We start from the raw sequence: 144179 nt of genomic DNA, 5'->3' as shown, positions 1-144179 counted from the left end.
CATTCAGTATAGGTGACTGTGCATCTGCTTGGTGCCAGGGCCATTAAGATACAACCCATTCAGACTCACTTAAGACATCTATCAGAAGTGCCTGGAGTGAAGGCCTGTCATCCTTGGAATCCCACATCAACCCTCAAAAGGACCCTCTTGGCCTGAAGCCATACATATGCACGATGATGCTCTCTTCCTCCACCAAAATGTCAAGAGAGACCCAATATCTTCCCGTGAATTAACTCTAGGGTCAAATCCCACCTCCATACAGTCCTCCAGACCATGCTAACTCCCACAATAAACATACCTTAGGCCCACACTAACAAATGTCTCTTGAATATTAAATGAATGTCTTTCCCACACAAATTCTAAACAAAGACATCCTCTCTGCTCTCCTCCTTGACCCATCATACACCTTCTCCTAAACACACTAACTAAGAAGGCTTCATGGCTCTTAAAGGACTTTCAGCACTATGGTTGAGGGCCTCATAGCATCAGGGAGAAGTAATTAGAGAGTACAATTATATTAATCCTCTTTTACAAATGAGGCAAGTGAGACTCAGAGAAGTTAAGAGCTTCTCAGAACTGGGAGAATTGGATGTGGTATTTGAATCCAGGTTCTTTGCTCCTCGTTGCTGTGTTTTTTTCATTCCACCTTCTCTAGAGGTGAGGAAAAGGCCCCTTGATCAAGCACCTACTCTGGTCCAGGTGTCTTATATGCTTCATCTCATCTAATCCTTGCAGTGGCCCCATGAGACAGATGTCATCACCCCCATTTTATAAATGGGGTGACCGAGATACAGGGTGGTCAAGTAACTTGCCAAGATCATCCAGCAAATAGGTGATGGGAGCAGGATTCCTATTTAGGTCACCTGGATCTGAAACCCATGACTTTGCCCCTCACCACATTGCCCTGCCATGTAGAAAACTCTATATCCTATGACTTTCTCATTAGAAAACCAGCCCTCATGCTACTGCAATCCTCATAAATAAGTTACCCCCCACCCCAGTCAATTAAGACATGAGCAGAAAAGGATACTGTAATTCCCAGACTGCTAACCAGCTGAGTAGAGCACGCTGTGTAGCTGGTCTGTGCTGTCCCTGTGTGATATCATACAAATTCCCAGCAACCACCAATCTTAAAAGTTAACAAGTGGATTAGCCCAGAGATCTCGCTGTAGGACTCAATGCCCTTCCACATCATAAAAGTACCTAAAAGGGGCACCTGGGTGGCTCAGTTGGTTGAGGGTCCAGCTCTTGGTTTAGGCTCAGGTCATGATCTCACCATTTGTGAGATCAGGCCCCACCTCGGGCTCTGCACCGACAGCACAGAGCCTCCTTGGGATTCTCTCTCCCTCTCTCTCTGCCCCTCCTTCCCCTCCTTGCTCTCTCTCTCTCTCTCTCTCTCTCTCTCTCTCAAAATAAACAAGTAAACATTAAAAACAATTTTTAAGTATCTAAAATCACCAAACTTCTAGGAGTTTGACTGGAAATTGAAAGGGTTATTGTAAAATCATATTTGTAGAAGCTTTATTATGATGTAAATTATATCCACTACAAACTCAGATTTTAGCTCATTTTTCAGACAGGCAGTGGTATAGACTTTCTTAGGTTTTCCCTCCTACAGTTTTACTTTCCACTGGGAAGTAGAAACAGAGAAAAGGAAGAGGTAGGTGAGGTGGACTTGAGATCACGGTGGGGGCAAAGCATCTGCGTCACAGGGCAGAATGCACCAGGACCTCATTCGGGGACCACAGGAACCCCTCCAGGGTGATTTCCAACAGACACTGCCTTGCCTTTCTCACGTTTCCACCTCTCATTCTTCCCACCCCTGTCATTGTCCTGTGCACCGAGTGGGGCAATGAGAGGGTGTTGAGGACACACGCCCACCTGACTGCTATTCCAGAGAAATCCTCATGCTTCCAGGGCCGGCCTCCTCCAGGTGCTGAGCACAGGCCGGAGTACTTCCACTATTTCACAATCCTCTGGATGAGGGACCATAAGGCAAGCTGAAGGCCAAGCACAAACTAGTACCCCACCCCCCACCCCCACCCCTGCCACCTAGGGTAGGATATGTGTTATACTCCTCAGGCACTCCTGGCTGCCCAATGATAAAGGAAAGGGAAAGAAAACCGATGGTCAACTGATGAGTCTCCATCCGTTTACAAATATCTCATCAATAGCCTAATCTCTAGGAATTCCCTACTGTCTTAAAGATAATGCTTTGCTAGAAGGAAAAACCACTTTAGCTTGACAATTGCCAGGCCTCCAGTAATCTATGAGTCTTCTTTAGCATATGGAAATCCCTTCAAGAAACTTCCTCTTGACTTTTCTCCCTCAATTCCACAGTATATAAGCAGTCACTCTTCACAACCCCAGTGCAGCTCTTTCTGCCCACAGGGCCATGCTTTACTAAAATCACTTTTTTGCACCAAAGACATCTTCAAGAATTCTTTCTTGGCCATCAGCTCCGAACCCCCTTCGCCCCCAAACCCCCTCACTCTCGTGCATGGGTTTGCCCATGCTTCCTCCTCCATCCCTTCTAACATGGTTTCCATAATTCAGAGATTCTTCGTGTTTTGTCTCCTGTGAATTTACCTACTTTTCCTGTAAGGCGCTCCCCTAGGATTTGAGCACAGACTCACAACGCGCTGCGCCTGCCTTCTTGAGCTCCTACGCCGTTTCTCCAACACTGCCCTGACTCCAGCTTTCTCCCGGGTGTACCAAGTACTTTTCCTAAAACACCGCATGTTTGAAACCGAGCTACTGTTATGTGCCAACAATAGAGGCAGGTAAAAGACAGCTGGCTTCAAGAAGCACCCTATAAGAATCAGGACCAGAGTTGAGTGGCACGGAGAGGTTTCTGAAAAGGCAGCATCATCTCATCGTGCCCCACATTGGGCTTCCTTGTCTTCCTCCACTGCCTTCTCCTTACAGATGCTCTGTTCTGGTTAATGGACTCATCATTCGTTCAGTCACTCAGTCCAGAGAGTGGGGGACAGCCCTGAACTCTTACAACCAATCAGCAGTCAAGTGCTGTCAATTTTGGCCCTTTGATATGTCTCAAACATGCCCTCTTCTTTCTACCCCTAGATGATATTACCTGATTCCAGCCCTTCTCCTCTCCCTCGTGGATGATTGCAGTGGCTTCCTCACTGGGCTGCCTGCTGTGGTTTTCCCCTGAATAATCCAATCCTCCCTCAACTCTGCTGCCTCAGGGGTCTTGAGGAAATGCAAACTCTCACCTCTAAAACCATTGTATTTGCTAGCGCCCTCCTGCAGCTTTCTGTCCCTCCAGCCCCAGGACTGTGCAGACTCTAAGCATTTTCCTTCTTGCACCTGGCAATATACAGCCATTCCCAGGTGCAGAGACAGACCGTGCTACAGACCGTGCTAGTTGCTACCCATATCCCTCAGTGCGGTCTGGTCTCTTCATCTATATTTGCCCTGCCCAGGGCTCCCAAAACGTTGCCAATCACCTGCCAGGGAAATCCCTATTGTTCTTCAAAGTCCTCTTCAGGTATGGGCTGATGAACCAACACTTACCTAACACATCTAATCTCCCCTTAGCACTAATTAGTCCTTCCTCTATATGCTCTATATACTTGAGCAAACGTGTTTACCTCCTGTCTGTCTCCCAGGACTACTCAAAAGCAGACGTCTTGCTTCTTTGTCACACATCTGGAGGTCCTGTCCCCCTGAATGAACAGAACTCAATTCAACCAACCAACTCATTGCAGGAAAACTGAAGTTCATCACTTTGTGAAAAGAGTCTGAGTACGTACCTCTCTATCATCCTTGAAAATGATTTTTTTTTCAACGTTTATTTATATTTGGGACAGAGAGAGACAGAGCATGAACGGGGGAGGGGCAGAGAGAGAGGGAGACACAGAATCGGAAGCAGGCTCCAGGCTCTGAGCCATCAGCCCAGAGCACGACGCGGGGCTCGAACTCAAGGACCGCGAGATCGTGACCTGGCTGAAGTCGGACGCCTAACCGACTGCGCCACCCAGGCGCCCCCTTGAAAATGATATTTAAAAGTAAAAGATGATGACACATTTCAAGGTAAGGTAAAATTACTCACTCTCATCCTAGGTACTGGCAAATGGCACAAGGTGCCCCGATATTAACAGGGAAAGAAGATCAAGCTACTGAGTTGGGCAGCGACCATAGGACAAGTCACTGGGTTCCAACATACAATGAGTTTTATGGGAAAGATTTGGGAATATTATTCTGTGGCACAGGATATGATTCCCCAACATGGAGAGTAAAGAGGACAATGACCCCAAAAATGCATCAAGAGGCTATTATAGGACTAGCATTTTGTTAAACATTTTATAAACATTGGATCCTTCAACAGTCATGTAAGATACATGTTACTAGTGATTTGCAAATAAAGAATTAGCTTAAATACAGAAAATAGTCCTAGTTTTATGCTAATAAACGAGAAAATAAGAATTTAAACTCAAATCTGACTAGCTCAAAGACCAACTTCCCAGACTAAATGTCAAATCAAAATAAAGAACATAAAAGTCATAATATAAAATGATGGGCAATAAGAAAGGAACACCCAAAAATCATAACCATAGTGGTTAGGATTAAGTTCAGCTTCAGTTAACAGTGACATAAAATGACAGTGGCTTAAAGCAGGTTTATGTTTGTCTTATTTCAAAGTCTGAAGGTGGGCAGGCCAGGGCCAGGTTAGTGTCTGCAGCATCATCAGTCACTACCATTCCCAGAGGACAGCCCTCCTGCTCATGTCCCATGATGAAGCTCCAGCCATCACATCCATATTCCAAGAAGCAAGGACAGAAGGAGAGGAAGAAGGGGCAAAGCACTCCGGAAGCTATTATACAACAATGCCATTTACCCTTATTGCCTGGAACCTAATTACGTGCCTTCATCTGAATGCAGAGGAGGATGGGAAATGTAGTCTTATTCAATGCAGCCATGTGCCCTGGTAAAAAATCAAAGCTTATGTGAAACGGAAAATGGAAATTAGGGTAAACAAGTAGCTGCCTCTGCCACAGGCACTTAATACTAAATATATTATAAATATTGTTTCAAAATTATTGTATTAATATGCCACTGTTCCTACAAAAGAAAATGCATCCATTTGCATATTAATGTGGGCTCATTCAGAAAGACTCCAACCTTTATTTGCAAACCTGGCAAGTCAGAAAGTATGAAAGTAAATGATGATTACATTCCTCATGCCTTGGGTTTAAGTGAGGAGGGGGAAAGTGAGTTTTATCATTAATTATGATAATAGAGAAAATGTGGTTACTCGGAGCACACATCACATTTAATGGGGGATTGCTGAAGGCATTTGCTCTACTGTTAGATACAAGGCAAGGATGCCATTTTCACAACTCTTAACACTACGAGAGATAATAGCCAATCAGTTAGATAAGAGGAGGAAATCACAGTAAGAGCAAAATAGAACGTATGGCTTTTATATCAACAGAGAAAAACTCAATCTACCCAATGAAACACAAAAAAGAGGAAAAACACACAAAACAAATGGAAAATATGACCTAAGATGGCAAATAAGTTCTAATCTAATAATAGGAAACCCAAATGGGTTAAACTTACCAATTTAAAATGAGACTCTCGGGGCGCCTGGGTGGCTTGGTCGGTCAAGCGTCCGACTTCAGCTCAGGTCATGATCTCATGGTCTATGAGTTCGAGCCCCACATCGGGCTCTGTGCTGACAGCTCAGAGCCTGGAGCCTGTTTCCGATTCTGTGTCTCCCTCTCTCTCTGCTCCTCCCCTGTTCATGCTCTGTCTCGCTCAGTATCAAAAATAAATAAACATTAAAAAAAAAATTTTTTTTTAATAAAATAAAAAATAAATAAATAAAATGAGACTCCCCACATTGGATTAAAGAAAACAATATCTACCAACATGTTGTCTTAGATACATTTCAAACCAAGAAATAGAGAAAAGCTAAAAAGTATTTAAATGAGGAGAGATATACCAGGCAAATATGAAACCAAAAAAGGCTGGGAGAGCAGTTTCAATACCTGACAAAATCGAATTCAAAGACCAAAGAGTAATGTTACATATATATTGATCAAAAGAAATAGTAGGGTAAAAAAATATAATGATGAATATTTATATATCTTACAATATAATTGTAATAATAATTCAAAATATACAAAGCAATAACCTCCAGGATTGTGGGAAGAAATTTATAAATCAACAATTACAGTTAAGAATTTAATATCCCCTTCTCAGAAACTGATAAATAAAGCCAGAAAAATTGAGCAAAAGTAGAGACTAATGCAATTATTGAAGATAGAGGACTTCACACCCAATAAGTACAGAGTATGCATTCTTTCTAATTACATATTTAACCTGCACCAAGAAATGACCATCTATAACACCATGGAAGTGTCAATAAATTCTAAAAGGTATATTCTACTATCACAAAGGTATGTATGTTCTCTACTCAGATTCCAATAGAGACTACTAACAAAAAATTAAGTTCAAAATTCTATGTATCAGGAAATAGGATTAGATATGACTAATAACTTTTGGTCTCACAAATCATAACTGAAATTAATAAATGCTCTAAGACTCAGTAACAATTAAGACACTCCATTTCAAAATCTGTGGGAATAGAAGAACTTTCCAGATACTCATAAATTCATCTAAACAGTAAAAACAGAAATTGAAAAGCTCCAATTCAAGAAATTGAAAAAAGGCAAAAATAAATGAAATTGGTAACTAAAAAATAGACATTGTACAAAACCAAAAGCTAGTTCTTTGAAGAAATTAACAACATAGAACTTTGGCAACACTGATCAGAACAAAACGGGGAAAATTAAAAAGTGGAATGAAATAGGAAACACCTACAGGCACAATATAAATAAAATAATAAATAAAACAACTACACATGAATAAATCTTAAAAACTGAGATAAAGTAATAGATTTCTTGACAATACTTCTGGGAGGAGCAGAACGTGGGTCTGACCCAGTGAGAAGCAATAGCCCACGGCCCCAGATCCCTGCCCCACCGACTAAGGGTCTGAGCCCAGATGCCAGAAGTCCACCTGTCATTCTTCATACCCCAAGGCTCATCTCTGAGAAGACACCCACCTTCCATCACTCTAGTCTCAGAATTTTCTGAAACCCAGATGTGACCAGATAGCAACCTTTGGTGGTTCTGAGACGCTCACAGCCAAGGGAGGCTAAGGACACATGACACCTGAATATGACATGGTATCTCTGATGCAATCCTGAAACTGAAAGGCCCCTTAGGTAAAAACTCAAAAAGGCTGAATAAAGTATGGACTTCAGTTAAAAATAATATATCAATAGGGGCACCTGGGTAGCTTAGTTGACTGAGCATCTGACTTTGGCTCAGGTCATGATCTCACAGTTCATGAGTTCAATCCCCACATTGGGCTCTGTGCTGACAGTTCAGAGCCTGGAGCCTGCTTAGGATTCTGTGCCTCCCACTCTCTCTCTGCCCCTCCCCTGCTTGTGCTCTGTCTGTCTGTCTATCTCTCTCTCTCAAATATAAATAAACAGCAAAAAAAAATTTTTAATAATAATAATATATCAATATTGGTTCATACATTATAATCAATGTATCCAGTTATTGTAAGATATTAATAATAGGGGAAACTGGGTGTGGGATACATGGGAATTCTCTGTTCTCTCTTGGCAATTTGTAAATCTAAAAACTATTGTAAAATAAACAGTTATTAAATTAAAAAGAAACTAGTAGAGGGGAAAAAAAACTTTCAATAATTTCCCAACACTTCTTTTCTTTTTTTAAATTTTTTAAAATGTTTTATTTATTTTTGAGATAGAGAGAAACAGGGCATGAGCAGGGGAGGGGCAGAGAGAGAGGGAGACACAGAATCCAAAGCAGGCTCCAGGCTCTGAGATGTCAGCACAGAACCCGACGTGGGGCTCGAACCACGAGATCATGGCCTGAGCCGAAGTCAAGTCAGACACTTAACTGACTAAGCCACCCAGGCACCCCCCTCCCCTAACACTTCTAAATTCCAGTCCCTTATCTTGGGAAATGTAGCCCTTTGTGTGATGACATTCCTAGGGGACAGAGATCAGTGATCAGGGCTGCAAGAGAGAGATGGAAAGAAATGGAAAGCCCACTTCTTGTCATTTATCCAGGCTACAGGACAGAATGTGGGTGGAACACTTTAAAAAAAATTTTTTTAATGTTTATATATATTTGAGAGAGAGACAGAGACACAGCGTGAGTCAGGGAGGGGCAGGCAGAGACAGAGTCTGAAGCAGGCTCCAGGCTCTGAGCTGTCAGCACAGAGCCTGACGTGGGGCTCAAACTCACAAGCCATGAGATCATGACCTGAGCCAAAGTCAGACGCTTAACCAACTGAGCCACGCAGGTGCCCCTGGGTAGAACACTTTAAAGACAGAGCCTGGGAAAGAAAGAAAAAAGAAATAGCTTAGGCTTGGGAAGCGTCCTAATTTTGATCAGCAAAACATTCCCCAAAAGGAGCCCTGGCATGCCTTGAGAACATGTAGTCACAGCTGTAGGGACATCTGCTGCTCTGCACCCTAAGCTTGAGACCTACGGAGTTGCAGCAGCCCAGGCTAGAACCCCAACAATGGCCCAGTAGGGGGTCCTTCCACCATCCAAAGCATTAAGACATGATCAATCATGGTTCAGTCATCTCTAAAGAGCCTACCTGGCTCAGAGGCTGCTCTCCATGGCCGCAGCCCCAGATCATTTTCAGATCATCCTCAACCCTTGGCTGGCCATACCAAACACTAGACAACCACCATGGGTCCTTGCCCAAGCTGGCCCCTTTCAAGTCAAGTTCCCAGGGCTCAGTCCAAACTCGCTCACAGATTGCCACAATTTTATGAGAGAGTGCTAGAACAGAATAGATGAGTTCTATACTTCCAGCTCTAAAAAATGTTCTGAATTTCTCCATGAACTCTACAAAACTGGACGGTTAAATCTCCTTCTTCCTACTTCAGACTCCTCATCTTCAATTCCTCTATAGCTCTGCTGGAAATGAATGAAACCCTCTAAGAGCCTCCAGCTTTCTTTCTACCCAGACCCCATGAAAAGAGAATTCTGTGCTTGAAAATGGGTGGGCTGCAGGAGAAATGCCAGGTGGCCACACAGAGAAGCTACTTTGCAAGTTACATTTCCATCTACATCCCCCTCATTCATCTTTTGGCAAAGAGCAGAGAGAGGATTAAGAATGAGGAGGATTCCATCAAGTCGGGCAAAATTAATTAGCTGCAATTTCACTGCTGAGCTGCCAGGTAAATTTCACAGTGTAATCACTCCAAGTTCCTGCATTAACACGACAATAACACCTTATAAGCATTCAGTATCCCATTTCCCTCCATGCATGGTCAAGCCTAAGAATTAGGTCCTAGCCCAGCCTCCATGCTTGGTTTAGATCTGGGAAGAATCAAATTTTGTAGAATGGTTCTCGTAAAGAAACACAATAGCTGCTATCTCCATTTTCCCTCCTCCCCACTCACTTCTCCACTCTGGAAACAGATTGGACTCCTCTCTCTGGGCCTGTGAGCAAGGCTGGCTAGCAGTGTGGTAGAGTAGAAAGCACCCGGGTGTTGGCCATTAACCCACTATGTCACTTTGGGCATTTTGCTCAGACTCGCTGGATCTTAGTTTCCTCACCTGTAAAACAGGAACAATAGCATAGTCTTGTGTGCCTCCAGGCCCATTAGGAGAATCACATTAGATTATGGAATATTGTTTACACTTTGCTAATGGAACAGTGGTTCAGTCACTAAGGAGAAGGAAGGAAGGAAGGAAGGAAGGAAGGAAGGAAGGAAGGAAGGAAAGAAAAGAAAGAAAGAAAGAAAGAAAGAAAGAAAGAAAGAAAGAAAGAAAGAAAGAAAGAAAGAAAGAAGAGAAAGAAAGAAAGAAAGAAAGAAAGAAAGAAAGAAAGAAAGAAAGAAAAAAGAAAAAGCATGAGGGGAAGACTCAGTTATTTAGAAATGAGCACTCACACACCCACACTGCACATTCACCTCCCAGCCTAAGATCTGGCTAAGTGTCAAGGTCAGCATGAATACTGGTGGCTACAGATGTGGGTGGGGTGTCTATTCCCCACTTCCCAGAGCTGATGTTCAAGCAAAATCCACATTATTCCTCAGCTAATATTCCTTAGCTGTTATTCTTCTGAAAAAGCTGACATTTCTGCTATTGGACCTTCCCCAAAACATCAATAGCTAGTTATTTATCTCTAATGGCCCAAGGGAAGAAACACAGCAATCCCATAATTAACCAATGAGGTTGACAAGACAGCTTGCACTGTAGCCTGGACGGCCACAAGGAACATCACCCAGGGTCTGGTCAATGACACACAGCCACGTGGACAAGCTTTGGGGCCAGGCCAGCTGGAGTTAGAATGCAGGCTCTGCAACTACACCTTTCTAAAGTTTCCTCACCTTTATGAGGGAATGATAGTACCTATGTTATTGGATTATTGAGATGCACCTAATGCAGCACCTGACACAAAATTAGTGCTCGGTATCGCCCTCCATGGCAACAACCATGTGGCACCCACCCAACTGCAGCTTATTGACTGGCTGATTTCCATTTAAGAAAATTGAAGATACGGGAAGAAAAACTTGAGGGGATTGGAGGCTTGTGGTATTTGGATTACACTTAATGGCCCAGAAAGCATAGAGGGGAAGCAAAGCTTGGACCCCAGTAGCAGCTTCCCACATACGAGAAGAAGCAAAGTGAACTGGAAGAAGGACATCCATCCACCCTGACCATGACTCACCAGTCTGAACACCTTCTATACCACCTGCGCCTGTCTCAGAGAACACTAGCCACTGCGAAGTTTTCTTTATGTCAAATGAAATCTTGTCAGTAGACCAGTGTAGGCTCGAGGTCTGCCCTCTGCTGCTACATAGAGCAGTTCTACATCTGCTTCCAAATGGTGGCCCTACAAAAGCACCTCCTAATGTTTATTTATCTGAGAGAGAGAGAGAGAGAGAGAGAGGCAGAGCACGAAAGGGGAGGGGCAGATAGAGAGGGAGACACAGAATCTAAAGCAGGCTCCAGGCTCCAAGCTGTCAGCACAGAGCCCCATGCGAGGCTTGAACCCACCAACCGTGAGATCATGACCTGAGCCAAAATTGAGAGCCAGACACTTAACTGAGTCACCCCGACACCCCTACAAAAGCACCGCTTGTCTCCATTAAGGACTCCCCATTCCTTCCTCAGTCCCCAAATACCAAACAGAAACTCTGTTGCCCACTACTTAATCTCAAGGACTCTGAAGTCAGATGGATGTGGAGTGAATCTAGTTGGGGCCCGGTCCGGCTATTTGACCTTCCTAAGTCTTAACGCCTCTTCTGTAATACAGAGAATTTAATAGAGAAGACACCTGATAGAGTCCGGTGCACAGTGTGAACACTGGTCTTAACTCATATTAAGCACTTAATACATGTTGGGAATTTTTATAAAATGGAGAATTTACAGGAGAAGATATAGCTCATAGAGTTTTATGCACAATGCCAGCATAAGTCTTAATGCATATTAAGTATTCCATTAAATACTAGTAATTATTCTTCCTTCAAATTCTTATATATTTATGATTCTGACACCTTTAACTGTTCAACTACATATATATATGGCTCTCTGTAAGTGTCTAGTTTCCTCCTACCTCACTGGCTGATACCATTCAGTGTCCTTTGTTATTTCAGGTTGTTTGGATGCCTCCAAATGGTAGGGTGCCTGGGCTTTGTCCTAGGCCCTCAAACCTCCTCTTTCTACCCCTGGCTTCTAATAACATCCTTATGTCTAGGACTGCCCCAACAGTGTTAACTCTAGCTCATACCTTTCCATTGAGCTCTACACTTACATATCCAATTATTTACTAGACATTTCCATTTGGATATTGTGTAGTAAAAAAGTTAACCTTGCCCCCCCAAAAAATATCTAGTCTTTGCCATTCACTTCTGGGAGCTTATCTGTAAGTCCTTGGAATATCCTGACTGATAGGAGTGTGTTTATTTTCCTGAGAGCCTTGGATGGCACCAAATAGTCTAAAAACGTGATTTAGGTTACATAGTATCAGCATAACCAAAGAGACTGGAAATTAAGATCAGCCCCATGAGTACTCATTCATGCCTATGTGATGAGCCCTCTGAATGCCAAGGCCCAGGTGAGCCCCCTGGTTGGCAATACTCCATGCATATGGTCACACATTGATATTGGGAGAGAAATACTATCCTGACTTCACAGGGAAAGGACAACGGGAGTTCCATATCTGGTACTTCTGGACTCTGCTATGAGCTTCTTCCATTGACTGATTCTAATCTGTATCCTTGCCTTGTAATAGCCCATAAACATGAGTAAAACAGCTTTCCGTGAACTCCAAGAGTCCTTCTAGTGAATTTTCAAATATGAAGGTGGTTTTAAAAGTCCCCAAGCTTGGGCGCCTGGGTGGCTCAGTCGGTAGAGTGTCCGACTTTGGATCGGGTCATGATCTCACGGTCCGTGAGTTCGAGCCCCGCGTCAGGCTCTGTGCTGACAGCTCAGAGCCTGGAGCCTGCTTCGGATTCTGTGTCTCCCTCTCTCTCTGCTCCTCCCCTGCTCATGCTCTGTCTCTCTCTCTCTATCTCTGTGTGTGTGTGTGTGTGTGTGTGTGTCTCTCTCCTTCAAAAAAATAAATAAAAACATTTTAAAAAATTTAAAAAAAAACGTCCCCAAGCTTGCAGCTGGTATCAGAAGTGTGGGTGATCTGATATGCACCCACTTCAGAGTGGGCAAACTCCTATGGGTTCTAACTAGCATCTCAAACCTAATGTAACCAAAACAAGAACCTTGATCTTTCCTTCCAAAAAATAAACTAACAATATTTTTTTTAATCTTCAAAACATGGCTCCTAATATCTTGCTCATCTCCAGCAGACCAGCAGAAGAAAATGGGACGTGGGAAATAGGCATTGGGGGCGCTTCTTACAGGCCAAGACTGGAAGCAGGACCTATCAACTACACGCACATGCCACAGGTTGAAACTTAATCAGAGTGATACCCAGCATCAAGGGTGGCTAGGAAATATACAAGACTTGGGTGCCTAGAAGAAGAAAGGGCTTAGTTAGCCATCCCTACCATACATCCCATCAATTTAGGACTAGTGCTCAATTCCTTATCTCTGTGCTTCAAACACCTAGGTCTATTCCACTTCAGGCTGCCCACCACTGTTCTCTTTGCCTGGCTCTCTGCGTGGCTGGCTCTTCTTATCATCTCGACCTTAGCTCAAATGTCAGCTCCTCAAAGAGGGCTTTCCTGGCCACTCGGTCTAAAGGAGCCTCCGCTCACCGGGGACTTTCTGACATACCCCACTGTTTCAATTTTGTATTGCACTTATATCAGCATCTGAATCTGCCTTGTTATTTCCACACTTGTTTATTACCATGTCTACATTAGATTAAGAAATTCATGAGTGCCTGGCCCTGGCAGATGCTAATGAATATTTTTGAATAAAAGAATGAACGAATGAATGCTTTTCTTCCACTCTTCTCTCCAGTCCAGTGAATACCATTATGATCATTACTCTAAACTCTTTATCGGGCCTATTGCTTATCTCTGTTTCATTTAGTTCTTTTCCTGAGGTTTTGTCTTGTTCTTTTATTTGGACCATATTCCTCTGTCTCTTCATTTTGCTTGACTTTCTGTATTTGTTTCTATATTTAGGTGGAACAGCTACTTCTCCTCGACTTGAAAGAATGTTCTTGTGTATGGTCATGCCTTGGATAGACTGTGTATGGCTGGTGACTTTGGCTGGCCTGGGCTGGGGGTCCTGCGCACTCTATCCTGGAGTCACCCAGGCAGGATGGCATGGGGGTGAAGTGGGCATGGGCCAGGGTGTCCCAAGGCTCTCTGCATAGAGGGCACCCTGCCAGGTGGCTGGAGTCAAGGTGAGGTGTAGGCTGAGGGGTCCCAGGGTGCCCTGCGCAAGAGGTGCTCTGACAGGGTGGCTGGGGAATCCCAAAATGCTCTGTGCAAGGAGCAACTTGGCAAAACAGCTGTAGCTGAAGTGGGTGTAAGTTGAGGTGTCCCAGGGGACGCCCTGGCCAGGTGGCTGGAAGCAGGCGTGAACCAGGAAGTCCCACAGTGCTCTGTGCCAGGGGTGCCCCAGAAAGCCATCTGGACCTTAAGTAGTGTGGGCCTGGAGTATTCTGGGGTGTTTTGTACCTGCATCGCCTTGGCACAATGGCCTGAGCTGTAATGAGTGCTGACCAGGGGTGTCCTAGGGGCCGCTTTGGTGGGATGGCTGGGCTGGTGGGCCTGGCAGCCCGGAGCTCACTGAGGCAGCAGGCAGGCTATGGTGCCTGGACCTTGCTCCTGTGTGTGCTATCAAGGCCAAGGGGGAATATAAACTGTGGTGCTTGCCAACTCCTCCAACCCATCACCTGGCGGGGTTCTAGAACTGGACCTTTAATACACTAGTTGTTCTTTTATTTTTTAGTTATTTTTTAAGTTTACTTATTTATTTTGAGAGAGAGGCAAGGAGGGGCGGAGGGGCGGAGGGAGAGGGAGGGAGGGAGAGAGAGAATATCCCAATATCCCAAGCAGGCTCCGCACTGTCAGTGCAGAGCCCAATGCAGGGCTGGAACTCACAAACTGTAAAGATCATGACTGGAACTGCAAAACCAAGAGTCAGATGCTTAACCCGCTGAGATACCCAGGTGCCCCCTTGTTGTTCTTTTAAATCATGGCTTTTTTCCTGTGCCTCGGGGTAGATGAATGTGCTCCCTCCCTCTGTGCTGTCCCTCCCCACTGCAGTCCCCGGTGTCAGAGGTAGGGGTCCCTTCATGTCTCCTTCTCTCCTGCCGTTCTAGCTTTTGTTGTATAGAAGCTGTCCAGTCAGCCCTCAGTTCTTCTTGAGGAAGAATCACTTTATGAATAGATGTAGATTTGGTGCGTCCATGGAGGAGGTGAGTTCAAGGTCTTCCTACATTGCCATCTTGGACTAGAATCTGAATGAATGCTTTTCTGTGCATGCTTCAATTTCCCAAACATCATGTGAAGAGTGCAGCCCAGTCCACAGGATGAGATCTCTGTAGGGCAAGAACACCCATCTTTTCTCTGGTTCTGCTATCTGTCTCGTAGCAGAGCCCACGTTCCCGAAGCAGACCCTTCAGCCTTTTTTGGGGTGAGCCTAAATTCTGCCTCTTCTGACTGACCTGTACCTTTCTGCCTCTTCTGACTGACCTGTACCTGACTAGTTGATGTTAAGGGCCGAATAGTGAACTTGGGACGCATTCATGCTAAAATTAATTTTATTTTATCTAAATGATACAGTTTGTCTCTGAAGGTCTATTCAACGGCCCATTGTATTGGTTCTTCCATCCAAACTGGGTCAGTACATGAAGTGGTGCCCCCCCCCCCACAGAAAGAGAAAGCAAAATAGCATTCTTTCACTCCACCTATCAACCTTGCCCCCAAACAGCAGGCAGACCCTGTCCTTGTTCAATTATCTCCAGACAGAATTAAATAGGACCTTGAGTGCACCTGCCCTTGGCATTCACTGTGAGTCTCAGATTCTCAAGGTTTTGTTCACCCTGACGCTGCCTGGGTGAACTCCTGTTCACCTGTGTCCCTCCTCCCACCTTTCCTATATGTACCCTCTGGAGTCTCAGGAATTTCTGCAGGGGTCTCTGCTGTCAGTCACTGGGCCATCAAACAGGCCAAGATTTTAAACACGACTCCTTCTAGCTGCATGGCTCTGGGTCTCTATGTCCTCCTCTGTAAGATGGGGCAATCATGCTCATTTGGAGGGCTGTTGTAAGATCAAAGATGGTGAAATGTGGAGTGTTGGGGTGGCTCGTCAGTTGAGGGTCCAATTCTTGATTTCGGCTCAGGTCATGATCCCAGGGTCATGGGATCGAGCCCCATGTTGGGCTCCATGCTGAGCCCGGAGCCTGATTAAGATTCTCTCTCTATCCCTGTCCCTCCCTCCAACTCATGCTCTCTCTCTCTCTCTCAAATAAAATAAAAACTTTTTTTTTAATTTAAAGATGAAATGTATAAAGCATATAGAGCCTGACACAGAGCAGGACCCCAAAGGAAAGTTCACATCCTTGAAACAATACACGCTTTATGGGTTCACCGCTTCCTTTACGGTGCTAGCGTCCAGTGCTGCCTGGGATGAGGGAGGACAGCTGACTGCCCCTACTTAGAAAGGTTCAAAATGGCCAAACCTCAACCGTCACCTCAAACAGGGGCAGAGCACTGACTCTCCTCCAAGGATGGGTTTCCAGTTCATGATGGTGCCTAACAGTTCATGATAGGGTTTGGTGGGCTCAAGCCCTGCCGAGGCAAGGGTGAGGGGTCAGAAGTGAGAGCTGATCAGGGTGTAGAACGCACCTGCTGACCCTGGGTTCTTACTGAATTCTTGGCCCCTCTGTAGGCTATAGGCCTATAGGTCTGGTCTATAGGCCCGACTGATGTCAGGTTCTGAGAGCTTCCATAGGGCAAGCAAGAGAACCTGCAAGCCACCTGAGATACCGTTCTACAGACAGGCCTGGGTCCCGTGTCCCCAGAAGGCAGACTGTGCCGCAGGTACATGGGCTGCTCTCTCCTTACTTAGAGACAGGTGAGAAGCCCACAGGACTGCATGCTGCTCGGGCACAGCCAGAATGAAGCCAGGTCGGCACAGGAGTCAACCACAGCCACCTCACACCCTCCCATCGCCACCCACCAGCTCAGAGGTGTCTCCACCCCGAGGGACCCCCTCTGCACAGGTTGCAGAGAAGGCCTTCACAATGATGGTATAAAAGGCAGCCCAAAGGTATTTCCTCCAGGAAGAAAGGTAGCCAGGAATGAAGGAAAGAAAGAAATCTTAGTCTTTTCACTGTAGCATTTTCTTTTTTCCTCTCGTATAAATCGTAGCTGAAAGGTCACTCTGAGATTGATGGCTTTCTTAGGAATGTGCTTTCTTTCCGCTCCTCAGTCGTGGGGTCTGCATGTCACAAGATAGAGAGGCTAATGCGGTGGCTACTCTTACGAGAGCTTAAATTGCAACAACATAAATAGCTAAGATAAAACTTCCCAGGACTCGGAGGCTCTGGCCTTTCGAAAAATCGAATTTCTAGGCTGTTCCGCTTTCAGATGTCCTTCTAATTCTGACTTTTGAAAAGAACCCTAAACCCTGAGTGAGGGGCTGGTTTTCCCACAGCCTCTCAGGAGGCTGTGGTTCCAGTTCTTCCGTCCACATAGCCATCATATACCCACCCACCCATCCGTCCGTCCATCCGTCCATCCACTCAGGCATTCATCTGTTCTCCCGACGACTGGCTGGTTACCAGGCTCTGTCCTATAAAGTAGGGACATAGCAGTAAACTCACAGATCTGGCCCCCAGTCTCGTGGAACTGCCTCTCCAGACAAATACAGACAAGTCCGCTAGCATAGCAGCATGATTCATTAGAAATATGCTATAACCAGGGCGCCTGGGTGGCTCAGTCGGTTAAGTGTCCGACTTCAAGCTCAGGTCACGATCTCACAGTCCGTGAGTTCGAGCCCCACGTCGGGCTCTTGTGCTGACAGCCCGGAGCCTGGAGCCTGCTTCGGATTCTGTGTCTCCCTCTCTCTCTGCCCCTCCCCTGCTCACTCTCTGTTTCTCTCTCTCTCTCTTTCAAAAACATTATTTAAAAAAAAAAAAAGAAAGAAATATGCTATAACCCAGTTTAGAAATAGCTGTGTCTTACTGCCCCAAAGAGATAGCCAGGGCTTTCAGTCTGAAGGCTTGGGCCTCCTTTACCCTCCGGATGAGCGCATGAGTAAGCTTTTGTGTTCAAAAATCTGGGCAAGTGATCTCACACCGGTCACTGAGGGCCGCCCTATAGCCACTGTCTTCAGCCTGCACAAAACTTGAAAAGACATTGGACCTGGGTGGGTGGGAGGCTTGGTGTGTGGTGTTGATGTTAACCACTCGCCCTCTGCAGCTGGGTTTGTGAACCTTCTCTATGCTCAATGAAGAGGGGTTGGGCTGGCGGTAGCTCTCAATCTTGACTACAGGGTAGAATCACCTGGAAGTTTTAAGTCACTATGGCCAGAGTACATCTAAGCCAATTAAGTCAGAAAATCTGGAGGTGAGAGCCAATGATCAGCAGTGTCCCAAGTTCCCCAGGAGACTCCAGTGAGAACAGCTAGTCTAAGGGGGCCCTTTGGAACCACCAAGGGAACTGGCCCCTTTGGACTTTAGGGATTGAATGCAGTGTTGTTCCAGCCCTTCAAGATCAGCTGCATAAGGGGAAGGGCTTGGGTTTCCACTCCTATTGAGACTAGAACATCTTCACAGCAGACTTCCCAGGGAAGCAGTGACATCATTAGCGGATGAAGCAAAGAAAAGGAAACTGGCAACAACCATGGATGTAAAAAGCCTCTGGTACTTGTCTAGGGAAAGCCCAGAAATGACTGGGCCTGTTTATGAGTGAATCTCAGAGCTGGATTTTATATGATTTAGAAAAAATAGGAAATGTGTCACGTTTTGTACCTCAAGTATCATGTAAGTCATTCATTTCTCTCTTTTTTTTTTAATGTTTATTTTAGAGAGAGAGAGAGAGACAGAGTGTGAGTGAGGGAGGGGCAGAGAGAGAGGGAGACAGAATCTGAAGCAGGCTCCAGGCTCTGAGCTGTCAGCACAGAGCCTGACATGGGGCTCAAACTCATCAACCGTGAGATCATGACCTGATGCTTAACCCATTGAGCCACCCTGGCGCCCCAGTCATTCATTTCTTTTATCCACTCAGTGGTCATACAGGGTAGCAAGTGCTGAGAGGGAGGGAGACCCCTAACATGGCAGCACAGAAGGGGGTCACCAAGCTGGTTAGTACTTCCTTCCTTTATCAGCACCCTTCAGCCACCTTCATGTGCCCCGCTCAGCCCCCAGCCATGCCCCACCAGGTCACATCCACTTGGCAAGAACTGGCAATGGTATCAGGGCCCTCAGAGAGCGGGATACTTTAACCCTCTCCCTGGACCTTGGGCTCGAGGCAGCTGAGTCCCCCTCGGATTGTTAGAGTTCTTCCTCTGAGGACAGATCCCAGGGTAGACGCTCTTCCTCACTCTCCCCTTCCTCCTGCCCTCTTGCCCACTGTCCTCACCCCATGCTCCAGCCTCCTTCCCAGGACAAGGAACTTTAAAACCTCTGAAATGATTGCTCAGTCCCTTCTTTTCGGCAAAGAGACTTCCATCCCATTCTTCTGAATTTCTCCTCTTGGCAGCTAAGCCCAGACCCCAATTTTTTCCTGCAGCATATGGCTTTAAGAACCCTCCCTTGTTTACTGTTGGGACTATTGGCTGTATTTTATAGAAATAAAAAACTATAAGCTTGTTCTCTCTGTTGGCACAGCCAACACGGAACAGCTGGCAGCTTTGTAAATGACTCCAGTAAATCCCAGCTCTGTAGTGGGGCAAAGATTCCCACAGCCCAGTGCTTCGCAGCCTCAGCTGCAAATGGGATCACCTGGATGGGTTTTTTTTTTTTTTTTTAAATAAGATGCCTGGGTCTCCACCCCACCTCCAGAGATTTTGTTTTGATTAGTCTGCAAGAGGTGAGGAGGGCCATGTGTAAGGATTGCCTTTCCCCCCATCCTATGTGATTCTAACATATGACCAGGGTTGAGAAGCGCTGCCGTGAAACAGATCAACACCTCCTCTGCCAGGAGTCTTGCCTCGTCATTGAGGAGAGCACCTCTGAAGTGCCATGATCGGGGGTGAGACGGGATGAAATAAAGCCACATTACTCACTACCCTCCGGGGTATGTGCAGGTCCCCACCTGGTGTTCTCGCTGCCTCCAAACCCACTGTGAGTTGGCAGAGGCACTGCTGGGGCCAACCCTTTCTCAGTGCAAGTGCATTTTCCAGGATAAATTATCTTTGCCTGGTGTGCTTCTCAGTCAGCAAACCTTTTCTAAGCATGCACGCTAGGAGAGATACACACACATCAGACCCAGCCCTTGCCTTTCCTCAAAAAACCCAATGTCCAGCAGGGCCTGGGTGGCTCAGTCAGTTGAGCGTCTGACTCTTGATTTTGGCTCAGGGCATGGTCTCGCAGTTCGTGGGTTCGAGCCCCGTGTTAGCCTCTACACTGGCGGTGTGGAGCCTGCTTGGGGTTCTCTGTCTCTCTGTCTCTCTCTCTCTCTGCCCCTCCCTCCCTCTCTCTCTCATTCAAAATAAATAAATAAACTTAAAAAAAAAACCCTTGTCCAACTGGGGAGATGAGCACGTGACCAAGAGCTGATTTGTATGCCAATGCCCGTGAATTCGGTGGGCATACAGTGGGCTTTCAGAGAAGGGCCGACAGTGTGTGCTACAGTAGAGGATGCTCCCTGGAGGAGGCAGGCCGAAGGTAGGCTGGGTGGAAGGTAGAGAAATGAAGCTAAAGAAAAGGCTTCTAAGAAGGGGCAACCCAGTAAGCAAAGCCCAAGGACAAGAAAAGGTATGACAGTATGGGGAGGAGACAATGGGCGAAACGGAAAGAGAAAATGGTTCTGGGGTTTATTCCTTCCCACTACCCCTAGGGCCGCCCCCTTGTCCGAGCCGCCGCCATCTCCCCTCTGGATTTGTGCATCTGCCTCCTCCCTCCCTACACATCCTCTACTGCTGGGGGGCGTGGGTAGTAGTGGGTGACCCTGTACTGACCCATAATTTAAACTGTCGGGGAGGGAGCCAAGATGGCAGAGCAGCATGGAAGTTTTTTGTGTGTCTCGTGTCCATGAAATACAGCCAGACCAACACTAAACCATCCTGCCCACCTAGAAAACTGATCTGAGGATTCACACAACAATCTGCACAATCTGAACCACAGAATTCAGCAGGTGCGTGGTGCAAGGAGGTGAACTGGGGGAGAGAGAGGCCACAGCGGGCAGGGAGGTGCTTTTGCGTATGGAGAGAGGACAGACTGCGGTCGGGGGGGGGGGGTGGAGAATACGGGAAAAGCAGCTGGAGAGAAAGTGGAAAATTGGAAACAGCTGCAGGGACTAAACTGAAAAGGCAGAAAGGAGAAAGGAGAGGGTTTAAACTCCATTAAAACTGTAAACAGGGCGAGCACAGAGTCTGCAACTCCACAGCTCCATACCTGGCGGTGCTCTGGTGGGAAGGGCGAATCCCCAGGAGCAGAGTGGGGTCCGGAGGTTCTCGGGCCACACAGGGAAAAGCGGTTCCACTGCTGGAAGGACATTTGGTAGAGGCTTGAGGCAACCTGGGCCAAGCAGACCCCAGAGAACGGCCGCATTCGCTGGTGCTGGAACAAGGTCGTGAAGGGTGAAGCTTGGTGCCAGTTGTGTGTTGTGATTTTCCATAATCCCTGAAACGCTGCTGTTACACTGTCTCACGAACTTTTTTATGGGGCCGGCTGGCACCTGGCCACAGTCTCTGGGCTTCGGCAGCAGCACGGTCCTGCGAACATTCCTGGGTGCGACCGGCATTCAGCCATTGCTCCGTGAGACCCTCCACAGAGGGGCGGAACGGGTCAAAGCCAAAGTCCTTCAGAACTATGGGGCCAGGGAAAACAGCTGCAGCTGAGACAAAACTCGGGAGAGAGGTACTGCCTGGGGCCTGCTCACGGACAATGAAAAAGTGGGGAGTGGACGAAATCTGAAGACAGAGGACGGGTGCACGATTGCTGATCAGGAGAACAGAGTTCCGATACTAGAGACTGGGTAACTGGGTGACGCCATTTTCACTGCTCCCGCGCATGCACATACGCACCTACGAGCACCACAACAATCCATCCCAGTAGGCTAGCAGCGCCATCTAGTGGAGAATGGAGCCATTACACTGAGCCCCGCCCAATTGGGCCAGCCTCACTCTTCAAGAATACAAGTCTCACCGCCTGCTTAGTTTATGGACTATAAAGAGCTTCATAGTCTGACTTCTAGCGGAAAACGAAGTAATTTCAGTCATATTTGAATCTATTAGCAGGTCCATCTATTCCATTTTTTTCTCTTTTTCACTTTTTTCTTGAATACAGAAAAAGAAAAAATTCATTTTTATTTTCAATTTTTATTAAAAATGTTTTTCTTTAATTTTTATTACTATATTTTTTACTTTTGCACAAATATTTTCAAATTCTATTTTATTTCCATCATTTTGTTTTAATTTACTTCAGTGTATTCACTTTTTCAAATTTTCAAACATTTCTTTTTTTTTTCTTTTTCTTTTTTCTCTTTTTCATTTCTTTTCCTTTTCTTGAATACAGAAAGAGAAAAAATTCATTTTTATTTTCAATTTTTATTAAAAATATTTTATCGGGGCGCCTGGGTGGCGCAGTCGGTTGAGCGTCCGACTTCAGCCAGGTCACGATCTCGCGGTCCGTGACTTCGAGCCCCGCGTAGGGCTCTGGGCTGATGGCTTAGGGCCTGGAGCCTATTTCCGATTCTGTGTCTCCCTCTCTCTCTGCCCCTCCCCCGTTCATGCTCTCTCTCTGTCCCAAAAATAAATAAACGTTGAAAAAAAAATTTAAAAAAATATTTTATCTAATTTTTCCTACTATATTCTTTACCTTTGTGTAAATTTTTTCTTTTTTTTTTAATTTTTTTTTTCAACATTTATTTTTGGGACAGAGAGAGACAGAGCATGAACGGGGGAGGGGCAGAGAGAGAGGGAGACACAGAATCGGAAACAGGCTCCAGGCTCTGAGCCATCAGCCCAGAGCCTGACGCGGGGCTCGAACTCACGGACCGCGAGATCGTGATCTGGCTGAAGTCGGACGCTTAACCGACTGCACCACCCAGGCGCCCCTGTGTAAATTTTTTCAAATTCTATCTTACTTCCATCATTTCACTTTAGTCTACTGCAGTGTATTCGTTTTTTCAAATTTTCAAATGATTTCCTTTTTTGTTCTTCTTCTTTTTCTTTTTTCCTCCATTTTTTCTTTAGTCGATCAAGCCACTTTCAACACCCAGACCAAAACACACCTAGGATCTAGCATCATTTATTTGATTTTGTGTGTGTGTTTTTAGTTTTTTAACTTTAATATTATTTAATTTTAATTTTTTTAATTTTAATTTCTTCTACCTCATTAATTCCTTTTCTCCCTTCAAAATGATGAAACGAAGGAATTCACCCCCAAAAGAAAGAGCAGGAAGAAACAACAGCCAGGGATTTAACCAACACAGATACAAGCAAGATGTCTGAATCAGAATTTAGAATCACAATAATAAGAAAACTAGCTGGAGTTGAAAATAGATTAGAATCCCTTTCTGAGGAGACAAAAGAAGTAAAAACTAGTCAGGATGAAATAAAAAATGCTATAACTGAGCTACAATCGTGACAGTTGCTGCAGCGGCAAGGATGGATGAGGCAGAACAGAGAATCAGCGATATAGAGGACAAACTTATAGAAAATAATGAAGCAGGAAAAAAGAGGGAGATTAAGGCAAAAGAACACGATTTAAGAATTAGAGAAATCAGTGACTCATTAAAAAGGAACAACATCAGAATCATAGGGGTCCCAGAAGAGGAAGAGAGAGAATTAGGGGTAGAAGGTTTATGTGAGCAAATCATAGCGGACAACGTTCCTAACCTGGGGAAAGACACAGACATCAAAATCCAGGAAGCACAGTGGACCCCCATTAGATTCAACAAAAACCGACCATCAACAAGGCATATCATAGGCAAATTCACAAAATACTCAGGCAAGGAGAGAATCATGAAAGCAGCAAGGGAAAAAAAGTCCCTAACATACAAGGGAAGACAGACCAGGTTTGCAGCAGACCTATCCACAGAAACATTGCAGGCCCGAAAGGAGTGGCAGGATATATTCAGTGTGCTGAATCGGAAAAATATGCAGCCAAGAATTGTTTCCCCAGCAAAGCTGTCATTCAAAATAGGAGAGATAAAAAGTTTCCCAGACAAACAAAAATTAAAGGAGTTTGGTGACCACTAAACCAGCCCTGTAAGAAATTTTAAGGGTGACTCTCTGAGGGGAGAAAAGATGAAAATATATAAATAAATAAATACGTACATACATACATACATACATACCAAAAGCAACAAAGATTAGAAAGGACCAGAGAACGCCACCAAAAACTCCAACTATACAAGCAACATAATGGCAATAAATTCATATCTTTCAGTACTCACTCTAAACATCAATGGACTCAATGTTTCAATCAAAAGACATAGGGTGACAGAATGGATAAGAAAACAAGATCCATCTATATGCTGTTTACAAGAGACCCACTTCAGACCTAAAGACACCTTCAGATTGAAAGTAACAGGATGGAGAACCATCTATCATGCTAATGGTCAACAAAAGAAAGCCAGAGTAGCCATACTTATATCAGACAATCTAGACTTTAAAATAAAGACTGTATCAAGAGATGCAGAAGGGCATTATATCATAATCAAGGGGTCTATCCACCAAGAAGACCTAACAATGGTAAACATTTGTGTGCCAAATGTAGAAGCACCCAAATATATAAATCAATTAATCACAAACATAAAGAAACTCATCAATAGTAATGCCACAATAGTAGGAGACTTCAACACCCACTCACAGCAATGGACAGATCATCTAATCAAAAAATCAACAAGGAAACAATGGCTTTGAATAACACATTGGACCGGATGGACTTAACAGATATATTCAGAACATTTCATCCTAAAGCAGAAGAATATACATTCTTCTCCGGTTAACATGGAACGTTCTCCAGAATAGACCATATACTGGGACACAAATCAGCCCTCAGCAAGCAGAAAAAGATCGAGATCATACTGTGTATATTTTCAGACCACAACACTATGCAACTCAAAATCGACCACAAGAAAAAATTTGGAAAGGTAACAAATACTTGGAGACTGAAGAACATCCTACTAAAGAATGAATGGGCTAACCAAGAAGTTAAAGAGGAAATTAAAAGGTATATGGAAGCCAATGAAAATGATAACACCACACCCCAAAACCTCTGGGATGCAGCAAAGCGGTCATAAGAGGAAAGTATATAGCAATCCAGGCCTTCCTAAAGAAGGAAGAAAGAGGGGCGCCTGGGTGGCGCAGTCGGTTAAGCGTCCGACTTCAGCCAGGTCACGATCTCGCGGTCCGTGAGTTCGAGCCCCGCATCGGGCTCTGGGCTGATGGCTCAGAGCCTGGAGCCTGTTTCCGATTCTGTGTCTCCCTCTCTCTCTGCCCCTCCCCCGTTCATGCTTTGTCTCTCTCTGTCCCAAAAATAAATAAACGTTGAAAAAAAAAAAAATTTAAAAAAAAAAAAAAAAAAAAAAAGAAGGAAGAAAGGTCTCAGATACACAACCTGGCCTTATACCTTAAAGAACTGAAAAAAGAACAGCAAATAAAACCCAAACCAGCAGAAGACAGGAAAAAATAAAGATTAGAGCAGAAATTAATGCCATCAAAACCAAAAAAACAGTAGAACAGATCAATGAAACCAGAAGCTGGTTCTTTGAAAGAATTAACAAAATTGATAAACCACTAGCCAGTTTGATCAAGAAGAAAAAGGAAAGGACCCAAATAAATAAAATCAAGAATGAAAGAGGAGAGATCACAACCAACACAGCAGAAATAAAAACAATAATAAGAGAATATTATGAGCAATTATATGCCAATAAAATGGGCAATCTGGAAGAAATGGACAAATTCCTAGAAACATATACACTACCAAAACTGAAACAGGAAGAAGGAAATCGAATTAGTAATCAAAAATCTGCCAAAAACCAAGAGTCCAGGGCCAGATGGCTTTCCAGGGGAATTCTACCAAACATTTAAGGAAGAGTTAACACCTATTCTCTTGAAGCTGTTCCAAAAAATGGAAATGGAAGGAAAACTTCCAAACTCATTCTATGAGGCCAGCATTACCTTGATTCCAAAATCAGACAGAGACCCCGCTAAAAAGGAGAACTACAGACCAATTTCCCTGATTAACATGGATGCAAAAATCCTTAACAAGATATTAGCCAACTGGCTCCAACAATACATTAAAAAGAATTATTCACCACAACCAAGTGGGATTTATACGTGGGATGCAGGGCTCCAACAACACCTTAAATAAAATTATTCATCACACCCAAGTGGGATTTATACCTGGGATGCAGGGCTGATTCAATATCTGCAAAACAATTAATGTGATTCATCACATCAATAAAAGAAAGGACAAGAACGCTATGATCCTCTCAATAGATGCAGAGAAAGCATTTGACAAGATACAGCATTCTTTCTTGATAAAAACCCTCAAGAAAGTAGGGATAGAAGGATCATACCTTGAGATCACAAAAGCCATATATGAATGACCCAACACTAATATCATCCTCAATGGGGAAAAACTGAGAGCTTTCCCCCTAAGGTCAGGAACAAGACAGGGATGTCCACTCTCACCACTGTTATTCAAGATAGTATTGGAAGTCTTAGCCTCTGCAATCAGACAACACAAAGAAATAAGAGGCATCCAAATCGGCCAGGAGGAGGTCAAACTTTCACTCTTCGCAGATGACATGATACTCTATATGGAAAACCCTAAAGATTCCACCAAAAAACTCCTAGAACTGATTCATGAATTCAGCAAAGTTGCAGGATATAAAATCAACACACAGAAATCGGTTGCATTCCTATACACCAACAATGAAGCGACAGAAAGAGAAATCAAGGAAATCGATCCCATTTACAGTTGCACCAAAAACCATAAAATACCTAGGAATAAATCTAACCAAAGAGGTGAAAAATCTATACACTGAAAACTATAGAAAGCTTATGAAAGAAATTGAAGAAGACACAAAAAAATGGAAAAAGATTCCATGCTCCTTGATAGGAAGAACAAATACTGTCAAAATGTCGATATTACCCAAAGCAATCTACATATTCAATGCAATTACTATCAAAATAACACCAGCATTCTTCACAGAGCTAGAACAAATAATCCTAAAATTTGTATGGAACCAGAAAAGACCCCGAATAGCCAAAGCGATCTTGAAAAAGAAAACCAAAGCAGGAGGCATCACAATCCCGGACTTCAAGCTATACTACGAAGCTGTAATCATCAAGACAGTATGGTACTGGCACAAGAACACAAGTGTATGACCAGCTAATCTTTGACAAAGCAGGAAAGAATATCCAATGGAATAAAGACAGTCTCTTCAGCAAGTGATGCTGGGAAAACTGGATGGCGACATGCAGAAGAATGAACCTGGACCACTTTCTTGCACCATACACAAAAATAAACTCAAAATGGATGAAAGACCTAAATTTAAGACAGGAAGCCATCAAAATTCTCAAGGAGAAAGCAGGCAAAAACCTCTTTGATCTTGGCCGCAGCAACTTCTTACTCAACATGTCTCCGGAGGCAAGGGAAGCAAAAGCAAAAATGAACTACTGGGACCTCATCAAAATAAAAAGCCTCTGCACAGCAAAGGAAACAATCAGCAAAACTAAAAGGCAACCGACAGAATGGGAGAAGATATTTGCAAATGACATATCAGATAAAGGGTTAGTATCCAAAATCTATAAAGAACTTATCAAACTCAACACCCAAAGAACAAATAATCCAGTGAAGAAATGAGCAAAAGACATGAATAGACACTTCTCCAAAGAAGACATCCAGATGGCCAATCGACACATGAAAAAATGCTCAATATCACTCATCATCAGGGAAATACAAATCAAAACCACAATGAGATACCACCTCACACCTGTCAGAATGGCTAACATGAACAACTCAGGCAACAACAGATGTTGGCGAGGATGCAGAGAAAGAGGATCTCTTTCACATTGGTGGGAATGCAAGCTGGTGCAGCCACTCTAGAGAACAGTATAGAGGTTCCTCAAAAAATTAAAAATAGATCTACCCTATGACCCAGTAATTGCACTACTGGGTATTTATCCAAGGGATACAGGTGTGCTGTTTCAAAGGGACACATGCACCCCCATGTTTATAGCAGCACTATCAACAATAGCCAAAGTATGGAAAGAGCCCAAATGTCCACTGATGGATGAATGGATAAAGATGTAGTATATATATACAATGGAGTATTACTTGGCAATAAAAAAGAATGAAATCTTGCCATTTGCAACTACATGGGTAGAACTGGAGGGTATTATGCTAAGTGAAATTAGTCAGAGAAAGACAAATATCATATGACTTCACTCATATGAGGACTTTAAGAGACAAAACAGATGAACATAAGGGAAGGGAAACAAAAATAATATAAAAACAGGGAGGGGATCAAAACATAATAGACTCACAAATATGGAGAACAAACAGAGGGTTACTAGAGGGGTGTGGGAAGGGGGATGGGCTAAATGGGTAAGGGGCATTAAGGAATCTACTCCTGAAATCATTGTTGCACTATTTGCTAACTAATTTGGATGTAAATTTTAAAAAAATAAAATTAATTTAAAAAAAAGAAACCAATAACAGGGGGGGAAATAAATAAATAAATAAATAAATAAATAAACAAACAAACTATCAGCACAGCACATCCGGCCAAATAAACAAAAATTCCTTAGCATCAGCTGATTTCTAGACCATGTTCAAACATCCCACGTCTTTCACAGACATCCTTTTTATAGGCAATCCGTTCAGCTCGGGATTCAAACAGTGTCCACACATTACATTGGGTTGATCTGTCTCTTAAGTTTCTTCTCATCTACAACTTACTGCCCCGCCCCCACTTTTTTATGCCATTTCTTTTTTGAAGAAGTCAGATCATTTGTCCTATAGGATTTCTCTCATTCTGAATTTGGCTAACTACATCCTCATATGAGGCTTAATTTAAAAAAAAAAAAAAAAAAAAGGCAAAGAATTACCAGCACAGGTGAGAAGCAGGAGACCTGACTGGGAAATGTTCTCTAAAGGCACAGAACATCCAAAACATTAGCTTCCTTTTATTTTTTTTTTAATCTTAATGTTTTTATTTATTTTTGAAAGAGAAAGAGACAGAGCGTGGGCAGGGGAGGGGCAGAGAGAGGGGGAGACACAGAGTCCGCAGCAGGCTCCAGGCTCTGAGCTGCCAGCACAGAGCCCGACAATGGGCTTGAACCCATGAACCACAAGATCATGACCTGAGCCAAAGTCAGATCCCTAACTGACTGAGCCACCCAGGTGCCCCTTGCTTCCTTTTTTACTTACCCTTCAAGTTGTGGTTTGGAGCGAGAGGGAAAATAGGGTGCAACTATTTCCATCCCAAGTCCACCCACAGTTTCAGGCTTTGGGCATATGGTGAGAAAAATAGTTAATGGAAAGAAAGGACACATCATATAGGAGGGAAATGGCATTGAGGTTTGAACTTGCTCAGAGGAGGTGAAATTAAAGCATTAGAAGAAGGTTTTCTGGTGGCCCCATCTTCCACTGGCACCTTCCCTGAGAAAGATCAAAGCCTGGCTCAACCATAGCCAGTGGCCTGCATTGCCCCCTGAGGTGAACTTCCCTCAGCAGCAATGATGGAATCTCAGCCCAAATTCTGCCCAGATCTCTGAAGAAGGCAAGAGTGCAGGAATGGCTTCCAGAATACTCTACATGATGACATATCTACATCCTCTCATGAAGGTATAGGACCACCAGTTCCATTACCCAGTGAACACGTCCTACTGCACCTGGCCCCAGAAATAAATGGAGAACAGAGAAGGAGAAACATGGTCTGACGTGTACTGAGCCAGAAGTCAATCTGTGAGAAAGTTCTCAAGCCATCATTCATATGTGTACAATTGACAGTGGAAGCCAGAATTCTCACTGCCGTTTAGCCAAAATGGAAGTGCTCTCCTTTCAAAAACATACTCAAGGATGCAGTGTATAGAGTTATAAATGTACCCTATACCTTCTCGGTGTTGATGAAAATTGAGTGAAACACAATTTTTTTCAGACTTCCTATTTGAAAAGCACAATCCTGTAGCAAGGCTATAAACAAATGAGTATGTATGTGTGTGTCTGAAGTCACGTGGTACATATAGGTCCCAAATCTCAAGAATACGCCTTAAATTTTGATCAACTTTGTTAGAAGAAACAGGAGATTATCCTTTTAATTCTTTGCGTGGAAAATGACAGTTCTGGGGCAAGATGATCAAAGAATATGAAGCCAAGAAAAAGGTAGGAAGATGTAAGTACTCTAGACGGGTGGTAGGCACTTGTTTAGCAAACATTATTCCACCTTGGATTTGAAGATGTTTGTGGTGTTTGGCAACTTATTCAAATTTATGTTTTGTTGGGATTTCTTTTCACATTTTAAATATTCACTTTTGTACCGGAAAAAAAAAGGCAGGAAAAAAAAAGGAAATATATAAATGAATATAAATATAAAATAAATGAATTAAGGAGTGATAATTAGCTTTGCACAGTTTCATTTAACAAAAAAAATCCTTTAAATAGACAATGTGTTCTCCCAGGGCATTTTAATTATGACTTCATAGACTGTTACAGCTTGAAAAGACCTTCATCCTTAGTCCTGCACCTTAGTCTCAGACAGCTGGGGAAACTAAGGTGGAGAAAAGAACCAGGAACCAAAATCACACTGTGAGGTCGTGGCAGAGGTAGAGTTAGAACGCAGGCCCCTTGCCCTTGACCACAAACTCCCGCCTCCATGTGCTTGCTAGCTTGCAACTTGCAGAGAAGTGTGCAGGCTCTTCCAGGGGGGGTTTGTAGCATGGCTTACTCGGAAACACACACACTGACAAAGCCCCCTGCATTTCCGCGCCACAGCACTGCAGAATCATGGGCCCCAGTCCAAGAAAGCAGACGGCAAGACTTTTTCACCTAGGCGTGGTCTGCTCCACGCACTACACTCACCATGTTGGGGGGTCTGCAGCTAGAGAGGTCGGCAGACGCAGCAGATGCCCCTGCTGGACAAACAGAGTATCACAGTCCTGCCCGCCCTCCCTATTACTGCCCGCCCATCCCCAGCGGTTGGAAACCTATACGTAAGCTATGGGGCCAAAGTGAAACAACTGTCCACATAGAGGGCAAATGAAATATTCCATGAGACATTGTTCTGTTCATGTTCAATTGAAACTATGGCCATCAGAATTCCATCCACGAGATCCTGAAAGGATGAAACCCAGGTAGCCTAGTCCAGAGCAGTGCCTTGAAATTTAATGTGAACGTGGGGCACCTGGGTGGCTCAGTCGGTTAAGCATCCGTCTTTGGCTCAGGTGGTGATCTGGTGGCTCGTGGGTTTGAGCCCCGCGTCGGGCTCTGTGCTGACAGCTCAGAGCCTGGAGCCTGCTTCAGATTCTGTGTCTCCTCCTCTCTCTGCCCCTCCCCCACTCATGCTCTGTCTCTCTGTCTCTCTCATTAAACATTAAAAGAACCTTTTTAAGAAATTTAAGGTGAACAGACCTGTTCACCTGGGGATCTTGTGGAAATGCGAATTTTGATTAGCTGGGCTCCAGGTGGAGCCTGGGACCCTGCATCACTAACAAGGTCACCAGTGATACGATTGCTGTCTCCAGGACCACACTCTGAGTAGCAAGATTGTAGATGAAAGTGCATAAACTTTGGAGTCAGATGGAATGGTCTGAACCCCAATTTTCCCACTTACCAGCTGTGTGATCTCAGACAAACGACTTAACCGTCTTGAGCCTTGAAGTCCCTGTCTGTAAAATGGGCGTGTCCATACCTTCTTCACTGCATTTTGCCTGGATTGTGTGGATACCATATATAAGTACCTAGGATGGTCTCCAGTGTGTAATGGGCGTGCAGTGAAAGGTGAGTATTACCAGCACCAGTATGCGAATTTTCTCCCAATAGGCTCATGTCCTCAGCAGCTCACTGCTCGTGGATACTAGTAAAAGGCTGTGATTTACACAAACATGGAAATCATAGCATCTCACACTTATGGACGTCAGAGTCATTTATTAGCCCCTTCATTGCCAAGGTGAGATCCACCTATAACTGTGAACCCTGAGGCTTCTGTTCAGTTAGAGCTGAATTCTTAACAGGGGTCTTAGGCGTCCCTGATGAATGCACATCTTCTCTCACATCCAAACTGGAAAGACACAGAAGAAATAAGATTGATGCCTCATCGCCACACTGGAAGTGAGCCGTATTTCACCTGTGCTCCAGGCAGACACTGAAACGTGACCTGCAAATAAAATCTTCAGTGAGCCCAGAGGGAAAGACTCAATGCTATGGAGCTAGAAGGTCTGGGTTCACATACCAGCATCAATGTTCTGTCATTGGGTCACCTCAAACAACCTTTAAGTCACATGAGCCTCAGTTTTCTTACCTGTAAGGAGTTGATAAACAGAACGCATAAGTTAGAGAATGGGAACTGCTTTGAAAAGGACCATCCCCACTGCCTTGGCTCCTCTTGTGTCAGAGGGGTTGGAATTCCAGAAAAACCAGAACCCTTTCTTCGTGGTTAGTCCTGGGTCCCAGGTTCCAGGAAGTTAGAGGCAGGAGATGTTACAGAAACATTCATTTGAAAATAAAATATACTACAATTTATCATATGGCCAAAGAGTTTCAGTCACTGAGCATCGAAGGCCCATCTCCCCATCTGGGTTACATCTGGAAGAAAAAGCAACAGAAACATAGGCCCATCTCCATCGCAGAACCCCTGAGACCCTTCTGCTCTGGCCTCTCCAGCTCATCCCTGACTCTGTGTCCAATAAATGTCAAACTTCCGTAGCTCCTGGTGCCCCTTCCACCTCCGTGGCTTTTCACATGCCCCCTCCCCTTGCCCTTTCTCTCCATCCTCCCCAGACTTTTGACCCAAGGCCAGTCAGGCCTCTTGGCTACAACAGAATCTGCCTCCAGGTGACTTCAGCACTAAAGCAGCCTGCCAGAGGAGCTCCCAGCATCACTGAGAAGCCTAGGCAGGTGGTTGGGAATGATGGAAAATCACAGAACCACGGCCAAGACCGCAGTGCAAAACAGTTCAGGGCCGACCCCGCCACTGCCAAGCACCAGAAGCCATAGGTGTGGGCCTCACCATCACCACCTGCCACGGGCTGACTGCTCCCACACTGCCACCATCACCAGTCCAATAAGAAATGTGACTCAGCAGCTGCAATGCCAAGTTCAGACCGATCTGTCCAAATGGGCAAGTCTAGGGGACTTTGCCCTTCTTATAAGGAGGGGCAGAGAATGGGAAAATTGGGCTTTTCAACTTCCGTGGTGGGCCACACAGCCTGCATTCCAGCCAGACTCACTCAGGTAAAGGGCTCAGATGCCAGGCAGCCAGAAACAGAATAGACACGGCGACTCTACACAAGCATCCCTGTGGCGCCAAAACTCCCCAGACACGCTTTTCTGTGTGTGTCACACGCACACATTCACTCACCCACAGTCCCTGACCTGTGTTCCCAGCACCCCTTAAGCTTAATCATATAGTTCTGTATTTTTCTGACTAGGTTGCTGTGACTTAGGATACACTCCCCCCAAAGCAGACCTTCAGAAGAGGAATCACATAGCAGGGATTTATGAAGGCAATTCCTGGGGGAAGATCGGTGTGGGGAGAAGGGAGGACAGGACAGGAAGCAGAGGAAGCTGAGCCAGGAGGAGATCTCAGACGGAAGTGAAGCAGAGGGTGGCTTCGGGCTGACCCCTCGGGAATTCACGAGGGTCATCTGCACCTCAGAAGTGTCCCACTTCTGCTCCCACACTTCATGCCCAACAGGCATTGATTAGTGGCAGCCAGGGTGGGAGAGGGAAATTGATGTAAACCCCAAGGCACATCCTTGCAAAGTGGCTCCAGTCACCCTAGTAGAGTCCTTCGAGAAGAGCAGCAGACACAAGCTATTAAAACCATGATGTTGACAGCAGCGACGGTAAAGTGGGGTCCAAGGAGGTGGGAGAAAGCTCTGCCACTCTCCGCTCCAAGGGGTCCACTGGACTGGGAGCCCCCTTGAAAGCACTGCCTGTGGCTGATTTGTCCCTACGTTCCCAGCACCCCACATAGGGCAGGAGCTTAGCAGACATCCTGGAAATGTCAAAAAGTGAATAAATGCTGGCTATAATCGGCACATTTGCTGCTGGGATGCAAAATGAAGCAACAGAGATGAGCACAGACCCGACCGGAGGCAAGCAAGTGCAGGTCAGGGATTCCAATCTGGATTTACACTCCCTTCATTCTCGTCCAAGTCCTGACCACACTGTCTCTGCCAAAGGAAAAAAACTCTTGGAGTTTCCAAGGTGAAAGGACCCCTGCCATTAGAAAGGATCCAGTGTGGAGTGCGCATTTGTCTGTAGAAGGTGAACAAGCATATGGAGTTCTCAGACACAGCCAGTCTACAACTATCCATCCTCTTCGGAGGAGGACAGAAGCTGGAGCTAATGCAGATGGCTTCCAGAAGTCACATAAAATACCCAAAGGACATGGGCGATTTGCTACAGCAGGTCACTTCTCTTCACCTGCTAGCAAGTGGAAGGCAGGACTGGACAGGCTCATAAGCCCCTGACAGATGTGCGTTCACGGGAGAGCCCCCCAAGGAATTCATCCAGGCTGACTCTGGAAAGAGGGCTATTTTTAATCCTATGCCTTTGAATTGGCAACCTCAGAGAAAGAGCAGAGCCTGGGGGCAATCTCTCTCTCCCATTTTAGGCTGAAGGAGCAGCAGGGAGTGATTTAGCAAAGGCTTTGATCTGGGAGGCTAGAGAGAGCTGGGTCCTCCTAGTCTGAGGCATAGGTGTGGCAGAACACCAAGAGAGGGGACCACCAAGTAAGGCCCTCCTTAGGGACACCATGGCCCAAGTCTTGTCATCAGGAAGTCAATGCTTTTTAACATCACCATTGGCTTCTAGAGTTAAGGGCCACTGTGATGGTTATTTTTATGTCATCTGGCTGAGCCACAGTGCCAGATATGTCACCAAAGACTACTCTGGATCTTTCTGTGAGGGTGTTTTTGGATGAGATTAATATTTAAATGAGTGGACTTTGAATAAAGCAGATTGCTTTCTGTATTGAGGGTGGGCCTCATCCAATCAGTTGAAGGCCTAAATAGAACAAAAGACTGACCTCCCCTGAGCAAGTGGAAAATCTGCAGTAGTCTTTGGACTGAACTGTAACTTCAGGTTCATTTCTCCAAAGACAAACCCTGCAGATAGATATACATCCGTGTGTGTGTGTGTGTGTGTGTGTGTGTGTGTGTGTGTGTGTATTTGTCTTGGGACTGTCTTATTTGTGGCCCTAACTTGTCAATAAAAGTGATGTTTCTATTTAAATATATATATGAATGTACCTAGAAGGATAGTCCCAGGAGGTTGCACAGTCTCCACACATCTGGATAGAGAGAGCTCAGAAAGCAGACAGATCTTTCCCTGTGTGCCTTTCACAGAGGGTGGACCTACTGGGGCTTTGAAGCCAGACCAGGACTATCAGTAGTGGCAGTGTGAATGTCATGACTGGGAACAAGATGGGAACGTCCACCAACACCCAGCAGGAAAGCAGGACAGACCCCAACATCACATAGGGCTACATCCAGTGGACGTTGACTCGAAAGGAACAGTTCCTGAAAGGAAGACCCCTAGCCAGCCCCATCCCACCCAGGAGTAGTCACAAACCCCCCGCCCCCAGTGCTTTAAATCCACGCAGGGAAGAAGACGGGATTGTGAATTGACTGAGTTTAACCTGAAATAACCAAGTTTATTTCAGCAGAATGAGAATTTGACATAAATTAGTTTTAATTACAGAAAATTAAAGGTTCATTTCTTGCACAGTTACCTGAAGTTATGAAGGTTATAAATGTCATCATCCCCACAAACGCAGTATGTCCACACTATCCTGTGCCCCACAGAGGGCAAATTTAGCCTCTGACACACAGAGTCCCCCATTTCCTTCAAATATATTGATACAGAGACCCCAGCTCAGACCAACAGTGTCCACATAACTAGGGCAGGCATTGCTTGCTCATTTGTTTGTTTGTTTTAAAATCCCTGGATTATTCTCATGTACCACTGGAAACTACTTTAGATCTTCCTGTTCATGCCCGGTATGTGATCCTGTCTCTAGACAATTTACTGGCTGGACAGAGAGAAGCAGACAATTGCAGATCTTTCCCCTCATTGCTAGTGTGTTTTCTGTCCTCCTGTTGTGGCCAAATTTCAAATATGGCCATATCAGACTCAGCCAGAAGTCTCAACTATAGTTGAATTTCACTTCTTCCTCCTAATTTGCTAGAAATCACACTAGTGGTTCATCCCACGCTCAGATGAACCAGTGAGGAAATGACAACAGCCATTTTGAATGGCCACCCCCTCATCCTGCCAACACTGTAGAACTACTGCGTGGAGACCCTGGACAGAGCTTCCTGAGGGGCGGGACCCAGGCTTCATGTTCCTCCAGCAGTAGGGGCTTGAGGGACCTGCGCAGGAGCCCTGAGCCTCCAGAGATGCTCAGAGTGTACTGACTCCAGTTGTGTGTTTCTCTGATGACCCTCACAAATCTCCCATGGTTACTTTGTCTTTGGAGACCCACAAAAGGATCAAACGGTCACAGTCAGGACCAAAATATCCCAAGAATGGGTTCCTTGCTAAACATGAAACTAAATAGAAAATCCATCAAGATGGGCACATCAGAGTATAGAGGATGAGGCAGTCTGCCATCCCGGGGTCCAGTGACCACTGCCATGCTGTCTGTCTCCTCAGGTAAGGAGGGAAAGGTGAGCGTCACCTGGTGGTGGTGGCAGGCACCGAAACACTAGAGCCAAGTTGAAAAGCTGGAAGTTAGGTAATGAGATAATGGTGTCTGCCTTCAAAGCAAGATGAAGAGGCCCATTCACAGACTTTCCGAGGGGGACTGGAAAGGTGACAGGGGTGGATGGAACAGGAAAGCAGGCAGGGATATACCTCTGGATGTGTGAGAGGACTCAGGGTTGGCAAAGAATGCTGGGACACCATCAGACTAACTTTTTCCCCCAGATACACCTTTGGCCCCCTCTACCCTGGAGACTGACCTGGGTAGATTTCACCCAGAGTTTCAGACCCTCTGGCTTTAGGCGGTGCAGCCACTGGGGCACGCTGCAGAGATTAGAAGGAAGGAGGAGGGTGAGGTCAGGGTATTTATTTACTGCCCCAGGGACCTGCCTGCAAGGTCACCTGAGGCCAGCTCTGTCTCTGGTCACCTGCATGTGGATCTCCTTCCTCATATGGCACCTGCTTCCTCCCCTGTCATTGGGGGTGAGCTAGGGAGGGAGACAGCTGGGAAGCTACTAAGCCATAGGTCACTGCACTTTCCAGTTGGCTCCCCTACACCCCCACCTTTGGGAATGAAGCCTCATCAGATAGCCCTGTATTGGGCTCCCTCTTCTTTCCTATTAAGGGATCTGACTAATATAGACACCAATAGCCCCTAGGTCTGCTTCTGGCCACTCTCAGATGTCTGTGGCAAAAGACAGAATACATACTCAATGGTATTGAAAAATGATTCTATCCGAAGAAGTAACAGGGACACAAGAAAAAGCTTGTAAGAGCCCGTGAAATGTATCTCTAACTTTTTCTCCTTTTTGAGCCACCATCGTACTTTTCAGTACAATTGGCTAAAAAATTAGTGCTCAGGGCTTTTTAAATTGCTGGGAGAAATGGTACCTCCCTTAAACCAATAATTGAATTGCTTAATTGAGAACATAAATCTCTATTGTGAATACTGACAGTTTCTCTTTAAGGGCCATGTGTGGTACACCTACCAGCCCGGGCTCTATTGTTTTATAGATGTGTCAGGTAAGTGCTTTTAACACAAAGTATTCCTCCCTTGGTATGCACTAAGTAATAAAAGCTAAGTTGTTCCTAAAATGATTTTGTGTTTCTGTTTCAACTATGAGTTAGCGTCTGCTTTTTAAGGTTAAGAACGTGTCTAATGCAGAGCGTCATTAATTAGTTTCCCGATGGCCCATTTGTTCAGGGATTCCATGCCTCTTGAACAAATTGCTAAGCTGTTAATGGAAAACGATGTTTTGTTAGGCAGACTTGGGGAGGTGTCAGATTTGTTCCTAAAACAGTGTGCTAGAGTCAGACTTTGGGCTACTAGCTCACAGATGTTTTTTATGGATGTAGTTATTTATTAGAATATTAATTTCTGTGTTTCATTGTAATATTTTGGCTGTTTGTTTTATCGGCTTATACGTGTGTCATACTTTTCATAAATCCTTAGAAACCAGAAATGAGGGGGGAGGTTTGATTATCCCAAAGAAATTTCTACAGTTCTGTTGAACAACAAACAACCCAGTAGAAACATGACACTGCAAAGAATACCCAGGCCACATATAAGGGGGTGGGTTCCCTCCTCTCATCGAATTGCCTGGCAGCTGCCCAGGGCAGAAAGAACCATCAGAAAATGGTGAAATGAAAGGCAATAATGACAGCCAGTCAGAAAAAAACAAATGGAAAACCCACCAAAAATCCATGACGATGTGAGAATAAAAGAGAAATTGCCCAGAGACGTTCCAGCAGAGGACATAAAAGGTAGTCAGCAATACTGATTAAAGCAATATTGATTAAAGGATTCAGGAAAAGACGTATAAGGAACAAACCAAGTTATGGAAGGTTATGCTGAATTTTTGGTCAACACCCAAGTTATACGCACAAATTGCTGTTGCCCCATAGGCTTGCAGAAGTGTCCAAGGCACTTGGCCAACGGCTGAGAATCTGGGCAGAATGCGTCCCCAGTGATGAATTTGGTCATGCAAATGTTTAGTTGGTATGATAAGGGAGGAGTAGAGAATAGTATCCTAGAGAGCGACCCTCAGGCCTTTGTTCTCACACACACACACACACACACACACACACACAGCCCATGTTTGGGTCTGAATGACCCCTTTGGATCATATTTAAGGCTTTTGACCCTCAAACACACATGCACAGACACTTCTGCACCTTCATGCCTCCGAACCTTTGCTTATGACACTTGTTTCCTCTTCCTGGCAGCCTCTTCTTCTCTTTCTCCTTCTCCTTCTCCTTCTCCTTCTCCTTCTCCTCTCCTCTTTTTATTTGAGAGAAAGAGCACATGCATGAACACGCACACATGATTGAGGAGGGGCAAAGGGAGAGAAAGAATCTTAAGTAGGCTCCACACCCATTGCAGGGCTCAATCTCACAACTATAGTGAAATCATGACCTGAGCCAAAATCAAGAGTCAGACGCTTAACCAACTGAGCCACCCAGGTGCCCCCTGGCAGCCTCTTCTATTCTTCTGCCATTTAAATTTAGGTTTATATTGATAGCCCCAAAGAACTACGCTTCCCACTATCCTCTGCTGTCTCCTCCTGTCTGCAGAGGAGGCGAGGGGGGAGTAGGATAGGTGTCCATGGAGGGTAGAAGCCCCTTCGCAAATGGGTTAAGGGTCCACCGTAAACAAGCTCCGCTGCCCCCCCCCCCCATTCTACAGGACGCGGGTGTTCCTGAGGCCTCCTCCTTCAGCCTCCCTTGAGGGGGTCCCTCTGAACACTGGGCCTCTGACATTGGGTGCCCCCGGGATAAGAAATTTCCCTTCAGAAGAGCAGCTGGCGCACCATTTTTGAGTCTGCCTCTGGCTCTGCAAAGACCGCTTTACACAGTCTTCTGGGGGATGAGCTCGTAGCCCAGCCAGTCCAGAAGTTCATTCTCTGAGACAAGGGTGTAAGTGCACACACTGCGACTCATGACACGGACTTGCACAGCTGCTCTTAGCGTGGTCAAGGGGGAGAAGACATTCAGCTCTTATTAAGTGCTTCTCATGGACCCCATGCTTCACAGATATCATCGTTTTAAAGCCCACCAGCTAAAGCCCACCTAGAGCATACGTGTAACCCAAGTTAGGTTTATTAGCTTATTGCGACAAGAAAGAGCATAGACCAGAGGAACCATGAACTTCTCGTAAGGCGGGAGTTAGGCAAGGTTTCTTATTGAGATTGGGAATGGCTTGGGCAGGGATTGGTCAGAATCTGTGAACCAGGGAGTTTTCCTAGCGGGATGATTTTCACAATGGCCAAAATGCAGAAGCAGCCCAAACGTCCACGGGTGGATGAACGGATAAGCACAATGTGGTACATACATACAAGGGGATACTACTCAGCCTTCAAAAGGAAGACAATACTTACACATGCTACAACACGGACGAACCTTGGAGAAATCATGCCAAGTGACAAAAAGTCAAATACAGATTGATTCCACTTATATAAGCTACCTAGAGTTATCCAATTAAAACAGACAGAAAGTAGAAGGCTGATTCCCAGGGGCCAGAGGGAGGAGAGAATGGGGAGTTATTGTTTAATGGGTACCGAGCGTCAGTTTTACAAGATGAAGTGTTCCGTGCACGGGCAGGGTGCCGAGTGCATTCAAATGGTAAATTTTATGTTACGTATATTTTACCATAATAAAAAAAAGTCACGCAGAGTGACCGCTAGATCAGCGCATCCGACGTCCTGTGAGAACACACGAGTCTGCACAAACAAGCTAAAAGAGTTTGGGCTCAGGCAGTTCTCTGGCCTGCTGTGGCTGAGTTCAGTCTACGTTTGGCAAGTCACAGAACAGCTTTGCCAAGACGCGATTTCTGTTTTAATTCTCAGTTCGCCCATCCCACCCTAGCTATTAGATGGGCTGTCTCTGACCTTTTCAGTCTCGTTGGCTGGTTGGTTCGTTCCTCTCGACAACTGAAAGTAGTGGATTTGAGATTCCAACCCAAGGCAGCCATCATTTAGCTCAGCCTGTGATTTTCGACTATGGGGCTCCTGTCAAGGGTAAAGCAAGGCTTTGAGATCTGCATAGTCCATTTGTCCCGAATCTATAACAAACACAACCCAACAACATCCACTGTTCCACGCATGATAAAACACCAGTAAATATGACATTGTCGGACCTTGGCGACCGCACAGACAGAAGGGCAAAACAGACATAGGCACAGTTAAGTGTAAGAAAGGATGATAAATTTAGAGGCAAATGATTCAATGTCCACGTGAAGCATCTATATAACGGTGATAGTTACTGGCTTACATTTGGTTAAAACCCTTTGTCAAAGAAATGAGCCTCCTTTCTGGTTACCAGAGAGGGGGTGAGATGTATTGTATTTAAAATAGGAACACTGTCGGAAAATGTAACACATTTTGTTCAGGGTATAAATATAGTGTGAGAATCGCTCCTAAGAGTAGATTTAGATAAAGCAGACCAAGAGAGCAAAATAATTCGTGACATATGCACATAATTTAAAGCCAGGGTCAGCAAGCATTCTCTGTAAAGGGCCAGACGGTAACTATTTCAGGCTTTCCAGGCCCTACACAGCCAAAGACGCGATGTCAACAAATGAGCGTGGCTCTCTTCCAATAAAACTTTCTTTATGAGTGCTGAAATTTGAATGTAATAAAATTTTCACAGGTCATAAAATGTTATTCTTCTTTTTAACTTTTTTCCAACCACTTGAAAATGTACAAACCACTCTTGGCTCTTACTTAGGCTGTAGAAACATAGGGCCTCAAGCCAAATTTGGCCTGTAGCAATGGTTTGCAAAGCCCTGCTTTCAAAGCTGGTTTCTCAAAGTGTGGCAGACAGTTCAGCAACATCAGCAGCACCCAAGGGCTCATTAGAAATACAGAACCTCAAGCCCCACCCCAGATGCACACAAGGAGAATCTGCATTTTTTTTTTTTTTAATTTTTTTTTTTCAACGTTTATTTATTTTTGGGACAGAGAGAGACAGAGCATGAACAGGGGAGGGGCAGAGAGAGAGGGAGACACAGAATCGGAAACAGGCTCCAGGCTCTGAGCCATCAGCCCAGAGCCCGACGCGGGGCTCGAACTCACAGACCGCGAGATCGTGACCTGGCTGAAGTCGGACGCTTAACCGACTGTGCCACCCAGGCGCCCCGAGAATCTGCATTTTAAGAACATCCCTTTGTGTCTGATTTGCACACCCGAGTTTGAGAAGCACTGGTTTAAGGTCTACGCGGACTCTGAAGCCAGGTTGGCAAATCCCAGCAATAAAATACGAATTCCCAGACAGGTAACGCTGGGGAGGTCCTAAACTTGTCTGTGCTTCAGTTTCCCCATGCGCAAGGTGGAGATGATAGCATTGTCTGCCTCAGTATGATTGTGAGTACACACACACACACACACACACACACACAGCTGAAACAGAATTTGTCATTACTATTACAAAATCTCACATCATGTGACAGTTGATGCTTGAACCACATGGGTTTGAACTACACGGGTACACTTATACGTGGTTTTCCCCCCAATAAATACACTGCTCTAAATGTATTTTCTCTTCAGTGTGATTTTCTTCTTTTTCTATTTTTTTTATTATTATCTTTTTTATTTTAGAGATGGAGGGGGAGCATGAGCATGGGAAAGGGCCAAAGGGGGAGAGAGAGAGAGAGAGAGAGAGAGAGAGAGAGAACCTCAAGCAGGTTCCATGCTCAGCACAGAGCCCGACATAAGACTCAATCCCACGACCCTAGGATCATGACCTGAGCCAAAATCAAGAGTCAGACACTAACCAACTGAACCATCCAGGTGTCCCCAGTATGATTTTCTTAATAACATTTTCTTTTCTCTAGGTTCTTTATTGTAAAAATACAGTATATGATACATATAAAAAAGTAGGTGTTTCATTGGCCGTTTATGTTATTGGTAAGGCTTCTGTCAACAACAGGCTATTAGTAGTTAAGTCTGAGGTTACTCAAAAGCTGTATGTGGATTTTTGAGCGTGTGGGGGGCCGGTACCCCTCGCCCCCACATTATTCAAGGGTCGACTACATTTTCACAGGCCACCATCTGAGACAGTCACGGTTTACCCCATTTCACAGAGGAAACGATGGCCCAAAGAATTGGAAACATTTGTCTAGGGTCACCGAACAGAGGTCTTTCTGGCTCTAGATTTGGTCCTCAGGCTAACGAAGGGTTCGAGGGTATAAAAAAGGGCCGCACTCCCCAGGCACCCGGGTCTTCATGTCCAGGGCTCCATTCCCACTCCCAGAAGCCACTTGCGGCCTATGCTCCCCAGACCCCTGCACCCCAGGTGTCCAGCTCCCCAGCTCAGCCACGTAGGGCTCTCCCTGACCGGGACCCCAAGTCACCCTTCCATTCGTCGACGTTTATCTTCCGATAAGTTGCCTAGTGTTTTTTACAACTTCTCTTTCTAGTTCCAGACTGTAAATTTTCTCTCTGCGGAATCTTGTAGCTGACTGACTGTTTTTCATTATATTTGCAGGGCTCGGGGAGGGGAAAAAAAAAAAAAAAGCCAATCCCTTTATTTGAGAATCCTGACATTTATTAGCATAATAAAACTCTCAAGATGAAATTGCAGTTTTCCAGACAGTAATTTCATTTGCAGGACAACTTACGAGGAATTTATTTTAAGGCCAGGTAAAACCTAAAATATATGAGATGTGCAGAAAGTGCAGGCCCCAAACAGAATGAAATAAATGTGTCAGGCATGGAAAACCCAGCTGTTGTCTCTCACATATTAATTAGGAGCGACAGAAACAACAGCTCAGGGGTTCAGGTTCTCAACCCTTGGTCTGCTTTCAGAGCTGCTGCTAGTTCTTGGAATAGGAAGCTTCCTCTAACACCTTGAAAATCAACACCATGTTCCCCTGACACATCGCTGCTGAGCCCAGAATAATTGTTGCTGTTAGTGGGGTTGTTATTAGCAATGCCTTCCATTTAGATGCTTTCCTACTGCTCATGTAACTGACCCTCCAAAAAAAACCAGTGACGGCCACACAAACTGGGGTTAACTGACTTGAACAAAGTCACATAGTTTGTAAGTAGCATGGCCAAAACTAAAATTCAGCTCGTCTGAGGCCACTCGACGTCTGACAGAAGAGAATCGAACCATAATCGGTAATAGTTTTAAAGCACTTCCGTATTCAGGAAGCCGGCTTCCTGCCTTCCCTTGGTTTTATTCATTCAGGGGCCCTGTGAGACGGCAGAAGGGCGCCAGGATGCAAAGCTGACATTATCGAACACATCTGTACGATGGGGCCTTCCCTGGCTTTCCCTAAGAGGCAGAGCCTGCGGCAAATGCCTCTGTGGTGTCATTCAGCTCAAGAGTGCCATCCTGGGGGGGAGCAGGAGAGCGAGGCGGGGAAGGAAGGGGGCCACACAGGAGGGGGTGGGCCTCATCCGGCCGCTCCTTGGTTCCATCAGGACTAGTTGCTCCGTCTTGCAGGACTGTTTTCCCAGAGGTCATAGGAAGAGCTGCCGGTCCAAACAGCGCCCCCAGAGGAGGAAGACAGAAGAACTAATCCTCAAGCTGCTGTCTCCCATTGATGCAAGCTTCACCGCATGGGGAGTTAACTGCCCTGCTCCTGCTGGTTTTCTGGTGTCTTCTGCGTCTGCAGCCATAGGGGATGAGAGGCCCAGAGCCCCACGTGGGGCCAGGTGGCGTTGGCTCATCTCAAATGAAGCTGATGGGCCCAGTGGCGAAAAACAGAGTCCACGCAGAACTGATTGCAGTGATGGTGACCAGGGCATAATAAGCAGCCAAGGATGCGAAGAGTAGAAGAGGCAAGAGAGGAAATGGAGCGTAAGAGATAACGTGACGGAAGAGACGCATGATGTGAGAGGTGACGTAAGATATGTGTGACGTGACCATCAAGTAACGTATGTCCGTCCACCGACAAGGCACAAAGTCCATCCATCCTCCCACTCCCACCAAATACGGGGCTTCTAGCATTACAACACTAGTAAGGTCCAGGTGGGGAGTTGAACGTAAGTCTGCTTGATGCCACTATAATATTCCCATCACAACATGCTGTCTCTACGCATATGTCCATAAACGTGAAGGCAGAGTGTGGGCAAAGACACTGCCCCTGAGAGTTATTCAGGGGTCACTGGAAGAATCCTGTTGATATGAAAAACATAGCCAGAGTAAGTGAACACAAGGATCAATGTCCATAGGACCGTAAAGGCAGAAGTAATCATTTGAATAACCTGCATAAAGAGGGGTAAATCCTAGAGAGCAAAGGCTTTTTTGGATTTATAATTCACCCCAGGTTTTGGGCACATTTACTGGGACTGCATGAAACCACTGCCTCAATATTGTAAAACCAGGGTCAAGATATGCTTCCAAGACCAAGCAGGGGTGGCAAATAAGGAAGGCAGGGCAGCATCCGTCACCTATTCTGGAAGCGGGGGTCTCAGAAGCCTTGGGTAATTCCAACGATAAAATCAATGAGGGCAATAACATACACCATTAAAGACGCAGCGTCTCTATTTTCCATATAAATTCTTTGCAACGTTTCTTCTATCCTCTCCATGACTTTATAAACAGGACAGGTAGGAAATAACTTACTAGAAATGACTGCTGATTAGTGTTGGAAAACTTTCAGAAGAACTGCATTCATTCAAACAAATATTTATTGAATGTCTACCATATGTTAAAATCAGAGTTCGGCACTGGAATTATTTTCGATTATTAAAACGTGGTCCGTGTGCTCTAGGAGCTCGATTTAGGGCAGATAGGCTTCTCTTCTGAAGTCATAACTAAACTCTTCGTGAAAGAGTTGCAGCAGCTATTTGCAATTTCTGTCCTGGGCATCGGGACAGGGACCGATAGCACATATGCCATATATTTCATATCCCTTGAGGCATACTAATCTACTTAATCCACTGGATGGTGGTGGATATTCCAGAAGGCCATAAGGAAGGATTTGAGCTGGGAAATTCTTAAGTTGAGTTCAAAAACTGGATGCCCAAAGAAGTCCAATTGGTAAGGGGGAAAAAAATCATTCAAACAACAGATGGTAGTCTGGCGGGCTGTCCCTCTGTCCACAGGGTTCCTGCAGCAGCTCTCCCCCTGAAACAGTGATAATTTCCTCCTAAAAGGGAAAACAAAAAGGAAAGAGCACTTATAATCAAGCAAGGGAAATAAACATCCGCCAGAGAGAGACCAGTTCAAGGTAGAAAGTCTATGAATATGTATCTGCCTTCTCCTCACTCAAATTTATAGAAATGACAGGGGAAAAAAATCTGCTTTTAAAAAGAAGTAAATCCATATTGGGAAAATGGAAAGAAATCCAACACGGGAAAATAAGAAGGAAGGCCATCCACAAAGCTAAATGTTAAAGAGTACTGAAAAACCAAAAGACCTACGGGATGAGATTGTCGGAGGAGATAACGTAGGGCAGGGGCTGGGGAACCCCAGACAGCAAAGGTCTTTGCCTTGGGCAGATCAGAAGTGAGGAGAGACCACCAAAGCTCCTACGCTCCCATGCCCAAAAGATGAGCTAGCTACTCACTATCAACTCCAACCCTTACAGCATGGAGAGAACAGATTTGGGAAATAGGGACTACATCCATTGATGGATAAACAGGAAATTTCAAGTTCAGACACCACCTCATAGCTCAAAATCTATAAATATTTGAGGAAAAATCACACCTATAAAAGAAAGATGCCAAACTCAACAACAGAATGGACATTGAAGAGAAGGTCAAGTTTATAAAACAAATGGAAGGAGCCTTTAAGGGATGGGTATTAATCTCCTCAGGAGAACATAAGAACATAAATCATCCATGAAATAAGAATGGGCTACACTTTTTTCAAAATTAAAGAACCTGGAAATGAAAAGAATGCCCATTTAAATAAAAATTTCCATAGAAGACCTGGAGGGCAGGATGGACATAACTAAAGAGCGATTCTGTTGCTGGAAGAATTGACACATCAGTAAGAAAGGAGATGTCTAAGTAGAAAATGGACAGAAGACAGGAACAGACAATCCCCAGCAGAAATCCAAGTGGCCAGTAAACATATGAAAAGATCCTCTGTGCCAGCAGGAATCAGAGAAATGCAAGCTAATCAACAAGGAGATACAGCATCTGCCCATCTAATGGGAAAAAATTAAAATGACTGATAATCCCCAGGGCTGGCAGCAGTGTGGGGAAACAGCCTCATCTCGCTTTGGCAGAAGCATGAATTGGCGCTATGTTTTTGGAGGGCAATCTGGCAGATCTTTTCAAATTAAAATGTGCATAATCTTCTATCCAGCAATCCCAGTACGAGGGATCCATCCAGAGAAATCCTTGCACATGCGCCCTAAGTGACATAGACACAGACAAGCAAATCTCTGCAGCCCCGTTTGTGATCGTGGGAGCCTGGAAGCTGACTAAGTGGCCATTGTGGAACACCATGGGGCACGTACAAGGATGTGGTGTGTCGACTGAACAGAAACGTTTCAGTAACAGCCAACGTCCTGATCACTTACAAATGTCAGGTATACTGTTTCGGCAATTTACACAGTGCTCTCTCAGTGAAACCTGCCAGTGACCCTAAGGAGGTGAGTGCTATTTTGAAACCCATTTTGGGGCGCCTGGGTGGCGCAGTCGGTTAAGCATCCGACTTCAGCCAGGTCACGATCTCGCGGTCTGTGAGTTCGAGCCCCGCGTCAGGCTCTGGGCTGATGGCTCAGAGCCTGGAGCCTGTTTCCGATTCTGTGTCTCCCTCTCTCTCTGCCCCTCCCCAGTTCATGCTCTGTCTCTCTCTGTCCCAAAAATAAATAAACGTTGAAAAAAAAAAAATTAAAAATAAATAAATAAATAAAAAGAAACCCATTTTACTGAGGAGGAAACTAAAGCATCAAATCATCAGTAGTTGCCTGCAATCACACACAGTAATGAAGTTGGGATTTAAAACTTAGCAACCTGCTTCCAGGGACCATGCTTTCAAAAAATATACCGTATGATATGTTGTGTTAAACAAAACAATCATATTGCTGAGCTATTAAGTAAAGAATTGTCCAGTTTATGTGAAAATTAACAAAACTATGTATTTCCTTATGGACATAAATTTCTATGTTAATACCCAAGAGATACTTGGATAGATACATGGCAAACTAATAATTCAAGGTGGAGGATGGAAGTGGGGATTTTAATATTTATTTTTGAGGGACAGAGACAAAGTGTGAGTGGGAGAGGGGCAGAGAGAGAGAAGCAGAATCCGAAGCAGGCTCCAAGCTCTGAACTGTCAGCACAGAGCCCCACGTGGGGTTTTTTTTTGTCAGTTTTTTTTTTTTTTTATTTTTTTTAACGTTTATTTATTTTTGAGAGACAGAGAGAGACACAGCATGAACAGGGGAGGGGCAGAGAGAGAGGGAGACACAGAATCTGAAACAGGCTCCAGGCTCTGAACGGTCAGCACAGAGCCCGACACGGGGCTCGAACTCACGGACTGTGAGATCATGACCTGAGCCAAAGTCGGGACGCTTAACCGACCGAGCCACCCAGGCGCCCCCCCACGTGGGGTTTAAACCCAGGAACCGTGAGATCATGACCTGAGCCAAAGTCAGCCACTTAACCAACTGAGCCACCCAGGGGAAGTGGGGATATTAAATGAACAAGGCACAGGGCGCCTGGGTGGCTCAGTCAGTTAAGCGTCAGACTTCACGTTAGGTCATATCTCATGGTTTGTCAGTTTGAGCCCCGCATCAAGCTCTGTGCTGACGGTGCGGGGCCTGCTTCAGATTCTCGCTCTCTCCCTCTCTCTCTCTCTCTCTCTCTCTCTCTGCCCCTCCCCTGCTTGCGCTCTCTCTCAAAATAAATAAATAAACTTAAAAAAATCTTTAAAGAACAAGGCTCTCACCTTGTACTGTATCTGATTTTTCTTAGAATGTAATCATAAATTAGTTGTGTAATTAAAATTTTAATTTACACACGCTGGCCATCAGATTGCCACACGGGCATAGATGAGCTCTCCCTCTTGTGAAAGAAACAAAATTGGATTGGCAGTCTCCAACCCCAGATTCGGAAGAGAATAAAGACCTTCAAAGATACTGGCTCAAGCCTTCCTGTGCAGGAACCATAGCATAGCATCTCCGAGAGACGGACCTTTTCCCTTTGCCTAAACACTTCCAGGGGCAAGAAGTTCATCGCTGCTCAAGGCACATTATATTTGATAGGGGAAACCAAGCAGTGTGGTACAGAGGGAAGAGGCACAAGCTTTAGAGGCAGACAGCCTGAGGATTAACTGCTGGACCTAGTGGTACCAGCCACGAAAACTTAGGGAAGCTACCCAAGCTCCCTGGCTTTGGTTTCCTGATCTGTGAAATATGCCTCCCTCACAGAGCTGCCATGAAGATTACGTGAGACCATGATGTACAGCAACAGGCACAATGCCGGATACAGAGAAGGTGCCAACATCCACACATGCCCTCGCTGTCTCTTTCCTAGAATTGTTAGAAGACTGTTCCCGACACAGGTAGAAATCTGTCTTCAACCTGGTGAGTCCGGTTTTCCAGCCGTACTCTCCAGCCAATGTCTAGGTATTTGTAAACGGGTGATTGTCTATGTGCTTGACTTATAAGGTCAAGTCAGGAGCTGTCCTCAGAGCCCTGGGAACATCCATGAAGAGAAAACAATACAAATCCAAGAGTCCCTGGGGCGCCTGGGTGGCGCAGTCGGTTAAGCGTCCGACTTCAGCCAGGTCACGATCTCGCGGTCTGTGAGTTCGAGCCCCGCGTCGGGCTCTGGGCTGATGGCTCAGAGCCTGGAGCCTGTTTCCGATTCTGTGTCTCCCTCTCTCTCTGCCCCTCCCCCATTCATGCTCTGTCTCTCTCTGTCCCAAAAAAAATAAATAAACATTGAAAAAAAAAATTTTAAAAAAATAAATAAATAAATCCAAGAGTCCCTATTACAGCAAAAACCCAGTGAGATGGTCAAGTAACCCTGAGAACCTTTCTGCAGGTGCAAAGCTCAGGGAGATGCTGAGCTCCCACCACTCTGTCTCTCGGAATCCCTCCCCCACCCTTCTGGGCCATCGAGTTCCATCTTAGGCTTTCTCCCAGCTACCAGTTACCACCGTGCCAACAGCCACATCAACACAAAAGTTGCTCCTGTCTAAATATATTGTTCGGAAGGCAACGTCTTTCCCAATGAGAGGTCTACAGCAGGAGACAAATAACAAGACAGGGTTCTGGAAAACAAGAACTTCCATACCGCTTCCCAGTTACAGAGCACTGTTATGTACACTGCCTCATCTAATGGTCACGGGATCTGAACTAAGTACTATTTACATCCATTTGCCTGGTTAGGAAACTCAGGTTCAGGGAGGGCTAAGGAGCCTACCCAAGGTCATACACATACCAAGTGGTAAAGCTGTAGTTGGAACAAGAGACATGGTAACTCTACTAGAAAAGCTTCTCAAACCACGGGGCTGACAGCTAGGCTTCAGCTAACCCTACAGAGCTGCCAGAGACCTGCCTAGAATGTTTTCAAGCAGGACATCCTAGGGATGAGTTGTAGGTGAGATGCAGGTTTGGACTGAAGGTGAGTCAACCAGCTCCTAAGTGTTGACAGTAGGAAGCCCTCAGCTACTCGAGGTGAGAAGACGCTAGGGACCAGGTGCCTGTATCAGTCAGGGGGTAAGCCAGAGAGAAAAACAGAAGGTCCCAGAGCCTGTCTAGACAACTGTACTCTCTTCCACCCCAATGTTCCATGTTCCTGTGATCCTACAGACCTTCGGGGGCTGCGTGCTCCCTCTCCACCTCCTCTCTTAGAACACCTACAACCTGGCTCTCCTTCAGCTCAAGTTTCTACCAGTCCCATCTCTCAACCAGCACCCCTACGAGGGATACCTTGTGGAAATCAATGAGATCAGTGAGCGTCGCATGGCGATTGGGGTCCACTCCCAGGAAGCTGTAAAAATCTCCAGAGGCATCCACAAGAAAGTGCTTGAACCCTTTCTGCAGGCGATAGGAGAGGGTATAACCCCAGATTTTCTCACTGACCCGGACCAAAAATGCTCCCTCTGTCATGTTCTCAAGGAGATCTTCTGCATCTTCTCGGCTAATAATTCCTGGTTTAAAAGAGGGGGGAAAAAAAGGCCATAGGTTCAGCAAACCTTCCCCTGCCACTCTCCTCCACTCATCCCTGCCCCTCATCCTCCTTCAAGGGTGTCAGGAAGGGAGGCTGCGGGGGGCTCAGGTACTTGCCTCATTCCACAGTGGGCTCATCTTGGCCCAGAACAAGCTGTCTGGGCAGAATTCCTACTAGAACCTGAGTTTAGCATTCTTTCCTCCAAATTAAGCCACACTAACTTGGATTAACTGGGTAAGCAAAGAATTAGCAATGAGCCAGGATTATGGCATCTATCAATTACAAATTAGAGTCCTGCTTTGATAACAACACTGGAGGGACTTACGATTACTACCCCAGTTACCTTTCCTGTACCCGTGAATGAGCGCCTGAACACAGCACGTCCTCTGAAGAAGAAAGAGGGCTTCCTCCATCCACCTGCGGACACCAGGCAAACAGCTCAAAGGACAAAATTTTCTACAGTCCTTCACAATGTGCTTTCACCACAGTATGAAAGGCGGTCTGGCCCTGGAGTCGAGTATTCGCCAGTGGCTATCTCCAGCAGGCTTTTAGGGAGCTGCGCTCATCTGGATAGAGCACAGGAAGCCATGCGTGCAGTGGGTCTGCCTCTGAGGGCAGGGCAGTGGGAAGAGGGCAGGAGCCAGAAAACCTAGATTACCTACTGACCCCTGCCTTCACCCGGGCTACGGGATGTTCAGCCAACCCCTCAACTTCTGCGGTGTCCTTCGACGTTTAAGTGATCATCTTAATCCATCCACTTCAAGGGCACCTCACAACTTTCAAGTCAAAGTTCGTGAAAGTCTTTCATAAATTGAGAACAACTGGGGACATGTTGGCTGCTGTTGTCCTCTCTTATTTCGGGGGAGAGGAGGAGCACACTGTCTTGTTCACACGCCCACCTGTTCACCCGCTGCATACATTCAGTGGGATCATTTACGGCAGTGACATAGCCACGGGGTAGAAGGCAGCTGGGCTGTTCATCCCTGTGACCCAGGGACTTGTGACTTGTCCCACGCTGCACCCTGGTACCTCTTTCAATATTGCACTTTCCTGTAGTGTTCCCCTCCCCCCCCCCCCCCCACACACACACCACCATCACTCTCCTACTTATAGGTCATCTGGCCAGACTTTCCTTGCACCCAAAGCAGAGGACATAGAGGCAATCACACTGTCACCTGTCCCCCTTTTAAAGACAGCCAACACAAATGGGGGCCACGTCTTTCCTCCTTGCCCATGACTTATCAAGAGGCAATCAAGTGAGGCACCCTCTCCCCAACCAGGCTATAGAAGTAGGAAATTAGGAAGAGAGAGAGGAAGGGAAGGAAGTAAGGAGCCCTTCTGCCACAGGACACCTGAAGAATCGCACACAAACCCCTCGTAGGCAGGAGGGTGCACCCTGGGGCTGTCCCCTACCCCCAGGGAGGGCATCAGTGCCTTCGGCCAGGGAAGCAGTGACAGCCAAAAGAGGGCCAAAATGGCCCACCTGGAATCTGTCACAAGACTCAGCACAGTCCCTCACCCACCTCCCTGCCCCAATATCAGAGGACCTAGACCCTAAAGGTAGCTGGGGTGGGGAAGAAAGTGAGACAGTGTAGAGCCGGCTCAGGAGGAAGAGGGACCAGCAAATGTCACCCCCAACCCCATTCCCCACACCTCAAGCTAAAGCCCAGCCCAGACTGGAAACTGGGAGAGGAGAGAAGTGTTACATGGGGTAGGAGACTGAACAATCAAACTTGAATAGGACTCGACTTTTTACCGCCCGAAAGTGACCAGTAAGACCAAAAGGACAATGTCATGTCTCTCTGCCATCTAAAACCTTTGAACAGCCCCTCTGAAATCCAGCAGAGTCCAGGCTCAGCAATGACAGGCACTGGGCTCCGGGACCCCATCTCACCCACCTCTCTAGGCTCATTCACTCACTCCCTCATGAGCCATTACTGGCTGCTGACCTCCAGCCCCCCCTGTGCAGAAGCCTCAGCCCCAGCCCAGTCCCCTTTGTCCCAGCAGACCCCAAATCCTCAATGAAGGATGTCTCTTCTCTCCTGGGAAGCACAGGCTGCTGATCACTTACACTCTGCCTTTGTGCAAGTTAGAAAAAGATGTCCCTCTGAGTGGTAGAATTTGAAAAGGGTGCCCGTCTGGACCCAAATGGCCAAGCTCTCGTTTCTGCATTTCAGTCCCTCCTGCCCACAACTAGCCCTCTTGGCAAGTTCGCTTTACTCGGTGCGCAATCTGCTCAACCCTGTCAGGAAATCACTTCTACACCAGGAGGCTGCACGGGATACCCACCTTCGAGCTTTCATAATGCCCTGCCCAGAGGCTACAGTACACTAGGAAACAGGCTGTGAACGGCTCAAGGATAGAGCCTGTGGCAACCGTGGGACCCTCAGGACGGACTCCGCTGCAAACGGTGTCTGGACTGACAGCCTCCAGCTGCTGCTCAGGACGCACCGCTGAAGCATATTCTCCCCAGGCTGCTTCTGGCACAGAGGGTACAAGACCGAGTGCCCTTGGGGCATCTGGGTGGCTCAGTCAGTTAAGCGTCCAACTCCTAGTTTCAGCCCAGGTCATGATCCCACAGTTCGTGAGTTCGAGCCCTGCACTGGGCTCTCTGCTGTCAGCGCAGAGCCCGCTTCAGGTCCTCTGTCCCTCTCTCTCTCTGCCCCTCCCCTGCTCTCTCTTTCTCTCTCAAAAGTAAAATCAACATCAAAAAAAAAAAAAGACTGGGCACCCTTGCCTCAGAGCACAGAGGTTTCTATGACCACCCAGTGCAGGACTTCTGAGGGAGCAGTCCTTGCTCTGGGGTTTCCCATCAGCCCGAGCAAGACTTGCCCTGAGCTGCACTCCAGTAGCAGGCTCCTCCCCCAACCGCCCCTCCTTCCCTCGCTCCCTCCCTCCCTCCCTGCACCACTGTCTGAAGACTCCCCACCTTCTCCTGCTCCCTCTCCCCTTTATCCTTCATGGGCATTTCTTCCAGTAAATCCCGAGCACTTCTGCTTCCCAGAAGCCCCACACTGACACAGAAGCTGATGTCTGTGCCCCAAGGACCTGGAATGCTGGGGGGCTTGTCCGAAGCAGTAATCCAGAGCGTGGACTAAAACCACAGCTCAGGGACTTGTTCAACAGGTGGCCTTGGGCAGGTTACTTAAGCTTCTGAAACCCAGGGCGGCGTCCTCATCTATTAAGCAGTCGCACTAATACTATCTACGTCATAAGGTTGCTCGAGGCTACGTTAAATTAATGTGTGAACGTGCTTACCACAGTGCCTGAGAACACAATGGCCATCTAATTTTTTTTTTTTTTATAAAAAAAGAATACATGCAAGCAGGGGAGGGGCAGAGGGAGAGGCAGAGAAAATCCCAAGCAGGCTCCATGCTCCGTGTAGAGCACAACGCGGGGCTCGATCTCACACCGAACGGGCTGAGCCGAAATGAAGAGTCAGACACTCAACCACTTAACCGCCTGAGCCACCAGGCACCTCCGCAATGGCTGTCTAATACACGTAACTAGTTTGTCCTGGCCACACCAAGGGTGCTGCTCGTGTGCCAAGACTGGATGTCACCTTGTGCTGGTAGCAGCCTTGGTCATCGTGCTGCCAGGCTGTGCTGCCCAAGCACCCAATCCCCCCAGACTGAGGCTGCTGAGGAGGACTCCTTCTGGTGGGGACTGCTCGGGTCCCTGGGCCCCAGCCTGCACTGCCATCACCACCTCCCCCCCTCCCCCCGCAGACTCTTCCGGGTGTCTGGAATAGTAAACATGTGTGAGATCTGCCCCGCTCTTGGATACTTAACCTAGAAATCAAAATTGTAACTGGGCCCAAGACCAAAAGGAGTACAGCTTCATCGTTTAGGACGGCACTGGCCATCTCACAGCAAACCTGACCCCCAAGGGAATTAGTGGCTGGGAGCCCCGAGGGACACTTACAAGGAGAAGCTGTCACATTTTCCTGCCCCATTCACCCTGCCCTCCCCATCTCCCTCTCTCTCTCCCTGGATGGCCTCTAAGCCAAGTGTACTGAGCCTAAGTACTAACCATACCCCAACCCATCCACCTCTGCCCCTTCTAAACACTCCACAACCTCTTGGCTGAGGGAGAAGGGAGAGCTTCACCTCACCCCTTCTGACTGGGGAGCGAGCACAGTGTTCCCCAGGGATCACGGGAACTTTCTGCCTCAGCCAGTGACCAGGGCTGGCTGAGGGGCATGGCCGAGGCCCCACAGCACCTGTTCTGGAATGGTCACTGGAGACTGCAACTGTAGATCCCTTCTGAGCCAATTCTCACCCACCAACGATGGGAAATGTAGTGTTTCCTATAATTTCTCTCCTTCCTCCCTTTAATAAGTATGTATTAAGCACTCTCTAGGAGCCAAGCCCCATGCTCAGCACCTGGGAGTCAGCACTGAATGAGAAACAGTTCCTGCCTCCCAGAAGTTTTGACTCTGGACAGAAGTAGAGATTGGCAGAATTTTTCTATTTTATTGTTTGTTTTGTTTTTTTTTTTTTTTTTTTTTTTAAAGAAAAGGCTCACCGTAACCAGTGGTGATCAAGGCCACAGGTGCTATGGGAGCACCCAGGGGAAGCACCCCACCCAGCTCTGGTGCCAGGGGCAGAAGTGACAGTTAGACTAAGACCAGAAGGGTTAAAACAGAGGGGTGAGGCAAGTATCTGTTTTGCAAAAGGGATTAGCACATGAGTCTTCATGGCAGGAGGGGAGGCCAAAGTGGCAGGAGGGGAGGCCAACGTAGGAGATGGGTGGTGACAACATACACAGAGGTCGGCAGGGGCCAAGCTCCCATGCGCTCCCCAGACCATTAGAAGGATTCTGGACCTAATTCTGAGGGCAATGAGAAACAACTGGTGTTCCCTAAGCAGAAGAAGAATATGAGAATGTTCAAGGATAAAAAAATGGCCTCAGGGGGTATGAATTATAGGCACACAAGCTAGCGATCTCAATGCAATGAGGGCTCCTTCATCTAAGCATTGCTTCATAGCTACATTTCCATAGCTACAGCACTGGAATCTAGCTCCCAGACCACTAGTCTGCCAGAAATGGCTTCTATATTGAAGCAGGGGGGCGAAAGGACACATCAGGGGTTACATGAAAAGCCTCATGTCACAGCCAGCATGGGACACCATCTGGGGCCTCAGTGGGCCTCATCTCCTTCAGTCTTCCTACCATCCCAATTATCATCACTTCATAACTGAGGACACTGAGGGTCAGCAAGAAAAGGGACTTCCCCACGGCCACAGAGCTATTAAATGGCGGAGTCAGAATTTGAACTCAGGTCCTCAGACTCCAAGTCTAGTACTCTTTGCTCTACACCATGTTATCTCATGCAGAGGACAGTAAGGGCTGAGAAAGGTGCAAGAAGGAGGAGACTAATGTGGCCTGCAGAAAAGTCAGGGCAGGCCTCAAAGAGGCAACGAAGGGGGATGAGAAGCAGGCCTTGGGGGCTGGGTAGATTCCGTGGCCATAAGCCGAGGTGGTGAGGTAAAAGGGGAGAAGGAGGGATAAAATGAGTGAAGAGTCACAGCGAAGACTAAGAAGAACGAGGCCATGGCACATTTATAAAAACGCAACCTAAGAGAAGCCTAATTTAAGTCTCAGGACAGGAAGAGACACAGCAGATGGACGGAAAGATCTAGCACGTGTATGATCTGGATCCCAGAGAAGACCGGTGAGGAGAATGGAGAGGAGGCAATATTTAAGAGTGATTCATCACAGACACATCACAGGGAAACTGCACAAAGCCACTTAACGTCTCATTTCGTCAACCAGAGAAAAAGGCTGATTGTCTACAAAGAATGAACAATTAGACTGTTGGTTAACTCCTCAGTTGCAACAGTAGAAGCCAGAGGACAATGGGATAATATTTTCAGTGCGCTGAGAAAAAAAAATAACAGTGTTTAATGAAACCATCTTTCAAGGAGGACAAAATAAAGGCATCTTCAGAAAAAAAAAAAAAAAAAAAAGTTGAGAAAATTGACAATTAGGGATATTCTAAAGGACGTACTTCAGGTAGAAGAAATTGGATCCTGGATAGACCATCTGAGAGAGGCTAGAAGGCATGATGAGGACAGATATCACAGGTAAGTTAACAGTATATGTTGACTTACAAAATAATAGTAATAATGGATAGTGGAGGGTTTAAAAAAAGATAGAACTGTAATGTTGCCAACATCTGATCAGTTGAGAGTAGAAATGCTAGACTTCAAAAAATCTATGTGTTTAGGGGGTACCTGGCTGGCTCAGTCGGAAGAGCACGTGATCTTGGGGTCGTGAGTTCAAACTCCATGTTGAGTATACAGATTACCTAAATAAATAAAACTTCAAAAAATAATAAAAAACAAAAATAGGGGCAGCTGGGTGGCTCAGTCAGTTAAGCTTCCAACTCTTGATTTCGGCTCAGGTCATGATCGCACGATTCATGATCGAGCCCCGAGTTGGGCTCTGCGCTGACAGCACGGAACCGACTTGGGATTCTCTGTCTCTCCCTCTCTCTCCGCCCCTCCCCCACTCACGCCCTCTCTCGTGTGCCCACTGTCTCTCAAAATAGATAAACAAACATTAAAAATAAATAAAAATTCTGTGTGTTTAGGAAGAGGGTAACGATATACATCAACTTTAGGATACGTGAAATATGAATGTTAAATCCTCTAAACCAACCACTGAAAGATGAGCACTGAGAGCGGTATAACCTCCAAACAACGGAGATGGAAAAATGCAATGAGAGAAGTTTTTTTCAATGAAGCGTGAAACAAGCTAATAACTAAAAAATAACGCCACTATAGTTCCGTTTATATTAAATGGAAAAGCTCACAAAGCTAAACACTACAGTGTTTGGAGATTAACATTGAAATAAGAAATGAAGCAAAGAGCTGATGGAGAAAATATTCAGGCGACAGATCACATCTGGTGGAAGGAGCAGGGGCTGCCCTGGGGACGAGCACACAGGTGCTTCCAGGATTGGTCGTGTCCCCGCTGCTGAAGCTCCCTTCATGCCCTTCACATCTGTACGTGCACACACCACGTACATTCAACATTGAATATTTTAAGTATTTAAATATCATTGCTCTGTACCTCCCCACACATTATGCTATGACATTCATTCAAAGTCGGTCAATGTCCTTTGAGGGATGGGGAGGTTATCACCTAGGAAAAAAAGGATCGCTAATGAGCTTTAAATGTCAGTGTTGGCTGTTTTGAGTCTCTAGAGCATGGTTCTCAACCCTGGCCCACTCTGACTGAGTCTTGTGTCAGTCACTTTGGGAACAACAAGCATCAGTCATGTTTACAATCTTCTCAGGTAATTCCAACTGGCAGCCAGGTTTGAGACTCGCCGAGCTAGAGTGTAAACAGTCTTGCAAGCCAGGATTGGCAAAAAGGTAAAAAGTGATTTTTACATTCTAGAAACTTCCTCTGTATTTAAAGTAATACTTGGAGGTCTGAACACAATTTAACTGACCTACTCTAGAGAGGACATGGGATAGGTCCTATGAGAAGTCTCTGCCAGATGGGAAAGAGCTTTCCTGGGCTGGGGTGGGACAGAGGGGATGAAGGACTAAAGGGAGGGGCCCCACTCATGTTCCTGCACCCCACAGATATTGAGAAAGTAGAATATCCCCCCGTACCCCAATTTTGCCCACATAATAGAGCCACAATTAGGGCAGAATGATGTATTTGGAGACAGAAGAGCCTGATGATGATGTCTGCCAGCCTCCCCAAGTTCCTGTGAATCGTGGAGGGGACCAAGGACCTCTACCGCGTTCTGGTGTGGGATCTGGAACATGGGGCTAGAGCAACTCTCACATTTGGCTGCTGGCAGTAGGGGCTGGATCAGCCTTCTGGAGAGCCACTGGTACCCCTAGTCAAATTAACTGCATGTATACCCTCTGGCCCAACAATTCCATTACTGAGATATATTCTAAAGAAATCGTCACACAGGTCCATAAGCATCTGGCGCCAGAGACGTAATTGGTTCTTAGACTGATCTGTGGTGCTGGTAAGTTGGGGGCAATCAGGGTGTCCATGACTCAGAGTGGATGAGCAAAACCACGCAGATTCACCCTGAGGAATACTGTGCAGCAATTAGAAATAACAGGCCAGAGACAGGAACAGCATGGCTCTCATAACAGATGCTCGGTGAGACAGAGTGAGGAACAAGAATGATTTACCTCAGCTTTCAGGTAAATGTACTTAAGCACAGGGTAGGACAAGGTAGAATCTGTGATGGCAGCAACATCATTTTCCAATCCGTCCAAATCCCCAAATAAGAAGAAGCAGGACAAGTAAAGACGAAACCAAAAGTCCATGGGCTATGTTTACAACAGAACTAGGTAGCAAGGTGGTCCCATGAACCCCACATACAAACAGTGGTGGGAACAAATAATCAACACAAGACCTTCACGATACCAGGTGTTTCCACAGAAAGAAGAGAGAAGCAAGAGTGACCAATGGACCCGAGAGCAGTCAACAGGAACTCACTGGAAAGCAGGAGGCTCACTTAAGAACAGCAGCCAAAACTTGGGAAGGATTTGCCTTCTGCAATCCTGGGGAAGTGCAAGAGGCCCATGGTGACACCCTCCAGAGCCACCTTCGACCAGTGGGAGTGGCATAAAAATTGAGCCGAGTAGGACAAAAGAAAAGAAAGAAGGAGAAAGTCCAGACCCACGTCGGGGGGAGGGGAACAGAGCCGAGCTACTCCGGAGAGGCAAGCTGCCCTGTTTGTGAGCACTTCACAAAAAAAATAGAACAGGAGGCTCTGGAAAGTCCAAAACAACTCTCCAGGCTCTTGTTTCACTTGAAATGTTCAGGCAAACTAATTTCACATAAAAACTAGCCACAGAAAAGCACCAAGGTCAACGCTACCATGAGAAAAAAAGAAAATAAAGAGCAGAGTAACCCCCCTCGGGTGATATATATATATACAATATATATACAAGAACCGTTTGAACAGATACACAGTATTATCAGAGAGGCTGCTTATTGAGGAGGAATGGGAATGTGAGTGAAAAATAAAGGAGAGTAAGAAAATAAAACAGTAAGGGACAGCCTTGTTCCTTTCCATAATGATCATAAACTGTGAGGACAAGAGAGGGAAGAGGGAGCCAGTGAAATGAACCTTTAGGACTTAGGGTTTTTTGAAAAAATAATCGTCATTAAGAGTGCAGCCCAGGGGCGCCTGGGTGGCTCAGTCCATTAAGCATCAGACTTCAGCTCAGGTCATGATCTCCGGGTTGGTGAGCTCCAGCCCAGAGTCAGGCTGTGCACTGACAGTGCAGAGTCGGCTTGGGATTGCCTCTCTCTCCCTCTCTCTCTGCCCCTCCCCCACTTGCACACGCACGCTTGCTCTCTCTCTCTCTCCCTCCCTCCGTCTCTCAAAATAAATCAACTTAAAAAAGAAAAAAGAGCAGAGCCCAGAAAAGAGGCAAGGTGACCCCCAAACTTAGGCTTTGGGGTGGACGGTCTTCACTAACAGCTAATTGATGTCAGTTGTTAAAATTCAGAAGCCCCAGCAAGAGTCAAGGTACAGGCAAGTCAAGTTTAGGGGATAATCAGCGCGGGGAAGGGGACCCCTAAAAGCAGAGAACGAAATCCAGAGATGAGCAACCAACCACGGCCTTTCTTTGGCTTCCTCCCAAGCCACAAGCTGCCCTTACACTCAGACACTACCTGGGGGAAAGGAGTGATGTTGGAGAGACCCCGTGAGAAGGGAGAAGCAGAACTTTGAGTTTAAAATTAAGGTTGAATAGTTGCTAGAAAGTAACCGAGGTAAACTGAAAGAGACTCTTAAACCAGAGGGACCAGAAATTTTAAGGGTTTTTTTTTTTCAGGCATTAGCAGAATAGAGGTCCTGACGAGGTAAGATCATTTCTAAAAAGAAGTAGGGGGGGGCGCCTGGGTGGCGCAGTCGGTTAAGCGTCCGACTTCAGCCAGGTCACGATCTCGCGGTCCGTGAGTTCGAGCCCCGCGTCGGGCTCTGGGCTGATGGCTCGGAGCCTGGAGCCTGTTTCCGATTCTGTGTCTCCCTCTCTCTCTGCCCCTCCCCCGTTCATGCTCTGTCTCTCTCTGTCCCAAAAATAAATAAACGTTGAAAAAAAAAATTTAAAAAAAAAAAAAAAAAAAAAAAAAAGAAGTAGGGGCACCTGGGTGGCTCAGTCTGTTGGGCGTCAGACAGCGGCTCAGGTCATGATCTCGCAGGTTGGTGAGTTTGAGCCCCGCATCCGGCTCTCTGCTGACAGCTCAGAGCCTGGAGCCTGCTTTGGATTCTGTGTCTCTCCCTCTCTCTGCCCCTCCCCTGCTTGCACTCTGCCTCTCTATCTCCCAAAAATAAATAAACATTAAAAAAAACTTTTTTTTAAAGAAGTAAACAAGAAGTTACACTTGTAGGTCTTTCCAGCAACAATTAAAAAGCTTGGTGGAGAGGTAGACATAAATCTATAGGTAGACCAGGGTTTCTCAACCTGGCACTGTTGACATTTTGAGCCAGATAAGGGTCTGCAGAATGCATCGTAGGATGTATAACAGCATCCCTGACCTCTACCCGCTAGATGCCAACAGCACCCTGCGTTGTGACAACCAAATATGCCTTTAGACACTATCAGCTCTTCCCTGGGGCACAATCACCCCTGGTAAGTTGAGAACGAATGACATGGACATAGACCCGACAGATCTCTCATTGACAATAACAACAAAAGTTATAGCAAAATAGTCCAGGGCTCCTCTGGGCTTTGGGCGTCAAAGGCAACTACAGCGCCCTCTGCTGGGCCTCTGCAGAAAAAGCCAGGGCCAAGGTCAGGGAACCTAAGCCTTCCAGGGCGGCTGCCCCCTGACGGTTGAGAAGCTAGGAACGCAGGACGGGAGGATGGCCAGGCAAGAAGTCAAGGCTTAAGGCAAGGCTTGCTATCCCTGTCCCAATACCCATTAATATCGCAGGCAGGCAGGCGTCTGCACCCAGCACCCCCCGCCCCCGCGAGGTGCAGCCAGCAGCTCCCGACTCCCTTCTTACTGCACAGAGCACGAATCCCCATGCATCCCCGTGCCTTCTTCCCCACGCCACCTAATCATCTCCCTGCATCCCATGCAGATGCTCTCAAACCTGCCAACAACTTCAAGTTGCTATCAAAATATTTATCCCACCGGTGCTAACTGTGGCAGCCCCAGGAAAGGGAAGGCACAGCTTCAAAAGACGCTCAGCTATAAGGGACCCAAAAATCCACACGTTAGCAAATTCTAAGGCCGGCCCGGGATTCAGTTCCCAGCCCCTCCTCCACCTCCATGCCCATTCCCTGAAATCATTAGCTCTGAATTGCACCTGGGTAACCAAATGAGCTCCTTTTATTTCTCCGTTAGGGTTTCTCTCTGGAAGGAAAGAAACGCAGGAGGGCCAGACACGACGGGTTTACTTGTTATGAGTCTCAATTTATCTGATGTGCATATTTCTTACAGCTTTCACTATAGCTACGCCTCACCGGCCGGCAACTCCTCCATGACGGGTTAGCTATTTCTCACTCATTTTTGTGACTTTCCTTTCTTATTGCCATACTTTCCGGACGGTATCATTAAAGAGGCTGGAATTGTTAAGCTCTTCATTCTCAACAGTTTCTTAAAGCATCCTAAAGCCACAGAGATTGTGATAAAGGAGCTCGCATGCCTTCATTTTTTATACCTCCAAATGAAATTTAACCATAGCGAACTGCTGAGACAAGGGTTTCAGCGGATGAGCTTATTGGTTCCAGATACAGCCATGCACAAGAGGCAGTATCCCACACCCATGACTGCCTGCTCTAAGCTGACATGCCAGGTTCAAATCACTAATGCCACTGTTGGTGACAGAGGGTTGCAACCACCCCGCAAAATGACCTCCCAACCTGGCTACCCAAGGATCCTGTGTAGCACTAACTTCAACTGGAAGCATAAATCTATTTATTTGATTCATGCCAGTCTTGCTGACCGGACGGACAGTTTCACTAGGACAGAGGACAGGTTTTTTTTTCCTCTCTATGATAGACATCCATCAGTCTTGCCCACTCAGGACCAGTTGCCCTTCTTCTGGCAAGGGATCGTGGACCTTCTTTTAGAAAGCCACACCCTCTCATTCATGTCTATGCAGTTGCAGTGGGATGGACTCTCTCCCATGCCAGGTATGGTCATGTGACTCAAGCCTAGCCAATCAGAGGTCTCATGCCTCTGACCATAGGGACTGGAGTCAGGAGTGAGCATGTGACCAAAGCAGACCCAACAAGGCGGGATATGGGGACAAGTATTCAGAGTATTGAGAGAAAACCATGCCCTGTGTCTCCTGGATTTCAAACTCCGCAAAAGCGGGCAAACAACCACAGGCTGATGCATTGCTTGGGAATGAAAACAACATGTAGAGCAACAGAGCTGAGAGATGGAGAAAGGCCAGGCCAACCTAAGCTCCCTGGATCAAGCAAAGCCTGAAGCTAGACATACCTTTGGATTTTTCAGTCATATAAGCAAATAAATCCTCTCTTTGATTCTATCAGTTTGATTTTTTTTCTGTTACTTGCAAATGAATGTTAAGTTCTGTGAGGGCAGGGAAGTTGTCAGTTTCATTCACCACCACATGCTCTGTACTTAGCATGGTGCCTAGCACACAACAGCAGCATAATAGTAACAATCAATAAATTAATTATGCAAATGCCTTACGCAGGGAGCCTGCCTCCCCATGCCCCTGCCCAGGTAATTGGGTAATTCCAAACACTGACAATTCCCAGTTTCGCTCTATTTATTGCGTGAGGACTTTGCAGACCGTAGGAGACTTGGAGGGCACCCTTCAGGAATTCTGTGGGAGGGAGGCCTAGGAAACAGCAGACACTGGCCTCGGCCAAGAATAAGGCATGGCAGCTGAAACAGCTCACCCCACGACCCAGAGACGCTGGTGTCTCCTAACGGAAGAGCCATCTCTCCCTGCTCAAGGAGACATTCTGGACTGGGCAGGAACTAGCTCCCTGAGTACTGCATGCCCCACGGCAGTTACTTAACTGTGAAATGGCAACAAGGCTGTTTTGCATCACAGATCCGAGCATGGACCACTGGGATTTGAACCCCACTGCCCCCCCTTACAAACAGTCGGCCTCATGCACGTGGCCTCCATTCTCTGTGCCTTAGCTTCCTCGTCTGCGAAACGAAGCTAATGCTAGCGGAAGCACACATGCGATGTTATAAGGCTTAAATAAATTAACGAATGTGAGCGAGAAGCCAGCACACTTTAAACACTGTGCACCTGCCTCACGGCCAGTATTACCAGTTCTTCCAGAGAGTTGTGGGAGGACTAAATGACACACCGGCTGTTCCATGCTTACCTGCCACAGCCAGCACAAAGCAAAAACTTAATAAATGATCTGTTACAACATAAAAGCCAGCGTGACGCCACAGGGGAGGCTAACCAACCACACCCCTGTGGATAGCAACCAGTGCGCGCACACCTGAGGACCTGTACAAGGTGAAGTGCCCCCTCTCCAGGGGCGCCTGGGGGGCTCAGTCGGCTAAGCACTGACTCTTGGTTTCGGCTCAGGTCATGATCCCACGGTTCGTGAGTTCGAGCCCCGTGTCAGGCTCTGTGCTAACAGTGCAGAGCCTGCTTGGGATTCTCTCTCTCCCCCCAGCTCTCTCTCAAAATAAATAAACTTAAAAAAAAAAAAAAGTGCCTCCTTTCCAGGGGTGCCACCAATCCAAGCGGGACTTTGGTGCGCTCCAGATGGACACAGCCCCATACGGCATACAGGGCTCGGAAGCAGACACCCAGGTTTCTGCCTCTCCAGTCGCCTCAGCCACATACCCTCATGCAAGACGAAGTCTGAACATCTGCCCTGCAGCCCTGCCCCTGACCACCTCCTCGCCCTGGAGAGAAGCCCCAAACACCCCAAATGCCCCCTTGCAGAGAAGCAAGGGGGTGGGGAGAGGAAACCCCAAAGACCTCATCTCCCCCAAAAGGCAGTTTAACTAAAAAAGACTACTCCACTGAGTAGGACAAAGTTAACCAAAAATGGACTAGAGTTTATTTTTTCCCTACTACCCAGAAAGGAAAAGGAGGTGATGAGAAGTTCAGGATATGGGAGAAAATGTAGAAAAGCAAGGCAACTGCATTTTCTCTGGACACTGACACCTACATCCCGACTGCACAAATGTTGGCAATGCCCCACTGTCTGCAGGGGCGGCACATCTGTGTTGATTACAGGAGAAACCATACATTGATTGCGTATGCAAGCCATGCTGTTCTCCTCCAGGAAGCATTTCTAGGCTGTCGCAGGGGTAGGGGCCACCCTCCCGCCCTGTGCACCCCTGGTGCTGGTGAGACGGAGTGTGAATCACAACACCCAAAAGCAGCATCCTGGTTTGAAATGAAACCTGTAAGCAAATGCTCGGGCATGTAAATCCATAAAGAACTTAATTACTAGACAGAAGGTAATTTGAGTCCGATAAACTTTTAATAATTAAGCATAAATATTAATGAATCTTCATTTCCAGAAAGTCTTCTCAACTACTATTGTAGTTGAGACTAGACTTGATTCTCCAGCAAATGCCAAAGCCACTGTTATTTGTTTCTCAGGTAAGCAGAGACAGAATAACTAACAGTGGGCAGGTTAGGGGGGAAATGTCACGTGATCAGACCTAATCCCCATCAGACTGGACAATCCACAGGCTCGCTGTTTTGACCGAAGGGCTGTCTGGCCTCTGTTTACACACCCCAGCACTGGGTGCTCGCAACTCCCAGAGACAGCTTATTCCGTCTCCGGACAGCTAAGTGCTGCAAAGTTCACCAGACTGAATCAGAGTCAGCACCTTGTGCCTTTCACCATGTACTTCACATCCTGACCTTGAGGCCTTCAACAGGTTAGGGGACGTTAGTGGTCTCAAGACAGCAGCTGTGCCCCTCGCTCTAAATTTTCCTTCTCAACCCCACGCCTGCCCTCAGGAAAATGCACAGCTGATGCTCTGGGCTGAGCAGTGGCCGTGGGTGCCAGGGCTGGAATGAACTTGGGGCTGGAAACGGGTGAGAAACTAGATAGACTACAGAGTCTGGAGCAAAGAAAGTCCCAAAATAGCTTGCTGGAGTTGAAGAAGGGTCTAACCTATGATAGGCACTTCCCAGAGTTAGGAAGATAGGAGGGATCTTTTGGGAACACCAGAAATACGACGGGACTGTCAGAAGAATATTAAATCAATTACATCAACAGAAATCATGGTTTATTGTTACTCTGTGCTTTTTTTTAATCCAGAAAGAAAACAAAAATTCAGTCCTCTCAAATCCAACTAGATCCCCTAGCCCTGTCCCTGCCCACACATTTTAGTCACCCCCACCTGTGGATCAGAAAGTAAAGATGGCAGGAAAAGAGCCAAAATAAACGTGTGAGGTAGACAAGACACAAAAGGCTGAAATCAAAAACACAGAACGACAGACGGCCGAAAGGAAAGAGTTAAGACCTTGAAAATGCCATTTGCAATCTACGCTTTCCCAAAGCAAAAATTAGTGTTGCTCTTCTTTGTAATTTTTTTTTTCCTTTTTTGAGACTTTACAGCCAGCACACAACCTTTTTTTGAAAGAAGGAAAAAGATCCCTTTATTTCTTAGTTGGAACAGCTTAAGCAAGAACTTAAGAGGAAAGTAGGTCAACTGACCTACTTTTTTCCTCTTTGGAAATGTTTGCATTTGGGATCCGAGTTGGTGGAAAATTTCCATTCCACATTCTGCTGGGCAGAGGAGAACTGGCAATCTAACTTTGACATGATGGATCTGTGACAAGCCAACCATCCTTCCAAATGACCCCATGGGTTACCCTCACAGCTTTCAAAAAACATTGCAAGACGGGGGTCATGTTCATAACGTAAGAAAATCCAGACTTTCGCTTTTTGGGGGTGGGAAGGCTAAACAGGTATCGGCTTCCTTTTAAGCACAGTCATTTGATGTCATCTTTTTCTTTACTTCCAAGACAGCAGAAGCATCGCCTCAGGGTGTGAGGCCACCATTTACATATTCAAATCATGATATGCATCTCCAAAGGCTACTGTGTTTATTTATTCCAGGTAACAAATGGAAGCATTTCTTGTATGCCAGGAATGTTCTAAACACTTTATAAATATTATAACTTAATCCTCATAACACAACTACAAAGTGGATATCACCACTTTCTGCACCTGCCGGTGTCTTCGGCTATTCCAAGCTTAGCATGGATTTCGTGTCTGGGTCCACAGCTGCCCAAGTCCCTCATTCTGGCTGCAGGTTCCAAACCTCACCACGGTTCCCTGTCCTCCCACGGATCCTGGACAGCAAGGACGGGGCCTGGGCTGGTTCACTCTCTCCATCTCGGCCCCAGAAAAGCTAGCTTCTGAGAGTGATCCCAAAGGCCAAACAGGGCATTGCCAGATTTCCCTCCAGCTGGGCCAGGAGACCAGTGGCATCTCCACTCCACAAGGTCACAGAACGAGCAGGCGTGAGATTTAAAAATAAAGAACCCGGGCAGCATCTAAAAGAGGTTCAAATGAATATACAGTAAGGGACAGTGAATCCAGAGGGAACACTTCTAGGCCCCGATCTCCCTCCCTGGGTAACAGTATATTTAAGGGACCACCAAAATGGAGTAGGAAAGGCCAGGATCCAGAAGCCCTACAGCTCCTGTGATTCCTGCTGGGTGACAGGGGTTGGTTTCTCAAGCTCTCTGGGCCTCAGTATGGTCACCTGTAAAAAGTGAACCATGACTGGGTCAAGAGCAGTTGAGAGCACCTGTGAGACAGTGCACATCCACCACCCCCCCCACCCCCATACATCTAAACAGCCACATGCAACCATCATGCTGGAGGGATCGCCGATGATCGGCGCTGGTCAGCCAACCAAGTCCTTCCATGCAGCTCAGAGAAGAAGGGACCTCCCAGCGCATGCAGTTGGAGGAACTGAGTCTACGCTCCATTCCCACTCGGCCTCTGCCTTCCAGGCATAATCCTTCCCACCTCACAGAGGGCTGCCTCCCTGCAGGACACCTGGTGGGTCTGCCTTTCAGCTGCAGGACTCCTGAAAACCATCCAGAAGGGGTCACCACTGCCTGTGCCTCGGCTCCTGGACCAGTAACGCCACCAGCAATAGAGAAATGAGGAAGGTGAAGAAGCCAACAGTCTTGGGAAGAACACCCTTCATCCTCAGCCCGCAGACTCCCAAGCACCCACTAGTGGCCAGCCTCGTGCCCTGGCCATAGTTTCCAATGCTCCCAACCACCAGAGAAAGTTCTGGAGCCTCAGCAGGAGCAGAGCCCATGGTCCTCGCGTGACGCCAGCAAAACATGTGCTCAGAATCACATCGTATCCCAGACACAAAGGACAGAAAGCATAAAGGTCCCCATTCTCCCATTCGGTGAGTCCACTAGCCATCCAGACTGCCCGGTGATAAGCTGTAGCCACCAAAAAGTTCTTTCTTGTACCAAAGTGAAACGTATCTCTGCCAAACGCTTAGCCCCCAGCTCCGGTCGTATCCCCTTTAATAATCTCCTCCTCTCAAGACAGAACTTGAGATCAAGAAGTGGTGGCTCTGTTCCCCCATCCATCCCACACCACAGGTTCTCTTTTCCAAGACCGACATTCCCCCAGGTAATCGCTACATGTGACAATGACTTCTATTTCCTTCCCTTCCTTCAAATACATTTGGAAGCGTTGTAATCAAGAGCAAGGTAGGGGCGCCTGGATGGCTCCGTTGGCTAAGCGTCCGACTTCAGCTCAGGTCATGATCTCACAGCTCATGAGTTCAAGCCACGAGTTGGGCTCTGTGCTGACAGCTCCGAGTCTCTCTCTCTCAAAAAATAAACATTAAAAAAAAAAAGATCAAGGTGAACAAGGAGTCTAAAGGTTTGGGCCCACCCTAGAACCCTGCAGCCCTGGGAGTCACAGTGTGGAAAGGTAGGAAGCAGTGCCCGTTCCACTGGGTAGCTCAAGCTTTGCGTGGAAAGCCACCCCCGACTGCTGGGCACCCTGCAGACTGCACCGTCTGTCTACGTGGATGGGGAATACCTCCTCCCCGGTGAAGGTCAGAAAAGCCATGACAGTAACACCCCACCCGCATGCAGGTGAGGTTGTGTTCAAGGTCCGCCCCCAGGCCCTGAGAAGGGTCTTGTGGGAGTTTACCAAACCAACTACATCAGCCACTGCCGATTCCCCACCAAGTCCTAAGGTCAACCTGCAAGACCGCCAGCGGGCGGCCGCCAAGACAATACATCGTGGCTCACGTTGTGACTGTTTTCCTACAAGTAAAGCACAGAAAGAGAAATGGGGTCTGATTGAGCCAATGTTCAGACAGAGGATGTTCTTAATAATTTTAGATACATGTTGAAGTGCAAAAATAGATTTTTCTCCTCCAAGCCAAGCTCATATGCAGTAGCTTTTCTCAGGAGTATTTTTGTATAACTACAAGGCTCTCTTACAACCCTGGAACATAACAATGAACGAAGGAGAACCAAGGAATAACTTTACCACTTTCTCTTTTTAACAGAGGAGACTATTGAGAACCCCTTGGTCCCAACAGGAAGTCAGTTCTCCTCCCCTCCCCTTCTTGTTCTGAGTCCTCTCCCAACCCCCCACCTCCATATACACTCTGTTTCCCAGAGTGGGTGGGGTCTCTGGTAGCCCACCTCAGACTCGGAGAGACATCAGCACTCACACCAACAGGGCTCGTTATGGCGGACAAAGCACATTTGTTGGCTTCTCTTCCTAAGTCCCGTGAAATCGATGTGAAAATCCCAATTTCATAGATGGGCATTTAAAGGACACACCCAGGGGCTGTTGGGTGGCTCAGTCGGTTAAGCGTCCGACTTCAGCTCAGGTCGTGCGTGATCTCACGGTTCGTGAGTTCCAGCCCCGCCTCGGGCTCCATGCTGACAGCTCAGAGCCTGGAGCCTGCTTCAGATTCTGTGTCTCCCTCTCTCTCTGCCCCTCTTCCTTTCGTGCTCTGTCTCTCTTTCTTTCTCAAAAATAAACATTTAAAAAATAATAAATAAATAAATAAATAAAGGACACACCCAAGGTCACAGAGCTGCTAGGTTCTAGAGTGGGCCCCATAGCTTCAGACTCCTTGTCCACATTGCTCTTTGGAGTGTATACCCCACAACACATCCGGATGTGTTTGAGGGAAGGGAAGGAACTAGAAATCACAGTGGTCATTTTTAACCTGCATCTAAAATCCAGCTAACTTAACTAGGACTGTTTTACCCAGAAAAGAAAAGACTTATATTGGGATTGTAACAGATGACATTATTGACTCAAATTCTCCTCCCCTCCTTGTCTTCCTCACAGGAAAGAAGTAGAATGTATTTTTCCACCCCTGAACCCTGGGACATAACGTGGCCAATGGTGTGAGATGAGGGCAATAGCGTCCTGCTTCCAAGACTAGATTCACAAGCCAAGAATGCCACTTGGTCTCTGGTCCCTGAGAAGAGCGTGCGTGGGCCAGCCTGCCGGTCCCCAGGAGGAGCATGGGAGATACAGGGAGCGGAGCCGCCCCCGCTAAGATGTCTGCCAAGACCAGTTGAAGGCGGGGCCCCCAGCCAACCTGGGGCAAAGTCTCCCTAACAATTAAATGGGTGCAGGCTGTCTGGACACACTATGGTTCAGTAGCTCCACCTCTGGAAGGTTTGGTACGGGGGAGGCTCTCAGAGATGCTGTCAGGAAATGCCTACGTTGGGGCAGAAGTTGGACCATACCAGTCGTTCCAGACTTTGGGATTTTAGGTATGAGCAAAGGTACTCTCAAGAGTTTGGAAACCAGCATGGGGCTGCTACATTTTTTACTCTTCTGAGCAAAGGCAATATATAAAAATAACTACTGCTTACTGTCACCACCAATTCATAAAAGATGATGGAACATTTGAACACTGAAACTGAGGAAAAGCTATCATCTTAGAACATGACTCAGTCCTCTCCAAGCAAAGACGGTCGGCCACCCTCCATACATGAGCCTTTTCCTTCCATTCTGTCACAGATCAAATAAAAACTCTGTCACTAAATAGCTCCGGTCTGTGTATTAGCAACTTTCTCACAGACTTTATGATAGAACTGTCAAAAGAACATGAAATCAGTTACATAAATTACGAGACCTAAATCATGGCTCTGTTTGTCCTGTGACAATGTAAAAATTACGTTTTTTCCATCAGGAGAGAAAATAAAGCTAGAGATCAATTGGAGTCCCTGTGTCATGCCTTCTCTGCTGGCTGCCACAAGCATGCAGGGCCCCTGCAAAGCCCCATCTCCACAGAACTCCTGAGCTGCACTACACAGGTGCCTGAGACGCTACCGTTGTGTTTCCATGATCCCAATGGATAAATGAAAAGGAAAACAATGATTCAAGCTCTCTTAGGGCTACAGGGACACAAAACTGGGAGTGACAGGCAGGGCATCCCCCAGGACCGGCTTCGAGGACGTGTCGCTCAGTCACCTGTGAATGTTGACTTCCTTCTTTCTGGGCCATAAAGAGCCTCTCCATCCTTCTGTTGGATAAGTGGAGGCCTGGAGAAGGAAGGCGTCTACAAGCAGATGGCTCTAGCTTAACCTCACTCATCAGACCCTGAGGGGACCCACACACCCACCAGGGCCCAGTGCACAGAAGCAATGGCTGTTCATGGGGACCAGAAAGACTGGGATCTACACTGACACTTCACTTCCACCTTCTTCTATTCTTTCTATGGACACTTACTATGGCAGGCATCCAGGGAAAATGAATAAGGTCCTTAGTTTCACAGGCTTTTGTTAAGGGAGGAGAATACGCAAAAGCAAACAACAAGATAAATATCAATTGGGTGAGCACTCTTTTTTTTTTTTTAATGTTTATGTATTTTTCTGAGAGAGAGAGAGACAGAGAGGGGGAGAGGGAGACCGAGAATCTGTGCCAACAAAGCAGAGCCCGACATGGGGCTCAAACTCACAAATAGTGAGATCATGACCTAAGCTGAAATCAAGAGTCAGATGCTTAACTGACTGAGCCACCCAGGAGTCCCGAGTGAGCACTCTTAAAGAGATAAGTGTAGTAAAGTGAGAGAAATTGACAAAGGCTGCTCTAGGTAAGGATTCAGGAAAGGGCCTTTTGGGAAAAGGGGATATTTGAGATGAGAAATAAGAATGCATCATCCATGCAAAAAAAAGCTAGGAAACGAGCAATACCAAACAGATTAAAAGCAAGTGCAAAGGGCCTGGGGTAGAAAATGGCTTGTCTGAAGAAGAAAAATGCCAGAGCTGTGGAAGCAAGGTGGACAAGGGGAGAATTGTGGTATAAGGCTGAAGCAGGAAGCAAGACCCATCATCTGGGGACCTGCAGGCCCCAGCATGAAGTTTGAAGTTCATTGCAAGTATAAAGGGAAGTAAGCAATGGGTATTAAGCAGGGGAGTGACAGGATCTGACTTATATTTAAAATATTCTCAGGACGCTGTGTGAATGATAAATTGTAGAGGGGTCAGAGTGAAACAGGCAGACCACTGAAGATACTCTTGCATGAACTGGATGGTGCCTCTGTGACCTTTATGACCTGGGACAGTCCCTGAAAAATGCTACAGTTCACCCCATCTGTAATGTTGTGACTGCCTATACTTAGGAGTTCACAAGCTCTTTAGGCTCTTGAAGATGGGGATGCTCGCCCCTGCGTGATGTCTGCGTGATTTCACTCCAGCTGCCTTTCCTGGAGCTGGAGCCATGCCCACAGCTTGCCTGTGAGGGCCTCCCTAGTAGCCCTTGAGATCCCACGGTCTCCAGTGCCCACCATGACACTGGGGTCATCTCTACATCCGGATGGAATTGAGAACACATGGAAGCTGGCCAGGAAGCAGGTTGGCAATTCACACCGCAAGAGGGCACACAGGCCAAGGGGAGGTTGGCCAAGCTCCCAGGAAGCAGGCAGAAGTGCAACAAAGGCAGGTAAGGGTCTGATGGATGCTAACTGTGGCAGGTGAGATCAATTCTGACCAGAGGAGCCCTCAGGCAAACCTCGGCTCAGTGCTGACAAGGGAGGGAAGACTCGGGGAGCAAGGCCAGGAGACAACTCATCCAGAGAAACCTGACAGTCTGGCCAGGCTGCTGGAGAATAAGAGACCACATGGAGCAGAGAGGAGATGTCTCGGTCTAGTCTATCCCGGATAAGCCAGCACCCAGGAGACCAGCCTGCTGTCTGGGGACACACAAGCAAGCTCAGCTCAGATCATCTGAGCCTGGCCCATTCCAGAAGAACTGCCTAGTTGATTCAGAAACTTATGAATAAATTGGGGTGCCTGGGTGGCTCATTCGGTTAAGCATCCGACTTTGGCTCAGGTCACGATCTCATGGCTTATGGGTTCCAGCCCAGCATCGGGCTCTGTGCTAACAGTTCAGAGGCTGGAGCCTGCTTCAGATTCTGTCTCCCGATTTCTCTCTATCCCTTCACCACTCATGCGCTCTCTCTCTCAAAAATAAACAAACATTTTTTAAAAAGTATGAATAAATAATAAATGCTAATTTGTTTTCAACTACTGAGTTTTGGGGTGATTTGTTATGTAGCAACAGCTAACTGATACAGAAGAGTCTGATGGCCAGTAGCCACTCTTATTTCACTGTAGCAAGTCTCTGCTGAAATCACAATCCTGTTTCCCTGTCTGAGGCCTCTACAGGTTCAGATCACTGGACGGGGTCATGAGCTTGAGATGTGTTCTTGAACCTTACCAGTCTGTTGGTGACATTATGAAAATGTCCTCCCTGACCTGGACCTGTCTCCTTATCTGTAAAATGAGGAATGAGACACTTCCAGGGAGGCTTCCAGCTCTCATGTTCTATGCTTGGGTGACCCTGACCTCTTCATTCAGCCATTCTGTCATCCCAGCAACAAGTACTTGTTCAGAGCCTGCTGTGTGCCAGCCTATGGCCGGGATCTGGGATGCAGGCTTAGACAACGAGATGTGGGCCCCGCCTACCAGGAGCTCACGGTGCAGTGAGAGCTCACGGAGAGCTCACGCTTGGGTGTATAGAGAAGACACCTCTGAGGAGGCCCCGATGGTCAAGGAGTCTGTGAGTGAAAGCAGTGAGCAAGATCGTGGTCATCCCTCCCCAGCAGAGAGAGGGGAACGCACATTAGAAATCCCTGGTGCCTTCCGTGTCCTGGACCCCTGCTCGTACATGTCTGCCTTGGTCCCTGAGGGCCTTGATGAAGGCCACTCAGTAATTCAGCTCAGGCCCTGGGGAAATCACAACCTGTGGCTTGAACGCAGCACATTCAATGAGCAAACAGAGGACAGCCACGGGACCTCTCTCCACTCCACTCTCACCCAGGCGACGCAGGACAGCCAATCCTTAACCCTGGGAGACTGGCCAGTCTTTGTGGGGATAGCGCGAAAGTAGCAGAGTCCAAAGTCCTCCACTAGCCCTGATGACCGCAGTCCTTCAGGACCTCCTGCCAACCCCAGAGAGAGGTGGACACGTGGAAATTATCCACCCCAGGGGCCCGGAAAGCCATCCTACCATGGAACCAGGGGGCGATGGATTTGGTGTTCCTCTCAAAGCCGGCTCGGCGAGGCAGCTGCTCCTCCTTAAACCAGCGGACTATGACTTCCCTGGAGACAGGTCTCCGTGGGCGCTCCCAAGTCCTGCTGAGAAGACAGCAGGGATGTGGAAAGTCAGGGAGGGAGGGGGAGGGGACCAGAAGGGGGGGGAAGGAGGAGGAGGGAGGAGGAGGGGGGAGGAGGGGGGAGGAGGGGGGGCCGCTATGAGATGAATAAGCACGATGCCCACACTCACGCCTGTGGAGACAATTAAATGAGTACAGGTGCTTGAAGGCACTTTGCAGATTATAACGTACCAGCTGTTATTACTTTTCCCCAAAGAGAACTGTTGTCACTTGCTTCGGAAAAAAGCCACACAGGTGGGAATGGAAAAGAGGACAGGAGGAGATGTCTGAGAGAAAGAAAAGGCATTTTCCCGGCCTCTCATAGGCCTCCCGCCTGTGGCCGCCGTGTGTCAGATGAGTGTCTACAAGGCTATTCTTTAAGGGCACTGTTGGTAATAACCAAAGATTTCAAACAACTCTAATGTCCACTAGTAGTTTTTGATAATTAACTTCTAGCACATCCATGGAGTAGAATACGACGTAACTATAAAAAAGGAACCTAGGAGCACCTGGGTGGCTGAGTGGGTTAAGGGTCTGACTCCCGCTTCTGGCTCAGATCATGATCCCAGGGTCACGGGATCAAGCCCTACATCGGATCTGCACTGACAGAATGGAGCCTACTTGGGATTCTCTCCCTCCCTCTCTCTGTGTCCCTCCCTCATCATGCTCTCGCTCTCTCTCTCTGTCTCTCTCACTGAAAGAAAGAAAGAAAGAAAGAAAGAAAGAAAGAAAGGAAGGAAGGAAGGAAGGAAGGAAGGAAGGAAGGAAGGAAAGAAAGAAAGAAAGAAAGAAAGAAAGAAAGAAAGAAAGAAAGAAAGAAAGAAAGAAAGAAAGAAAGAAGGAAAGAAAGAAAGAAAGAAGGAAAGAAGGAAAGAAGGAAAGAAAGAAAGAAAACTAAATAGGGGCACTGGATGGCTCAGTCAGGGGAGCATGTGACTCTTCATCTCCAGGTTGTGAGTTTGAGCCCCATGTTGGGTGTAGAGATTACTTAAAAATATTTTTAAAAAAAGAAAACTAAATAAAAATAAATGAATAGCTAAGAATTGATGTGAAAAGCAAAGCCATGTGTACAGCATGCAACCTTTTCTTATAAAAAAAAAAGGGAGAGAGAGACTGGGCTAGGACTTTTTACGACTTTTCACATCAGCAACTACACGACAGAAGTGGGCAGGCACACATAAACTAAGAACAGTGCTCCCACCCACGGGGCACGGGAAAACCAAGTAGGTGGAGGCAAGAATGGAAGTCTGTCTTTTTCCGTATTTCTTTTTAAACTTCCTGGTTTGTGAATCATAAATGACAAGGGAGGGAGGGAGGAAGGAAAGGAAGGAAAGGAGAAACGCAGACGTGGTCAGATCTCCCTAGACGGCGGGGAGAGGGAGAAGGGGGTTATGAATAATCCTAAATCCCAATTAAAGCAAAACTCAGACAAGCCACTGTCATTTGGGAGTGAGTGGACTGTCCTGCAAATTAACTGTGGTTCGGGGAAGCAGCAAACACTCACTGTCCACCCTCACCGGGGCAGGAGCTGCTCAGCAGTGATGGACGTGTGGGGACCAACCTTGGGGCTGGTCTAAGGAGACGCTCCAGGCAACCTCTTGACCGTGGATCTGGCGAGCATGGGCAGTCACTTGAGTGTCCTTGCCAAAGCACTCCTAAGATGACCCCCCTGCACTCAAGCACCCGCAAATACCTCACCTGCGAACCCGGTATCAGAACCCAGGATGCACCAGCGCCACCTGCGGTTAGAAACAGCAGCCAACACTGGTTTCCAAGCTGCTGGACCGTATTTAACCCATTTGAGGTCTTATATTACAAGTTCTTAACCCGGTATCTGTAGACCCTGAAGAGCTTGAAATTATATGCAGACATTTTGGGGTATGTTCATATGCACATTTTGGAAGCAAGACTGTACGCAGCTTTCTTTAGATTCTCAAAGGAATCCTAGACCCAAAATGTTAAGACTCCCAGAGCTCCGGGGCTACTAGAAACCTCCGACCAGACTCCTCACGGTCCCCTCCTGCCCCATTATGCAGACTGAGACACTGAGGCCCATAGCAGGGAAATGACTAGCTCCAAATTTCACAGCAGTTGGAGCAGAGACAGGACTGGGTCCTCCAGCCACACTGCATTTGCAGAGTCCCCCAGACCCACCTGACAGGTACGGCAAGGGGTGGCGGTGGCCCTGGGCCGGGAAGGTGGTGGTCAAGTCTGGCCTCCTGCTCCTGGCTCTGGCCAAGCTCTCGGAACATGGAGCTGAGGCCAGCGACGGTGCCCTTCTGGATGGCACGGAGTGAGTGGCGCCGGTACTCGTCCCTGGCGCGCTGGGCTCTGCGACTCCTCTCTTCATCAGCAGCCTTGGACCGGCGCACTGCAAAGGGGTAGAGAGTATGTTTACCCAGACCCGCAGCCCGGGCTGTACACTGAGCAAGTCAGGACTGGGCCCAGAGCCCTGGGAGTCACCCAGAGTCCCACGATTCACCTGGATTCACCCACATGGGCTGCATGGAGGTTCAGAGGTTGGAAACGGCAGGGCAGGCCCAGCCCTGGCCAGCAGCCCGGGGCTTGCCTGTCCCTGTGGAGGTAGAAACACTCGTGACACTTCAGGGTCATCTGCCTGTTCCTCTGGCTCTGTTCCAGAATGAGCAAGCAAACTTTGGATGGAAATATACATCTCTCTACATATTTCCTTCCGGGAGTACCCTGCTTAGAGCAGCTTCTCAAACCATGTGCTCACCTGCCCAGCCTCAAGGGCACCTGTCAAGGTGGTCAGCATCTCCAAATAGCACTACCATCACCCACATTGATTGTAGCTTTCTCTGTGCCAAGCCCTGGGTTCTATGCTTTGCCTGCGATATCTCATTATAGACACTTCCCCCAACCACCCAGGGAAGAGGGCCCATCACAATTTCGACACCAGAAACCCAGCCTCCACGGCACCTGGGTGGCTCAGCCAGTGAAGCAGCCAACTTCAGCTCAGGTCGTGATCTCACAGTTCATGAGCTCAAGCCCCACGTCAGGCTCTGTGCTGACAGCTCAGAACCTGGAGCCTGCTTGGGATTCTGTGTCTCCCTCTCTCTCTGCCCCTCCCCCGCTCATGCTAGGACAGTAACTTGCCGGGCTGGGTCAATGGCCAAGCCAGGAACCATCCTTTCTGCTACCACAGGGTGAGTTATTAGAAACACTGGCATCCTGGTCCTGGTGCCCCTTCTCTGGTTTGCAGTGGCCTTGACAGCTGACGAGTGTGTTGGCGAGAGGATCCTTTGGGAGCTCTGTCACTCCCAGAGGCCCCTCTCTCCAGCCTTCCAGGCTTTTGTGTTCCTCCAGGCAGGGCCCTGTCTCAGCCAAGTGGCCTTGGAAAAGACATCTGTGTGTTGCTGCTTCTAACACTCACAAGGGAGTCCTAGAGCTGGGAAAATGCCAAGAGAGGGAACAAAACCGGTTGGAGGCAAGGTCTGGAATTCAAGCTAATTCTTTTGTAGTCTGAATGCATCCTGTCAGGTCCCTATCTGCCTCTAACATCTAGTTCTTTCTGCAGAGAACTCTTAGGGCTGGCCGTGTCCTAATTGTGCATGACTGGTAATTGAGTGGGCCTGAGAAGGTCACCTTCCCCTCCTAGAGTAAAATCTTACCCATAATCTACTTCTATTCCAATCATTCCACGCATGTGTAGCCAACACCTACAACCTGCCAACGTCAGAGAACTGTGTTCTGTTAGTGCCTGGAGGACACAAGACAAATAAGCCCTTGTCCTGAAAGGCAGCACTTCTGAAGTTGTCTCTCAACTTGTCAAAGACCCTTTCTTGAAATAAAACGTTACCCCAGGGGCGCCTGGGTGGCTCAGTCTGTTGAGCGTCCGACTTCAGCTCGGGTCACGATCTCGCGGTTTGTGAGTTCGAACCCCATGTCGGGCTCTGTGCTGACGGCTCGGAGCCTGGAGCCTGCTTCGGATTCTGTGTCTCCCCCTCTCTCTGCCCCTCCCCTGCTCACGCTCTGTCTCTCACTGTCTATCAAAAATAAATCAATGTCAAAAAAAAAAAAAAAAAAAACACAAAAAACAACGTTGCCCCAGATCCGAAGAAGGGCACATCAAGTCTGTCCCTCAGAAGGTCTTTATGGAAGTGGAGGTCACATGCAGAGGATCCAGTAGGCCGAATCCCACAAGGTCAGGTGGGGAATTTCTTCTGCTCTACTCATGGCTATCGTCCAGTGACTACAATACATACATGCCAGCCAACAGACAATGCCTATTCTTGGCTGACTGTGTCCAGTTAAGGATTTAACTCTGAGCTGGGTGCAGACATAACAGAGACCGGACCCTCAAGGTGCTACCTGGGAAAACAAGATAAATATCTCTAACACAATGAAGTCTGGGACAAATAAAGCATTGTCAGGGTTTAGGGACAGCAGCTCTCATATTCTGCGAGAAAGCCAACAGCCATCACAGGAGAGGAAGCATCTGGGAAGATCAACAGGAGTTTTCCAGAGAAAGAAGCCATCCCAGGGAGAATCCTAGGTTTGGTGCCCAGCTGGCTCATCTGTAAGTTCCGGATACCAGGAACACCATGATGCCTGCCTTGCATTGCCGCGGGAGGGTCAAACAAAGCCAGGGTGCCCAGGCGTGGGCTTTGCAGCCACTAGCCAGCAAAAGAAACACAGACAGTGGTGCCCTACAAAAGCCAGCGACCTTTGAGAGCTTACAGCCCCACACAGACAGCGACACTCAGTGACAGACAAGTTGCAGAAGGAAGTCATAGGCAACCTAGGAAGATGGGCTTTTGGGACTCAGCCAGGTGAGGCCCAGAGCCATTCGACACACAGAGACTAAAGTCAGCCTCCTAAGGGCCAGCTCAAGCCTGCCATTGTCTTCCTCAAAGCCTTCAGGGGCTCCCACTGGACACAGGATAAAGGACAAATTCCCCTCCCCAGCCCTTAAGAAGTGTCCCGCCTGCCCCACTTCCTTTCCCAGCCTGATGGTTTCTGAGCTCCTCCCCATTCTTCACTGGGCTCCACTGGGCTTCCCATGCTCTGCAGACTCTGTCCTGCTCGGCTGTGCTCAGCCAGCTCAGACCAACTGTGATGAACACACAGCCAGGGCAGCGCAGAAAGGCCGAGGCACTGACAGCTCTCAGGGGTGAGGACGTGGCCAAAGCCACAAGCAGGAAGCAAGTGGGAGCTCTGCCTTGGCCTTGGCAAAGCCAACCCTGGGCAGCAAGAAAAGGGATTATGGAAAAGGGACCGGAGTGGAGTCACACGGGGTCAAGGGCAGCTCCAAAACAACTTTCTTGGTTTGTTTTATTTTTTCTCTCCTTACGTTCCTGTTTTGTCTTTGAGATATAATTGACCTATAACAATGCGTGTGTTTAAGGCATACAACGTGCTGATTTGACACATGTATATATTGTAATTGTAATGATGGCCACGATACCGTTAGCTAACACCTCCAACACCTCTCATAAGCATTTCTTTCTTGTGGTCAGAACATTCCAGATCTAGTCTCCTAGCAGCTCTCACGTGTATAACACAGCACTGTTCGCTGGAGCTGCTGTGCTGTGCACTAGATCTCCAGAACTTACTCATCTTCTAGGTGCCAGTTTGCGCCCTTTGACCATCATCTCCCCCAGTCCTTGCCCCCTCCCAGCCAGCCCCTGGTAACCATCATTCTAGTTATTTCTAGGAGTTTCGCTTTTTTTGATTCAACACATAAGCGATATCATCATGTAGTATTTGTCTTTCTCTGTCTGACTAATCTCTCTTAGCATATTATCCTCAAGGTCCAACCATGTTGTTGCAAATGGCAAGATTTCCTTCTTTCTTATGGATAGTATTTCTGTGTGTGTGTGTGTGTGTGTGTGTGCATACACACAGAGAATGTGTATACATATTGTGTCTACACACACACACACACGTTCTTTATACACTCTTCCATTGACAGACACTTGGGTTGTTTCCATATCTTGGCTATTATGAGTAATGATGCAATAAACATGGGAGTGCAGGTTATCTCTTCAACAGCTTGTTTTCATTTCCTTTGGACGTATACCCAGAAGTGGGATTGCTGGATCATGGGGTATTTCTATTTTTAAGTGTCTGAGGAAGTTCACTGTTCTCCACAGTCTCACCAATTTACATTCCCACCAACGGCATACACCAGTTCCCTTTTCTGCACATCTTTGGCACGCTCCATCTGGCTTCCCTAAGAAAATTCCAGAACGGCCCTGGGCCTCAGTTTCCACCTCTGTCAAAATGAGAATGACACAAACGTCTGCCTCACGGAGTTGTCATGGAGAGTAAATGAAACATATAAAAATACTATAAACTATGAAGTGTCCTGGAAAAGCGATGTCTGACTAAATCAGGCCCCTGGCTTTGATCCTTTCTTCAAATCTCTCGAAGCCTGAGTCTGGAGCCAGGGTGCCTAGATTCAGATCCCAGCTTCACTTACCAGCTGTGTGACGCGGGACCAGTTACTTAATCGCCCTGGGCCTGCATTCCGTCATAAGTTAAACGGAGATAATAACAGTCCCTACCTCATAACGTTGTCATGAGGATCCAGAGAGCTCATAAGGTAAGCCACTTAAAACCATGTCAGGTACATATTAAGCACTATGGTTAAGTATTAGCTAAAATGTTTCTTTTCATCAGCCCCGGAATTGCCAGGTCTAAAACCGAGTTCCTGGCCAGCCCAGGAGGGGGCACCCTTGCTGGCCGATCATGGGGAATCCTCTCTGGGTCAAGCAGCTTACCCTAAATTCCACTTTGAACTCCTGAGGGATTGCTCCAGTTCCTTCTCAGAATCAGGAATGAATTCAGACTGTATCCCAGGAATCTGCCACAGAAAACCCTCAGCCAGAACCCATGGGGTATTTTTCTTCTAACCCAGCGAAAATAACTCAAACTCACATGAGGAGCCACAGGCATTTTCTGCCCTGAGCCAGCAAGTATCAGACTCTCCCCGCAGCCTGGCAGACCCACTGCAGAGGTGAGGACCCGCGCCAAGACACCTGCTTCTTCCTCCCACAGCCCATGTCCCAGCCCAAGGTGACGCCCCATGGGCCTGGCCAACAGGCACTGCGAGGCCTGCTCCACACACAGAACAAAGGGTGACCATGGCCATTCTTACTTCCAAGGTAAGATCCGTGGTCTCCTTTCTCCTTCTGCTAATGGGAAACTGAGGCTATGTCACAGTAACACTGTATGGATGGCTGGAACAGTGTGAAAACACCGAGGACTTCAGGAGAAAGGTTGAATTGAGGTATCAAACAACAGACTAACCACAATAAGACACCACTTCACACGCATCAGGGTAGCTCTTTTGTTTTTCATTTTTTTAGTTAGAAAAAAACAGTAAACAAGTGTTGGCAAGGATATGGAGAGAGTGGAACCTTTGTGCATTGTTGGTGGAAATGAAAAATGGTGCAGCTGCTGTGGAAAATGGTATGGCAGGTCCAGAAAAATTAAATGTACAATTGCCATACAATCTTCCGGATATATACCCAAAAGAATTGAAAGTAGGGGTTGAAACAAATTTTTGTACAGCAATATTCACAGAAGCATGATTCACAATAGCCAGAAGGTGGAAACAACCCAAATGTTCATCAAAGAGATAACCGAAGTATGGTATGTGTGTGTTTGTGTGTATGTGTGTATACACATATATGCATATATGTATATGCAGTGGAATATTATTCAGCCTTTAAAAAGAAGCGAATTCCTTGGGACGCCTGAGCGTCCGACTTCGGCTCAGGTAATGATCTCATGGTTTGTGAGTTTGAGCCCCACATCAGGCTCTGTGCTGACAGCTCAGAGCCTGGAGCCTGCTTCGAGTTCTGTGTCTCCTTCTCTCTCTGCCCCTCCCCTGCTCACACTCTGTCTCTCTCTCTCTCTCTCTCTCAAAAATAAATAATAAAACATTTTTTAAAAAATTTTTTAGGGGCGCCTGGGTGGCGCAGTCGGTTAAGCGTCCGACTTCAGCCAGGTCACGATCTCGCGGTCCGTGGGTTCGAGCCCCACGTCAGGCTCTGGGCTGATGGCTCAGAGCCTGGAGCCTGTTTCCGATTCTGTGTCTCCCTCTCTCTCTGCCCCTCTCCCGTTCATGCTCTGTCTCTCTCTGTCCCAAAAATAAATAAACGTTGAAAAAAAAAATTTTTAAAAAAAAAAAATTTTTAAAAGAAGGGAATTCCAATACCTGCTACAATGTGGACGAATCTTTAAGACATTATGCTAAGTGAATAAGCCAGACACAAAAGGACATCATATGATTCCACTGATATTCCACGCACGGTACTTACAATAGTTAAATACACAGCAAAAAGGAGAATGTTGGTTTCCAGGGGTTGGGGACTAGGTGGGACAGGGAGTTATTGTTTAATGGGGACGGAGTTTCAGTTTGGGAAGATGAGAAAGGAGCAGTGGGCATGGGGTTCTGGAAGATTACTAGTTGTTGCTCGTCATGAGACGTTTCTCTGGAGAACTTGCCCATGGTTCCTTAGGCCCTCTCTACCTTTGCCCAGATAGAAAAGACTCAGGGTAAGAGCCACCTGGGTGGCTCAGTTGGTTGGGTGTCTGACTTCGGCTCAGATCACGATCTCACAGTTTGTGGGTTCGAGCCCCGCGTTGGGCTCTGTGCTGACAGCCTGTTCAGAGCCTGGAGGCTGCTCTGGATTCTGCTTCCCTTTCCCTCTGCCCCTCCCCCACTCACACTCTGTCTCTGTCTCTCTCAAAAATAAATAAACATTTAAAAAAATTAAAAAAAAAAAAGAAAGAAAGAAAAGAGTCAGTGTTTTATAGAATTCAGATGATCTGGTTGGTTACCTCCACAGAGAAACCAAATGCTTCAAAGCAATATCTATTTGTAGCAACCCCTTGGGTGTAATATAATGTCCCTGAAAAATAGTGAATAATTGTATACATATATAATTTAAATCTTTATGGGTGCTTTTTCATATATTATATATATGAGATATATTATGAAATTATAGTATATGAAGTTATACATATATGTGAAATCATATATATACGAAAAATATATGACAAAGCACTCATAAAGATTTAAATTATATATGTGGGTAGTTGTGTTTAACTTCTCCATTTTCTGTTCCACGTGACATTGGACAACTTAATTACCCTATCTACACCTTACTTCCTCACCTGTAAAATGGGGACGTCCTGGGATTGCTTTGTAAATGAGGTACACGAGATACTACACAGAAGGGTCTTGGACAGCTCCTGTCACACGGTACAAGTTCATTAAATATTACATCTTTATTGTTATTGCTGCCTTCGCCGTGAGGTAAGGGGACTGGAATGCCTCCTTTAGAAAGGGTCTATCCCACTTAAGGCAACGGGGTGGAGGTGGGGAATTGGTGTAGGGTTGGGGGCTGGGTAGTGTCAGGAGCTCTTGCCGGGCAAATGGGGAAAATGAAATCTTTGTGGAACAGGGAGGCTTCCTGACCCCTGGGAAATGACAACAGGCACTCCAGAGAGTGAAGGATATGCACACAGGCCCCTGGGCACTCAATGTGCTGGAGCAGCCATCCCCTGCAGAACGGATGGATTTGGCACCAAGATGATGAACCCTGAGAGATGAGCCTCAGGGAAAGAAAGTGAGGCTCACCCCCAGCTAAACGTGGCCAAGGGAAGAAGACCTCTCTCCACCCCGACTCAAGTCTTCTGAGGTCACCACCCACCATTGTCCTGCTGACGATTCTTTTTTTTTTTTTTTTTTTTAATTTTTTTTTTTTCAACGTTTATTTATTTTTGGGACAGAGAGAGACACAGCATGAACGGGGGAGGGGCAGAGAGAGAGGGAGACACAGAATCGGAAGCAGGCTCCAGGCTCTGAGCCATCAGCCCAGAGCCCGACGCGGGGCTCGAACTCACGGACCGCGAGATCGTGACCTGGCTGAAGTCGGACGCTTAACCGACTGCGCCACCCAGGCGCCCCGTGTCCTGCTGACGATTCTTGATGGCTGCCACCAGTGACCCCCTGTGGCCACCAGAAGTAATTTCAGGGGTTCCTTAAGGCCAGGGTAAACCTGGGGATGACTCTGCTTTGGGACAAAAGAAAGCCCCCAGGGATTCTTGAGCAATTCAAGAGAAGAGAGAACCCCAAGCAGGATATGAATCAGGCATGTGGAGACTCAGGCTGGCACTATTCTAAGTTGTAAAACCAAAAACATTTGGCACTCAGAGCATGAAGAACAGCTCTAACTGGTTACATCCAAAGAGACATTGCATAATTTCCCATCCCATGAGTAGATAGGACAGGCCCTTCTTCTGTGTTATCTTTTCCTTCCAGCCCCACCCCATCTCCAGACCGCACTGCGTCTCCTCAAACCCCTGCGGGTTCTGCCTGTCTCAAGCACACAGCATTTTAGAATCACCCACATGAAACCCAGACTCCAGAGCAGTCTCCTTTCTATGGGCAAAGAGAAGGCAACCAACGTAATTGGACTCCATACTGGGCCTGAGCACACAGTTTCTCCCTCAGTTCTGACCACACCCTGGCAAGGGGGGGAGCCAAGCAGAGCACAGATCGTGTGTTAAGGGTCACACCAGAATCACACGGTTCAAGGAGGGAGGAGAGGGGTAAAGAAGAACACAGCTCCAATTTTTGGAAAGTGTATCATTCACCAAGTCGTGCTGGCTTGTCTCCAAATCTCTGGGCAGCTAGACATCACCTAACTCCACATGCCTGCAAGTTCACAGTTGAGACATAATTAAATGAATTTCTGCCTGGAATATTCAGAGCTTCTCAGAAGCCAGAGCCTGCTCTGCTATTTGAACTGAACAACTAACTTCGTATTCTAGTGATACTAAAGGAAACAATGCCCTTTTTCCTCTAACTTGGAGAATTTAATTTAGGTGTTTTATCAAAAACTGCTGCTCCCAGGAGATTAATGGCCCACTATAATCTCTCATGTTAAATTAATTGACTGCAGAACGGCTTTGCTGGTTTTGAATGACAGGCTCCAGAGTTTAGCGCATCATTCTTCAAGAAAGCATAAAATAGGGAACCAAAATCAGGGGACCTGAATTATCACCTTTCCTCTGTCTTTTGGAGGGTTTTCCATTTTCTGCTGCCACACTTACGTTAATTAGCAATCAGGCAGCCCTTGAGCCAGAGAATCTCCTGTCTCCATCCCCAAGGAAACACCATAACGGTCCACCTCATCGTGTCACTACCAGAAGAGAAACGCTCCTGAGTGACACATCCTCCCTCTCCCTTTACCCTCCCAACAAGCCTCAACTCAACACAGATGCCCCCACTGTACAAAACAGAAACTGAGCAACTGAGCACGAACTTGGTCCACAGTCACACTAGCCAGTGGCAGAGCTGGGGCGGGGCTCCCAGTCCAGGGCTCCTCCCCCTCCCACACTAGAGTAGCCTCATGTGACTTCACCCTGTAACTGTTCACCATATTTTCAGTATAAACCTTTGTCCCGCCTTCTTGTTTCTCCCCTCTCTTCTTCCGTTCTGAATCTAAATGAATTGTTATTTAGCTCTTGCCTATCTTCCCTTTCTAGCCTCATTCTCGTCATTGTTCACCAGGAACCCCAGGCTGCAGCCGATTCGGAACATGTGCCATGCCCTATGCACACGATGATGACCTTGCTTTTGCTCAGTGCTGCTCCCTCTGCTGTGATGCCCTTCCCTGCCTTCTTTACCTCTCCATTTTTCCCAAACCAAATGCCATTTCCTCCATGGAGGCCTTTCCAAATGCTCTATACACCGCGATCAAGTGGGATGTATTCTGGGATGCAAGGATGGCTCAACAGCGGCAAATCAATAACTCTGACACACCACAGTAACAAAAAGAAGAATAAAAATCACATGATCATCTCAGTAGATGCAGAAAATGCATTTCACAAAACTCAGCATCTTTTCATGATAAACACTCTCAAGAAATTGGAGATAGAAAGAATGTACCTCATGATAAAAGCCATATATGACAAGCCCATAACTAACCTCATAAGCCCCAGTGTATGGTTGAAAGCTTTTGCTCTAAGATCAGAAGCAAGACAAGAATGCCCACTGTCACCACTTTTATTCACCATAATGCTGGAAGTTCTAGCCAGAATAATTAGGCAAGAAAAAAATAATAAAAGGCATCCAAATCAGAAAGGAAGAAGTAAAACTATCTCTGTTTGCAGGCGGCATGACCTTGCACATAGAAAACCCTAATAATTTTACCCAAAAATTTTTAGAACTAATAAACAAATTAAAATGGCAGGATACAAAATCAACATACAAATGTCAGTTGTGTTTCTATGCACTAACAGTGAATCAGCAAAAAAATAATAATAAAACAACCCCATTTACAATAGCATCAGGGTGCATGAAACAGGCAATGGGGATTAAGGAGCGCACTTGTTGGGATGAGCACTGGGTGTTGTATGTAAGTGATGAATCACTAAATTCTACACCTGAAACTAATATTACACTATATGTTAACTAACTGGAATTTAAATAAAAGCTTGGAAAGAAAAAAAAAAAAAAAGAACAAAATACTAGAAATAAATTTAACCAAGGAGGCAAAAGACCACTATATGACATTAAGGAAAGAAATTGAAGAAGACACAAACAAATGGAAAGACTTATCTTGTGTTCATAGACTGGAAGAATAAATATTGTTAAAATAAATATACTACTCAAAGCAATGTACAGATTCAAAACAATCCCTAGTAAAATTCCAATGGCATTTTTCACAGCAATAGAAAAAATAATCCTAAAATTTGTATGGAACCACAAAAGATTTCGATAGCTAAAGCAATCTTCAGCAAGAAGAATAAAGCCAGAAGTATCTCACTTCATGATTTCAAATTATATTACAAAGCTATAGTAATCAAAACAGTATAGTACTGACATAAAAAGACACACAGACCAATGGAAAAGAATGTAGAGTTCACAAATAAACTTATGCATATATACTCAACTAATTTTCAACAAAGGCACTAAGAATCCATAATGGGCAAGGATAGTCTCTTTAATAAAAGGTGCAGGGAAAAGTGGACAGCTACTAGAAAAGAATGAAATTGAACCTTTAACTCACAGGATACACAAAAATCACCTCAAAATGGATTAAAAGCTTAAATGTAAGACCTGAAACTGTAAAACACCTGGAAGAAAACCTAGGAAAAAAGTTCCTTGACATTGGTCTTGGCGATGATATTTTGGATATGACACCAAAGGCAAAATTAAACAGGTAGGATTACATCCATTCGAAAAGCTTCTGCACAGCAAAGGAAGCTATCAACAAAATTAAAAGGCAGCCTGTGGAATAGGCAAAAATCTTTGTAAACCACACACCTAATAAGGGGTTAATATCCAAGATATATAGGAACCCATGCAACTCGATTAGCCAAAACAAATAACCCAATTTAAAAATAGGCAAAGGACCTGAACAGATATTTTTTTCAAAAGGATATTCAGATGGCCAACAGGTACGTGAAAAAGTGCTCAACATCATTAATCACCAGGGAAATGCAAATCAAATGACACAATGAGGTGTCACCTCACACCTGTTAGAATGTCTATTATCCAAAAGACCAGGGGTGCCTAGGTGGCTCAGTTAAGCAGGCGACTTCGTCTCAGGTCATGATCTCATGGTTTGTGAGTTCGAGCCCCGCGTCAGGCTCTGCATTGACCGCTCAGAGCCTGGAGCCTGCTTCAGATTCAGTGTCTCCCTCTCTCTCTGCCCCCCACCCTGCCCCATTCATGCTCTGTCTCTCAAAAAATAAATAAACGGGGACATCTGGCTGGCTCACTCGGTTAAGCGTCCGACTTTGGCTCAGGTCATGATCTCGTAGTTTGTGAGTTCAAGTCCCACATCGGGCTCTGGGCTGACAGCTTGGGGCCTGGACCCTGCTTTGGACTCTGTGTCTCCCTCTCTCTATGCCCTTCCCCAGCACTCACTCTCTCTCAAAAATAAATAAACATTAAAATTTTTAAAAAATGAATAAACGCTTAAAAAATTAAAGAAAAAAGACAAAAGATACCAAGCATTGGCAAAGATGGGAAGAAACTAGCACCCTCATATACTGCTTGTGGAAATGTAAAACGGTACCGTCACTTTGGAAAACAGTATGGCAGTTACTCTAAATGCTAAACATAGTTACCATATGACCTAGAAATTCCACTCCCAAGAGAACGGAAAAATATGTGCACACAAAAACCCACCAATGTTCACAGCAACATTATTCATAATAGCCAAAAAGCAGAAACAACCCAAAGGTCCATCAGCTAACAAATGGATAAACAACACGGTGGCACATGCCTGCATTCAAATTTTATTCCACCACAAAAAGGAATGAAGTACTGACCCAAACGACAACATGGCTGGACTTGAAAGCATGCTGAATGAAAGAGGTCCGACACAAAAGGCCACGTAATGCATGATTCAATTTATATGAAATATCTGTAATAGGCGAATGCATAAGGACAGAAATTACATCAGTGGTTTCCAGAGGCATGGCAAGAGAAGGAATAACCAATGTGTACAGAGTTTCTCTTTGCAGTGACGGAATGTTCTGGAACTAATAGTGGTGAAGGCTGCACAACGTAGCGAGTATACTAAAAGCCACTGAATTGTACACCTTAGAACGGTGAATTTTATGTTATGTGAATTGTATTTCAATATTTTTAAGGTCTGTTTGAGGACTCTGGCATGTGATTGAGAAAAGCTTGAGGACCAGAGGGCTGGCGAGTAGAAGTCACCCCACATCTACGCTCTCCCTGCTGCGGCCCTGGTTCCAATCATCTCCAACGTGTACCCCGGCAACAGCCTCCTCCTCCCTCTCACTCCCAAGCCCACTTCTGGATGCTTCCCACTGTCCACCTGCATGAACCATGCCTTTTTATTTCCCATAGTTTTTGATGTTTTCACACCTGAGCCCAGAAAGACTGCCCCTCCCAGAGTTAGCCAAGTCCCAAAGATACTAAAGGGCTCACGTGCAAGTGTGCCTTTGTAAACCAGCCAATCAAATCACAATCACAATCAGTGATTTGTAAACCAGCCAATCAAAAACCTACATCCCAACCATTTCCTTTACCTAGTTCTTATACCCTGGGTCACTATCCACACGCCCCGTGACCCCAGGGCCAGGTGTCAGGCAACCAGAGACAGCCCCTATGCCCCAGAGACTGCAGAAATTATTCAAGCCCGCCAATCCTAAACCTGCTTACCCTGCCTGGCCCTCCCTTTCCCAAGCAAACCACAGCAAAGGCTCTGGCCCACACTGTCCCCTGGCTCCCACCGCCTCCTGACTGGCCCCAGGCCTTCCCCACGTAGCCCCGCCCCCTCGAGTAAAAACTTCCTCCTGCAAGATCCACATCTCCACATCTGCATGTGACACCAGACCTGAATCAAACGAACCCGGAGCACATACTGAAACACCACCTTGCAAATCTGGTCCCGCCTTCCCTCTCCCACCTAACTTCTCGCCACCGACAGCCTCCAAGCCTTTTCGCCACCCCCGTACATCTCCACCCTCCTGAGCACCCCACACTCCGGTCACCATGCCCTTACACCTGCTGGGGTCTCCATCTCCTGCGCCCTCTCCCTCCTCCACTTGTTTGCCTCAGTTGTTCCTGTGCCCCCCATCAAGCTCCACTCCGTAATGCTGCGTCTGGAAGCCCGCCAGGATCGCCACTCTCTGTTCCAGCAGTATGTGCTACTTTCCCCCTCCAAGCCCGTCGCCTGTGAGTCTGGCCCATGAGTCCCTCCAAGATAAGCACCATGAACCCTCATTTCTGGATGCCCAGGGCTTGGCCAGTGAAGTACTGGTAGCTCAGTAAATGTAGGGTTTTGTTTTTTAGTGTAAGAAATCTCCCCCCTAGGCAGAGAGCCCTTACCCTCTGGGTCCTCGGCAGGGCCGCGCGCGTGGGTGGCCCCGGCTAAAGGCGTGTGGGCCGCGCGCGCGCGAGCGAACCGGAAGGAGGACGGGGCACAGACACAAGTGGGAGGAGGGTGGGCGGGGAGGCAGGCCCGAGTACTCACGCTGCTCCTCCCACTCGCGCTCCTCCTTCTCGCTGGCGTGGCTCTGCAGCTGGGCCTGCTTCAGGGTCCAGTAGAGTTCCTTCGCCCTCTGCTCTTCCTGGAGGCGAATCTGCTCCTCTCCCCGCTTCCGCTCCTCTTCCTCTTTCCTCTAAAATATCATGGGGACAGAAGGGCGTGAGGTCACGAGAGAGAAGCGCCCCTGTGCGGCTGAGCAGGGCTGAACCGTCGCGCGGTGTGGCGGGGTGGGCCGGCCCGGCAGGTGGCGGCGGCTCAGTTTCCGGCTCTGACGCATGAAATGGCAACAGTTCGTTCGGCCTAATCCAGGCAGCGGGAAGGATCAAATGGGTAAAAACACATGGAACAATGTGTAGACTCTAAAGCTTTCTGCAAAGAAAAGGGGACGCTGGGCCATCTTGCATTGTGGGGGGAAAGGCGAGTAAGTACCCGTCTTCCTGGGGGCCAGTGAAGCAGGATGGGACCATGTCCTAACCTTATGTCCGAATAAGGTATTTCAGAGACAAGCAGGGTTGCCCCACTTCTGCAATTGTTGTCCCTCTTTTAATCTCCAAAAGGGCTGTGTGTGTGTGTGTGTGTGTGTGTGTGTGTGTGTGTGTGTATTTTCCTCTACCTTTGGTCAAACGTGCATTATATGCCAAAGGCTCATTTAAAAAACCAGCCAGTCTGTGGGGTGCCTGGGTGGCTCAGTCGGTTAAGCATCTGACTTCCGCTAGGGTCATGATGTCACGGTTTCTGAGTTCAAACCCCACCTTAGTCTCTGTGCTGACAGCTCAGAGCCTGGAGCCTGCTTCGAAGTCTGTGTCTCCCTCTCTCTCTCTCTCCTCCTCTGCTCACGGTCTGTCTCTCTCTGTCTTTCAAAAATAAACATACATACATACATAAATGGAATAAAACCACCAAGTGTCAGGGCCCCTGGGGGTGGCTTAGTTGGTTAAGCATACGACTTCGGCTCAGGTCATGATTCCATTGCTTGTGGGTTCGAGTCCTGCATCCGGCTCTGTGCTGATAGCTCACAGCTATGAGCCTGGAGCCTGCTCCGGATTCTGTCTCGGTCTTTTTGCCCCTCCCCCTCTCAAGCTGTCTTTGTCCTCTCTCTCTCTCTCTCTCTCTCTCTCAAATATACATTAAAAAAAATTTTTTAATAGAATAAAAACCGGCAAGTCTCCAAACCACTTCACCCCAACCTACCCCACCCTTCCCCAGTGCCCAGAGGCCACCATTCTCCCTTATTTTGGCTGCTCCTTCGTGTGGTTACATCTCCGTCTGCCTAATGCGGCTAATATTTTGATGTATCAATTCTAGGCATTAAACTACTGCCTTTCATTTTTGCTTCATGACTATTTAGCACTAATGTTTCTCACACAGGTACACACCCGAACTTTCCCTCTCTTCATCCTCACAATGTCAACATCGCTCTCTGTGGTGAAATCAAGGAGTCAGACTAAATATGGCTCACTGCAAAGCCAGAGTGGGGCGCTGTGATGTTCTTTAGCCTTCTAACACAATCTCTGAAACGTGGGTATATGTCTCACAACCTACAATCTGCCTTTTTCATGGGCAACGGTTTTTTCTTTCTTCTTAAAATGATGATTGACAAGTTGTTACTTAACTAATAATGGCATCTTATATTTAGTAAAACATGGTAGTATGATGGCTGTTTCTTTCCTGAGTTTATAATTGTTTTATCCTGAAGTTGAATATTGAGTTTTCCCAAACTTCTCTAAGACCTGTGGTAGATCTTTCTCTGTGTTTATTATTTTTTAAAGATTTTTTAAAATGTTTATTTATTTGAGACAGAGAGAGAGAGCACTAGTTGGGGAGGGGCAGAGAGAGAGAGAGAGAGAGAGACAGAGGATCTGAAGCAGGCTCTTTGCTGACAGCAGAGGGCCCGATGGGGGGCTTGAACTCACGAACCGTGAGATCATGACCGGAGCCGAAGCCAGACGCTTATCCAACTGAGCCACCCAGGTGCCCCACTGTGTTTATTATTATAACAGATAAACAGCAGTTATTATTTTTCCAGGATCATCACTGCCCCCAGATGCCAGCCTCCCTTTTTCTCCCAACTCAACTCGTTGTTACCGGAGTCTCCTGTCTGTCCACCCACCAGGGACTCATTTCTCAGCCCTCCCTGAGTTGAAGCTCTTGTTTCTTTGTTCCTTGTTCTTTTTCTGGCCCCTTCGTCATTTGGCAGCAACAGGACTTCTCAGCTATGGACGCACAGAGAGACACTCACTGAGTCTTAGCTGAAAACATCTATATGCTGCCCTCAGATATAACAGCTCATTTGGCTGAGCATAGAATTTAATTAAAAATCATTTTCCTAAAGCAGAATTTAGAAGACTTTACCTCCTAGCATCCAGTACTGCCACTCGGATTCTCAATCTTCTGCATGAGATATTAATTTTTCTCTTTATTGCTGACATTGTGAACGTAGTTACATGATGTGCCTTGGTGGCGATTTTCTTTCATTGACTGTGCCAGGCACTCAGGTAACTTTCTGCCTGAAGTCTCAGATCTTTCCAGTCTAATACACCTTGGCTTAGAATTTCTTGGATAATTTCTTCTCCTCTCACTGTTTTTCTTTCTAGAACTCCTGTTTGTCAAATGCTGGACTCCTTGACTTGATCCTCTTGGTGCCTTATCATTTCTCTCTTATTTTCCATCTCCTCTCTTAGCTGTTCTACTTCCTGGTTGATTTCACTGACTTTCTTGTCTAAATCTGCTACTACATTTTTTATTTCAAGCACCGCATTTGTAATCCCCAAGCCCTCCTTCTTATTCTTCGGTCGTTCTTTTTGGCTTCATTGCACCCTGTTCTGGTTTCATCCCTGTTATGAGTGTAATGTTTCATCTCTGAGGATGTTAGAGCTTTTTCTCCCCTATATTCTGATTTAGATCTGTTTCCTCTGTTTTTTGTTTTTTATTTTCTTTAAAGTGTGTTTTATGTGATGCTTGTCATTCGTGTTGGAGGCTTTCCTCAGATGTCTGATGTTTCCTGGCTGCCTATTCATATTCAAGAGAGAAAATAACTACACAGAGACTCAGTATATAGACAGGACTTCTTTGAGAGGTGGGCTCCACTCTAGGATGAATGGACAAGGAGTCAGCCATTTCGCTGGGGAACGCTCAAGTATCTAGAAGTCCTTTCTCGGAGATTATCCTACCTGAGTGGTATACCAGAAGTCTGTGGGGGAGGCAGGCTGCAGGCAGGACAGCTCTTAGACCCTAGCAAGCAGAACCCATGGCCTACACCTCATATTTCATAGGAACACCATGCTTTGAAATGTCTTCTTTGCAAACATCCCTCTCAGGTCCCCCCCAGGAATGGCCACAGAGTCCTCCCAGGATTGGCAGGGGCAGCAGTGGAATCCAGGTAAGGTACTCCAAGTCCAGACCAGCTCCTGCATGAGCCCTAGTCTCCGTTTCTCCCCTCGGTGCTCTCTGACCCTTCCTTCGTGAAAGGTGTTAACCATATGCCCCATAGGGGCTCCAGGATTCATTTATGGAGGCATCCTGGAGCCTGATGGCCAGGCATGGTTCTAGGAGGGTGACCTGGCAAGCAGATGAAACCTGCCAGCTAGCATGGTATTTTCTTTTTTTTTTTTTTTAATGTTTATTTATTTTTTTTGAGAGAGAGAGTAAGAGAGAAGGAGGGGCAGAGAGAGAGGAGAATTCCAAGCAGGCTCTGCACTGTCAGTACAGAGCCGGATGTGGGGCTTGATCCCACGAACTGTGAGATCATGACTTTAGCCAAAATCAAGAGTTGGACACTTAATTGACTGAGCCACCCAGGTGCCCGCAGCACCATATTTTCATCACAGGATCGCATGAGATTAGGTCACCAGAACAGAGCTAACAGGCTGATTTTATGTGACTCAAGTTAATTATTATAAACAAAGACACCATGCAGAAATACCTGCGGCCCTGTGAGTCCTAGAGGAACCCTGGCTGCAGGTCCCACTGCACGTGTTCAGACCTTTACCGTTTCCCATCTGCCCCTGGCCTGCTCTCTCCACTCTGCCTGACACACTGAGCTCTGGACCCCTGCCAGCGCCCCATCTCCTTCCGCTTGGAGGGAGGGATGTAGCAGCCTGGAAGAAATGGATGAAAATGGGGACATGGGGGTCCAGCCACACCACAGAGAAACTGAGCCAGTCTGAGCTCCCCTCGCCATAGTCCCTGGTGCCTCCGGGTCCTGAGCCCATGTGGATCCAGACCAATACAGCTCACCTACTCACCCTCTTCCTGCTGGTGCCCCACTGAACCCCTCCCCACTCCCCCTCCCGGCAACCAAACTCTGGTGAATATTTTCTCATCTGTTCTCTCTTCTCGTCTTCTATCTCCTTGTGCTTTAGAACTTTCTCGGTCCTTTGCTACTATTTTAATGGATCAACAAGAGAAAAAAAAAGATAACTGAGTTTTAATCCTTCATTTAATAAAGACATAGTTTTTTGTTTCTTCTGAAATGGTATAAATTAAGGTTTTTCCACTAATTCAAATCCATTTTTTAATCCTAAAGAATAAAATTTCCACTTCCAAATCAGCCATTCTCAAGAGTTGGGAATTAGGGCTAAAGAAGGCAAGTGGCTTCATGTAGTCACTCACCAAACACAAAGCACCTAGAGGCTCAGGCTGGCATCGGGCTGTGGGCTCTGGGGACACAGCCATGGGCATGATGCACACAGGCCCCACCCTCAGAGCTCACCTTCCAGTGCGTGAAACACACCAGACAAATAAAAATCAGGAAATGCCAGAGAATAATAAACAGTGTGCAAAGAATTAAAACAGGGTAAGTGACAGAATTTAGGAAGCTACTTTAGGCTGTATGACCAGAAGCCCTCCTAGGAGGGACAATGTGATCTGATAACCGAACAATAAGGAAGAATACTGGTAAGTAAGTACTGGGGAAAAGAAATTTCCAGGCAGAGAAAAACCACACACACAATAGGGCCAGCATTGCAAATGGGTTTGCCATGTTTGAGTACAGAATCATCTACCGTGTCTGAAAGAAGAAAAGTGAAAATGCTATCTTTGATGAGTTCGAGAAGCCATCTGATGCCCCCAGAGGCCTGCCGTTAGCAGCAGGATGCGTGTGCCTGGGCTTCAGGGCAAGTTCAGCTGAAGATTTTGGCTGAGAAGCCATCTGCAGAGGGATGAAGTGTCTCAGCCACAGGACCTAATGCTATCCCTGAGAGAAAGAACGCAGATCAAAAGAAAACAACCAGAGATAAATCAGAGATGCAAGCTCAGCGTAGGGAATATAGTCAATAAAACCGTAATAATGTTGCATGGTGACGGATGGTGACCACGCTTATCGAGGTAAGCGTTGCGTAATGCATAGAATGGTCAAATCAATATGTTGCACACCTGAAACTAACACTGTACATCAATTACACTTCAATAATAACAGTCCAAAAGAGCGAGAGGGAGAGAGAACAACCAGAGTGTCTTGGGCCACTCCACCATTTAAAACTTGAGAGAAAGAGCTGGAGCCAGGAAAGGAGGCTGAGAAGGAAGGCCAACAGATAAGCTAAAAACCCAGAAGGGGCGATGTCTGTTGGAGAAGCCAATAGAAGAGAACATTTCAAGTAAAAGGGAGTGGTAAACTGAGCTGCAGGCCCAGAGACATCGAGACAGCGCAGAAGATAAGGACAGAGAAGCGACAAGGGAAGGCGGGTGGTGGCCACAGGATGTGATGGGAGAGCGAAAGCGGCCAAGGTAAGGGGAGGGGAAGGCAGCCATCCAGGCGACTGAGGGGAGGGAGTGGAATGACCGCAGGCAGCCCTTTAAGGACATCTGCAGACAAGCAGAGACAGGGATCAACAGGTGGAGGGGAGTGTGGGGTCAGGAGGGAAATAGCCTCAGGTGAGAAATGCTAGAGTCAAGAGTTGGTGATGGATACAAAACTGGAACCAAAGTCGGCCTGGCTCCAAAGCAGAACAAGCGGGGTTTTAGCTCAAAGCCGTGAAAAAAACTCCCCTTCGGCAGTCACCAGCATGTCAGCAGAGCAAAAATCAGCCCCACGTGGGCACAGCATTACAGTGTACACAGCAGGTTTCCTGTGCCCCCACAGGGCCCCCCCCCCACCTCCGACCAAGGAGGTCACATCACCCAACACACAGAGCGCCAGCCAAAATGGCGTCCACCCAGACACTTCAGATCCAGCACCTGCCCACGTCAGGTCTTCCAGGCGGGAAGGTCTTAGGGAAAATACAGTCAGCCAAGACTGTCAGAGTCAGAGGGGCTTCAGCCTCCTGGTCCTACTTTCTGATATAGACAAGGAGTGTATTGGCTTGCTTGGGCTCCCATAGCGAAGTACTACAAACCAGGAGGCTTAAACAACAGACACTTATGAGCTATAGAGGCCATAACTCATCAATTAGAACACCCACTTGTCCGAGATCAAGGCGTGGGCAGGGCTGGTTTCTTCTGAGGCTTCTCTCCTTGCCTTCTAGATGGACCATCTTCTCCCTGTGTCTCACATGCCCTGTCTTCTGAGGGCACACATGTCTGTGTCCAAATTTCCTCTTCTTATAAGGGCACCAGTCATACTGGATTAGGGCCCACCCTGAAGACCTCATCTAATGACCTTTCTAAAGACCTTACCTCTACATACACTTACATTCTGTGATGGTGGAAGTTAGGCCGTCAACGTATGAGGCCCATAACAAAGAGACTGCACCCCAGAGAAGGGTCATGACTGATGCTTGGCCTGACGTCCTCCAAGTTCATCCATGTTGTCACAAATGGCAGGGTTTCCTTCTTTATTAAGACTGAATAATATTCATCATATTATATATATATATATATATATATATATATATATATATATACACACACACATTACATACACATATATATGTACACATATACATTATGTATATATATCACATTTTATCCATTCATTGGTCAACAGACACTTAGATTGTGTTTGGTGAAAAGCTACAAAGTTTCAGTGATGCAGGATGAATAAATTCTGGAAATACAATGTACAGCATGGTACCTATAGTTAATACTATACTGTATACTTGAAATCTGCTAAGAGAGCAGATGTTAAGTGTTCTCACCACACACGAAAACGGTAACCAGGTAAGGTGAGAGATGCGTTCATTATCTTGATTATGGTAATCATTTCACAATGTATGCATACACCAAAACATTGCACATCTCAAATATATACAATTTTTCTTTGTACATTGTAGCTCAGTAAAGGGGGAGGGGTGATAATTACCAGCAAATAAATACATAAATAAACGGCAGTGCCACTGTTCACTCAATCCTCTGCACCCACGAATGAACAACAACAGACTGGGAGTTGGAAAACAGCCTCCATCTCCAAGGAAAATAACTGGCCACTTACTGTGACAAAGACAAGCTTCTCACAGGGATGGGGACAACAAAAGGAAACATTTTGCGCCTACAGATAAAGAGCACTGCATCCTTCCCTCCAGGGTCTTGCTGAAATGACTCACCCCTCACAGCTGAAATTGTCTGAAAAGCCCTCCCTGTTTGGGGCTGCTTTCAGAATCCTTCGGCTCCTCCATGAGCCTCAGTGAAAAGTCTATCTTTAAATTTAGCAGCCACAGGCCAAGGCAGCCAAAAGGCGACTATGAAAACACTCCCTTCCACATTAGGAATGGATGCCTTTTTCTGGCAGGCCCAAAGCCCTCTGAGCCGTCCGGCTTATTCAATCCCCCTTCTCCTGATAACCCATCAGTAACAGCACACCACAGGAGCCCCCAGAGGCCCAGGTCCGCCCCACCCCGATGGAAAATGTCACCGAGACAGATGCTTTTCTGGAAGGCATAGTCGCTTTTGTTGTGTTGGGGAGCAAGCAGTCCTGTCCCCTTCAAGGATCCTTCCTGCGGCACTAAGAATCAGACTGACGTGAGACAGATTAACAGGAGACAATCAGATTTAATAACAGATACACAAGGAAAGCACACAGATATGGAAATTCCAAAGACCATCAGGCAAAATGAGGGATCTGTGTCATCCTGAGCTTAGGAGAGGCGATAGGGGTCTGGAACTTCAAAAGAAAAGAATGCACCTCACAGGGTGATAAAGAGATGAGCAGCCGTTTGGTAATTAGATGTCTGCCCTGCCATACAGATGGGTCACTCAGATAAAATTTATCACTGTTACTAACCCTCATTCTGGAAAACAGCCCCCACTGAGATTCTTCTATGTGGTTGGAGGGAGGGGCGATAGTTTCTCCTGAGACCTCAGGGTCTCAATTGCCTTCAGCTCAAAATAGTCCACATGCCAAAGTGGCACATTCCAGGGGCGGGAGGGCTGTCCCAAACCCTTTAGTTGTTCATCTGGCCCAAATAATACCATCATGCTTTTCGAGATGAGGTACACCTAAAGGGCAGGGCCAGGCCTGTATCATTTATTCCCCCATCGACAGCCCCCAGCACAGAGCCTGGCAGATAGCAGGTGCTCCATAAACACTGACTGGAGGAGCAAGTCAACAAGTGAAGGTAAGACAGGGCTTGTGATGATTGTTGAAAGGCGAAGCGTAAACTATATCATGTTGTCCTGTTGATGCCAGCCTTGTCCAAGAGAAACTCAGATAAAGTCTACAATTTTCTAGAGAAAATTGAAAAGTGGAAAGTGTCCCCACCATTTATATAATCCTTTTGGAAATAAGGTGGGGATAGTTTCTGTAGTCATCCAAGATGTCACGAAGGGCCAAAATGAACTACAACCTTAAAGGAGAAAGAAAAAACAAAGAGCGTGAGTGGCCTTGAATAGAAAATGGAAAAAAAAATTAAAGGGCAGCCTAACTCTATCAACCCGTGCCTGTTCCTTATCAGGAACCCTGGCAGGAGGCAGGAGGGGAGGGAGACCAAGACAGAGTGAGAGAGAAGGAGCCTTATTGTCCGTGTTCTGCGGTCTTAAGCAGAGACAGAAGCAGCCAAAAGCAGTTTTATGAGTTAAGAAAGCAGAGAAAATATGCAAATTATATCTGGCCTCCTGATCCCCTTTTTTACTAAAGGAACATTTTCATATGCATTGTAAATTGCATTCCAATGGTGCCAGCCACAACAGAATGGTTTTTAAAAACAGGTTTCCAGCTGTCTGTATCTTCTATTTTGAAGTTCCCTCTTTAACCTGAGACAAGATTCTGGGATTTTTTTCCTCCCCATTTTCTCAAAGGAATGTTCACTATCATCTGTCCTATAAGCAGGAGGATTTCAAGAACCTGCCTGCATCCTCCACACCGGTAGCCGGAAGTGAGCCCAGCCAGCCCCCCTCCACCAGCAGGCTTCCCATCCAGCGTCTCCCCTCTCCTCCAGCCCCCACCCCAAGTTCCCCTTCTAGAGAACCACATTGGCCCAGCCAGTCCAAGCACATTCTCTTCCCCCCAAAGCCTACTCTGCCTTCCAAGATCTCCATAGCAACAGGGTGGCACCCTGTCCCTACTCCTCAGCCTGGGGCTCTGATGTCTTTGCTCTTTGGGTTCCCCCCATCCCGGCATCTAACTGATGCCAAGCCTTGCCGATTTCACCTCCATTTCTCTGTGTCCATCCCCCTGATTCTCACCATAGTCACACTCAGCAGTTCCCACTTTGACCACTGGCCTCTCCCTCTCGCCATGCCTTCAGCACTTGAATCATAACCATCACCACCAGTTACTCTCACTGAACTTGATCTGGCCATGTCCCTCTGCTTCAAGATCCTCACAACTCCTCTCTGCCCGCAGGGAACTGTCTGCCTCTTTATGGTAGCACCCAAGGGCTCCACAGCCTACCTTGCCAGATCCCTGTCTGGCTTCCCCCATCACTTTTTCCTCTCCCACCAGCAGACCATTCACGATTCCACATATCTCCTGTCCATTTCCCATCTCTGCTCACACCCAGATGCGTACAGGTGTTCCATTGAGCTCCATCATAGTCCCCCAGGCATGGTGGGGGCTGAAGGTTACTCCCAGAGTTATCTCTCTCTCTCCCCTGGCACCCTCTACGCTTGAGGAGAGGAGGCAGTTTATAACTACCACCATCACTTCCCCCAAACAACCTGCACTCAGGTTCTCAGGGAAAGGGGGAAAAATGTATGAAATTAAACGAACGTTGTTGGCGTATGCCTGCATGCGAGCCTCACGTCAGGTTAGAGTCTTGGTTGTTGAAAGACACAATAAAAATTATCTAAGCCAATCTCTAATCCAGCGCGGAAATCCCTTTGGCCAAACTGATCCAGTTGTCTATTACCAAGTAACAAACTACCAGAAAACATAATGGCTAAAACAACAACAATCTTATTTGCCTGTGGTTCCATAGGTTAATCCGAGGCATCTGAGGCCAATCATTTGGTTGGGGTCATTCACTGGAAGAACCAAGAAGATTCCACTCACGTGTCTGGTGCCTCAGTGCTCCCCCACAAAGCCCCTTTCTCTCTGCCTGGCTTGCCTGGGTTTCCTTACAGAGTGATGGGCTGAGGTCGTAGGGCTTCTCATGGGGGCAGCTTCCAAAAGTGAGCATCGCAAGAGGGGCCGAAGCTACAAATCTCCTGTATCCTGTCCTCAAATGTTACACAGAGTCATTTCTACTGCACTCTACCGATCAAAGCTAGTCACAAGGCCAGAGCAGACTCAAGGGAAGAGCAGTCTCAAAGAGAGACATGGCAAAGAACTTGCCACCGGCCATATTTAATCCACCACAGAAACTTTTCAGATACCATTTCAGCCCATGGTAAGCGGTCCCTGCAATGAAGATCTCATCACAATACAAGGGTAGCTCACTTACAGACAGCCCTGACAGGAAATATCCTAGTTCATAAACCTGGCCCTTCCCACTCCAGACTCCATGTGCTGGTGTTCCTGTCAGACATTGCCCTGGTGAGCCCCACCAGGGCCTCACAGATACAACCTGCAAGTCTGAGGCTTTTCAAAATGCAGACATGCCAAATCAGAATCAGAATGTGAGTACTGACGTGTAAACATTCACATTCAGCAAGTTAATTCTTAAAACAAAAACAAACATATAATTACCATGGCCTTCTTTGGAAATAACACCAAAAGTCTGCGTTTGGGTTCCTTAGTGAACCTCATGGCTTTACCGAGCCCTCCATGGACGTCCACACAGAGCACCCCGCAACGTATCATCTCTCTCTCTCTCTCACTGAAGTTCTCAAGGAGAAGTCCAACCCGAAAATCTCTGAGAACTCATTCCCTCTGGAATCTCCTTGTGAAATAAATGAACCCCAGGACTTCAACTCCAAGGAGCCACCCTCCCAGTATCTGGGACTCAGCCCACCTCTGGGAAGGAGGGGGGCCAGAGACTAGAACATGTGATTCTTGCTGTTAGAGATACACAGAAAGTATTGGTTTTCTTCCCCAGCAGACTTGAACAACCAAAAGCAAAATCCAACGATACAAACTGAACATCTCTCCACTATGGATTGACTGGATTATGGATACTATCATGAAATTATTGTTCATTTCAACAGGTGCGATCAGGATTGTCCTGGCTACGCAGGGGCAAAGGTACTCAGTCATGGGAGAGGCACGCTGAAGTACATAGTGTGTGATCAGGAGTCAGCAGACTAAGGCTCCCAGATCTGCCCCCTGTTATTTAAAATAAAGTCTTGTTGGGGCGCCTGGGTGGCGCAGTCGGTTAAGCGTCCGACTTCAGCCAGGTCACGATCTCGCGGTCCGTGAGTTCAAGCCCCGCATCAGGCTCTGGGCTGATGGCTCAGAGCCTGTTTCCGATTCTGTGTCTCCCTCTCTCTCTGCCCCTCCCCCGTTCATGCTCTGTCTCTCTCTGTCCCAAAAATAAATAAAAACGTTGAAAAAAAAAATTTTTTTTAATAAATAAAATAAAATAAAATAAAGTCTTGTTAAAGGACAGTCACCCCCATTTGCTTACATATTGTCTGTAGCCGTGTTTGTGCTACAATGGCCTGGTTGAGGAGTTGTGACAGAGACGGTGCGGCCAACAAAGCCTAAAATATTAGCTATCTGCACCTTTACCAAAAATAGTTTGCTAACCCCTGGGCTGGAGGATATGATGTCTACAGCTGCCATTCAAATTGTTTAGCGAAACAATTTAGCAGTAGCACCAAAAATGTACATACGTAGATATGTGTGTGTATATATACGTCTGCGTATAGATAGACGCAGATATAGAGGAAGAGGAGAAAGGAGAATGAAAATTGGACAAGGCATCAATAACTGGTGAATTTCAGGGGAGAACACACGAACATTTGTTTTTTTCTCTCAATGTTGCTGCAAGTCTGAAATTGCTTTTAAATCGTATGTTTTGAGAGTAAATGAATCTCCTAAAAATGTATATATAACGCAAGGGAAAATTAAATAAGATCAATAGCAATGTAAATATATAAGCAGCAATTGCAATAGGTTTTAAAGTAATGAGAACAATCTTCTTCACGATAGCAACAAAAAATATTCAACCTACGGTTTACGTAGAAAAGAAGCGTGGAGCATTTAAATAAAACAATAAACTTTGCCCAGTTCCAAAAGACGGAGGCACCATCCGTATATATAAGCTATTGTGCATGTTTGGGATTGGGTGGACGGTGCATAGAGAGGTGTTTCAAAAATTCTTATCAAAGACAAAAAGAAGCTTTGAGTAACAGGAAGAAGACACCACACCCTGAAAAAGAAGACTGAACGAGAAATACATCTCTAACGCGGATGTAATTCCAGTGAAAATCACCGTGTGTTTTTTTGTTGTTTCGGGGAGGAGGACGGCGACATGATGATTCAGATGTATCTCTAGTGGGCCAAGAATGACTAAAATTAGCCAAGGACATTTTGAAAATGAAGAGCAAGGATAGGTTCTTCCCTGATAGCAGATGTTAAACTTCATTTTAAAAGCGACAATAATTAAATAAGTGAATCTGGTTCAGGAGTAATCAATGAAGAAGAACCCGTGAAGAGATCTAAAGGTAGGTAAGAAGAATCAAGGCAGCGAGTGCACTAAGAGAAGGGAGATAATATAATAAATGATGACGGGACAATTTGCTAACTATTTGGAAGAAAAACAAAGTTATAGCCCTATATCATATCACACTCCAAGGTGGAGGGAAATTGGGGCACCTGGGTGGCTCAGCCGGTTAAGCGTCTGGCTTTGGCTCAGCTCGTGATCTCGCGGTTTGTGGGTTCAAGCTCCGCATCGGGCTCTGTGCTGACAGCTCAGAGCCTGGAGCCTGCTTCTGATTCTGTCTCCCTCTCTCTCTCTGCCCCTCCCCTGCTCATGCTCTGTCTCTGTCTCTGAGAAATGAACAAACCTTAAAAGAAAAAAATTAAAGTGGAGGGAAATTAAGTGCAAAGAAATAAAATCATGAAAGACATAGAAAACAACGTAGATTAGTGTTTTATAAGCTTGTAGTGGCACAGATCTTTCTTAGCATGTAACAATAATTTTTAAAAGATTGATATAGGGGCGCCTGGGTGGCTCAGTCAGTTGAGCGTCTGGCTTCTCAGGTCACGATCTCGCGATTTGTGAGTTCGAGCCCCACATCGGACTCTGTGCTGACGGCTCAGAGCCTGGAGCCTGCTTCGGATTCTGTGTCTCCCTCTCGCTCTACTCCTTCCCCACTCGTGCTCTCTCTCTCTCTCTCATAAATAAATAAACATTAAAAAAAAAGATTGATATAGTTGGCTAATAAAACTTGTAATCTTCTGTACGTCCGAAAGCACTATAACCACAATTAAGAAAAAATAACACTGAGAAGAATATTTGCAACGTAAATGATCTTAAGGGGCCATTGTTCTATCTAGTCATTATAGGAAAAAATACTTTTAAAATGTTTAAGTGTGCATATTCCATGAATATACAATTTATAAAATAATATCATTAATAGGAGTCAGCAGATTATTATTTTCTTCTTTTCACTGATATGTATTTTTGAGTTTTCTACCCTCACCCCCAAAATATATTATTCCTGTAGGGGGAAAAAAAACGCAAACTAGGGACCAGGAAAAAATTTTTTTTTCAGGCAATCTTAACTTCTTACTAGAGCAGTGTAAATCTCCTTTACCGGCACTGAACTTTCCCAGCATGAATAGGTATGCAAGGTTCCCAACAATTTTCTGTCTGGGGCCAGAAAATGTGCATTTTTCATCTCCTTACATCCTCCAAAAATCTCAAGTTGGGTGTTGTTATTACCCTAATATTATAAACAAGAAAGTGAAGGCTCAGAGAAGTTCAGCAAGCTTCCCAAGGTCACGCAGCACTAACCAGTAGAACTGGAACTGGATGCCAGGCTGGTCTGACCACAACCTCGACACTTTCTAGGTCCCTTTGCAGGACCCTTCATTTGGGAGGCAGAAGGTCTGAGTTCTGATCCTGGCTCGGTCCCCAGCTACTTGTCCTTGGCAAATCTCTTCCTCTGTCTAACCCTCAGTTTCCTCATCTGTCCAGTGAGAAGTGAATTGGCCCAACTGGTGTGTCAAATTCCTTTCTGCTCAGACATGTGAGATTTCTGTTCAGTGCCAACCAATGCTCAAACCAGAGGTGGGCGCCAGTAGCCCGGGAGCCCGCATAGGTGGCCACACACACGTTCCATGCACGGCCTCACCTTGAATTCCTCGTGGATGCGCTCCTCCAGGACTTTGGCAGCCTTACGGTCTTCCGTCTCCACCTTCCACTTCTCCGCCAGGATCCGGGCTTTCTCATTGGCCAGAGCATCCCGAAACTTCTTGGTGATTTCTGCCTCCTTCTGTCTCCTTCCAATAAAACACCAGCAGATATAAGCTCATGCAGGAGACTGAAGGACCACGTAACCACAGAGCTTCAAATAAAAACTATGAGCAATATTTCTGGGTCCATCAGAATGACAACAATCTAAGGTCAGCAAAACTCAATGTTGCCAAGTTGGAGAGAAACAGTCACCCTCCTGGAAGGGAGTGTCAATCAACAGAATTGTCAGGAAGCCAGGGATAAAAAAAAAAAGACTCAGAAATCCTATATCTCACTCAAGTTTACAAAGATGTAGGTAGAAGATGTTCATCAGAGAATTTTTACAACATAACAAACGGCGAACAACCTAAATGTCCATCAACAGGGCCAGTAAATTGGGTTTCTCATGTAATAGGATACTATATAGTAGTCTTAAATAACACTGTGAATCTATATTAATCAGTTTATCAAGGTGTGAATAAAGCAGTTTATAAAGCACGTGCTGCCTAAATGCTCACCGTGATTATCTCAGGCAGTGGGCGTTGAGTTGTTGTTACAATTTTACAACTAAAATATTGTTATTAAGGGGCGCCTGGGTGACTCAGTTGGTTAAGTGTCTGCTTTCGGCTCCGGTCACTATCTCACGGTTCGTGAGTTCGAGCCCCACCCCGGGCTCTCTGCTGTGTGCGCAGAGCCCGCTTCAGATCCTCTGACCCCCTCTCTCTCTGCCCTCCCCTGCTTGTGCTTGTGCTCTCTCTCTCTCTCTCTCAAAAATACATACACATACTAAATAAATGAATGAATGAATGAATGAATGAATGAATGGATAAATACTTAAAAATAAAATAAAATATTGTCACTTATTTTATAGCGGGGGTAGGGGAATGTTGAAGTCAACTTCATATGGATTTCCGAAAAAAAAAAAGTTAAAAGTTGTTTATGAAAGAAGTCTGACTCCAAATCTCACTGGGGGCTCAACTATGCACCTTGTGTGAGAAAGGCAGGTACGGTGAAGAGGAACAAGCAGCCACAAACGTGAACCCAAACTCCTCTGCTGTCCCAGGGACAGCTCCGCGAGGAAGAGAGGAAAAGCATGCCATCTGTATCATCGCAGTGAATCCAATCTATGTCCAGACGGAAAGGGTGTTGTTATGCCCACACCACAGATGTGAAAACTGAGACCCCAGATCAGCTTACAAGTAACTGGTGGAGCCGGGATTTGAACCCACCAGACCTACCTGATGGAAGACTGGTGCTTTGGTCCCCTAATCTTAGCTGAGCTAAGAAAACGGCCAGCCAGCTGCCTGGCACCTCCCCCCTCCCACCCACAACCTAGCGTCCTGCGGCTTGGACCCACCGTAGGCTCTGTGTTCAGACCCGACCCGGTACCCGTCTGCACCTCTCACCAGAGCTCCTCGGCCTCCCTCTGTGCCTGCAGCCGCGCCCTCTCCGCAATCAGCTCCTCAGAGATCTCTTCATAGGGCTTGTCGCCAGGGCCTTCTCCCATGATCCAGACCCAGACTTCACCATCTGCCCCCAGGAGCCACTGGATGTGCTTGTCACTCGCTGCCTCACAGCAGAAGAAGGCAACAGGAAGGAAGAAGAAACAGGTCTGAGTCCCAATTAGTGCGGGATGAGCTAGGTTGGCCGACGGAGCACAACCTTCACACCTCTCTACAGAGCAGTGTCATCGACAAAGGCATTCCAGAGAGATACTGGCCGGCCCGAGTGCAATGCCACCTCCCTCTCTCCCTCCCGCCCCTTCTGGGGAGCATCACAGCTGCCAAAGCCGGTGCCCAAGGCTGGAACTGGTGTTGGAGGCCGAGCCCCTCTGAGATCTTCAGCAGACAGCGCACCAGTCCTTCCTCTCCCTCCCTCCCGTCCACTGGCTGGAAACGGGGAACGGAGATAGTGTTGCAAGATGAAGACGCTAGGCCCCTGACCCACATCAGCCTGTAACGTGAGGAAGAAATAAACCCGTGTTGTTTTAAGCCACCGAGATTTCTTGGTTTGCCGGCGGCAACAGACCCCATCGATTCCCATGACTAAAATGCAAATCTGTCCCCAAAGCGGGGTAGTGCTGACGCAGAAATGTAAACTATGTAATGCCATTGCCTTAGCAGGTTGCTGGCATTCAGCAGCAGGCTGAATGGATGGCCAGAGATCCATGATATGCAAGGGCAAAACACTTGATCAAATTGTCAGATGCTGCAACTGGAAAGGCAGACCCTCGTACGTTCTGACCTTGCCACTCTAAGGAAGACGCTAGAAAACAGAACATTGAGAGCGGGTGTTGGTTGCTAGCAGCTGTGTTCAGCAAGGTGTTAAGAGAAAGAAAGGAGTTCAAGAAAGGATTGAGTGCTTAGCAAATCAAAATGAAAGAGAATAGAGAGAATATAGAAATTTGGGACTTTGTAGGATTGGAAAAGCCACCTCTTTCTAGGGCCCAAATTACAAGAGATGGGATTTTTTTTTTTTTTTTTAAGTTTTGCATGACAGAGCCTAATAAAACTTCTAAGGTGAATAAAGTGACCTAAGGTACAGGTGGCCATGAGAATGTGCTCCGCAGACATCCAACTACAGACAGCATAACTGAGCAAACAGTACAGTCCCTGTGCTCTTGTGTTTGCCCATGGCCGTGCTTCCCAGAGGTGGCCCCAGTCTTTACCTCAGCATGGTGGGCCCATTCCTAGGGGACACCAGACCCTTCGGATGGGCAGCTTCCATGCGGCCTGGACAAGCTTCCCTTGGGCTGCATGGCTGCCTAGAACACCTCGTCCCCTCATCTGCCTTCCCTGCCTCCTTCACTCAGGGTCAGACTTGTGCTGCAGGGTGATGGCTCTCCCACACTCCTCCAGCACTCTTCCCCTTTCCCCCCACAGGTGTTTCCTGAATAAAACCCTTGTGTGTGTAACCCCATCCCTGTCTCTAACTCCTCGGAGGAGCCAGGCTAACACAAGCGCATGAAGAGTGCAATCCTTCCCACTTACTTTTCAAAGAGCCTAAGATAGATGCCCTTCGGTTGCAAGTAGAGGTATAGGGAAAAAGAGGCAGAGAATTACAGTCAGCTTGCAAAATATGTCTAGAAAAGAATTTTAGATGTTGTTCCTGGGACACGGAAGCAAACAGGTCAGAAGCCTACTAAGTTTTTGAGTCTGAACTAAAACAAAAAAGCCTTCGATTATTCAAGACTTCAGCAACCTTTGGGTACCCAAGCTCCATGAATGAATGGGAGGCAGATTTCAAAGGGTATCCTGATCCAAGGAGGGCGTGGTCCTCAACACTCATTCAGATGAAGCCAAGGGGGACAATGAACAAGGAGGAGGCTCCTCTAGGGCACAGTCCTACCCTCTTTCAAGGCTGTCCCCTCACTGCCAGGACAGGAGAACTTCACAGTGCCTGACTAGCAGGACTTCAGGAATGCTATCAACTAGTGACTGAGTGAGGCTCACATTCTCCTCCTTTCCATAGTGGACCTGCTCTACTGCTGTGCACTGTGTCGTATGGGGTGGGGGTGGGGGTGGGGGTGTTTAGGTAACATGTCTTTTCAGCCACATCCAGACATTCTAGAGATTAATGCAGAATCCATGCAGACTGTGGACTTTGGGCTGGATGCAGTGACTGCCTGCGACTTGAGGGTGTCCCCATTAAGGAGATGGTGAGTGTATTTACATGGAAGAGGAGAACACAATGTGTGAGGGACCAGAATGACAATCTATGACAACGGCCGTGCTGTCTGGCACCCTATTTCCCTTCCCTGAACCCACCAGATGACTACTTTTCTCAGCTCCCCTTCAGCTCCATGTGGCCATGTGAAGGAATTCTAGTCTATGAATGTCAGGGGATCTGATTTGTACGCTCTCAGGCTGTGGCTTTTGCAACTGGTATGTCTTTTCCTCGTTGTCTCTCATCCACCCATTTCATCCAAGATGGTGGCATCGCGAGAAAAAAGCAGCCTGATCCACGAGTCCGTGTTTGAAAGCCAATGACACAGAAGAGTTACCTCGTCCACATCAAGAAATAAAGCTTCCTCACTTAATTCGCTGAAATTTCAGCGTGTATCTATTACCGAGGGCAGCATTAATTCCCTGATACAGGAGGGCACTGTCATTTTTCTGCACGTTGAAAGAAATATTGTAATAGAGAAACACAGGCTTAATTATGACTGGTAGAAACAGGGAGGCAACTGCTATTAAAATTATAAATCTTCTTAAATTTTTTTTAATGTTTATTTATTTTGGGGAGAGAGAGAGAGAGAGAGCGTGAGCATGGGCAGGGCAGAGAGAGAAGGAGACACAGAATCCGAAGCAGGCTCCAGGCTCTGAGCTGTCGGCACAGAGCCCGATGCGGGGCTCAAACTCACAAACTGTGAGATCATGACCTGAGCCGAAGTCCGACGCCTAACCAACTGCGCCACCCAGGCGCCCCATACATCTTCTAAATTAATAGTGGGGGGGAATAAATGATAAGAGGCCTACTGATCTTATGAAAATATGTAAAGGGACAAGAGAAAACAACAAAAACTATGCAGCTGTTACAGCAGACAGTCAGTTCCTGACCACCGCCCACCCCACCCCCACCTTCCTCCCTGCGTCAGAAAACCCCGATCTGCTCAGGGTGTTACAGACATCTCTCAGCTTTGGGAGAGGCATGTTTCTACGCCGGCCTCAAAGGACAAGTAAAACTGGTGAGCGATCGATCTAGAAGAGAGCAAATGTCCCTGTTTCTGGCAAAGTGGACGTAAGTGGAAGTCTGAGCAAAGGACTTCCCCCTCAGAACAAAAGGGGAAGACTCTTTGGAAGAAACCCCTTCACCCTTTCCTCCTTCCTCCTCCCTGGAATGAAGAGGTGAGGCCAGGGACAGCTGGAAGACTTTTGTCTCTAGGAGGGAGAAAGCCACAAGCTAAGGGCAAGCAAGGAGAAAGAGAGGATTCGGGGCCTTCATGATTCTGTTGAGCAGATACACCAATACTAACCCGTGCAGTACATCTCCAGCCTGGCCACTGCAGGCAAGTAAGGAACTTCAAAGAATACAGTTCTATCATTATCAAATGAAATGTGATCATATAAACAAGAAATAGTTATTTAATGAAGCAACTATTTGCTAGGTGCTCCATTAGGTAAAGTCAAGCACATCATTAACTGATATAGGTAACAAACACAAAATAACACTGAAACCCTAAACCCTAAGTATGTTCGTTAACACAAAAAAACATGAACAGAATTCCCCTGTTGAAAATCTGAGGCTTCCAGACGTGGTCAAAAAATAAAACCTAGGGGCAGCTGGATGGCTTAGTCGGTTTAGCATCTGGCTCTTGATCTCAGCTCAGGTCTGGATCTCAGGGTCATGAGTTCAAGCCCCACGTTGAGCTGCACGCTGGGCATGAAGTCTACTTAAAAAAATAATAACAATATAAAAAGAATAAAAGAATAAAACCTAACTGTGGATTATTTAAATAAAACATACATTTTTTTTACAAGAAAAAGGTTAAAAATAAAGAGCTAGCTAACAATAGACCGTGAAAAGGTGAGCAAAAAGAAAGCAAGAGTGGCAATGTCAAACAAAGCAAATTCAAGGACAAATGTGTTCAACAAGACAAAGAAGAATACTGCGTGGTAATAAAAGATGCACTCCACAAAGAAGATGTAACAGTCATGAAACTTGACACAATATGTGATACAGCAGACAACTTGCATCAAACAAAATTCCAAACTTTTTAAATTTTTAAACAAAATTTTTTAATCTTTATTTTTGAGAAAGAGACAGAGTGTGAGCAGGAGGAGGAACAGAGAGAGAGGGAGACACAGAATCCAAAGCAGGGTCCAGGCTCCGAGGTGTCAGCACAGAGCCCGACACGGGGCTCGAACCCACAAACTATAAGATCATGACCTGAGCCGAAGTTGGATGCCCAACCGACTGAGCCACCCAGGCACCCCCTAACTTTTTAAATTTTTAAAAAATATGTATTTATTTTGAGAGACAGAGATAGAGAGCAAGTAGGGGAGGGGCAGAGAGAAAGGGAGACAGAGAATCCCCAGCAGGATCTCCACCGTCATTGCAAAGCCCATCGCAGGGCTCAAACTCACAAACCTTGAGTTCATGACCTGAGCCAAAATCAAGAGTTGGACACTCAACCCACTGACCCACCCCGGTGCCCTCAGAAAACTCCTAGCAAGGCAAGAAGAATTTGAAAATGTATATATATGATGCAAGTTTTAATACATTTATTTCAGAAGTTGATGGATCACATAGATTTTTTTAATTATTTAAATATCTAAAAATTTTTTAATTATTTAAAAATAATATACAGGATTTGAATAATGTGTCAACAAAATTTTAGTTAATAATTACAGAACTTTATTCCTTAGCTTTTGACATTACACTTTTTTCCTTTTGAACTTGCAAATATGAGGAGAACTTTATAGGCCATAATCTCTAACAATAATACAAAAACTAGAAATCGATGGGAAAAATAGCCATTTTTAAAAGTCATTAATAAATTTGGGTCACCTGGTGGCTCAGTCTGTTAAGCATCCAACTCTTGATTTTGGCTCAAGTTATGATCCCAGGCTCTTGGGATTGAGCCCCGCCTCAGGCTCCACATTGGGTGTGGGACCTGTTTAAGATCCTCTCCCTCTCCCTCTGCCCCAACCCTGCTCGCACTCTCTTTCTCTAAAAAAATAAAAATTAAAAAATAAAAATAAAAGCCATTAATAAATTCATAATTAACAAGATATCTCCTAGGTGTTCTACGAAATCTTAGAAAAAAATCAAAATTGAAATTATGCATTATGTAAAAGGAAAATGTAGCCCAAAACTATCGACACATAAAAGAAAAATTATAGACTTAAAGGCTTTCCTTTTTGATGTCCCCATGAAGATGCACCTGTCTTCTCCAAGCACGTAACAATAATAAATACAAAATAATAGGGGAAAAAATGCATAGGAATACAAGAAACACCTCCATGGAATCTATTCCAAACAGGAATGTGGAAACAGTGAACAGTGTGGAAGCCTTGGACTCCACATGGGTCCCCTGGCAAATCGTGGTCACCAGGAATGTAACTCTTACAGAGAAAAGGGGAACAAAAGTTCTCCAGGCAAAGCAGGGGCCTGAAAGGATCGTTATTGAAGCCAAGTGCTTGGCAAGTGCAAGAAACAGCAAGGAGGCCATTGTGGCTGCAGTAGAGTGGACAAGAAGGAGAGTGGGCAAGAAGGTGGAGAGGCAGCAGCAGCCCCAGCCCTGGTGGACACGGATGGCACAGGTAAGGACTCTGGATTTCATCCTGAGTGAGATGGAAGCCGCAAGAAGCGGAGGGCAGGGAAAGTGACATATCTCATTTACATTTCACAATGCACTCTACCTGTTGTGGGGAAAACCGTGGGTCCATTAGCATTTGTGAACGGTCCCTGTGAAAGGAAATCATTTCTTGGGCTAAGGATGGAGGAGTCATAAAGTGGTTAAGATTTAGGATATATTCTGAAGAAAAAAAGCAATATTTGCTTAAATTCCGGATACAAATTGTGAAAGAAAGGGAACAAGAGAACTCCAATGTTTCAAGCTCAAATGATAGAACGAATGGTCACGTGACTGAAACTGGTAACATGAAAGAAACAACTTGGCGAAATCAATGATTCCATCTGGGCCAAATTAAGTTTGACATGCTTATTCGGTGTCCAATAGGCAGTTGAATAAAATAGGGGTGAGAGGAGAGGCTAGAAGGAAGACAAAAAGTTTGGCAGTCATCAGTGTGTAGATATCTAAAGCCACAAAACTGGATGACAACAGGGACAGAGTATAGCACAGAGGCCCAGGACACTTCAACAGTTAGACAGCAGGAGGACCCCCCAAAGGAGACAAGGACAAAGAACCCTGTGAGGCAGGGGAACAACCCTAAAAGAGCGATACCCCAGAAGCCAAGGGGAGAAAGAATTTCTGGAATTAAGGAGGCATCAACTGCAGTCAAGAGGATGAAGACAGAGAACTGACCACTGAATTTGGCAACATGGAGGTCATGGTTATCTTAATAAGAGTGGTTTCATGAGTTGATGGAAAGGAATACTTGGAAACTTCTAGAGGGAAGTATAAAAGCACATCATGATAACCTTGGGGAAGGGAAGAATTTCTTCTACAAGACATAAAAAGAATAAACTGTAAGAGACAATGTTGATGAATTTGAACACAGATTAAAGCTTAAAATTTCTACACAAAAACGCACACCATAAAGACAATTAAAAACCAAGCCACCAACTGAGAGAAGATATTTGAATACACATAACTGTCAAATGATTGCAACAATTAATTAAAGCAATAATAACAGCTGACTTCTACAGAGGGCTTATCTGCTAATCATGGTTCAACATATTTTACATCTATTAAACTTATTAATGTCTAGAACAATCTTGCCCTACTGGGGTCTTGTGAGAAAAATAAGCCCTATAAAACGTAATTTGAATGATGATTTTCCTCAGTTCTCCCAAAGATGGTATATAAATAGTACTAGCCTGATGCACTGTAGAAAAGTTAACTCATTACATACAGTGAATCCTTTAGGGAACCGTTCTCAAATAACTTGCTCTCAGGATGCCTTTACATTCTTTAAAGATACTGAGTATCTCAAACGCTTTAATTTATTTGAGTTATATCTACTAATATTTACCATATTCAAAACGAAAATCGGAAAAAAAAATTAATGTTTATTTAAAATAATGGCAAATCCATGACATGCTAACACAGCTAGCATTTTTATGAAGAGTGGCTGCATATTCTAGAACAAAACTATCTAATTGGAAGAGTGGCCTTGTTCCGCATTTTTGCAAATCTATTTGATGTCCACCTTCATAGAAAGCATCTGGATTCTCATATCTGCTTCTACGTTCATTCTGTTGCAATATGTAATTTTAGTTGAAGTTTATGAAAAATTTTTGACTTCACACAGATACATAGTTAGAAAGGAGAAGAAAATAGAAAAATTGATAGTTTTTTCAGACATGTATTGATAATCTTTGATACCACAATGAAACTTAAACAAATCGTAGTTTCTTAAAGGTATATTGTGATGTGAAACCTGAAAAAATATCAACGGATTTATTGTACTTTGTTATGTTAGAACTCATTGCATGTTAATTTCTTACTTTTGATCAATATACCATGATAATATAAAATGTTTCCATTTGGGGAAGCTGGGTGAAAGCTATATGGGAATTCTCTGGGTCACCTTGCAACTCTGAAGTCTCTAAAGTTATTTCAAAATAAAAAGCTTAAAATTCTAAAAAGCAAAATAAATATCAATTGGTTTATTTTGTGCTTCGAATGGGTCTTTCACTAATGCATGATCTTGCAACGTTATTCATTGGTCCTTTGGAAAATACTGGTTTACCAGGTCAAGTGGATATTCCCAATGTGGACACATTTTATTTTACAATATTAGAAAAGTGTTTGTTAACATCACCATGAGTCTCATGATTCTGGTGACAGAGTTTTCCGAAAATTCTAAATTTTGCTTGTAAGCTGGGATTTTATCTTTGGCATATATTGTATCAGTTGTTTTTCAAGTGACAGGTTCACTTTATTCATTTTCAAATACCCGAGTCTTTGTTTTTGTCTTTTTTTTTTTTTTTTTTTTTGAGAGAGAGAGAATGAGAGCACGCGGCGGGAGGGGTAGAGGGAGAGAGAGAATCTTAAGCAGCTTCCACACTCAGTGCAGAGCCCAACGCCAGGCTTGATGTCACAACCCCCAGATCATGACCTGAGCTGAAATCCAGAGTCAGACGTTTAACCAATTCAGCCACCCAGGTGCCTCTCAAATCCCCAAGTCTTAACAAAGCCGTAGTTTATCTTTCAGTCTTCCTTCAAGTAAACACTTGAAGCATTCTATGAATACTTCAGAATAGAAGGTATTCTATGAATCAAGAGGTGCACCATATGACTCCAGAAATTCCACAGTGCTTTTCCTCAATGCTTTACGCATACTTCTCATTTTATCATACAATATAATAAATAAGGTTTACTGTCTCATCGAGGAGTGAAACCATCATAAACTTGACTGTAACGACACGATGGTGGAAAAAGACAATGGCTACTGATACTAAGACACCAGCCCATTTACCCACTCTTAGTTTTGCATCGTTAGCACAAGCGCGAATGTGGCAAAAAGGTCAGATAGCACCTTAGTATTATTGTGAAAATAGTTTGAACCTTGTGGACATGCAGAGTCACAGACCTCCAGGAACCCCCGGACCACATGCAAGAATCACTGCTAAAATATCAGGGCTTAACTTTTTCACAGAATCTTGATTAGGGGGAAAAAAATTTATCTGAAATATACAAAGAACACTTACAAACAAATAAGAAAATGATCAGCAGCCCCACAGAAGAAAAGGCAACTGATAATTGTCCCAGATGCCACTAGTTGCCTACCAATGACCCCTCCATCCTCCTTCCACTGTTTCCTTGCTTTTAGTACGCAGAATTTAATCAAACAGCAACATGCTTGCATAAAATTCTCATTTTCTGTCTCCCTTCCATGTGACAAAGTTCTGGCCAATTATTATAAGTAAAAGGTGATGAAAGAGCTGTGTCAAGTGTTTGCTATCCTGATACAAATATCACCCAGTCTTTCTCTCTTTTTTTTTTTTTTTTAAGTTTATCTATTTATTTTGAGAGAGACAGTGTGAACAAGGAGGGGCAGAGAGAGAGGGAGAGAGAGAATCCCAAGCAGGCTCCGCACTGTCAGTGCAGAGCCCCACATAGGGCTCGAACTCACAAAACTGTGAGATCGTGACCTGAGCTGAAACCAAGAGCCAGACGCTTGACTGACTGAGCCCCCCATGGAACCCTAACACCCAGTCTTCCTTCCCCCTATTCTTCGTGACTGGAACACAGATGTGGTGTTAAAAAGCACAATAACCATCTGAAGACCCAAATTACTAAGCCACCATCTGAAGATCAAGAAAGAAGTGCCAGCAACATTAGTAACATCACAAAGCAAATAGCCCGCTTCAGGTCTGCCTACTTCTAGATTTTTTGGTTAGGTGGAAAAGCAACCCTACTTACAGAAGTCCCTGGTGATTAGGTTTTCTGTTGCTTCCAGCTTAACGCATTCCTGTCACATTATTGATACGAACAGACATTTCACGGAAGAGGAAACACAAACAGTAAACTAACAAAGATACTTAACTTTATCACTAATTAGACACAAGCATATAAAAACAAGAATGAACTATCATTTCACTCCTACACGATTGGAAAGAATTTTGTAAAAAGTCTGATGAAGCGGGGCGCCTGGGCGGCTCAGTCAGTTAAGCATCTGACTTCAGCTCAGGCCAGGATCTCACGGTTCGTGGGTTCGGGCCCCGTGTCAGGCTCTGCACTGAAAGCTCAGAGCCTGGAGCCTGCTTCTGATTCTGTGTCTCCTTCTTTCTGCCCCTCCCCCGCTCACACTTGTCTCTCTCTCTCAGAAATAAATAAACATTAAAAAAAAAATTTTTTTTAAAAGCCTGATGAGGCAAGTGTTGGAAAGGATATGGAGCAACATTAATTGTTACAAATTGCTGATGGTAGAAGGTACCGATACAACCACTTTGAAGATCTTTGATAATGTTAAGTTGGAAATGCTGTACATGAATACTAAGGAATAGCACTTCAGGTGCATAACTTACAGAATCTCTTTCACATGTGCTCAGAGAAAACTGAACCAGAAAATATTTAACACTGTTCAGAATATGAAAAATTGGAAATAACATAAATACCCAATAAAGGAAACCAGACAAATAAATCTTGATATGTTTTAAAATGTAATCCTCTATAGCAAGAAAAATATATTTGAACAACACAGATATGTGTCTTTTAAAAATACAGAACCACAAAATTAAATTAACTTCAGGTTACATACAGTATAATGTCATTTATATAATGATTAAGCAACATAGTGCCTACAAAATATATATTGCAGTATGGAAAAGATATAAGCAGGATATACATTGAATTTAATAAGAGTTGCATATTGGGAGAGAGACGGGGAGTAAAATTTTAGGAAGGCATTAACATAGGTCTCTGCTGTATATGAAGTGTTTAAATAAAAACAAAGAAGGCACTAATATCAACATTTAATAAAGACATTATGGGTCCAAACACAAGAAACAGCAAGTGTTGGAGAAAACACGGAGAACTAGGAAATCTCATGCCCTGTTGGTGGGAATGCAAACTGGTGCAGCCACTGTGGAAAACAGTATGGAGGTTCCGCAAAAAGTTAAAAACAGAACTACCCTGGGGCGCCTGGGTGGCGCAGTCGGTTAAGCGTCCGACTTCAGCCAGGTCACGATCTCGCGGTCCGTGAGTTCGAGCCCCGCGTCGGGCTCTGGGCTGATGGCTCAGAGCCTGGAGCCTGTTTCCGATTCTGTGTCTCCCTCTCTCTCTGCCCCTCCCCCGTTCATGCTCTGTCTCTCTCTGTCCCAAAAATAAATAAACGTTAAATACACAAATTCTTTGAGAGACATAAAATACCAAAGTTCACTCAAGAAATATTATGTCTATTAAAGCATTTGAATTTGTACTTTAAAATCTGCCCACAACAAAAACGTGGGCCCAGAAGAAATTACTAGAGAATTCTACCAAATATTTAAGGAAGAAATAATACCAATTCTACACAAACTCTTCCAGAAAATGGAAGAGAGAATATTTTTCAACTCATTTTTATGGGGTCAACATTATCCTAATAATAAACTAAAGATACTTCAAGAAAACTATAGAGCAGGGGCACTTGGGTGGTTCAGTCAGTTAAGCATCCAACTTCAGCTCAGGTCATGATCTCGCAGTTCATGAGTTCAAGCTCTGCATCAGGCTCTGTGCTGACAGCTCAGAACCTGGACCCTGTTTTGGATTCTGTGTCTCCCTCTCTCTCTGCCCCTCCCCCACTCATTCTCTCTCTCTCTCTCTCTCTCTCTCTCTCTCTTTCTCTCTCAAAAATAAATAAACATTAAAAAAATTTTAAAGAAAAAGAAAACTATGGACCAATATCCCTTACAGAAACAGTTTTTAGATTTTTAACAAAGTATTAGCCAATTGCATTCAGAAATATATAAAAAGGATAATGTATCATGACCATACAGGGTTTATCCCAGAATTCAAGGTCGATTCAACATTCAAAAGTCAATCAAAGTAATTTGTCATATGAGCAGACTGAAAAAGAAACAGCTATAATTATCTCAACAGATTCACAAAAAACTTTTGATATAACCAATGTCCATTCCTAATAAAAATTCTGAGCAAAATAGTAATAATGGAAAAGTTCTTGACCCTAATAAAGTATATCTAGGAAAAATCTTTGGTTAACGTTATATGTAAGGATCAAAGATTGAAATTCCTCCCCTATGACCGGGAACAAGGCAACGTTGTCTGCACTCACTACATTTATTCAACATTGTACTAAGAGCCTAACCAATGTAATAAGGCAAGAAAAAGAAAATTTAAATGTACACATATTGGAAAGGAAGAAATAAAATTGTTTCTATTTGCATATGATATGATCATCTACATATAAAATCTTAAAGAATCTACAAAAGAAAAAACTATGTGAACTAATAGGTGATTTTAGCAAAGTCACAGAAAATAAGGTATCTTATCAACAAACAAGTAAAAATTAAATTTTAAAATACCATGTACCATAGCATCAAAAAACATGAAATAGAGATAAATTTAACAAAATGTGTTCTCCAATCTACAAAACATTGCTGAGAGAAATAGAAGACCTAAATAAATGGAACACCATACCTTTTTCATGAATTGGAAGACAACTGTATCAATAGGTCAACTCACCCCAAATTGGTCTACATGTCCAATGCAATCTAAAATTCCTACTAAGCTTTTTATAGAAATTGACAAGCTGATTCTAAAACTTATGTGGAGAAGCAAAAGTCCTGGCATAACTAAAACAATGTTGAAAAAGAACAAAGTGTGACTCAAAACAATTCAGTCTCAAGATTTACTACAAAATTATAGTTTCAAGATTTACTATGAAACTATAGGTAGTGTGATATTTGTGTAAGGGTAGGCGTGTGCATCAGTGAAACAGAACAGAGTCCAGAAATAGACCCACACATACATGGTCAAATACTTTTCAACAAGAGGGCCAAAGTAACTCAATGGAGAAAGAATTTTCTTCTCAGAAAATAGAACGTGGAACCTTACTTTACCCTCTATATATGCCCATGTTCTACCTGTCAAGGAGTGGGAAAGGTAATATCATATCCCCCTGCCCCTCCAAATAGAAAAGATGTACCAGAGATAGGATGGCCAACAGTCCCAGTTTGCCTGGAACAAAGGAGATTCCCAAGATGCAGAAGTTTCACTTTTAAAACCAATAAAGCCTGGGCCAACCAAGACAAGAAGGTTTACCCTAAGCAGAGATATTACAAGTTTACCCATAATATCCAACTTCCCTTCTAGCTCTGCCTTCCATAGCTCACCACTCTGAAAAGCAGCAGCCTTACCTTCTCCATGACCCCAGCTTCTTAGCTCACAGATGTGAACCAGAGCTGGGCCAATCAGACGCCCACTGAAAGGAATCTAAACTAAGACAAAAAGGGAGGGGTCATTTGATGATAACAGATCTTGGAAGTGGAAGGCCACCTAGAATTCAGACCTGGGATAGCATTAGAAGGGTTGCGTCCACAGATGAATAGCACTGGGAGGTGGCCTGTAGGAGCAAGTGTGCAGAAAAAACACCAAGAACCCAGGAGAAAAACAACTCTGGCTACAGACAGCTTTCTGATTCCAGATCGTTCTTGCCATTCTTGGATCCTGAGGGGTAGCTTGCAAGGATCCCCCTTTACCCAGCACGTCCTTACCAAAGTGTCTGGCCACCCCAGCCACATGGAGGACTTCTAGCATCTCTCACAGTAGATGCACACAGTAGGTGTTTACTACATGTGGGTAGAATCAATTATAAGCTGTGATGGTTAATTTTATGTGACGACATGGATAGGCCATGTGCCCAACTGTTTGGTCAAGTACTAGCCTAGGCGTTTCTGTTTTTTTTTGTAGATGTGATTAGCATTTACAATTGGTTGACTTAAGTAAAGCAGATTACTCTCCGTATATAATGTGGGTAGACCTCACCCAATCAGTTTAAAGCCTTAAGAGCAAAAAACAGGTTTCCCCAAGAAGAAGGAATTCTGCCTCAAGACTGGAACATAGAAATCCTGCCTGAGTTTCCAGCCTGCCCGTGTGCCCTACAGATATGACAGGCCTGCCAGTCCCACAGTCAGTAGCCAATTCCTTAAAATAAATCTAAATAGATAGATACACAGACTGATAGATATACAGATATCTCCGAAGGGTAGGGCCACTTCTGATGAAATGGTGCCTTTCAATGAATCCTACACGGAGGTGGCTGCCCCAATAGCTGGTGCGTTCTCTTTATACAGGTGCTTTTTATCCTAAGCTGTGAACTTTAATCTTCTGGGAAAAACATACAAACAAACAGAAAAGAGCTCCACGAGGTGAGAAATGTGCTTTTGCTAATGTTTATCAGGTACCGGGAGCAGCTCGTTTCATCTTGCCCACAGATCCCTGATACAGGTCCTATTGCCATCACCCCCAACGTACGTAAAAAGAAACTGAGGCTCAGGAAGGCTTGAATAACTTGCTAAGGTGAAATTAATAAGTGGAAGACACCTGCCGTTAGACATTGGTCAGAGCCGCTGAACTCAGGCCCTGTGGCCGCGGTACCACTTCCGGCACAAGTGAGTGAAAGAAGGTCGGCATGGTGCGGGCATAAGGTACGTCGTCAATAATCAGGCTGCTTTATGCCGTATTCAGAACTGGGTCAGCGACGCACTTGGAGTCAGGTCACACTAAACCCACACACACAAACTCGCTTTCAGCTTGTGAGTGTAAAATGGCTCCTGAAGTCGACCCCCCCCACCCCCGCCCCAGGCTCCAGGCCACATTCTTTCAGAAGGCTTGCCCCCTGCTGTGAGAAGAATAAGGGGCAAATCCAAGAACTTCCACCAAGACCATAATGCCCCATGTATGTTAGGACTTGGTGTCATCGTCACTGGGAAATCCTTAATGCCCCACCTTCAACCCCACCTCCCCTCAGTACTGACACAGCCCAGCCAATGTGCTAGGGAGGTCTCTGGACCCCAGTCTTACTTCTGTTCCTTGTCAGCCATGAATTTTTATCTAGAACAACATCTGAGGCACAAAATAACTTGATTTGTAAAAGGAAGGGGGTGCACAAGTACCGGGGGCACGGACCCGACGTCCAAAATGTTTAGCATCTCACAGAGCCCAGCTGCAAGAACCCAACCCTGGTGGCCAGAAAATAAACACATCTGTGAAATGATAGGGTAACAATAACTAAGGCCTAACTAAGGTCAGGTAATTTTACAAGAACATGGGAGAAATAGGTATGAAAACGCCCTCAAGGAATTTAGGCCCCAAAGTCGAATGCAAAATCCGGTTCCAAGTGGGAAAACCCTAAGAAACTTTGTTAATTTTTATGTGAGAAAAACCTGGAAAGCAGTAATGCTAGCTGCCCGGAGAGATTAGCTGAGGGACAGGCAGCCGTCTGCAACCTGTTACTCTGAGCTGGAGCTGAGACCTGGGGTCTGGTTACAGGGAGTCGGGAGATAAGCAGCTGGTGGCCTTTCTCAGAAAGTGTCCCTGCTGACCTCCAACCCGGAAGGGGAAGCAGGGAGGGGGCAAGCATGGCCGCCCCTGATGCAAGGGGAGAGAAATTAAACCTGAGCAGCTCGTCAGGCATCCCCCTTTCAACAGGCAGGACAGGGGCTTCCCTCCATCCAGAGCGGAGCCAAACTCCGTCTGCTCAAAGCCCCTGAGTTTTGGCAGCAGCCAGGAAAGGGCAGGGAGCTACCCAGAAAGTCAAGTTCTCTGCTGGGCCACTGACCGCTGGCCGGCTGCATGGCTCCAGGCATTGGTCTTCGTTATCTGCCCCATTCCAGTGGGCCCAAGCTCCTCGGGAACCAACAGAAATAATGGAAAAGGACAAGCACTCTGTCCCTCTTTATACGTCCCTTCAGCCATGTAAGAGAGAATATCTCTTTTCCTGGATCCTCATCAACATTACCACTGTCAAACTTCTTTGACATTTGCCCATCTCATTGTTACAATTTGCACTGGCGTGATTTACTCGTGATGTTGGGCTTTTCCCTTTCTAAAAGTGCTACCACTAAAGACGGGAGGGCCATGGACCCCGGCGCCATTTGCCAGATGGAGCTGCCTCAGTCAGCACCGTATCTCCAGGCTTGGGGAAAAGCAGGAAGGAAAGGGGCCAAGGCGGGGAGCTGCAAAGGAACCAGAGGCCCCCAGCCAGTGCTGTGCAAGCAGAGTTGGCTCGGAACTTTGCACGGTGGCTCCAGCATCCTCGCGGCCACTCGGAAACCCCTCCCCCATTGCAGATGAGGAACTGAGCTGCGGGGAGGCAGTGTGGCATCTCCACTAGGAGCTCACTCACTAGCACAGCTGTCCCACCTTTCTGTCTGCCGCGTGCCGGCAGGACATGGGACTAGCAAGCCAGAAAGTGGGGCCCCGTTAGTCAAGTCCACAAGCCTCGATAGAGCACCTACCGGTGGAAGGCCCGTGCTGGGTGTCACCGTTCAGGCAGATGGAACAGAAAAGCCTGGCCCCAGCGCTCCCCCACCCCAAAGTACCAGCAACATGAATACCATTCCCACAGCCACACACATGCACACACGGCTCTCAGAGACCCCTAGCTTTTTTTCCCACTGCCTTGCCCAGGACAAGGCCCCATGCCCAGCCACACAGTCACAGCCGGGATGGTCCCAGGCCACACAATGCTGTGCCTCCAGCTATCAGCAGACAACAGCGATTCCCCGCAGACTAGTCCCGCATGCACTATAATACGACGTCTGAGGTCTTTGCCTGATCCGTAGGAAAGGTGTTTATCAGCATCCCAAGAACCAAGTATAAAATAACTGCATTTCCTCTCATTTATCCCACAAAATAAAACCACACAAGGGGTGATGATTTGACAGGCACGGCCAAGGCAGCACCTCCCTATGGCTGAGACTCCAGAAAAACTGAGGTTGGCCGGGCCGTGAGACAGCTGGTCCCTAGCCTAGGTCTAGTGGTGGAGCACCAGGAAAAGGCTGAGCCAGTTCCAAGAGGAGCTGCCATCGGAGGCGGTGGGGGGGGGGGGGGGGCGGTAAGGGGAGGAAAGGAAGGTGAGGAGTATAATTAGGTGCCCAACACGGCGGCAGAAGCTTTTCTCATTTGTCGAAGAAGCTTTGTGAATCCTCCCAACGACTGTTGAGAAAGGGTTGTTATTCCCCTGGCGCAGGTGACTTTCAAAGGTCAAAAGAGAACCAAGATGAAAACCCAGTTGACCTGGTTCCATTCTACCATGCTAGAGGCATTTTGAAAATAACGTCAACCCAACCGAAGTGGGAAGAACTGACTGGTGACTGTTGTTCCCGCCCCACCCCCCACCCCGGGGAACCGCAGAAAACGAGCTAATGGAGTGTCCCTTCAAGGGTGAAAATCTAGAACATGGTCCGCCTGCCCCCAAATATACCCCGAGGGCTGCAGGTGCCAACCTTACAGGTCATGGGTGCTAGGACGCCTTTCCGGGCTCAGGTGGACAGCTCTGGGTCACCATACACACGCTTCTCATGACGTTCCTCTTGCCTGACTTCAGGGCTCCTTAAGAGGCTTGTAGCACCCCCACTGCTCATCTGCTACCCGAACTGACCCCTCAGACTCACACTCAGCCCCAATTTACCAATTATCTTGGCACAAGGGACTTTCTGCCTCTTGTTTACATAGCACTAACTAGTGTCCCCCGCAGGCTGGACACCCTGCCCCACCCCCAGACACCTCTTCTCTCCTCATCACATATATTCTACCAAAAAAACCCATCAAACATTCCCCTCCCCAGAATTGTTCCTTGAAAATTTACATATCGACGGGAAACATTTTCTTAACAAAAGGAATGGGCACAAATGGCAGGTAATCTGGTGCTGTGAGATCCAAAGGGGAGAGTCTGTCAATGGTCTCCCAACGCCCCCTTCCCACAGCGCTGCCCTAGACGCTCTGTCCCTGGTACCCAGGAAAGAGGCCATGAGCAACAGCTCCGACTACAGTTCAGAAACCCAGGGCACCCTCTCTCCAGTGACCCTGTGTGGTCATCGCCTCCCACGTCAACTGAAAAACTGTTGGACCTAACAGAAAAATTCAAGAAGGAAGTTGAAGGAAGTCAGCATGCCAAGATGAATGGGGTCCCACCACATTATGTGAGCAAGAACAGGATGCAGCAGAAGTCAGTGTCAAGCGTGGGTTTCCCTTGATGTTGAGTGACTTCTTTTTTTTTTTTAATATGAAATTTATTGTCAAATTGGTTTCCATACAACACCCAGTGCTCATCCCAAAAGGTGCCCTCCTCAATACCCATCGCCCACCCTCCCCTCCCTCCCACCCCCCATCAACCCTCAGCTTGTTCTCAGTTTTTAGAAGTCTCTAACGTTTTGGCTCCCTCCCTCTCTAACCATTTTTTTTTCCTTCCCCTCCCCCATGGTCTTCTGTTAAGTTTCTCAGGATCCACATAGGAGTGAAAACATATGGAATCTGTCCTTCTCTGTATGACTTATTTCACTTAGCATCACACTCTCCAGTTCCATCCACGTTGCTACAAAAGGTCACGTTTCATTCTTTCTCATTGCCACATAGTATTCCGTTGTGTATATAAACCACAATTTCTTTATCCATTCGTCAGTTGATGGATGTTTAGTGACTTCTGTGTGACGTGCTGAGAATCCCCATGGTTGGGGTATGCTGCTGGCTTGATCAAATCTCTTGTGCCATGGGGCGAAGGGGGAATAAAACATTGATCGCTTTCCCCTCAGAGGGAAAAAACATGTAGGGAGTAATGACACAGCTACCGAGTGGACGTAATGTCCAAATAATTAGTTATTATGATTCGATTAAGAAACTCCTATTGTAAGCCTAAAATGTAAATCGTGAAATAATAAATAAGGCAAATAAAATCCATCTCAAATTCTTGATTAGAGGAGCCTGAGTGGCTCAGTCCATTGAGCATCCAACTCTTGGTTTCAGCTCAGGTCATGGGTCATGATCCCAGGATCATAGGATCAAGCCCCACGTTGGGCTCTGCACTGAGTGTGGAGCCTGCTTGGGATTCTCTCTCTCTTCCTCATTACCACTCTTCCCCGACCTCTCTCTAAAAACTTTTTCTAAAAATAATAAATAAATAAATAAAATTCTTGATTATACCAAGAAAATCATGAAGAAAAGTATTTTAAAGTCCTTATATTTCTCATCTTCAGGACAAAATGCTTTAGCCCTGATAAAGATAGATAAAATGGGTTCAAGTACATTTTTTAAAATAAGTTTTTTTATATTTATTTATTTATTTATTTAAAATAAATATTTATTTATTTATTTAAAATAAATAAATAAATATTTATTTATTTATTTTAGTAATCTCTATGCCAAATGTGAGGCTCGAACTTACAACCTTGAGATCAAGAGTCACACGCTCCACTGACTGAGCCAGCCAGGCACTCTCCAAAAATAAGTTTTGAAATGGCATATGCTATTTCATATACATTTTCCAATAGGCTCTCTTAAAACAAAATGGTACCAAAAGGCTGGAGGGGAAAAAAAACAACAGATGGCGGCAAATACACACTAAGAAGATGCAAAGACAGAAAAGGTCATATTGGTCAAACTAAAATCTAAGTCAAAAACCTAAAACAAGGAACGAAACTGAAGTGAGTTCTAAGTCTGAGAAAAGGTGACAGACTTGCCATTACTTCTATGTTATTATAGATCATATTTCAGCTCCTATCACCTATCCTCAAACACAAGTATATTGTGACTTTCATTCTTGCACTGAAGATTCTCGACTTCTAGAGGAGAGGTCGCACCGCAAAGCGCACAGGTTTCCATTCAAAAAAGAGACCCTTTAGCACCCATCCGTCTGGTCCAGCTCTTGTGACACAGCACATGTGCAAGCTATGCACCCACATCCCCAGCCGCGTCCAGATGCCGGCACCAAAGCCAGCAACGTCCGTGGCCTCACGGCGCTTTCAGGCTAACGGAGGAGACAGATCGTGAACAAGCAAACAGAAACGTAAGGAAAAAAAAGAAGGCACCAAATCCATAGAGAGAGAAAGCCGACCAGGGGGTGCCAAGGGCTGAGGGGAGGAGGGGATGGGGGGGTGAGTGCTTCATCCATCGATAAAGGGTTTCCGTTCTGGGATGAAAATATTCTGGAGCTCGATGAAGGCAGTGGTTGCACAACATTTTGAATGTACTGTCACTGAAACGGACACGTTAAAATGGTACATTTTATGTTGTGTGTAATTCACCACAATTTAAAAAAAAAAAAACGGTACCTGTAGATGCGGCAGGTTCTGTAGAGAAAATTAGGCAGGGTGTCGTAAGAGAGAGAGATGGGGATGGGACTCGTGGAGAGTGGGTGATCGGGGAAGCACTCAGCCTCGTGAGGATCTGGGGAGAGAGCATTCCCCAAAGAGGGACACAGATGCGTGGAGATTAGGTTGGAGAGGGGGCAGAGGCCAGCAAGAAGTGTTCTATTTTCTTTGTATTGGAAGCCACTGCGGCGGGAAGATGAATGAGCTAATCAGGTATTGCAGAATTTCTTTGGCTGCTGTGCGGAGAAAGGGTTGCCGGGAGTGAGCGTGAAGCAAGGGGACCACCCGGAACATGGCCATGCGGGGAACGTCTGCAGGAAAGTACAGGGTTCCAGGCAGCGCTGGTTTTCAAGGTCGACATTTCCATGGGGGTCAGGGGGGAGGGAACTCACTGAGGCTAGGAGGGCCCAGGCCTAGCAGGCGAGGTTGCCATGGTTACCAGATGGTTCCCAGGAAACAGGGAGAAGGCAGATGTCCCATGAAAAGGAGCGTGTCACACAGCTGTCATCGGGGCCTGGACCAGGCCCACATGGGCCACCGAGGCCGGGGCAGATGTGCAGCAGGAGTGGCTTAATTCTGAGACGCAGGGAGGATGCTGAGGAGGGTGTTCTAGAGCTGCTCCTGGTTGCTGCCCAGGCTAAGCCAACAGAGAGAGGTGGGCCTAGGATGATCCCAGTGGCGGGGGATGAGGCAGAGGGGGCTGGAGCAGACCAGTGAGCCGACACAGGAAGATGTGGGGCTCTCTGGCACGGAGCTGGCCACGTGGTGAGAACTGCCCCTCCCATGAGCGCGCAGGCTCAGTTCCCAGGGTGGCCAGGGTCAGCCACATTCAAGAAGCAGGCAGGAAGGGTTGGGGGGGGCGGGGGGGAAGACATCTGGCTCCCAGACAAAGGACGTCCAGAAGGATATAGAGGAAGCACTTGAACACCGACACAAACTGTCGGTCACGGCAGAACGGACAGGTCCAGGTGGGGAAGCTTCCTGGGTCATGGCGACAGTGCGACCACGTGTCTCCTGAGTCCTCATCCCAGGCAACACCCAGCTTCAAGCCTAAGAAACGGGGTGACCGAGCAAGCACAGAAGGGGCCGGAGGTTGTGAGGCTCTACAACCCCTGACGTGTGGCATGGGCTTTTGTGGAGAAAGGGCCCTCAACAGGGGAAGAGAGGGTGAAGGTCATGGTAACATCGGAAGGGCTTGGTTTAAATCTAACAGGCACCTAGTGTTACAGCATGCCTTGCCAGAGTCCTGTCAGACTTCGGATTCTCTCAGAAATGGGACAAAACAGCAAACATGATGGTATAAAGGATCGAAGCTGAGGGTCTGTATCTTCCACAACGGGGCAGAACATCGGAAGATTCTCACCAAAGTATGAAGTGAAAACCAACAAACAAAAAAATGTGCCTGCGTGGTCAGGGGAGTGACGTGTGCACAGCCATGACCGTCACTGTTACCCCAGCTCATTTCCGTGTGGTCCCCAAAGGTGTGTTCAAGGATCACACCCCCCGAGGGTGTATTCAAGGATAAAACCCCCCGAGGTTCTGTAAACTAGAATGATCCGTATCACCAGTGTTTACTACCCCCCTCTCCAGGCACAACCGGATAGTGGAAAAGTTCTCAGGGACAGGGAGCACCACGCCCGGCCCCGCCCTACAGGGCCTAAGCCCTACAAACAGCAAGGTCAGGTCTGCTAGGAGCTGGGAAGTATCCCCAGAAAAGAGATGGTGGGAGGGAGGCCTTAGGGGACAAGACAGGACTGGGGCAATGGGCAGGAGCAGTCAAGGCATCATCTAGACTCATCAGGTACCGGGTAAGTTGTGCTCAGGGATCCCCAAGGGGCACGCACCTCGATGCAGCATAGCAGAAGCTTCCCTCAGGACACGTGGGGGCGGGGAGTGGAGGTAAGGAAAAGATCCAGCCAGTGGAACATGTCCCCACTTACTCCCGCCCTGAGCCACCATGCGGCTGCTGTGCCCCAGGCCTCACTCCTGGCACACCAGTCTGCTGTGTTCCCTGTGATCTGTCCACCCCCAGTCTCAAGGGCCAAAGCTCTATGCCAAAGTCAGCACTTAGTCACATGGCACAAGTGAATGAATAAGTATTCACATATTCACTTACATGAATGAACAAATGAATGCATGCACAGATCATTTGTTGAATTAAAGTCTGAGTTCAGAAGCAAATGAATGGAGGGGGCACCTGGGTGGCTCAGTCCATTGAGCATCCGACGTCAGCCCAGGTCATGATCTCATGGTTCGTGAGTTCGAGCCCCATGTCCAGGTCTGTGCTGACAGCTCAGAGCTTGGAGCCTGCTTCAGATTCTGCGTCCTGCCCCCCCGCCCCTCCCCCATGCTCGCTCGCTCTCTCTCTCAATAAATAAACATTTTTAAAAAATTAAAATTAAAAAAACAAAAAGGAAGTGAATGAATGGACATCAGTCCCCAGACCCAAGGCCAAAGTCAAGGGATGTTCTTCTCAACTCCACTTCTTAGCATTTCGGTGACTATGGATGGATTGAGTCACTTCTGTGAGCCGTGGCTTCCCCATCTGAAACGGGGTCACAGGGCTAGGGGAGCATTCAGTGCGGGCAGGCATCTGATAAATGTATGATACTCACAGATCAGATGCGGGTTTGTTGAACCCTTCATCATGATCCCAGAACAGGAAGCGGACACTGTGTGTCCCAGTCCCTGCAGCAAAAGCTCTGCAACCTTCCAAGGCAAAGCCAGCCCCCCAGAGCCTTGACACGGTCCACCCAGGCCCTTCCGCAGGCAGGACTGAAGCAAAGAGCTGAGATTTGAAAGAGATCCTGACCTGGAATACACACAGTCCTCAGTGTGTTTCCTCCTCTTCTCCATTCTTTATAAATCAGAAAATTAATTACCCGGAAAAGAGTCTTCTGCACCAGAAACCCAAATGAGTTTAATGTATAATTTACACACGAAAATGTAGATGTCAGTGTGTGACAAATTGCCATAAAAATGTTTTTGCAGTTAAATTTTTGGGCATCTGTCTTCCTCCCAGAAGAGCCAGCCTGCAGACGGTGTGAGGCCCCAGGGCTCAGGCCGGGTGGGGCTGGAAAGGCAGCCTGTCCCCGTCACCAGCTAGTGACGGCAGCTGCCAGCGCAGCCCGGTCCGGAAGGCCCGGGCCTGGGTACCAGCCAGGCGCAGCCAACTCAGAGCTCTCCCCCTTGGGGTCCAAAACAGGGATTTAACTGCGTGCCAGCTCTCTGTTAGACCCAAGGATGGAAGACAGAATGCAGCCTGCTCTCATGCTCCAGTGGCTTTGGGACCCCTGGGAGAGCCAGGCAAGCAGATGATAAAGGATAGACAGTGTGTCGAGTTCTCGGGCAGGGGCAGGCGCTACACTCCTGCAGAGGAACAAGTTCTTCCCTGCACAAGGAGCATCCCCTAAAGACTCCAGTGGGTGGGGACTCGTCCTGGAGGAGTTTGTCCGGAGGCTGAAGGTAGGGGGGCGTTTCTAACAGGAAGAACTCCTTGTGCTAAGACAGAGGCTGGGGAGAGCCAGCGTGTCCCCATGGGTAGGAGCGTGGCCTGTGGCACGTGGCAAGGGCTGTCCAGCAGGGAGCCCGGAGTGCAGAGAAGGAGCCAGGCCACCAAGGGGCCTGCATGCCCAGTCCAGATGCTGGACTCGGTCCTGGATTGAAAACTTTAAACAGATCAAGTCTACGCTTCACTCTGCTGAACAGTATGGAGGTCAAGGGGAGGGTTTGGGGGTGGGGAGCGAATGAGAGAGGAGATGAAGGGGCTTGGCAAACCACAAAGTGCGGCGTCCACAGAGAGTACCGTCCCCAGCAGGACCCCCGAGTTCTGTCCTGAGCCTCAGCAGCCCGACAACCTCACGTGTATCTTCATCACAGGGGCACCGGTCCACGGGCGCATGACCACATAGAAGCCACGCGAAAGGCAGGTTGGGCTCCTATTTCTTCTCTGCCGCTGCTACTGCCATTTGGGGCTGGTCATTCTGTGTGCGGGACATTCCCTGACACCCTCTCTCCAGATGCCCAGCAAGGCTCGAGGCACAACCCCAAGCATCCTCTCACGCGAAAATAGGGAGGACAGGCAGGGTGCGCTGTGCCGGCCCCAGCTGAGAGCCACCGTGCGCACGCACAAGGGAGGGAGGAATTGTGTGGCCCTCCATCCTAGAACCACTGGGAAGGTCAAGAATATGCCCTCTCCCTCACCAGGCAATTACGGAGCGACCGAGATCCCAACGGTGTCTTCCCAGAACTTAGGCCTCCCACAACAAGACAGAGCAAGTCCCCACTCCCCAACCCCATCAGGGGCTCCGGGGAGCCCCCTCTGCAGCCTTGGAGCCTCGCAGACCTGGTCAAAACACAGAGGCCGGGTGAATGGGGCCAGACACTCACAGGACAAGGATTTCAAGTCCCCAGCCCTCAGCACACTAGTGCTCGTTTTAAAGAATGCAGCCTGGCATCAGGAGCTTTTCCACCTCCTGGGAGGCCAGGGGGTGACCCCTCGGTGACTCCCAGCCACATACCTCGCTTGACTTTCGGGGGCCTGAGGTCCTCTGCCTCGGCCAGGGCCTCCCAAGCCTCGCGCTCCCTCCAGCGCCTCAGCTGCTCCTCTCGCATTTTGTAGAAGAGGATGTGCTTCTGCACATCGCTGAGCTCGGCGAGGAGTTCGGGGTCGATGTACATGTCATGTAGGATCTGCTGCAGCATGGTGTCCCCTGGGGTGCACACACCAGAAGGGCAGCCAGCCAGGGAAGCCCTGCCAGGCGGGGTACCCCAGGCTACTCCTCACCCCTGGCTCCTCACTCTGGGGCCACTCGGGGGGCCCCCTTCTCTGTGCAGCATCGTCACTCTGCCTCAGCTCCCAGCCAGTGTCAAACTCATCGCCTCTGCCCAGGACAGCAACAGGGGCCAGGCAGCAGGAAGCCAAGAGGCAGCAGGGACCCTGAAGAGGGGGTGGGGCAGGCACCCGGAGCAACCTAGTCCTTCTGACGGGTCACCAACTGCCACATCCCAGCAGCGCTTGTGTCTCGGGCTCCCCTGGGGTTCAGGGACAATGGGGAGGGTCAAAGCCTCCGGCTCTGCAGGGCATCGCCCCGACCAGCCCTGCCTGGGCCGACAGGTGTCGAGTGATCTGTTAGTGGAAGGTAACGATGACACCAGCTGTATCGATGACACTGCCCTGGGCCAGCCAGGAACTGATCTCTTCTCTGCGGGTAAGAGGAGGAGGGGGCAGCTCTGCCTACTAATTCCATGTCTTTTGAGCCAACTTCAAACAGGCCAGAGGAGCCAGCCAGGGGTTTCTAGGCTCCTCAGCCTCTCCCTCTGCCTGCTCCACCTTGCCAACCTTCTTTTCCAGGACATGTGGCATCCTGAGGTAATGCGTTTAAAACTCTGCCTTCTAACTGTGTTGGAGCCCAGCAAGACAAAAAAAAAAAAAAAAAAATCGACAGGGACAAGGAAAGGGCTTTCCCATGGAATTCAAGGACACAAAGGAGGCCAACTTCCTCTCTGCTTCCCTAGGATGAGGTCCTAAAGCCATGCGTGTGCCTCCAGGGGTCAGTTTGGGTTGCTGTCATTGATCTTTTTGTTTGTCGCAGGTGTCTGGAGATCACCGAACAGAATGGTACCGTGTTTTCTCGGAGCCCTGAATCCGAAGCACCCTGGACAGAGTGGGTGTCCTACCAGGGGGTAGGACTGGGCCCCCAGACCCTGTATTCCCACAAGGTAGCTGGGCTTCAGAAGGTAAGTAACCTGCCTATGGCTACCCAATCCACGAGTTGCCACCTTGGGACTCTACCCAGTTTTCAAATTTGACATCCACCGGCAACTGTGACTCTTTCGATGGCTTAAAAATGTTACCCCACCAGGAGAAAACAACAGAACAGGGTCTGGCACCGGGGGCTGGTAGGACTGGTGACCTTCATGTCCCCTTTCCTCTCCCCAGAGGACCAAAGGTGGATCAGACACCCAAGGGTGACGGAACGCAGGTGTGAGCGGGTCCTCTTCTCCCTCTGCTAGGTTAACACACAACAGAATAATTAAGCTGTTGGGATGAGCTTCAAGCCACAGGGTCAAAAGCAAGTGCGAAGGGCCAGGCTGCCCCGCCTTCAGGTCTAGCCGGCTTGCTGCAGTGTGACCCCGACCTGGCGGCCTCCACACAGAGGCTCTGGCCACGCAGAGCCCTGGGCTCCCACCCCGCCCTCTTCTCTGTCCTCCCGGCGCAGACATTCCGGCCACTCCCCCACCTGTGTCCTGGTTCCCTTGGTTTCTTACACCGACAGCCTTCCCTTGCCTGGGGCACAGCTCTCCCCGCCCTAACCGGGGCTGGGTGGGAGCGCGGAGTCCAGAGCAGGGACAAGGGGGACAGGGGCACGAAGAGAGTCCAGCCGCCTGCTGGCAGCCTCCTTCTTTCTTCGGGTAGGGGGGAGGGCAGGCGCCTACAACGACAGCGGGGGGCGGGGGGGGGGGGGGGGGGAAGTACGCAGAGCAGGAAAGGGCTGGCTGCGAGTGCGCCTCCGGCGGGGTGGATCTGATGGCGTCCTCGAGGCGGCCACCCTGCCGGGAGAGGGTGGGTGACGGCCGGAAGGAATGACCCCCGCTAGAGCCCCGTCTCGTGCCGCAGGGGGCACGGTGCTCCGAGGCAATCCCGGGTCGGTGGGGCGGCAGGCCGAGCCTCCGAGCGCAGCCCCGGCGCCACGGGATCGACTTTCTGGAAAGACGCGCTCGCCAGGAGCTGGTGGGAGCCGCTCGGCCTGCTCCGCGCCACCTCCCACCAGCCCCCTCCCCGGCGGAGGACGCCGCTCGGCCCGGCCTGGAGCGCCCCCTGGCGGCCGGTGTGGGCGCCGCGAGCAGCCGGGGAGCCAGCCTGGCTGGGAGCCCAGGGTACCCGGCGCGAGGTGACGCCGGGATCTGGGTGGAGGGGCATCCCTCCCCCACCCCCGACGCCGTGCGGCGGGGACACGGTGGCTGTCAATGGCCGCTACCCCAGGGGCAGGGGCCGCGCAAACGAAAGGAGTACTGGCGACTAAAAACGAGGCAAGGGGCCCCCGGGTCTACAGTTGTCTGACGCTTTTCAACTGCCCTTACTTTGTTTTCTTTGGTCATTGGCCGATGTGATGTGTTTAATATTGCATCCTAACGCAATTCCTTATGTGGCGGGAGTACACGCAAGCAACGCTGTGCAAGGGACTGGAAACCACCCGAATGTCCCTCTATGGGGTGGGGTCTCCCCAGTACAGAACACTACACCTGTCACAAAGGATGATGGGTCGAGGATGTCCGCTTTGGCGAGAGAAGATGTCCAAGGCAGATAAAACGAAAAGGTGACCCGCAGAACGCTGTGCACAGCGTAATCCATTGTTTCAATTCTGTATGTGATTACTTTTGTGTAAACAAAGGAAAAATATGGAACACACACGTGGTTTCTTGCTTTCTTCTTGGAAGGGGAAGAGAGGCCGCTATAGACCATTCTGTATTGTTTTAAGTAAGATAGATGACTGAAACTAAATGTATTTCAAAAGTCCTAGGGGCGCCTGGGTGGCGCAGTCGGTTGAGCGTCCGACTTCAGCCAGGTCACGATCTCGCGGTCCGTGAGTTCGAGCCCCGCGTCGGGCTCTGGGCTGATGGCTCAGAGCCTGGAGCCTGTTTCCGATTCTGTGTCTCCCTCTCTCTCTGCCCCTCCCCCGTTCACGCTCTGTCTCTCTCTGTCCCAAAAATAAATAAAAACGTTGAAAAAAAAATTAAAAAAAAAAAGTCCTAAAATGTGGTTCTAAAACATTGGCCTCCACACCCGCCCCCACCCGCAGGGCGGAGCGGAGGCAAAGCCAGAGCTCCCTGGCTAGGAAGGCTACAGCGTGGGGATTGGTAAACTGCTCATGTCACCAGAGGTTCCCAAGCCCCTAAACCACTTGGAGGCATTTTCTCAGCTCTGGTACTGGTGCGGAGAGGAGTCTGGAGAGCAGGAGGCAGGGAGGACAGTCAGTGGACTTTGGCCAAAGTCTAGGAGAGAAGTGATAAGGACTGTACGGGAGCTGCCAGTGGGGACTAAGGAGGGAAGACTTGGGAGACATTTCTTGCCCCAGAGCCTATCAGGTTATCTCTGCATCTGCTTAAAGTCCTTTTCAGATTTAAATCAGATCGTGGCATTCTCTGCTCAGAGCCTTGCGCTGGCTTCCATTTTACTCAGAGTCCAAGCCCAAGTCCTTAAGGGGGCCCACCAGGCCCTCCAGGATCTGCCTCTCCACACCCCACCCCCCAGATTAGCCCTCCCACCCCTCTCCCTCCGCTGGCCTCCCCCACTTTCCACAAACACACCAGACATGCCTCTTCCTCAGGGCCTTACCCCGGGTTCTTCCTTCTGTCCGGAAGCCACAACGGCTCATTCACCTCCATCACCTCTTTGCTCAAACTTTTAACTCCTCTGTACTCTTGCTCGTCTTTTATTCAACTCAGTTTTTTTTCCCTTATTACTTACTTTGCAAAATACCATTTTACTTATTTTGTGTTTTTATCTCTACCTATTAGATAGCCCTCAGTGCCTCTATTACTGCTTAGCATGCACCAGGTGCTAGATAAATATCTATTGGAAAAGAGAGAATGGGGACGCCTGGGTAGCTCAGTCAGTTAAGCATCCAACTTCGGCTCAGGTCGCGATTGCTCAGTTTGTGGGTTCGAGCCCCGCGTCGGGCTCTGCGCCGACAGCTCAGGGCCCCAGAGCCTGCTTGTGATTCTGTGTCTCCCTCTCTCTGCCCCTCCCCTGTTCATGCTCTGTGTCTGTCTCTCAAAACCAAAACGTTTAATTTAATAAAATAAGGAAAAGAGAACGAAGGAAGGAACTTACAAGGTAGAACTGATTACAGCTTGTGCAAATCCTGGGGAGGTGTCCAGAACAGCACTCTGAAGGGAGGTTGCTGGGGACTTGGACGTAGGAGACATGAGCAGATTGGCTAAATCTATGGGGCATTAGGTAGACTGATTTCTATAGGCCACCTGCCCTGGCTGTCCCCCCATGCCCTAATCACATGGTCCCTTGAAGGCAGAATCAAGCCATGGCCAGAGAATCCCATCATCTTAGCCTCGGGAAAGCCTGGGCACAGCCACCACGTAAGGACCACATAAGAACCCAGGAGGGTTCTCTTATTCTACTCACCTCCCCTGGCACAGACACTTGGGGAAGCTGCTTCCAAGAGCACACTTAGGATCTCAACTTGGTCTCAGTTTTGCAATCCAAGGGCTCGGTGAAAGTCTACAGTAGTTTCTGCCTTGTCACCAGCTAAGCGCCACTGAAAAATTGTGGCCATGAAAACCGACTTTTAACTCCTCTAGTAAAAGTGTCCCTGAGAAGGGCAACAACTACTTAGAAAATACAATGTGAAAAAGATCCCATTCACAGTAAGAACCAGAGATGCGATGCTGGCAATGGATTTGACAAACGGATTTGACATATGGGTGGGGACCCATATGAGGAAAAGTAAAACTCCTCCCTGAGGATATGCCTAAGATTTCTGGGGCTATACTGCCAGAAAATGTCTAATTCATCCGTGTCAGTTGGCCTCCAGTGTGGCTCCCAATGACTCCCTGCTTCCTGGTATTCGTGACCTTGGATAGCATATGACCCCATAGCATTTGACATATGACCCCACATATGTCAGCGCTGGTCTGTGCCATCACTAGAAACCACCAGAATGGTGATCTGTCACTTTTGACATTAGGGTATAAAGGACATTCTGCTTCCCCTTCGGGTTCTCTTTCTCTCACCACTTTGGGGCAGCCTTGTGAGCCCCACGTGGTAAGGAACTGCAGTCTCCCACCAGCAGTCACGTGACCGAGGTTGGCAGGGAGATCTGGGTAGGAGAGGCTGCAGCCGGGTCCTGCACTTTCACTGCGACTTCACCAGAATCACCCAGCTACGTTGTTGCTAGATTCCTGACCCTCAGAAAGGGTATGAGATACATACGTTGTTTTAAGCTACCCAACTTTGGGGTATTTTGTTATGCAGCAATGTGTAACGAATGCAATATCAATTTATACATGTCATACAATTTCAGGCCAACTCTGAAAATCAATTGCGAAGTGGGGGAGAAGCTTGATACAATAATTCCCAAGTTAAACAAAAGAGTGAATAGATGAGAACAGCCTAGAAGACACAGAGGCATACTGAACTCTGCACTGCCCAATTCAAACTTATCAAGCAAATATCTCTGTTCTGACGTAGGAACAGGCAGATTGAAGTGCGAAAGCCCAGACACATATCCAAATATATGCGTAATTATTTAGTACACAATCAAAATGGCAGCTAATAATGGGGGGAGGGAATAATTAATTAGACCAGGAATAATTAATCAGCTAGATCCTTGTCTGTTACCTGGGATCCTACCAGGACATCCCTCAGTGGCCATGAACTCTGGGGGTTCCGTGGCATACATAAGAGTAATTACCGCAGCATTAGTCACAAGAGCAAACAGTTCAACGTAATTGATGGGTTCAATATATAAGGTTTGGATTAGCAAATCATGGCAGATCTATAGGACAGAACTGCCACTGGGAATATTTGTTGACGCACAAGGGTGCTTGTTATGTGCTGCTAAGGCAGAAAGCAGGTCGTAAAGTAGTATGGGTAGTATGGTCTCAGTTTTATGAAGGAGGAAAAGAATATTTTAACCCTTACTGCCTTCTAAGAGGAGACTAAGCAGGTCCAGTTGAAAGGAAAGACCCAAGGTGGAAACCTTGCCAGGTCTCGCTCGCACACTTGGGAGGCCGCGCTGGGGCCAGCCGAGCGGCTGCACGTAACACAGGCCAGACTTCAGGTTCCGCAGGAGCAGAGATGACAGGGGAAGGAAAGAGGCAGACGGCCACACAACCCCAGGCTGTGGACCACCGTGTCTCAAATCATCACCAAAATGACTGAATCCTCAAAAGGCTTGCCATGAGGAGATTTTTACGGGAAAAACAAAATAGACCAAAGAAGCCTTAACCTTTATCCAATTCTGTCAGGACACAGGAGGGACAAAACAGAGACCGCTAAGGGGCACAGGAGTTGGAGGCACATGGGAGCGTGGGTCCCTGGCATTAGCTGAAATCACGGGGAGGGGCTTGGGGCTTTCTCCACCATGGAATTGGGAGGATCTGAGTACCTCTGAAGGGCAAGGACACCCACGCTGACATTGGGAAACAAAAAGACAACAGTATAGACACAATCACACATTGATAATTACGGCAGCCGAGCCCAGGCTCGCAGCCGGCCAGGCCTGACCTCTGGGGCACTGCCTCTCATTTCCACGACTCATTTTCCTCTTCTGCGTATGTGGAAGTGATCAGGGCGCCACAGGGGGCTTCTGTCAGCACTAAACACGTAAGGGGAGTCACGTCAGAGTCGGCCAGGCACACGGGAGGTGACCATGTGAGCTCTGTCTCCCCATTCCTTAATCTGGGACCTGGTTCTTCACTAAATTGGGGAATCAAAATATTAGGTGGCTGTGGAGAGCCGTGGCAGCTAATGCTGTCCGCCCAGCGAGCTGCCCCAGACCCCTTGTGGTGTCAAGGAAAAGTCCTGAGTCCCAGACCCACGTGTGACTCAGGCCTGGGACTGATATCCCCACACTGGGAGAAATGGGCTGACTTTCTAGCACAGTTCTGACTCGGGGCCGCTGGTCTTCCTGTTTCCCCAGAGCGGAGAAGGTCTGCGTGCAGCAGAAGAGCACAGGGTCAGCATGCGGGGAGAAGCAGAGATGCTGACGGAGGGAACACCCTGGCCATGTGAAGTCCCGTCCAGGCCCCCAAGGCCCCACTTCCTCTCTGTCTGGGAACGTCCCACTGTCCCTCCCTACCCTGGGAACCAATAAACCCCTCCTTTTGCTTAACCTTGCTTGAGGTGAGGTCCCTGCAACCCATGTGTCCTGACCACCCCAGAGGCTTGGCTGCCTCTGCTTTTGTCTTACCAAGGATGCTTCAGAGGTGGACAGGACAGGACGTCAGGAAGGGGAGGCACCCGGGGCAGAGCCTCTGCGAGGGCTCTTCCCGAAGGTCCACTTCTCACAGGAAGTCCTCCCAGACCCCAGCTCCCTCCCTGAACGCAGCCCCAGTCCGACTTCCTCTGTCTCCCTCCAGGAATCCGGTGACACAGCAGAGAAAGTGGCAGTTTCCAGAGGAGGCAGAGTCCCTCATGCCCGTACACAGCTCGCGGAGCAGGACACTCTGGGTTCTCGGGGTGGAGAAGGTATCGAGCCAGCTGCTACCTCTGCACCTGCCGTCTGACAGACGGATGACCTACACTCGCCTGCACCCCAGCCCCCTAAATCTCTCCTAAAGCCCCAGTCCTGCTAATTAGAAAACACTCCGCTCCATCCAAATTCCCCTGGAACGAGGCCACTCGGCACAAAAATAACAGATCGGCTAAGTCACGGCCCAGGACTGGCTCTTATTAACTCAAAGGGCAAGAGACAACTCTGGAGCCCCAGATGGCAAACAGACTTACACTTCGGGCAGCTGCCCACGAAGCCCTCCCAAGGTCCCCTGGTGCCTGCTAAAGACCACACAGTCTGTCAGCACTGCCTGGGGCACCTCTCAGCTGCAGACACAGCCACATCCAAATCACAGGCCCAGCCACACCAGGCCCCGAGACCGCCCTGACCCGTGAAGAGAAGCAGTGTGTGCTTGCCTCGCAAGCAGCTTAGAACTCCCGGCGAGGCTCTCCCCAGGGAACCCTGAGCCCCCACCCCACCCACCCTCAGGCCCCATGCCCTCCTCAGAGAAGGGAAGGGCTGCTAAGATTTCCTACACGCCCACTGGACTGTGCCACGCGCTTTCCTACCCTATCTCCTTTACCTCTCCGAGCAAGATGATGAAGCAGGAAATTGTCTTACCCCAAGGTCGGCTTTCTGGTCTAGGCCAAACAGCTGCCAGTGGATCCAAGACTTAAACCCATCGTGCTGAGCCCGTAACGTGTTCCTCCCCTCCCAGCCCACACGCCGGGCTCTTGTCCTGAGTTGGACAGTCTTTCGAGGGCCATGCAGCTGTGCCCACACCTCCCCAGGGGTCAACCCGGAGGGCACCAAGAGCTCAGTGTGCCACGTGACCCCCCTGATCTGCTCCCAGGCCACATCTCGGGCCCTGTGGAGCCCACACACCTGCCCAGCATGGTGAGGTGCCCACGGCCTCCAGGCCGATGAGCAGTGAGGTGGCTCAGCAGAGGCGGTGAGCTGGGCAAGGCCCTGGGTTCCTTGCAAAGGGAGATTCTGGAAGTCAGGAAACCCAGTTCTGGTCTTCATTGCCCCAGGCGGTGGGACTTGGGACACAGACCTCCGGTGTCCTTCCTCTTCTTCCTGGGCATGAGGCTAGAGTTTTGCCAGCCCCTTGTTTGTTTCGCTTTAATCTTTTAATTTTTTATTTTATTTATTTTTTTTTTAATTTTTTTCCCAACGTTTATTTATTTATTTTTTTGGGGACAGAGAGAGACAGAGCATGAACGGGGGAGGGGCAGAGAGAGAGGGAGACACAGAATCGGAAACAGGCTCCAGGCTCTGAGCCATCAGCCCAGAGCCTGACGCGGGGCTCGAACTCACGGACCGCGAGATCGTGACCTGGCTGAAGTCGGACGCTTAACCGACTGCGCCACCCAGGCGCCCCTAATTTTTTATTTTAGAGAGAGTGTGTGTGTAAGTGTGAGTGGGGGAGAGGGGCAGAGGAAGGGAGAGAGAAAAATGCCAAGCAGGCTCCACGCTCAGCATGGAGACCGACGTGGGGACTCAATCCCACAACTCTAGGATCATGACCTGAGCAGAAATCAAGAGTCAGATGCTCAACGGACTGAGCCACCCAGGCGCCCCTTTACCAGCCCTTCATAATTCAATGTGGCATCTGAGTTCTGGCCAATGGCATGCGAACACAGGTGGTGTGCAGGCCACTCGGGCTTCACTCCTAAGATTCCCCCTCCCTCCCTCCCTCCTCACCCTCTTCCCCCCCACCCCCCACCAGCCGACCAGAGATACTCCAAAGGATACTTATCTTTCAAAGTCACCAAAGTTCAGGAGATGCTTGCTCTCGTGGCTAGTCTCTTCTGACTCTACCCTCGTGCAATGGTCCTCAAACCTGAGCATGCATTAGCATCACCCAAGGACTGGTTAAAAAGATTACTGGAGGGGCGCCTGGGTGGCTCAGTCGGTTGAGCGTCCGACTTTGGCTCGGGTCATGATCTCGCAGCTCGTGGGTTCGAGCCCCGCGTCGGGCTCTGTGCTGACAGCTCAGAGCCTGGAGCTTGCTTCCCGTTGTGTCTCCCTCTCTCTCTGCCCCTCCCCTGCTCGTGCACGCGCACTCTTTCAAAAATAAACCAACATCAAAAAAAAAAATTTTTTTTTTTGAGATTACTGAGTGCCATTCCCGAGTTTCTGACTCCACAGGCCTGGAGTGGGACCACAGAATGTGCACTTTTGACAGGTTCCCAAGTGATACCGCAGCTGTTGGTCGAGGGACCACACCTTGAGAACCCCAGCACCATTGCCTAAGCTGCGGTGGAAGTAAGATCCCCAGTTCACCGAGGACACGGGACCGGTTCCCGGCTCCTCCATTAGCGCTGTGCTGCCCTGCTGATCCATTACGCAGCATCCGTTACAGATTCTCTTTTAATCCAGAATACCACCAGGGCCCGCCCACCCCCTGCAGCTTCCTAGAATCACTTTGAGATGCACAGGGAAGGGAGGTAAACTCACTTCAAAACGCAGTTATGCTTGAAAAGAGACTCAAATGTACACCTTACAAACAAGAGGAGTCCCAGGAATTGTGCAGAAGAAAAAAAAAGGGAGAAAGACACTGAAATCTGCCACGGTGGTTGTTCCAGGGAGTGAAGCATCGAAGATGGCCTCATGGTCAGAGGAGGGGTTTCTTTTACGACGGCTTCTGTTGACTGCAGGGGAGCTGATGGCATGCTCAGAACCCAGGTGATGCCCACCCTCTTGGATTTGGCTGCTGGGTGGGTGGCGGGGCCCTCAGCTGAGATGGGGGAAAGTGGAGAACAGTTTGGGGTGTGGGTGGGACTCGGTCCTGGAGGAAGAAGACAAATTCAGTTTTGGACATGGTTCCCGATGTGTCTGCAGGAGTGGCCGGGGAGACGGGCTAAAGCAGCTTTGCTGACGCGTAGGCTCTCAGGGCAGCAGACACGGCCGGAGGACCTAAGCCAGCCAGCCAGCCAGCCATCGCTGAGAGGGCAACCCGTGCCCCCAGGACGCCTCCCACAGTCCTGGACCTTTACTTAGGTAAATGTAGGAGATATTCTAACCCCCAGAATCCATTTCTCACAGCGAGAGATTGGCTCCTTTGGATTCCCTGCCCGGGTCCTATTTTCAAAAGCGAGCTGTGCCAGAAAGACAAGAGGTGCAAGGAAATCTTTTTTGGAATGAGGAAAAAAAGATTCTGGGCGTCTCTGGCAGAAAATCCTGCCTTGTTTAGAGCACACTCGTCCAGTTATTTGATTCTAGGCTTTCATTACCTTTGAGCTGCTTTACAACTAAGTTATGAGTTAACACAAAATACTTCTTGTCTACGGATGTGCCTAACTGTACGTAGGAGAATGAGGCCCAAGAAAAGCCAATCCCAAAATTCCTTTACTCCATATAGGATCTACGTGATTTCTCTTTCGAACTGTTAATCTTACCAGCTTCCTCGTTTAAATAAAATTTTCGATACGTGCATATGTAATATTATATAAGTAATGCTTTTTGGGGGGGATTATCTCTAGCAAAAGGCACACTAAAGACCACCGCCTCTCTCAGAGATGGGAAGACTGGTGGTGGTCCATGCAGCACAAAACCCATTCTGAGTCCCACCCGTATCACCCCTACCAGGAGGTAGGTATCCAGCCTGGGCTCGCATACCTCCAGGGACGGGGTGCAAAGTCCTTCCTAGAGGCCACTCCATCTCTTTCCATATAGGACAACAGCTGTGATTTTAGAAAGCAGGGGAAAAAAAAAAAAAAAAAAGGATCTAAAACTACAAGAAAACACAAGACCTGGGCCCAGTCCCCACAGACAGATGAATGGCTGCGTCCCAACAACCATCTACAAACAGGGCCGGCAGTCCTGGCCTTGCAGAGGCACAGAGAGGCTGAATCAGCTGGGCAGGGAGGGTGAGGGCTGCCGAATGTTTTTTGCCGCAAAGATCTCCTGGGAGCAAGCAGGGCAGGGGCCCACGTGCTTGACTTACATGCACAGCCAATCCCTTCTCCCCGGCTCCTGGTTTCCATCCTGCTGAGGCTGCCCCACCACGTGGAAGAACACCCTCACGTGTCAGAGGTGGAGGGGACACAGATGGCCTCCTGGCCTCAGGCACTCGCTCTGAGGCCTCGGCGGGCCCCAGAGTTTCCCTGGGTGTCTGTTCTTACCAGAGCAGGACCAGATGGGGTCCAGCCCATCCAAACGCGACGTCCTGCCGTGTGTGCGGCTTTATCTCCTGCAAGGACTGCTTCCGGGCCCTGTCCTGTTTCCCATCCCAAGCTCCTCGAACCCCTTTCTGCCCACGTCATCCCTCCTGGGCCCCCTGAGGGCAGGCTGCGCCGCTAGGCTGATTCTCCCGTGGGGCCCCGGTCCCTGTGAGGGGGAGGGCCGCTCTGCTTCCTCTGGGGGGCTCCAGGGACTTCTGGAGTTGTGGTTTCCAGAAGAACGCACACTCCAGGCAAGAAGCAACACCCTCTCCTCCCCCACCCTGTATGCACACCTGTATGCACAGGAAGCAAACAGACCTTAACCTCCAAATGCCTGCTGAGTCTCCCTACGGCCCTCCAAGCCTAGTTCCTGACAGGACAGAGGGTCGGCAGGACGGAGACAGGACAGGCAGCTCAGCCTGGGGGGTGGGGGCAGGGGTGCACTGGCAGCTACGGCAACTGCCCTTCGATAATCTTGTCAGCAGTAATTTTGGAGCCACACACTGAGTAATCAGGACCTCTGTTAAAACCCTCTACCCGCCTCATCTAATCCCCAAGGCAGCCCTGTGTGGGGGTATTACTATCCTCATTTACGAAAAAAAGGGCCCAAGGAGGTTAAGTGACTTGCCCAAAGCCACATGGCTAGTGAACGGTAGGTGGCTGGGGAGTCACGGCTCTTCAGTAGTTAACTGAATATCCCCGGACACCCTGTGACATGAAGGCAGTCATCTCTACTTCTCAAATGAAGAAACCAAGGCATTAAGTTTTAGTGGGGTTTTTTTTGAGCCCAAACTCAAACTCAGGCTCAGGCCTCTTCTTGCCACAGCACAGGTCCTAACCCAAAGGAATCCGGGTCCAGGATTTCCCCTCCTCTCACGTAATGGCTTTGGTTTTATTACCTGGCAGACAGGGGAGATGGAGGAACCCATCCCTGTCTCCACTGGGGTTGCACGCCCACAGAGCCAAGACCTCCCCTCTTCCTTCCCCGCGGATCTTGGCTTTGCCCCCCGGCACGTACCTGCCTCTGGGGAAGTGGCCAAGCAGCAGGCGGCACCCAGCGTGGGTACCGCCCTTCTCCAGGAGCACGAGCCACCGAGCCGCCAGGGGGCAGCAACCAGGCAGCGAGCTGTCTGGACCCCGAAGCCCTGTCCCGAGGAACCGGGGCATTCAGTGAGATGCTGCTGCCCCTAGACTCCGCAAGCGTCAGGTCATGTCCTAGAGCTTCAGCCAGGCTGGCCAGGTGCCAGGCTCGTGTCTGCCCAGACTCTGCAGCTCCCTCCCTGTGCAACCTCAGGGACAGCACTGAATCTGAGTGCTTGTCCTCACTTAACAAGGATGCCAGCCAAAAACGAACACTTCCCACACGACCAGCCATCTCCCGAGGCAG

General features: G+C 47.2%; 1 protein-coding gene across 2 annotated transcripts; it reads right to left on the bottom strand.

The window, feature by feature from the left end:
* Positions 1-43585: 43585 nt before the first annotated feature.
* SH2D4B (SH2 domain containing 4B) lies at positions 43586-131817 on the bottom strand. Of its 2 annotated transcripts, XM_045437858.1 has the most exons (8): positions 130908-131817; positions 106353-106512; positions 104846-104993; positions 90278-90425; positions 76431-76647; positions 74132-74256; positions 50420-50640; positions 43586-45673 (listed from the first exon to the last, which is right to left on the bottom strand). In XM_045437858.1, exons 1-8 carry the CDS (start codon positions 131089-131091, stop codon positions 45581-45583), a joined length of 1296 nt encoding a protein of 431 aa, XP_045293814.1. In that variant the 5' UTR covers positions 131092-131817; the 3' UTR covers positions 43586-45580. The 2 variants fall into 2 exon arrangements, with proteins under 2 accessions (XP_045293814.1, XP_045293815.1); XM_045437859.1 differs by lacking the exon at positions 50420-50640 and having other exon boundaries at positions 106353-106516; positions 130894-131816.
* Between the last annotated feature and the right edge of the window lie 12362 nt (positions 131818-144179).

The sequence above is a fragment of the Leopardus geoffroyi genome, chromosome D2, assembly GCF_018350155.1.
Source record: "Leopardus geoffroyi isolate Oge1 chromosome D2, O.geoffroyi_Oge1_pat1.0, whole genome shotgun sequence".
NCBI lineage: Eukaryota > Metazoa > Chordata > Mammalia > Carnivora > Felidae > Leopardus > Leopardus geoffroyi.
The sequence above is the reverse complement of the archived record's forward strand: the minus strand, read 5'-3'. Positions and strand labels throughout refer to the sequence as shown.

Coding starts and splice junctions, on each gene's coding strand:
- SH2D4B (XM_045437858.1), bottom strand. CDS start 131,091: ATGCTGCAGCAGATCCTACATGACATGTACATCGACCCCGAACTCCTC. Junction 76,648..90,277: donor GCGCGAGTGGGAGGAGCAGC/GTGAGTACTCGG, acceptor ACCCCTTTGCAG/TGCGCCGGTCCAAGGCTGCT. Junction 50,641..74,131: donor CATCGCCCCCTGGTTCCATG/GTAGGATGGCTT, acceptor CTTTTAAACCAG/GAATTATTAGCCGAGAAGAT.